Below are 143073 nucleotides of genomic sequence, written 5' to 3' on the forward strand. Positions count from 1 at the left end.
CATCTCCCTCTGCCCCACCCTACTGCACCCCCCATGCTTTCTCTCTCTCTCACACACACTCTCAAATAAATAAAATCTTTTTTTTAAATCAATATTTTATTTTCCCCCAGCTCAATATTCAGTTGACCTACCAATATTTATTGAAAAGTTTATCCTTTTCTCACTGTATTACATTGTCAATTTTGTCCTGAATCTAGTATCACATACATGTGGATCTGTTTCCAGCCTCTCTACTCATTCCACTGGTCTCTTTCTACCAATACTACATTGTTCTAATTACTGGTTGCCTAATATATTAACACATAATACATCCTGATACCTGCTAGAGTAAATTTTTCTTTCTTCTCAAGACTTTATTGGTTACTTTTGGCTGTTTGAATTTTCATGTACATTTTAGTATCGTCTTGATGTTTTTCGAAAGAAAGAAAGATAGAAAGAAAGAAAGAAAGAAAGAAAGAAAGAAAGAAAGAAAGAAAGAAAGAAAGAAAGAAAGAAAAAGATTTCTTAGAATTTTGATTGAGATTGCATTGAATTTGTAGAACAGATCAATGCTGAACACATATGAACATGGATTCTACCTGTTTTACGAATGAAAAAATTGAATTTCAGTCTAGTAATAGAGAAGTGTGACTCAGGCATTTCTGAAACAAAGATGATCACAAGCATCTGAGAGGGCACACTCTGAGAAATAACTCTTTGGGTGTCACTAGAACAGCCGGAAACATGGCAAGAGCAGTCCTGTGGGAAGAGAAACAGTCAGTTTGGGAAGAGAAACAGCATTGGCCAGAGGAAGGAATCCCGAGAACAGAGGAAGATGGACTTAGCAGGTCCCTGTGCCTCCACAAAACAGGAATGAGTGCCTTAGGCTCATCACCTGCCATTAAAGTGATCAGTTTCCTCACTTTATAGAGCTAATAAACATAGTCTAGACTTACAGAGTTCAACTAAGATCATGGAGGTGCTTTTTCATTCGTTCATCCATTCACACAACAAATGGGTACATTGAATTCCAACTGTATGCTAGAAGTACCAGGTGAATTAGACAAACTATCCCCTCACCTAGAGGGGGAAAGAGACAAAATAATGAAATGACTAAAAAGAATAATCACAGTAATGTTCAAGGGTTATAATTGCCTTGGGGTAGTGGGGTAGCTTCTTTAGAAAAAGATTTGAGACTCCTTTATAAAAATAAAAGGGCCACACACACTTGAAAATCATTCTTTTTTTTTTTAGATTATTTATTTATTTATTTATTTATTTATTTATTTATTTATTTGAGAGAGAGCAAGAGAGCATGTGAGAGAAAGGGCGAGCATGAGCAGTGGGGAGGAGTAGAGGGAGAAGCAGACTCCCTGCTGAACAGGGAACCCAATGTGGGGCTTGATCCCAGGACCCCAGGATCATGACCCGAGCCGAAGACAGATGCCCAACCATCTGAGCCACCCAGGTCCCAAGAATCATTCCTATTTGCTTTTTTCCCCCTCTTTTTCTTCTCTAATAAGTAGAGGTCAAAATAAGACAAATTATAGTTCATTTATTCCCCCCAACCCACTAAATTTGGTAAAACAATTTTAAGATAATAACAGCTAATGTTTAATGAGTTTACCCTGTGTCTGGCACTGTTCTGACATTTTTTTATTAAGAGATAATTCTCATTAAAAGGTAGTCACATAATTCACGTAAAATTCACCTTTTTAAAAAAGTGTCCAATTCAGTGGTTTATGCAACTATTGCCACAATCTAAATGCAAAACATTTATCACCCTAAAAAAACCCTTTACCAAGAGTGAACCCTGATGTGAGCTATAGCCTTTGGGTGATAATGTTGTGTCATTGTAGATTCACTGATTGTAACAAATATACCACTCGGGTGTGGGGTTTTGATAGTGGAGGAGGCTGTGTTGATGCGGGGGCATGGGGTATTTGGGAAATCTCTGTACCTTCTGCACAGTTTTGCTGTGGACCTACAACTGCTCTAAAAAATAAAGTCTTGGGCACCTGGGTGGCTCAGTTGGTTAAGCGTCTGCCTTCAGTTCAGGTTGTGATCCCAGGGTCCTGGGATGGAGCCCCACATTGGGTTCCCTGCTCAGCGAGGAACTTCTCCCTCTCCCTCTGCCTGCTGCTATCCCTGCTTGTCCTCTCTCTCTCTCTCTCTCTCTCTCTCTCTGTCAAATAAATAAAATAAAATAATAAAGTCTTTTTTTAAAAAAAGAGAAAAAAAAGAAACCCCATCCCCATTAGCAGTCACTCCCCATTGCCCTTCTTCCCAGCCTCTGGCAGCCACTAGTCTGCTCTCTCTAAGGATTTGACTTAGAAAAAGACATTTGGACATTTCATATAAGTAGGACAAGATATATACTTTTTCAGTCTGCTTCTTTCAGTTAACAATATTTTCAAGATTCGTCCATGTAATCTAACACATTAGTACTTCATTCTTTTTTGGTGGCTGAAAAACATTCCAGTGGATAGATATAACACATTTTGTTTATCCATTTATCAATTGACAAACTTTTGGGTTGTTTCCACTTTGGGGTTATTATGAATAGTACTGGTATGGACATTCATGTACAAGTTTTAGTGTGAATATGTTTTCAGTTCCTTTGAGTATATACTTAGGATTGGAATTCATAGATTATATGGTAACTCTACATTTACTTTTTTGAAGAATTACCAAATTATTTTGTAAAGGGTCTACATGATTTTACATTTCCACCAGCAATGCATGAGAATTTAAATTTCTTTACATTTTTTTATGCAAACAATTTTTACTGTTCACTTTATCTGACCCATTCTAATGGGTATGAAGTGCTACCTCATCATGGTTTTGATTTGCATTGCCCTAATAACTAATGGATGTTGAGCATCTTTTCATGTGCTTATTGGTATATGTTCTTTGGAAAAGCATCTCTTCAAGTCCTTTGCCCATTTTTAAATTGAGCTATTTGGGTTTTTTTGTTGTTGTTGCTGTTCAATTATAAAAGTCCTGTGAGTGTTCTGGATACCACAACTATACCAGATAAATGATTTATGAATATTTTTTCCCATTGTGTGAATGGTCTTTTCACTTTCTTGGTAGTGTTCTTTGAATTATAGAAATTTAAAATGTTTGTTTTGGTTGCTTGTGCTTTAGGTGTCACAGCTAAGAAAACTTACTCCTAATTTTTTTTCTAAGACTTTTATCATGCTAAGTCTTAGATTTAAGCCTTTGATCTGTTTTTCGTTCATTTATATCTATGGGTTGAGATAGAGATCCATCTCCATTCTACCTGGATATTCTCTTTTCCTGATACCATTTGTTGAAAAGCTATTCTTTTTCCCACTGAATTAACTTGGCACCTTTGTCAAAAAAGCAATTATCCATAAATATATGGACTTATTTCTGGACTCTCAATTCTACTCCAGGGATCTATATGCCTATCCTCATACCAGTATCACACAGTTTTTGTTATATTATAGTAGATTTTGTTTTTTTTATAATAAATTTATTTTTTATTGATGTTCAATTTGACAACATACAGAATAACACCCAGTGCTCATCCCATCAAGTGCCCCCCTCAGTGCCCGTCACCCATTCACCCCCACCCCCCTGCCCTCCTCCCCTTCCACCACCCCTGGTTCGTTTCCCAGAGTTAGGAGTCTTTATGTTCTGTCTCCCTTCCTGATATTTCCTACGCATTTCTTCTCCCTTCCCTTCTATTCCCTTTCACGATTATTTATATTCCCCAAATGAATGAGAACATATAATGTTTGTCCTTCTCCGATTGACTTACTTCACTCAGCATAATACCCTCCAGTTCCATCCACGTTGAAGCAAATGGTGGGTATTTGTCATTTCTAATGGCTGAGTTATTATAGTAGATTTTGAAGTAGGGAAGTCTACACTCTCTTATATTATCCTTATTTTCAAGATTATTTTCACTATTCTGGGTGAAAATATTAGGATCAGCTTACTAATATCTTAAAAAACATGGGATTTTGATAGATAGATTTTTAAGATAGATAGATAGATTTTTAAGATAGATAGATTTTTAAGATTTTTGATAGATAGATTTTTAAGATATTAGTACATCTTTCCATTTGTTTTGATCTTCAATTTCTTTCAATGGTGTCTTATCATTTTCAGTGTACAAGTATTTCTTGAAGGGCAGGTTTGCTAACAACAAATTCCCTCAGGTTTTGTTTATCTGGGAATGTCTTAATTTCTCTTTAATTTTTTAAAGATTTTATTTATTTATTTATTTTAGAGAGAGAAACTGGGAGTAAAGAGAGGGGCAAAGGGGGAGGGAGAGAGAATCTTTTTTTTTTTTAAAGATTTTATTTATTCATGAGAGACACACAGAGATAGAGAGAGGCAGAGACACAAGCAGAGGGAGAAGCAGGCTCCATGTATGGAGCCAGACGTGGGACTCGATCCAGGATCTCCAGGATCACACCCTGGGCTGAAGGCGGCAATAAACCGCTGAGCCACCCGGGCTTCCGGAGGGTGAGAGGATCTCAAGCGGACTCCATACTGAGCGCAGAGCCAAATGCGGGGACCCTGAGATCATGACCTGAGCCAAAATCAAGAGCTGGATGCTCAACCAACTGGACCACCCAGGCAGCCCTCTCTTTCATTTTTTAAAGATAGTTTTGCTGGATGTAGAATGCTTGATTGACAGTCTTTCCACCCCCCACCCCAGTGTTTTTAATATCTCATCTCACTGCTTTCTAATCTCAGTGGTTTCTAAAGAGAAATCAGCTGTGAATTTGTTGAGGATCCTTGTACCTGATAAGTCACTTCTTTCTAGCTGTTTTCAAGATACTTGCTGTGTCCTTGATGTTCAGTAGTTTGATTATGTGTCTAGGAGCACTGGAATCAAGAAGTGCGAATTTAAGTCCTAGTTTTGTTGCTATCCTTTTGTGTGACCCTAGGTGCACCAGTTCTTTACCCTCTGCCTCAGTTTCCCCATATGAAAAACAAAGTAGTTGGCTGATGTCTCCTATTCTCTCCCAAGATTTTGAGTCTCTTCAGAGCCTGGAATGCCCACCATGCTCCTCCATGAATTTATGACCCCTGGATGGGGCCAAGTCTGGGCACTCCTGCTACAGAGAGTGCTCTGTGCACCACAGCCCATCCTTGGTGGGCCAGCAGCTATCACACACTGCTCTGGCCCATCCCAGTTGCCTGAGGGCTTTTCGTAAGTCCAGAGTAGGCTTTGTCTGCTGGGGCTATTACTCACTATAGGACCCCTTATCAGCTGCGTTGTGGAACTAGGCCACTGATTTTCCTTCTGGCTTCAAGGCTGAACCTCCTAAGGCCAAGGAGGGCTGGGCTTGGAAGAGGCGATCCTTGCCTTATTCTCCAATCCCCCTACTTCTTCCGTCTCAACACTCATCCCCACTAAAGCCTACAGGAACAAGACTTGGTTTCAGGCTGTGAGATAAAGAGCTTTCTTGAAAAACATTTATTTTTTCTTTTTGTCTTTTTCCAATATTTGGTTTTAGGTGATCCTTCTGACTTCAATTCCCACCTCTCTCCTCCCTTTCTAGGCTCTGGACATGCTTGCTAGGCACACTCTTACTTCAGGGCCTTTGCAATTGCTGTTTCATACTCCTGAGACTTCCATATGGCTTACTTCCTCACCTCTTCCAGGTCTTTGCTCAAATGTCTCTTGTCAGACCTTCCATGTTCTCCCAAGACAAAATATACCTGCCTCACTCCTACCTCCCTTTCTCTTCATTTCACTTGTTTCCTTAGGACAGACAAATTTATTATATATGCCAATAAATTGCTTTTTTTGCCAAACCAGTTTGCATTGAGTTTTCCTTCCTTTGCACACCAAACATCCTAAGCACTGCATCCCTGATGAAGACTTGACAGTGAAACCCTCTGAAGACAAGGCCACCTTCCCTTCCTTAGCTCCACCAAAGGACTTGGCAGAGAGCTGGGTGCATGGGAGACCCTGATCCAAAGTAGGACAACCTGCCCTGCAACTGCAATGCCACAGGGATGCTCCAAGATGACAGCTGTGTGCAGGATGACAACTAGGCTGTGGGTAGGCAGAGGGAAAACATTGATTCAGATGAGCTGGTCTGGTCCTCATCCTTTCCATCCTTGCCAACCTGGAGTTTGACCCAGCAATTGGGAAACTCCTTTCTTTGTTCCTTGTTAAAGTCCAGCCAGGGACAGCCCTTTCTACTAGGCTTGTGAGCAAGGTGGAAACTATGGTGGTTCTGGATGGGCTGAGATTTGCGTGCTGGAGGCTGGACTTCATCCCTGCCACGTCCCTGGCAGTCAGTGTCACTGACCACAATACTCACACCACCTGCTCACCAGGCTGGTCCCACAGTTCCTCTGGCCTGGCCAGCTTGGCAGCCATGGAGCACCTCACACAGCGGAGGAGCCGGGAAGTGGCATTCAGAAGTCAGCCAATCCAATCGTCCTGGAAAAATAGGCAGATTGAGGTCAGCGAGGGGAGGTGACCTGCGTAAGGTCACACAGATGTTCAATAGAATCACAGGGCTTGCGAGGCCACTGATCTGGGTTTTAATCCAGTTTACACTCACTGGATAAGTGCAACCAGCATCATGAGCCTTGGTCCCCTCATCAGAGGTTACAGTGGTCTTTCCCATCTCTAGTTATGAGGAGGATGAAGTGAGGTAACATAACACATAGCCTGATCCATACCATGTACAAGGTCCCATCTAAACACCCTACCTGGGGTACCTGGGTGGCTCAGCAGTTGAGTGTCTGTCTTTGGCTCAGGTCATGATCCAGGGTCCTGGGAATGAGTCCCATATCAGGCTCCCCATGTGGAGCCTGCTTCTTGCTCTGCCTATATCTCTGCCTCTCTCTCTGTGTCTCTCATGAATAAATAAATAAAGTCCCTTAAAAAATTAATAGATAAACACTCCACTCCACCAACAACCTTCACAACAACCCTGGGAGGCCAGACATTGAATGCCCCCATTTTACCGATGAGGACACTGATCCCAGAGGGCTGAGAAGCCCTGCATTTGCTTGGAATCTCTGGGCCAAAATAGGCTGCAGAAAAAAGACAGAACACCATCCTGTGGTGTGATTCTCGCCCCATTTAGGCATGCAAACTCTGTTTCATCCAGCAGCATTCACTTTTCTCCCTTTCTTTTTTTTTAAGATTTTATTTATTTATTCATGAGAGATATATAGAGAGAGGCAGAGACATAGGCAGAGGGAGAAGCAGGCTTCCTGCAGGAGCCCAGTGTGGGACTCCCCAGGATCATAACCTGAGCCAAAGGCAGATGCTCAACCACTGAGCCACCCAGGTGCCCCTCTTTCTTCCCTTTTGTGGAGAAACTAGCTTTCCCTCCATTCCTAATTCAATCCTTGCCATCTGTATGAATTTGTGCTTTTTTGACTTTTTCTTTGAACTTGTTATAACATCTGTCAGATTCCCTCATTGTTTAACAAGTAAAATAGAGTCTTTAACACATGCTCCCTTCTAGATTTGTACGAGAATCATGATTTTTACCTTTTTCTGAAAATGACCATTCACAGGGCCGTAGAAATAGCAGATCCTTCTGGCAATAATCCTGTAAAACGACCTTCCCATTGCCCCTTGCTTAGCTCCAGTGCTTAGGACTCAGCCCTGCCATGGATATTTTCTAGATGATCCTCATACAGGATGCTTCTTATCACCCTTCACTTTGCAAATGAGGAATTAGGGCTCAGGGAGGCAGAGCAACTTAGCCCAAGTTACACAGATAAAGCCAGCCAACCCTTTCTTCCTCTGAAGCTCTGTGTGTGTATGTGTGTGTGTATGTGCGTGTGTGTGTGTGTGTGTGTGTGTGTGTATGTGCTGCCTCCCTGACTATTGTGAATCCGGCTCCAGGTGGAGTCCAAAGAATACATTTGGAAATGGCTCAGTGTGTGGCCCAGGGGGCTCAGGTGGTGCTGTGGTTAAAAAAGCAGGTTCCAGAGGCTTTGGCATGTCCCCCAATCTCAAGGGAGCATTACAGTTGGTGGTGTCTTTGCCTCCTCCAAATCTGAAAGACTGGCCCAGGCCTACATCTCCCCATTAAGAGAAGTGCCCAGAGGCATCTGAGTGGCTCAGCAGTTGACCTTTGGCTCAGGGCATGATCCCAGGGTTCCAGGATCGAGTCCCATGTCGGGTTCCCTTGCATGGAACCTGCTTCTCCCTCTGCCTGTGTCTCTCATGTGTGTGTCTCTCATGAATAAATAAGTAAAATCTGAAAGAAGGAAAGAAAGAAAGAAAGAAAGAAAGAAAGAAAGAAAGAAAGAAAGAAAGAAAGAAAGAAAAGATGCCCAAAAGAGCAGGACTTGAACACAAGAAGTCTAATCTAGCAACACCTGGACATAAACCTAAGTTTATTCTCAGACCTGTTTTCTGTGACTCTGGGAATGTTATTGAACCCCTCTGAGCTCTGAGCTCCTCAACCTCTCACAAAATAGTTAAGAAAATGGAATTGGAGAACATAAGCCTACTGCCAGACACATGGCAAATCCTCAATAAATAGCAGCTGCTTTCCAAGGGCTCATTAGCTCAAATAATGAGCCACTGCTTAGGAGTCCCTGCCATGGGCCTGGCACTGTGGGAGGTGCTTTTGCGACCTCATCTCCAGGAATCCTTTCGACAATCCTGCCGGAGACACCATTGTAATCCCTATCTGATAATTTGGTAAGTCATTTGGCCCAAGTCGCACAGAGAGTAAGCACTGGGACTGAGATGTAAACACAGGTTGCCTGACTCTAAGATCTAGACACTTCCAGCCTATGCATTTGTTCATTTACTCGTTAATTCAACAAATATTTATTAGGAACCACTATGTATGCCAGGCACTGTTCTAGGATCTGGAGGGCAGCAGTGAACGAAACAGATGACATCCCTACACTCAAGAAACTGATGTTCTAATTAGGGGAGTAGCAGGCAAAGCTGCTGGCCTTCCAAGATGAGGCTAATCACACATGCCACCTGCCAGACCAGGAGGGGCAAGGGCCTGAGGGGACTTTGGGGCTGCGGCTAGACATAGCTGAGGTGGTGGCGGGAGATAGGATCAGGACCAAGTCTGTGAAAGGATGGATTCAAAGATGTCTGCTGAGGGAAGTGGCGGATTCTAGAAGGAGAATAGCCTGAGAGAGGAGCAACGCAGACTCTCACCTCTGGGACCAGGGTTCCCTGAGGACTGCCTCCCCTTGGGGTGAACATGCAGAGAACTACAAGCACGCATTTCCATGCATGAAGATTCTAACTGCACTGAGGACACAGCCTCCTGTGGGGCCCCCAGTCTAGGGCTCCCCTGAATCTCCCAGTAGAAAGAGGACAAGGGAGATTTGCATCTCTCCCTGTGTGGCTGCCCTGGGTGGGCATTTGGGTGGGCCCGGGCGCCCTCTTGTGGCTCCTCTTGTCTCTGCATGGACCCTCCTCTTGTCCCTGAGGTTGGAGAGGCTTCCCAGGCTTATATGGTTTGTCCCCAGCCTATACCCTTTCCCTGTTCCCAGTCTTACCAGCCTCCAGCTAAAGTCTGAAAAACTCAACTCTCTCACCTGTTCTGGCGTAGACCTCAGAACACGGAGCTTGTGTGTCTGCAAGCCCCTTTGATGCCATCATGGGGCACAGCCACGCGGCGAAGCAGTGCATGTCTATACTATACTACACTATACTACCATCTGGTTCAAATCCTGACTGCATCACTTAGGAGCAATTGTACAACCTGACTGTGCTCACTCATCTCACTTTAAAACAAAGGTCATAATAGTTTCCACCTTAAAGAGTTAAGGGAATTAAATAAGATAAAATTGGCCAAATTGTCTGTTAAAGACTCAATACCATCCCCTTCTTGGGACACCTGGGTGACTCAGCGGTTAAGTGTCTGCCTTCGGCCCAGGGTGTGATCCTGGAGTCCCGAGATCGAGTCCCACATCGGGCTCCCTGCGTGGAGCCTGCTTCTCCCTCTGTGGAGCCTGCTTCTCCCTCTGCCGTGTCTCTGTGTCTCTCATGAATAAATAAATAAAATCTTAAAAAACAATACCATCCCCTTCCTACCCACCCTTTTCCAGAATGTCTTGCCAGCAGGATTCTGGGTTAGATCCAGCCAATGGGAGGCAGCAGAAGCACCTTACACCCTCTCCAATAGCAGTGGATCCAGAGTTTCAGTTCAGGTTTGCAGCCACTTCCTGCAGATTTCATCCTGAATACTGCCTTAGGACAAGAGGCAGCTGTGATCATTGCTGGTGCTCTCCTGCAGTTCCTGCAACTTCCAGACTCTCTGAAAGCTGAAGGTAGCTTTCCCTAATCTTTGCATTCCAACCCATCCAGTGGGTTCCAGTACTGAACACTACTAATCATAGAGGGATTCCTGGAGGAGGTGAGGGTGTTAGAATGATGCTAGGCCAAAAAAGCAGAAGGCCTACAGTATTGAATAACTCCATCTCAGTGCCCATTTGGGCCCTGCCCTTCCACTCACCTCTTCACAGTTTCCAGGGAGACAGTTTCCAGGGAGCTTGAGATCCTCATATTGCTGTCACTTGGCAACCAGATGCTGGTGGCTGCAGCCACCTCCCATGTTCTTTTCCTCACCCTGAGCCCTCATCTCTGGCATGGGCTCTGCACTGCCCAGGTAGCAGGAGCCCACCTGGGGAGGCACCTTCCATCTGCTTCCCTTCTCAGCCAATCACAGGCCTCACAGGGACAACCAAGACTCTTGATAGTGGTAAGTCCACAGAAAGTGCCAAATGGACGAAGGGCAGGACACAGGCAACCCTCTGGTCCCAAAGGATCCTCTCATTTATTCTCATCCATGGAGGGCTCTGGGGTTCAGGGGTGGCCAGAACACAGTACCAGCCTAAAGGGCACACAGCATAATGCAAGAGACAGAGCTTACCTCATACTAGCAATACACGGGTGCCAGTAACTACTCCATGCTGCGTACTAGGACACAAACTACCAAAGGCATGGCTCGCCCTTGGGGAGGGGGGCTGGGGAATGAATAGCAGATGCCATGGTGTCCAGCTCACTCCTTAGCAATCATCTCTAAGCACCAAAGGTTACTTCCTCTAAACTCTATGATTCTCTACCTGAGGGCTTTTCATGCCCTCCCAGAAGCAGCCCTCAATGAGGGAGTGAAAAAAAAAAAAAACCAAAAACCAAAAACCAAAAAAACCTTAATTCTCTTACCCTCAGGACAAAACTGGGACATGTCTCTCCCAGAGTTGCTGGTCAGGACTGAGCTCAGGTGCCCAGAGAGACCTGGCTTCATCACATAACACCTAGTGGCTGCTTCCTAGTACTCTTCTCTACCCTCTTGCTGCTATTTCCTAGAATCAGCTCCCAAATAAACCAGTCAAATCCCTGTCTCATGTTAGCTTCTCAGGGGACACTGACTAACACGGGGATGATGATGTATTACAGGGAACCAAAGTTCTGTGAAACTTAAGCTATAACCAATTGTATGCAAAGCAGTGGCTGAACCACTAAGGATGGGTAAGGGAGCTATCTGCTATCTGCCCCGGTACAGGCAATGAGGCAGTGCATCTTCTGTAAGAAAGTTAAAAGTAATAATAAAACTGACCAGTCTGCTTTTAATTATAAACCAGCCATTCTAATGTTTCAATTATAAAATTCTCCTCCTCATCTCCTTCCCCTCCCCTGATGGCTCTTGACATCCCGTGCCTGTTCCTTAGCACCCGCACTGATGCCAATTGAAGACAGAGAAATTGATTGTGGGCAGAGGAGATGGGGGAAGGCCTCACTCAAGAGGCAGCATTGATCTTCTATCACACAGTATTAGCCACGTTTCACACCTCCATACCTTTGCATGTGCCAGTCCCTTCTATGGGGATACCATTTGTGCCTCAACTCCCTCCTACTCTTCCATCATGGTTTAGTGTAGTTGGGCACCTCCTCCTCCAAGAAGCCCTCCCTGACCCCTGGTCTGAATTAGATGTCTCCTCTGGGCTCACACAGACTTCCACGTGCCCCTATGTTATGATGGTCTTCACATTGGGTTCCTTTGTATATAATTTTCTTTATCTCTAGACAGTGGGCTCCATAGTGGCAGGAACTGCAGCTTGTTCACCTGAGCATTTAGGAATAGGGCTGCCATTGGGTGGGCACCTTTGTGCTGTGCACAGATTGCATCACCATCCATGGTAACTCAGCCTCTGGATATTTAGCAAATCAATAAATGAATGAGTGAGTGAATGGATTGGTGGAATTTTCAATAACTGGGGAAGGATACTTTTTTTTTTTTTATGATAGTCACAGAGAGAGAGAGAGAGAGGCAGAGACACAGGCAGAGGGAGAAGCGGGCTCCATGCACCGGGAGCCCGACGTGGGATTCGATCCCGGGTCTCCAGGATCGCGCCCTGGGCCAAAGGCAGGCGCCAAACCGCTGCGCCACCCAGGGATCCCAAGGATACTTTTTTTAATTGGAGTTCAATTTACCAACATATGGCATATCACAAAGTGCTCATCCCGTCAAGCGCCCCCCTCAGTGCCTGTCACCCAGTCACCCCAACCCCCTGCCCACCTCCCTTTCCACTACCCCTTGTTTGTTTCCTAGAGTTAGGAGTCTCTCATGTTCTGTCACCCTCACTGATATTTTCACTCATTTTCTCTCCTTTCCCCTTTATTCCCTTTGGGGAAGGATACTTAAAGCAGAAGAGACAAAGCAAGCAAAAGCAGGGATGCTTAAAAGTGCAGAGCTTAGTGGAAAGGGTAAACAGCTTTTAGGCCACAGGCAGTATATCTCAGGAGTCCACCAGCTTTAGCACCACCTAGATTGTGGTAAACATACCTGCACTCTACCTCAGACACGCAGAGTCTCTGCAGATGGGGTTCAGGAATCTGGGCGTCCCAGAGGAGTCCCAGGAACACAAAATTTGGAGCAGTATGGGGCCAGCTAACAAAGTGAGTGGTGAGCCACAAAGGGGTGAGACTGGCCCAGTTACGTTGAGCCCACACCAATAATTCATTCACTCAACATTCATTTACTCATTCATTCAATATGTATATGTTGAGCCAGGAAGGCACTTGAGTATACCTGTGCACTAGACAGACTTGGTCTCTGCTCCCTCGTCACAGTCTAATGGGAAGACAGTTATTAAATAAACAAGCAAACAAACAAATACCTGTTATAAGGTCAGGTTATGATTAATGCTTTGCAGGAAAGAAACCAGGATAAGGAAGGGATTAAAGAGTATTACACGTTATTTTGGATGGGTGTCAGGGAAGCCATCTGGGGAGGCCAGTAGGAGGTGAGAGAAAGAGTCACTTAAAATGAAGGAGTGAACCATGCAGATATTTGGGGAAAGAGCATTCCAGGCAGAGATAGCAGTAAAGGCAAAGACCTGGAGAACAGAACATGTGAAAGTGGAAGCCTGGTTAGGAAGCTACTGCAATCGTCCAAGTATGAGATGCCAGAGGATCAGACCAGAGTGGAGGCAGCAGAGGTGGTAGGAAGTGGTCAGATTCAGAATTCAGATTCAGTCAGTAAAGTTGACTAGCTTTGCTTTTGAATTTGTGGGCACGAGAGGACAGAAGTCAAGGTAATTGCAGTTAAGAGTGCAGGGGATGAGGGAAGAGTTGGAAGAGGTGATGTCAGAGAGACTTAAGGTGGGGTGGGGTGGGGGCACAGACCATATGGAGGTCTCTGTAGACCAGGGAGAGGACTTTCTTTCCCTGAGTATGATGGGAGCCCTGGGAGGGTTTTAAGCAGAAGAGTGACGTCACTTGGTGTGTGTTCACAGAGTACAGAACAGACTTTAGGAAGACAAAGATGGACTAGGGCTGTTCAGAGGCTGGTGCAGACATCCAAACAAGAGATGATAGTGGCTCCCCACAGTGTGCTGACTGCAATGGGAAAACTAAATTTATCTGAGCAAAAACCATAAGTGGAATAGAGAAACTTGGGGGGGGGTGGGTTGTATGTATATATTTTTAGAAACTTGTTGAAGAAATAATAGGTGGTAAAAATCATGGAGACAGGAAATTAAAAATGATTGAAATTTGGTAGTGGATCAGGAGCTCCAGCTCTGTGGGCAGCAACTTATCTCCTTGGAGGAAGCGACTTCCATTCTCTGAGCTGGTTCTGTCATCTTCAGAATGGGGATGATCATGGAACACGCCTCACAGAGCTGTGGACAGGGCGATGTAAAGGTTTTGGCACAGGATCCAGCACACAATAAGCATTGAAGAAGCGTCATCGGGGATCCCTGGGTGTCGCAGCGGTTTGGCGCCTGCCTTTGGCCCAGGGCGCGATCCTGGAGACCCAGGATCGAATCCCACATCGGGCTCCCGGTGCATGGAGCCTGCTTCTTCCTCTGCCTGTGTCTCTGCCTCTCTCTCTCTCTATCTCTCTGTATGACTATCATAAATAAATTTAAAAAAAATTAAAAAAAAAAAAAAAAGAAGAAGCGTCATCCTGGGAGCTAGACCGCTAAGTTCCAGCACCATCTCTGCCACGCGCTGGCTGGCTGATGGCTGGCTGGCTGTGCCATCTCGGTGAAATACACCCCTCTGTAAAACGAGGCTATCATGAACTCCAACTTCAGAGGGTCAGGTCGTGATGATTAAATTAATGAGTACAAGGAAGCCATTTAGAATAATGCGGCCCGGAGGAAGCACCGCATACGTGCAGGCTATTATTACGAATATATGTTGCCCATGTTTCATCAACTCTTCCCCCACCAGCAGATGCCCGCCTCATTCTGCGGATGGGTAGTCTGCGGCTGAGAACCAGGTAGCCTCTCCTCGGGGATCTAACTTAACATCCTGCGGGGGGCGGTCCCTCCCGGCTAGGCGGGAAAGGGAGACGCCCGCCTTGAAGGACCACGCCCCCGCCCCGCCCCGCCCCGCCCTGCCCCGCCCGCGAGAAGCCTAGCAGAACCTTTAAGCGCCGCGCTCCGGTTTCCAGCCGGCGCGCTCGCGCTGCTGAGCCGGCGCTCGGAGCCACTTCCGGCGGCCGCGCTCCGCCCCCGGGCGGCTCCATTTTGGCCGCAGGTGGAGACTAGGCCTGGGCGGGCGGAGTCTCGGAGGGGCGTCCTCGGCAATCGCGGGGCCGAGTGGGCTCACGGCACCGTCTCCTTTCCTTCGCCCGCAGAAACCGGGGGCGAGCATGGCGGGCTTGGAGGTCCTGTTCGCGTCGGTGGCGCCGGCCATCACCTCCGCGCAGGACGCGCTCGTCTGCTTTCTGCACTGGGAGGTGGTGACGCACGGCTACTACAGCGTGGGGACCGGCGACCAGGTAGGCCGGAGAGCCAGCCGTGGCGGGGGTGGCGTGGGGGTGGGGGTGGTGTCTTCTGCCCGGGTCCGGGGCGCCGGCCTGACGCTGCCTCGCCCGAGTCCGGTCCCCGGGGGCTGCCGACACCGTCGGTCCAGGGAGCGGTGCGGGGTGCCCGGCCCGGCGCCCCTCACGACACAGCTGGGACTACATGATTCGGAAGCCCGAGGACGGAAGCTTGCTTCAGCACAGCCTGGATCGTGCGGTGCTGACGCTGAGACCCGGGCGTCGCTCCGCTGAGGACTCCGCTGGCGGGAGGGGGGTGGGGTGGGGCTCCACTCGAGCCTCCACGGGTGAATCTGAATCCGAGCACGCTTACACGGTGAGCTTCGACCTGTTCAGCCCCCCTCAGGGGCCCTTCCTTCACTCCACACGGCTTTCACCTTTCACTGAAGGGCCCCGTGCGGCTCCCACCCGCCGCTGTCCTCCCTAGCTCTGGTTCTGGGAAACAGCCAGCAGCCGCCCCATCCCCTCCCGCTCCCCCACCCCCATCCCCAGGTGCACTCCTGCAGCTGGGATGTGAGGGCCAGGTAAGATTACCTCCCCAACAGCTGCCCTCCCTACAGGATCAGCCCCTCCTGCTGGCCCATCCTCAGGCTGCCTCTGGGAGCTGGGGGCCTTGTCCACGCCCACTGAGCCCTGGGACTCCTGGGCCTTGCCTACTGCGTAATTCTTTGGGGGAGCCCTTGTTCATCTTCCCTGTCCCTTCCCTGGCTTGCTTTCACCCTCCACATCATCCTGCACATTAGCTTCCTGTGAGAACTGGGCCTGGCTGCCTTCCTGCCTCTTCAGTTCTCTTCTACTTCATCAGTAGATACCCTCTTAGCCACCCACTCCACATACACGCGGGATGCCCCAGCCTGCCCCTCACCACCACCTTCTCACCTCAGAAGCTAGATCAGCTCTGGGGAGTAGGGCACCTCACCCCTTGCATCTCTTATGGTGAGATTTGGGCCCTACTTTCATTTCTAACTGCTTCAGTTCTCAAACTCCCTAACCCTTTCTTAGTTACTTAGATGTACATCTAGCGTCTTATGTTGTCCTTTCCTGACACAGCTTTAAGGATCCCTCCTCAGACACAGCGTCCACATCCCGAGCACTGAGAGGCCAGGCATTCCCTTCCACTCCCTGCCGCCCCTCCCTCTGTCCTTTAGAGCAGTGGACAAGATCACCACTCCCTCTCACACTTTCCCCACCAACAGGAGTCACATCAAAAGCACAAGAACTGTCATGATGTCAGGCTTGTTTTTTTCCTCCCAGACCTTGAGTATCTCACAGGGACACCAGATACACACTTAGCATCCCCCATCCCCAGCCCCCTCCAGGCTCAGACAAAAATTGCCTCTCATGTGGAATCTGGGACTGGGTATAAGGCTGGAAAAGAAGAGGCCTCACACACGTGGAAGCAGGAACCATGTTTTCCTCCCAAATAGCTCTGTTCTTGGTCTTACTGTTCACTCTGCACTCCATTCCATTTACCCTGTCTTTCTGCATTTCAAGCCTTGGGATCGGGTAGAGAGGAGGCCTCTACCCACAAGTATTGGACTCCCACTCCAGGGCAGTGTCCCCAACAGCAACTTTATGTTTCATCACTTGTCCCACTTTAGCTTTCTTTTCTTTTCTTTTCTTTTCTTTTTTTTTTTTTAAAGATTTTATTTATTTAGTCATGAGAAACAGAGAGGAGAGAGAGACAGAGACACAGGCAGAGGGAGAAGCAGGCTCCATGCAGGGAACCTGACGTGGGACTCGATCCTCGGTCTCCAGGATCACGCCCTGGGTTGAAGGCGGCGCTAAACCGCTGAGCCACCTGGGCTGCCCCCACTTTAGCTTTCTAATCTTGTGTGACTCTTTAACTTGCCCTGGTCATTTCATTTCAGCTCTGCCTGGGAAATCCAGGAAGCTGATGTACAGAATGGCATGGAGTGCAGTGGGGTTGGAGAGGGAAGGAAGACTTACTTGGTCCTGCCTTTGGGGCTCCTCTGTGGGCCCTCAGTTCCCCCCGCCCCTTACTCTGTCCTTCAGATATGACAGATCTGCCCTGCTCTCTGCCTTTGCTCATGGACCTCACCTTGTTTACTCCTAACTAGCTACTTCTGCTCTGACACAGTTGGGGTCTTTCCCCCCAGAACAGGAACATGTTACCAAGGACCTGTGTGACTCCCTCACTTCTCTCCCATGTCACAGGGACATGTCATCACTGCAGATCTGCTCCCACCAATTGTCCCTTCACAACCTGTCAGCAGCTCTGGGTTGTTCTGACAGCTTAGCGATGTCAGTTTGTATGGGTCATTGCCTCCTTCAACATCATCACCTTGCCGAATACTCTGGGCCCCAATTTTTCAGGTGAACTGTGCAGAAAGAATACAATCCCATTTAGCACTGATTTTAAAAAATAAAAGATCTTTGATTCCTAAAGATCCATTTAATTCCACTCTGTTCATGGTGCCACCTGTTGAGTTCGTGCAGGCCGGGAAAAGATGCTGGCCCCAAATGTCTTACAGGAGACCAGGGAGGAGGGTTTTGAAAGACACTGCCCAGTGGCAAATCAGGCATGCCCTCTGGGGTTGGGTGTTTGTATTGCTGTCTGATGTGTCGTCTTGCTTCTGTTCCCTGTCTCTTCAGTGCTGCTCAAGCTCTGGTTGCACTTGTCCTCCTGTGACTTCTGCTAAGTCCACTTCCATGAGAGTAGAAGCCCTTTAGAGAGGCATCTATTAGTTTATTTAAGAGAGAGTTTAATTTTCTGACCTGGGACCAGCAGACTCTGCTGAGACCCACAGTGTTTGCTCTGCTCAGAGGATGTTTATGTTGCCTCTCCAGCCAACCTCCTGCGCCCCACCCCTTGTAGAGGTGATGAGAGAGGAAGGCTCCAAAAGTGTGCGCTTCATTATACAGTATATTGACAGTTAAATAGCTGAATTGTCTGCTGTTCTCCTCTGGTTTTATCTCCTCTTGTGTGGGGTGGTTGTGTATGTAAAACATGGTTAGAAGAGCAGTGAGGCCACTGGCTTCAACAAAAAATCCAAAATTTGAATTTGGATTACTTTTTCAAAGTCAGTACCACTCCTGTGAGCTTTACAGAGGTGTCAAGTGGGTTAGGCGGCAAAGGTTAGAGATGGCTACAGGTATGAGTTCAAGAAATTTGTTTTCTTAAAAAAAAAAAAATCTTGTTTTCTGTTGTAGGAATCTGTAGGTTATGAAAAAAGAGAGGAAATGCCCAGAATGATCTGGTTGTGTTTTTTTGGGTGCATTTTAGGCCAGAGAGACCCTGGGATAAACTCATAGCCACTGCAGAATGCTTCTAGCCCCAGGATTTTGCCTATGTAGACAACTATCTTTATTTTCCTGAGGCCAGTCCCCTGGCTGGGAAAAATTTCCAGCGGTAGACCAAGCAACCAGGAGCTCTGAATGCCAAACCCAGTTCTGCATCTGAGTTACTGTGACCTTAGGTGATTCTCAGCCCCTCTGAGCCCTTAAATTTTTCATCTGAGGGTGTTCAACTACACAGCCATATGCTTTGGCCACTTTCCAGGTGCAGCTTTCTGTGGGGGCCTGATATTTGATGCCGGGGCCTAGAAGACAGTTGAAATGCCCTATTTGACCTGATATCACCAGGGCTGATCCCTGTTGGTTCCATCTGCCTTATATCAGAGCAGGCCCGTGGGCTGGGACCATCAGTCCCCCTGCAGTGAGAGGCATCAGCCTCATCTAACCCCAGGGTTCTCTCTTGCCCAGAAGCCAGAGTCTGTAGGAGAGTGAGCAGGCAGGATTATCTATATTCCAAGGAAAACTTCTGGTGGGTTAAATGCTGTATGTGAAAGATATACATACAAACTCAAAGACCTCTGACAGAACAAACACAAGGCACAGTTATCAAAATCTTAGCTTCCAGAGTAAACCTTGAATCCACTAAACCTGTTAGGGGAAATGTACCCAGCTGGAGGTGAGGGATTGTTGTTTCTCTTTCTCACTTGGCAGAATTGTATCACTTTCGTTTTTTGTCACTCTCATTTCTTTGCTTCAGGCGTGTGAGTTTCCTTGTCATCCAGCCAGCTTTGAAACCACACCAGTTGCAACATCTTGAATTGTATTTGGGACCACTTCTCCCATTGGACTCCTGAGTACCAAGGGTGATCAGAGAGGAGAGGCCCACAATTCTTTGCTCTTGGCCTCTTGTTGTCCTTGGTGTGTGTAAGGACTGTGGTGCCGAACTTTTGTCTCTTGCTCTTGTTCTTCATCTTTGGTCCAACTTTTCCCACCATATTTTCCTGAGTTCAGAGCTTTCCAATCTACTTGCTTTGTGTTTAGCCATGTAAATAGGTATTGAAAAAAATATATAGGTTACTTTTGTAGGTCTTAAAATTTTTTTTACATAGATGGTACCTGGCTATAAATCTCATTTTTTCTTAACTTCTAAGAAAAATTTAAGTTTTTCTATGTGTTTATATATATAAACTTTTTTTTTTTAAGTGGGCTCCATGCCCAGTGTGGAGCCCAACACAGGGCTTGAACTCATGACTCAGATCAGGACCTAAGCTGAAATCAGGAGTCGGGCACCCAACAGACTGAGCCATCCAGGCACCCCTTAAGAGTGTGTGTGTGTGTGTGTGTGTGTGCGTATGCAAGATTTTTATTCATGAGAGACACAGAGAAGCAGAAACATAGGCACAGGGACGAGCAGGCTCCCTGCCGGGAGCCTGATATGGGACTCGATCCTAGGACCCCGGGATCACACCCTGAGCCGAAGGCAAGATGCTCGACCACTGAGCCACCCAAGTACCACTATTTTTTAAGTTATATTTTAAGTTCTATTTTCTACCTTTATCTGTGGTGTTACAATTTGATCTTTTTGTTCCTTCTAGCTCCTATATAGTCTTCCATTGTGAGCTTATTTTTTTTTATTTCACCTCCCTTTGTTGTTCATGACTAGGTTATGACAAAGATCCATTGTCATGTCCGCTGTGCCTTTGTGCACAGGGTTTCCTCCAAGAATGGGGGTTTGGGGTTACAAGGTGTCAGCTTACCTGAGGGTACCACATACTGCTAGGCTGCTTTCCAGAGGATTTGCAGCAGTTTCAGTGGCCACCTGCCGTGTCTGAGGGTCCCCATTGTCCTCACAGCCATATGAACAAAAAATCAAGAAATGAGTAATACCAGTGTGATGGGTGTGACATGGCACCCATTGTTTCAACCTACATTTTTCTGAGTGCCAATAAAGTTGAATAGCCCTCTATATACTGTTGTCTGCTCTTTTGCTCGTTCATATCTTTTGCCAGGTTTTCCAAGTGGGTTTCCAGTTGTTGTTTTTTGTTTTTTGTTTTAAGATTTTATTTATTTATTCATGAGAGATCCAGAGAGAGAGAGAGGCAGAGACACAGGCAGAGGGAGAAGCAGTCTCCATGCAGGAAGCCCGCTATGGAACTTGATCCCAGGACTCCAGGATCATACCCTGGGCCGAAGGAGGCGCTAAACTGCTAAGCCACACAGGAATCCCCAGGTTTCCAGTCTTTATCATCATTCATTTTCCAGGCATTCCCTTAATGTGCTAGTTATTAATTCTTTTTCATTTGTAACCATGGCAGATATCTCTCTCTCGCCTGGCCTGTTGCTGTCTGATACTGTTGCAGTGTCTGTCCTTGAACAGAAGCTTTAAACTTAGAATAGTCTCAAAGATAGTACATTCTTTCTTTTGCAGATCTTAAGAACTCTTTCCCCACCTAGAAATCACTATATTACTTTTTCCTATAGAAATAGTTCAAAAACGATTTCTCAGACTTCAGGGTGTAGAAGGAAAGTCCTAGGATAAGTTAAAAGGAAAAAGAAGACCTCACAACACACAGTGATGCATTTTTACACCCACCAGGTTGGCAAAAATTTTTAAATTGGACAGTGACAATGTTGCTGGCCTACAATGGAACTACAAGAACTCTCATTGACTTTACCTTAGAGATTAAAAGTTCTTTTCCCACAAATACTCTATAGAAATTCATCCACCTGTCAGCAGATGTATGCACAAGTGTTCATAGCAGCATCATTTATAACAGCTCACCTGTACACAGTCCACATATCCATCAGTAAGTGATTGTGTGCCTTGCAGCATGCTCATAAACTCCACACTATATACAGCCATGAACTGTACTGCAATGGACTATATATGGTTAAATGTTTTGACACAGTGAAATCTCATATTGAATGAAAAAGGAAGTGATGAAGGTGATACAAATTCAAAAACATTTGAAGCAGTATATTTTTAGGGTTTTTTGTATAGTAACACAGCTATAAGGAAAAGTAAAGAAATTTTTAAAAAGGCAGAGTAACGATTACCCAAGAGGGGAAGGAGAGAGATTCATTAGGAGTACTGTACTTGAGGCTTTGGCGGTGGTGGTGTTCTGTTTCTTAAGCAGGTGGCACATGTACAGGTATCCACTTGATAATGTTTTATCTCATACATATGCTACATTTTATGTGTGTATGAAAATTGTTCATCATTTCTGTGAAACCACTACAGTATGGAAGGGATTACCCTAGAATCTTTATTTTTAGTCAACACTTTGGTGATCCTGTTGCAGATGGTCCAGGTTCTGAACTTAGAAAAAACACTGTCTTAGAATTTCACATTATCCCTTCAGGAAATTGGCCTTATTCTTGGCGGGGGGGGGGGGGGGGGGGGGGTGGCGGGTGGAGAGGAGATTCTTACTAAAACAAGGCTACAGATTCTGGACAGGTTCTAGTACTGTGTCATCAAGGCAGTCAGCTACAAGGGAGGGAGTACTGGAGCAGGAGTCCAGAGACCTAAGTCCCAGACCTCTTAACTTGGACATTTTATTTCTCTTGACCTCCATGTCCTCATCTGTGAAATGAAGAAGTGGGATTAGATTATCTCTAAAATCCTTCATAGCTCTGTGGTTCTGAGGTTGTGAACTTACTCCTCTCAATCCTGGTGTCTTCTCAGCCAGGTCCCAATGATAAGAAATCAGAACTGCTGCCGGCTGAATGGAACAGCAATAAAGACCTGTATGTCCTCCGGTATGAGTCTAAGGATGGGTCCAGAAAGCTCCTTGTGAAGGCTGTCACTGTAGAGAACAGCATGATCATCAATGTGCTGGTGAGTCTCAGGGATGTGTTGGCATCTGCTGGTGGGAGAGGACATTGGGATCACTTTTGTGTCGCTCATTTAACAGTACAGATCAAGAGCCTTAAATGTTTGTGAGGACTTTACCCAATCACCTTACTCTTGGAACCAAGACAGGAATCCTCAGTATAGAACAGCTTTGTGCTCAAAGAGGTTCACCTTCTAGTATTATCAAGGGAGGGACTTTCCATCACAGGGGAATGATTACATAAATTAGGGTAAATCCTTTCAGTGACAATAGGGATGAAAAAACCATACTGTAGGCCCAAGGGGCTACTTTTAGTCCTTTAGAGAAGCCTGCTCTCTGCTATCCTGGTGCCCTTACATTTCTCCTTTTCAGGGATGGAAAACTTTTCCCTACCGCTGTGAGCCACCCCATATGCACCCTCTTCCCTTCTAACTGCCTACTCTAACCTGCCAGCAAAATCTAAATTATGCCTTTCTACTTCATCCTTTTATTTCCTTGCTAGTACTTACAACAGTTTGTAACCATGTAGTTATCCTTTGGTTTGATGTTTGTGTTCCGCCACTGGCCTGTAAGCACCACAAGGGCAGTGACTGTCTTCTGAAGTTTGTCCTGGTTGTCTCCATGTGCTCATATAAAATTGCATTGTACCTTGCTTTTTTCACTCAATATATTAGAGGCCTTTACGTGGGAATGCATAGAGATACGCCTTATTAATTTTAACTACTACATAGTTTTCTGTAATACCATAATTTATCCCTTTATGGTTTTTTTTCCCTTCATTTAAATTCAATGTAGTTAACATAGAGTGTATTTATTTGTTTCAGGAGTAGAATTTAATGAATCATGAGTTGCACACAACACCCAGTTATATCGCATGCCCTCCTTAATGCCCATCACCTAGTTACCCCATCCCTCCACTCCCCTCCCCTCCAGCAGCGCTCAGTTTGTTTCCTAGAGTTAAGAGTTTCTTATGGTTTGCCTCCTGCTCTGTTTTTATCTTATTTTATTTTTCCATCCCTTCTCTTAGGTTCACCTTATCCTTTTCTGTTTTGTTGAACATTTAGATCTTGTATCAGACAGGGTTCTTAGTTATAGAAATCCCCTCAAGTTAATTAAACAGACTAGGTTTATTAATAGAACTGGGGTAGCTTATTGAATTGTTAGAAGGAATTGTTTCTCTAAAACAGGTTCAAGTCTGGGCTTTCAAGACAGTGCCTCAGACCACCCCATAGAAATTAGTGCTGCTGCCACCACCCCAGACATGAGCTGTTGCTACATGAGGTGCTGACTTATGCTCCAGGCCCTAGAGCCCCTTCTCATGAACCACTGATGCATCTGCTGCCCCCTCATTAGGGAGATGTCTGCCCCTTGCTGGGCCTGCTTTTCCATGTTGCCCACCTCTAAGCCAAAGACGTGCATCCATTTGACACCTCAGTTATATGCCTGTGCCCAGGAAATGGGTTTACTGGGCTCTGCCTCAGAAAGGCAGTATTTCTAAATCAAGCATCAGAAGGGTGTTTCACATATCACAGATGTTCCTGGTATATTTCTTTGTGCGTCTGTATTTCTTTAAATTGAATATTTAATTGTTATTCTCCCCTTAGCCCAGAAATATCCCGTCTCTCGTTTTCTGTTTTCATTTTTCTAGGAATTTGGGTCACAGCAGGTATCAGATTTGACCCTGAACTTGGATGATTATATCGATTCAGAACACCTGGGTGACTTCCACAGGTACTTCTAAGGGATGGCTTTTCCCTGGGAAAAAGAAGAAACAATGGAATGGGGTGGAGAAGTTCAGAGAGCCAAGAAAAATTAATAGAATGGTCTTTGTCTCTTGGGCATAGCCATTTCTCAATTCTCTTAATTCTCTTTTCTGTTTTTCAATTTATTTTAAGAGAAGATTCACATGGGAAATGCCACGTGAAGTAAAATGATGTAAGCCTGAGTCCGCAAGTGTTTCAGTGGCTACAGGGGAGAGGTGGAATCAGGCCAGTGGAGTCAGTAAGAATAGGCTCCTGGAGAAAAGGTGTGCCTAATCTGGTCTCCACCTCCAGCTTTTTCTTTTAAATGGACTTAATTTTTTCGAGCAGTTTCAGGTTAACAGCAAAACTGAACAACAAGCGCAGAGAGTTTACATGAATAGGTCTGCCTCCAGCCACCTCGACATAGCCTCCACTATCAGCATACTGTATATTTGTTATAATGGAAGAACCTGCATCAATATACATTCTCACTCAGATTCCATATTTTACATTCACTTCACTATTGACAGTGTAGGAGTATGTTTAACCTTTACCTTTTTTTTTTTTTTTTAAAGATTTTATTTATTTGAGATAGAGTAAGCCAGAGAACATGAGCAGGGGGCAGAGGGAGAGGGAGAAGCAGGCTCCCTGCTCAGCAGGGGCTCTATCCCAGGACCCCAGGATCATGACCTGAACCAAAAGCAGACACTTAACCAACTGAGCCACCCAGGAGCCCCAAGTATGTTTATTTTTGTACGAAACTGCTGTAGTGGCTTCCATAGTGGCAGTACCATTTCACATTCCCACCAGCAGTGTATGAGAGTTCCTGTTGCTCCACATCCTTGTCAGCATTTGGTGGTATTAGTTTTTCAGATTTGACTGTTCTAATTAGCGTGTAGTAGTATCTTTTAATTTACAGTTACCAAGTGACCTATGATGACCTGGAGCATCTTTTCATATGCTTATTTGGTGAGGTGTTTGTTCAGGTCTCTGGCATTTTTTGATTGGTTTGTTCTCTTACTGTTGAGTTTTAAGAGTTCTTTGTATACTTTAGCTAACCGTCTTTTATCATATATGTGTTTTGCAAATATTTTCTCCCATTCTGGCTCATTTTCTCATTCTCCTGACTTTTTATTTTGAAATTTGCTACCTTATAGAAAAGATGGTTTACAGAAATATTGCAGTGAACACCCATATACCTATCCCTAAGTTTACCAGTTCTTAACATTTTGCCACATCTGCTTATTTTTTCTGTGTGCTATTCTGTTCTTAAACCACCTGAGAATTTTTTTTTAAGATTTTATTTATTCATGAGAGACACACAGACACATACACACACACAGAGGCAGAGACATAGGCAGAGGGAGAAGCAGGCTCCATGCAGGGAGCCTGATGCGGGACTCGATCCCAGGTCTCCAAGATCATGCCCTGGGCCGAAGGTAGCGCTAAACCGCTGAGCCACCCAGGGATCCCCAAACCACCTGAGAATTATCTCCAGGCTCTGTTAACCTTTGTTAACCCCTAAATATTTCAGCAGTAGCTCCTTGTTCATACAAGGGTATTCTCCTCTGTAATCTTAACACAGCTCTCACACTCAGGAAATGTAGCGCAGATACAGGAGTATCCCTTAATACACCATCTACATTGATATTTCTGCAGCCGTCGCACAGTGTCCTTTTTAGCTAGTTTTTTGAGTGTTTAGTTTGAGGGTTTTTTCTTACCCAACCAAAGATCCCATATTGCATTTATTTTCATGGCTCCTTAATTGTCTTTCATCCCAAACAGTTTTCTAGATGTTTGTTTTCCACAGCTTTGGTATTTTTGAAGACTCATTTATTGTGTAGAATGTTCAGATTGTTTCCTCATGATCAGATTTATTAGGTTATCTGGTCATCTTTGATTCAGACTGAACATTTTCAACAAGAGCACTCCTGCGTTCTCCTCAGCATCTCACATCAAGCCCAGATGTCTGTCTCGTTGGCTCTGTTCAGTTTGATCACTTGGTTATGACTATCTCCCAGCTCCCTCTCTAGTAAAGGTGTCTATTTTCCTTCATGCTTAAGAAGTGATCTGCGGGATTCTACCAGCAGACATTGAGTACTCTGCTTCCTAGCGGTCTTCCATCTGGCCGTCTCAGCATCTGTCAGTGTTCTCACCTGAGTCCGTTAAACAGTGACGCCTGGAAGAGGGTAATTTTCTATCTTAGTCATTCTTTCCACATTAATCAGCATTTTGTACAAAAAAAAAAAGTTTTCTATTCTTCCTGTCCCCTTTACTTTTTATTTTTTAAAATACCAGTATAGACAGGATTCTTCTGTATTCTAGGTTATGGTCTGTTTCTGTCATTCTGTGGTTGCTGTTGTTCAGGAGTTGACCAGTGGAAATCCTTTCACACTACCTCCTCTATCCTTGTGACATGTCCCCATCATTGGTCAAGCATCTCATACTTGCTGGTACAGTGAGATGTTCCAGCCTCACCTTGTCATTTCCTTGGCCCTGCCTTGAAATTAGCCAGTTTTCTCAGAAGTCTTGACTTCTGTTAGTGGGGAATCATATTTAAGAACCAAAACCTGGGCCCTGAATGTGCTTGTTAATACTGAGGATACCTTGGCTTCCCAGCCCTTTCAGTGAATGCATAGAGCTTGGAAGCTCTTTCTTTAAGGCCTTTTCTTAAATGTTAAACTGAGGCTTTCATTTTTAATCTAATCACCATGGGCTTCTTACTCTTTTATTCCGTACTTGTATCTCTCTTCTGTGGTGAGAACTCCAGTTTCCAACAGCACCAACATATTTATTCAATTGTTTGATCCTAACATATACACAGAGTTTCTGAGCTGCCACATCAGTATCAACAAAGAACAAATCAACCAAGTAAAGTTCCAAATACAATCTCTTTTCAATTCTTTTTGTTCAACTCTGTCCAACTGATGATGTACATAGTCAGACTGTTGTGTTCAAAAGGCATTTAGGTGAATGCTTTTTTTGTTGTTGTTACATAGTTAGACCCCATTATTTTCACTTTATATTCCATTTTGCCATCCTCATTCACCTCCTTGGTTTTAGAGGAAGCTGGACATCACTGTAAATTCCCAGTCATCAGAACTGCCTAGAAACTTTGTTGTATTTTATCTAATTAGCAATAACCATTTTGAACCCACTCCACTCCTCTTAGGCTTGCAAACCACCTGCCTCCGTGGTTGTGGCCACCCGTCTATCTCTGCCCCTCTTCCGTGCAGCCTTTACGTGCTACGTAAAGGGGGTTCCCTAATTCGCCTCCAGCTTACTACCTACCCTTCAGTCAATTTCTCACAGTCGTGGGACCTGTCTTTTTAAAACATAGTTGTGGGGATCCCTGGGTGGCGCAGCGGTTTGGTGCCTGCCTTTGGCCCAGGGCGCGATCCTGGAGACCCGGGATCGAATCCCACGTCGGGCTCCCGGTGCATGGAGCCTGCTTCTCGCTCTGCCTGTGTCTCTGCCTCTCTCTCTCTCTCTCTCTGACTGTCATAAAAAAAAAAAAAAAAAAACATAGTTGTGGTTAAAACCCTGGCTTGAAATCCTACAGTGATACTACCTCACATACATTAGGATGGCTACTACCAAAAAAAAAAAAAAAACCCAGAAAATAACACGCATTATCCAGGATGTGGACAGATTGGAACCCTTGTGCACTCTTGGTAGAAATATAAAATGGTGCAGCCACTATGGAAAACAGTGTTGTGGTTCCTTACGAAATTAAATTACCATATGATCCAGAAATTCTGCTTCACTAGTGCTGAGAGCAAGGTCCAGAATAGATATTTGTACACTCACATCATAAAAGTATTATTTTGCAACATCCAGAAGGTGGAAGCCATGTAGGTGTCCATGAATACCTAGAACAGATGCATACATAAACAAGATGTAGTTTATACATACAGTGGTAGGCGTGCAGTGTGGCCTATACCTACAATTATTCACCTTTAAAAAGAAAAGAAAAGCTGGACATTTGCTTCCACATGGAATAACCTTGAGGACATTTTGCTAAGCAAAATAAACTGCTAACAGCAGACAAACATCGTATGATTCCACTTAGGTGAGATGAGATAGTGGATGCCAGGGATTGGGAAAGTGGAGAATAGGGAGTTATTATTTCATACAGAGTTTCAGTTTTGCAAGATGGAGAGTTCTAAAGATGGGTGGTGGTGGTGATTGCACAGTAATCTGAATACTTAATGAATCCACTGAGCTATACATTTAAAATTGGTTATGTTGGTAAATTTTATATGTATTTTTCCACAATTAAATTTTTTTTTTAATCTGAAAAATACCCAGAACCTTCCAGTGAATGTTGGTTGCTCTTAGAATAAAAAATAAAATCCTTGACGAGAGGCCTAAAGCCTAACCCCTCTGGCCCTGTCCTGTACCACTTCCCCCTTAGTTGCTACGCCTGGGCCACCATGCCTTAATGCCTTCCCTCTTCAGAACTGTCCCTTGTGCCGAGAGCACCTTTCCCAACCTCCTCACAGAGCCAACTCCTGTTCTTCCTTCGGTTCCCCCTGAAACATGAGTTCCTCAGAGAAGCCTCTCCTGCCCCCCCACCATATTGGGGGTTTTGTAGCACCCTTTTAAGCTTTAATAAGTGGGTATTTTATCATTAGAGTTGGTCTCCCCCGCACGGGCCTGTGATCTCCATGAGGGCAGGGCTGTTGTTCTCCATGCTGCCTACTCCATGACCCCCCACACTCCTAAAGTGGGTAAGGAAAGGACATGGAGTCTTTCTTTTGACTTCTTCATGCTAGAATTGTATTGCAAGAGAAGGTGATAAAACCTGTGGAAGAACCCAGGTACTAGTCTCTACGTGCTCATTACAACATTTAGTTCCCTTAGCAATACTGAGAGAAATAGAGACAGTGCCTCTATTTACTATTATTATTTTTATTTTTATTTTTATTTTTTTATTTTTTATTTTTTTTACTATTATTATTTTTAAATACATTTGTTGGGGTTTTGTGCTGGGGGGATGTTTTGTTTTTTTGATGACTGAGTTGCAGAACCATCAATACTACCTCACAGTGTTCTGAGAACAAAACGAGATGTCAGCACAGAGTGCTCAGGGCTGGTGCAGCAGCTCTTAGTAAACATACAAAGGGAAAAATATCTCATCACCAGGAATCATCTCCATGGAAACTGAGGCTCTGAGACCTGGGGTATGGATCTGCCTCCTGATCATCAGGCCCTCCCTCCCTGCTCTCGTACTGCCAGCAGCACAGAACTGCCTGCCTCTAGTCACCTTCCCTCGCCAGGCCCTCCTTATTAGGTCATCGTGGCATGTCCTGTCCATGGTAGGTGGGAATTTGTGTCCCTTGGTGAGCAAACTCTGATTTGCTAAGGAGTATACACCTGTTCCTTTTTGCCATGCCCCTTCTCTTTCTGCCCTTGCAGGATGACAGGCTACAGGCTATCTTTTGCTGCTACCAAAATGGCAGTGCTACTAAGGCTTAGAAATTGTGTAAGAACTTCAATACTTGACAGTTTTTAAATCAGTCCTGAGTTCTGCAGAGAAACACACACATCCTACATAGGGAGCTCAGAAGCCTTCCAGCTAGCTGTACCACACACGACTCATCTGATTGAAGGAAAGAAGATTTAGATATACCCCTTCCACCCAACTTAGGGAAGCAGCACGTATTCTGTGTTCTGAGCAAGAACCTGATCGTTGTAGGGATATAGAGACCACAGGCCCTTAGATCTTCCAAACCATTGCAGGTGTTAGACTTTTGAACAACAGAACTCTTTCTTCAAGCACCATGTTCTTAAGGATTGACATATTAAACTAGTAAAAGTAAAATTGCTCTGGTGGAAAAGGTAGAGACAGAAAATGGGGGTCCCTGGGCTTTCTCTTTTGCCCTCGTTGGGCCACTAAAATGTGAGAGAAAACATGAAGTCACTGATCTAGTCCAATATTCTCAGTTTATCTTATGGTTATATAATAAAAGTGTATTTTTTAATTAAACTTTTTATTTTAAGAGGCACCTGGGTGGCTCAGTTGGTTAAGTGTCCAACTCTTGATCTCAGCTCAGGTCTTGATCTCGGGGTCGTGAGTTCAAGCCCTGCGTTGGGCTCCATGCTGGGTGTGGAGCCCACTGAAAAATAAAAACAAAAAAAGAATTTTATTTTGAGATCATTGTAGTCTTAAATGCAGTTGTAAGAAATAATACAGAGATTCTTTGTATCCTTTATACATTTTACATCAGTGATCACATTGTACAAAACTATACTAGGTATTACAGCCAGGATATTGACATTGATATAAAGATACAAAACCTTTTTATCACCATAAGGATCCCTCCTTTTTTCTTTTTTTTTTTTCTTTTTTTTAAAGAGTGGGAAGAACAGAGGGAGAGTGAGAATCTCAAGCAGACTCCACTCTGGGGCTCAGTCTCACAACCCTGTGGTCATGACCTGAGCCAGAATCAAGGGTCAGATGCTTAATTGACTGAGCCACACAGCTGCCCCCATGCCCTTTTTTTTTTTTTTTTTAAGATTTTATTTATTCATGAGAGACACAGAGAGAAAGAGAGAGGCAGAGACACAGGTAGAGGGAGACGCAGGCTCCATGCAGGGACCCTACCCTGATGCAGAACTCGATCCTGGGACCCCCAGGACCATGCCCTCGGCTGCATGCAGGCCGTAAACTGCTGAGCCACCCAGGGATCCCCTCTTGATGCCCTTTTATAGCCAGATCCACTATCCCTCCCCAACTCTAACCCCCTGGCAACCACTACTTATTCTCCATTTCTGAAATTTTTTCATTTCAAAAATGTTAACCATACAGTATGTAAGCTTAAGCTTATGGGATTGGCTTTTCTTATTCAGCATAATGCCCTTGTCATCTATCGTCTGAGTTGTTGCATGCATCAATAGTTTGTTCCTTTGTAAAGCTGAGTTCATGATACGGGTGTACCACAGTTTGTATAACCTTAAAGGATATCTAGTTGTTTCCAGTCGTTTGCTGTTACAAATAAAGGTGCTTTGGACATTCAGGTACAAGCTTTCATGTGAATATAATCCTCTTTCTCTGTGATAAGTGCCTAAGAGCACAATGGTAATTGTATTTTTAGTTTTTTTTAAGAAACTGTCAAATGATTTCCTAGAGTATCTGTACCATTTTACATGTCCACCACCAGTGTATGAATGATACCGTTTCTCTGCATCTTCACCAGCATTTGGTGTTGTCACTCTTTTTCATGTTAGTTATTCAGATAGATATGCAGTATTATCTCATTGTGGTTTTATTTTTATTTCCCTAATGACTAATGATGTTGAGCATCTTTCCATGTGTATATTCGCCATCTGTGTATCTTATTTGGCAGAATATCTGACTATTTTCTAATTGGATGGTTGGAGGTTTGTTGTTTTTTTTTTTTTTTTACTCTTGTATATCTGAGAGTTCTTTATATATTTTAGATGCAAGTCCTTTCTTAGGTGATGGTTTATAAAATTTTTTTTTCCAGCTTGTAGTTTCTTCATTCTGTTAACAAGATCTTCACAAAGTTTTAAATTTGGTATTTATTTTATCAATTTTATGGATCATGTTTTTGGTGTCAAGAATGCTTTGTCTAGTTCTAGATCCCCAAGATTTTCTCTTATGTTTTTTCCTAACCTTTTTATAGTTTTACATTTAAGTCTGTGGTCTATTTTAAGTTAATTTTAATATAAGGTATGAGGTTTAGACAGAGGTTCATTTTCTTTCCTGTGGATGTTCAGTTGCTCCAATACTGTTTGTTCTTCCTTCATTGAACTTCTTTTGCAACTTTTTCAAAAAGCAGTTGTCTGTACTTATGTGGGCCTGTTTTGAGGTTTTCTGTTTTTTTCCCATTGATCTTTTTGTGTGTCCCTCTGCCAATATCACAGTTTTGATTAATGTACTACATAATAGACCTTGATATTGAGTAGAATGATTCTTCCCACTTACCTTGTCAAGATAGTCTTAGCTATTCTAAGGTCCATGCCTCTCTAAATACTAACTTTAGAATAAGCTTATCTATGTCAGTAAAAACCTTGCTAGGAGTTACATTAAGCCTAAAGATCATTAACATATAATGGGGGAAATTGAGATTTTTACTATGAACATGATATATATCCATTTATTAAGTCCTATTTGATTTCTTTCCTCATCATTTTGTAATTTTCAGCATTTAGATTCTGAACATGTTTTTGCTATTTTTTTTCTGGAGGAGGGGGGGTAATTATAAATTGTATTTTGCTCTTAGTTTTGATTTTCAAACATTCATTGTTAGTATGTAGAAATGCAGTTTATTTTTGTGTGTTGATCTTGTATGTGATACTTTGCTGAATTCATTGTTCTTGGAGGTGTTTTTGTAAATTTCTTGGGAATTTCAAAGTAGACTATCATGTCATCTGCAAAAAGGGAAGTTTTATTCTTTGCTTTCTAATCTGTATGGTTTTTTTTTCTTATTTATTTATTGCTTTATTGCAATGATCGGAACTTCAGTGTTAGGTTATTTAAGAGTGGTAAGAGAGAACATCCCTGCCATGTTCCCAGTCTTAGAGGCAAAGTATTCAATCTTTCATTATTTTTATTATTATTTTCATTCAAATTCTGACTTTATTTACTATTTACTTATTTACTAGACTAAGTTCTGAAAACTTAGTTAATGTATGTAATGGACTTAGTGCCTGTCACATAGTAAGTGTTCAGTAAATATTAGTTGTTACATCATTATTGCTCTATATATATATAAGCAGCCTTGTTCCAAAACATTTAAGATCCCAAAACATACTACCTAAACCATATGGGAATATAATCCATATATGCCACTTTCACCTGTTCAGTGGCTTCCCAGTTAAAGGGAAATAAACTTAGTTTGTAAGACTTTTACCTCTATTCCTATTCCAGTAAACTAAAAGGGGGAAAATTATAGCTCAGCTTTTGTTCCCTCCTTCCCTACTCCCAGGTCTCTTCCTCCCACTTAGCTTCAGTAATATCCTCCAGTCAATTTAGGTCTTTCATTATTAAGTATATTGTTAACTGTAGGTTTTTGTAGGTCTTCTTTCTGAGGCTCAAGAGGTTCCCTTCTGTTCCTAGTTTGTTGAGAGTTTTTATCATGAATGGATTTACATGTTGGATTTTGTCAAATGCATTTTATGCATCAATTGATAGGTTCATATAATTTTTCTTAGCTTATTGATATGGTAGGGATTTGTGACTACTGAACCAGCCTTGCATACCAACAGATATATGATTCTTTTTATATATTTTTAAGTTCAACTTGTTAGTATATTAAGTATTTATACATCCAAGTTCATGGGAAATCCAAGTCTTTGGTTTTGTTTTTTGTGCTCTCTTTGTCTGGCTTTGATATGAAGCAATCTTGGCCTCAAAAAATGAGTTGGGAAATGTTTCTTCCTCTCCTATTTTCTGGAAATAACTGTAATTTGATGTTAATTCTTCTTAAAGTGTTTGGTAGCATTCTCCACTGAAATCATCTGGCTTTGGAGATTTTTTGCTTTGGGTGCTTAAGTACAAATTTTGTTACTGTAATAGAACTCTTTAGATTATCTATTTTATTTTGCCTGAGTTGTTAGTTTGTGGTTTTTGAAGAATGGGTCTGTTCTAAGTTGAAGTAAGTTGTTTTTAGCATTCTCTTGTTATTCTCCCAGTGGCAACACATGTGTTGTAATATCCCATGTCATTCTTGATATTGGTGATTTGTGTCTTCTCCCTTTTTGTGTTTGCCAATCTTGCTACAAGTTTGTCAATTTTATTCATTTTTTCGAAGAACCAGAGGGTTTTTTTTTATTAATTTTCTCTCTCATTTTCCTATTTTCTCTTTTATTGACTTTTATTCTTTATTATTTCCTTTAGTCTTCTTCAGGTTTAATTTGCTCTTTTTCTAAGTTCTTGAGGTCAGAATTTTGATTATCAATGTCTTTCCTCTTTTCCGATGTAAACATTTAGTGCTATGGAGTTTCTTCTCAACACTGCTTTAACTATATCCCCATATATATTTTTTTAAGATTTTTAAATTGGGAGAGAGAGTGCGTACACACAAGTGGTACGAGGAGGGACAGGAGAGGGAGAGAATCCCAAGCAGATGCCCTTCTGAGTAGGGAGCCTAATGCAGGGCTTGATCTCACAACCCTGGGATCATGACCTGAACTGAAATCAAGAGTCAACCACTCAACCAACTGAATACCCCATCCCACATACTGTAATATGTTATATTTTTATTTTTATTCAGTGCTTTGTATTTGTTTTCATGTCTTCCTTTTTGACATGTGGGTTATCTAGAATTAGGTTGCTTAATTTCCATATATTTAGAAACTCCTTTCTATTTTGATGTTTAGTATGATTCCATCTGGTCAAAGAACATACTCTGTATGGTTTCCATTTTTTAAAATTTGTAAGGTTTGCTTTTTTGGTCCAGGATATGGCTCATTTTTAAATACCAGATTTTTAGGAACTCTAGAGCGCTGCCCACTCGTTGCTACCTCAGCTTGCCTCAGCACCTCAGCCACAGCTCACAGTGCTTATCCGTCACAGGCAAAGAAAAGAGGCCCAGAGCAGCCTTCTGAGAGGGCCCTGAGTTGGTGACAGAACTGGGCCTTGAGCCCCCAGAGCCCTGCTTACCTGGCCCAGGAACCTGGTTCATCCTCCCCAAGAAGCTTTGGCAGTCCATGACCCTTCCCATGACATACGATGAACACACAATGAGGCTGAGGGAGGGGTTGGGCAGGTACAGAGGAGTAGCCAGTCCAGGCCCTGTGCCCCTGCACCGTCACCTCTTTCTAATGGGGTGGTAAATGAGGAGGGGCAACTCAGATGCCTAAGAAGCTTAGGCCCAAATCTCAGAGACACCACCGGGCTGTTGCCCCCCTCACACAGGTCCGCCGGGCGGCCCGTTCCCACCCTTGCAAACAGTCCACGCGCAAAGCCAAGAGCTGTCAGGGCCGCCGCCGCCGCCGCCGCCTCCGCCGTCGCCACTGCCGCCAGAATAGTGTATACAGGGTTGCCAGCCAGGTGCAAGCAGTTGACACCTCGTCTCCTTCCCGCAGGACCTATAAGAACAGTGAGGAACTTCGGTCTCGCATCGCATCTGGGATCATTACACCTATCCATGAGCCCTGGGACAAGGCTAGTGTCAGCAGTCTCCACCGGGAGTTTCCGCCTGCCACTGCCAGAGAGGTAGACCCCCTCCGGATTCACCCACAGCACCCACACACAAGCCGGCAGCCTCCCTGGTGAGTACAGAGCCCCCAGCAGGCAACTAACCCATGCTTCTGCAGGATTCTAGCCATAGTGATCCTGCCACTGGCCCCCTCTCTGGCCTCCATGTGTCTGCAACAAATTGTCAGTCTTGGTGGATGGAGACATAAGTGAAGCAGTGAGTTCTTGTACGACTCTTGATAACTACCTAGCTTCTTCTAGTAGCAGGGCCCCAGGCCAGGTATTTTAGGAAAATGGAGAGATGCAGAAGTACTTTTCCAGAGGGAATGTAGACCAAATGTCTTGGCTATTTCATTTTATTCATGGTAGTCACCTAACCTCTTTGACAGCTTCAGAACTTTTCCAAAAGAGCATGGAGTATGAGGATATCATATCCAAGATCTTAGCAGGTTAGGGTGGCAACGTCTATGACCGGAGACTCATGGTCTGAGGAAGGAGACAAGAATCGAGGGGAGATCTTAGTCTCTAGCTGAGACAGCACTTCCCAATTTGGAGTCCCCTGTGTGGTAGTAATGGGGGGATGCCTGGGGGTTCACTGTGGGGCCATAATAAGCACTCAGTAAGTGTTAACTGCCATTGTTATTTTATCCTGTTTTGCAGTTATTATCTTTGATTATATTAAGATTATATTTAATTTTTGATTAAAAATGGGAAATTAATTTATTACAATAAAGTAATAATTGGTAAATTTCTTTGGCACTCTTCAGAATTCCTGTGGGGAGGGAAAATCATAAAAAGTAGTTGAAGGGTTGGAACATCTCATCTGATCTAACCTCCTTATTTTATCAACAGGAACAGAGGTAGAATGACCTGCCTGGGTCACCAGCCACTAATAAAGAAGCAGGGCCAGGGCTGCAGCTCAGGTGTCAAATCCCAGCGTAGTGCTCTGGCTGTCACATAACCAGAATATGGTGGCAAGCTTTAAGAACAAGCTCTCGACAGCAGTCAAGGTGGCGGGGGGGGGGGGGGGGGGGGGGTGTGTGAGGCGGATTTTTATACCTTAAGTAGATAGTAATTCTCAGCTCTCTCACACTCGCTGCCCATGTCAAAACAAATATTCTGTGAAATCTCTTTTACTTCTCTTGAAATGAAATTCATAGATAATCTAACTGAATGCACACTTTAGAAGGAATCAGTATAAAGTCCTCACTATAATATAAATGAGAAGTAGAGGGGATCCCTGGGTGGCTCAGCGGTTTGGCGCCTGCCTTTGGCCCAGGGCGCGATCCTGGAGACCCGGGATCGAATCCCACATCAGGCTCCCAGTGCATGGAGCCTGCTTCTCCCTCTGCCTGTGTCTCTGCCTCTCTCTCTGTGTGTGACTATCATAAATAAATAAAAATTTAAAAAAAATAAAAATAAATGAGAAGTAGAAAGGGGGTAACTAATAAGATCATTTCTGTTTGTGTACATGCTTAAGCACAATTACACTGGAAAATATAGTCAGACACTTGCACTTGTATGTGTAATTATGTTGAATTTGACAGTAACAAACTGGCATATACAGATGTATTATAACAGAACTCAAATACTAAAAATTGTATTGCTGTTACTAACATGACTTTTCTGAAATGATGAACAGTTCCTAGGAGAATGGCAAACAAAATAGTAGATGGACAGTGTCTCATATGTAAAATCATCTTAGACTTGGGTAATTTATGAAGGCTTTGCACCTTCTTGAAAATCTAACAAGACTTTCAAAAGTTGTATGGGATGCAAGTCATTCTTATAATGTAGAATTCATTATGTAGAATGTGCATTGTCTCTGGTATCTGCCTCTAAGTGCTGGGAGGACCCTGTAACCACTATAGTAAGCAAAAATCCTCCCAGGGTTTCCACAGTGGCCACCTGGAGGCTCTGCCACCCTAACTAGGAATCAGACCTGAAGTTTACAATTGTGAAGATAAAAATTCCTAGCTGAGGAAGGAAGATACATGAGGATACACGTATTCCAGCCAAAACTGGAACATGAAAATTTTTTACAGGATAAATTGACCTTGTTTTCATTGTCAAATAAATAAATGGCATGAGGAAAAAAGAAGAGCGGGGCTGATATTAAAAGAATTATATCAACTAACTACAGTGTTGGATCTTGTTTGGATCTGTGGGGCCCTGATACCAAAATCAAAGCCCTCACAAGAAAACTACAAACCAGTATCCCTTTTGAACATAGATTTTTAAAGCCTTGAAGTACTAGCAAAAACAAATTCAGCAACATAGAAGAAGGATTATATACCATGACCAAAAAAAATTTATCCCAAAAATGATTGGTTTGACATCTGAAAATAAGTTAGTGTAACATACCACATTAATAGAACAAAAACCAAAGGTTCATCTCAGTGTATTGATAAAAAGCATTTGACAAAATCTAACACCCTTTCAGGATAAAAGCATTTAGCAATAGAAGTTTCTTAATTCAATATGTAGTGTCTGCAGAAAGTTAACAGCTAACATCCTACTTATGGAGAAAGACCAAATGCTTTCCCCCTAAGATCAGGAACAAGACAAGACTGTCTGCTCTTGTTACTTTTGTGTAATATCATACTTGAGATTTTAGCCAGGACAATCATTCAAGAAAAAGGAAAAGTATCTAGATTAAAAAGGAAGATGTAAAACAAACTCTGCCAATTACATGAGATCTCATATATAGGACATTCTAAGGAATCCTCTAAAAAATGTTTTTTACATAAACAAGTTCAGCAATGTGACAGGATGAATGATCAAAAAACAAAAATCAATGGTATTTCTACACATGCACAATGAACAATCTGAAAATTAAGGAAATGATTCCATTTATAATAATACCCAAAAGAAAAACTACTTATGAATAAATTTAACAGAAGTTAATTTGTACACCGAAAACTGTAAAGCATTGTTGAAAGAAATTAAGGAAGCTCTAAATAATGGAAAGACATTCTGTGTTCATAAATAGGAAGATTTACTATTCTCCAAATTGATCTACATATTTAATGCAGTCCCAATCCCAGAGTTTTTTGTTTGCAGGTTTTTTGTTTTCAAATTGTCAAGCTGGGATCCCTGGGTGGCGCAGCGGTTTGGCGCCTGCCTTTGGCCCAGGGCATGATCCTGGAGATCCGGGATCGAATCCCACGTCAGGCTCCCAGTGCATGGAGCCTGCTTCTCCCTCTGCCTGTGTCTCTGCCTCTCTCTCTCACTGTGTTCCTATCATAAATAAATAAAAATTAAAAAAAAAAAACAAAGGATCAAATTGTCAAGCTGATCCTAAAATTCATATGGAAATGCAAGGGTATCAGAATAACTAAAGCAATTTTGAAAAAGAAAAAAGAAGACTCACACTTTCCAATTTCAAAACTTATTACAAAGCTACAGTAATCAAGACAGTGTGGTACTGGAATAAGGATAGACATAGCTGAGGGAATAGAATTGAGATCCAGAAATAAACCTGTACATGGTTTAAATCATGGGCAATTGATTTCAACAAATGTGCCAAGACAATTCAATGGGGAAACAATAGTCTTTTCAAATGGAACAACTCTATATCCACAGCCAAAAGAATGCAGTTGGACCCCTTCCTTACACGAAAAGCAACTTAAAAATGGATCATAGACCTAAGCATAAGAGAACTCTAACACTCCTAGCAGAACACAGGAATGAATCTTCATGATCTTGTGTTCCACAGTAGTTTCTTAGATACAATACCTAAAGCCCAAATTGGACTTCGTCAAAATTAAAACCTTTTGTGCTTTAAAGAACAGCATCAAAATGAAAGGAGAACTCCTAGAATGGGAGAAAGCATTTGCAAATCAGAGTTGGTAGTACGCTTGTATCCAGAATATATAACCCTTACAACTCAGTAATAAAATTTAAAAATGGTTCAAAAGTGTCCAGGTGGCACATGAGCCTGTGAAAATTCCCTAATTAATCATTAGGGAAATGGAACTCCAAACCACGGTGAAATAGCACTTGTTTGTGCACGTGATCATGTGCAAACTTCTGTGCATGGATATCCATAGTATTATTCATACTAGCCAAAAAGTCAGAACAGCCTATTATGCATCATCTGATGATCAAGTACACAAACCTGAAACACGTATACCGTGGAATGTTAATTCAACAGTAAGAAGAGGATGAAGTACTTGATGGATATCACAACCTGTGTGAGCCTTGAAAACATGCTAAGTGAGAAGAGCTACATATTATGTGATTTTATGTGAAATGTCCGGAATAGGCAAATCCATAGAGACAAGGCAGGTTAGTGGTTGCCACAAACTGAAGTGGAGGGTTTAGTGGGCATGAATAGGGTGGGACTGCTAATGGGTACAGGGTTTCTCTTTGTGGTTCAGAAAATATTCTAATTAGAATATTTACACACTCTATGAACATCTAAAGACCACTGTATATTTTAACTGGATAAATTGTATGTGAAATATATCTCAATAAACTAAAAAAAAAAAAAAAGTCCTAGCCTTAGCTTAGGAAATTTGAACATAAAAGAGTAGAAATGAGGTTCCTGGGTTCAAATCATAAGAGAATTGATAATAATTGGTCATGATTGAGACTTTGTGTCTTTCCTTCTATTAGAGAGTAGTTAGTTAGTACCTAAATGATATTTTATGGGTTTATCATCATACCAGCAAAAATGGTTTACTTAAAATTCACTGCTGACTGCTTTCCCCCTTAGGAACAAGGCACAGATATCACCCATACTGCTCTTCTTTTTTTTAAAAAAAAAAAAAAAAGATTTTATTTAGAGAGGCAGAGACACAGGCAGAGGGAGAAGCAGGCTCCATTCAGGGATGATCCTGACACGGTACTAGATCCTGGGACTCCAGGATCATGCCCTGGCCAAAGGCAGGCCCTAAACTGCTGAGCCACCCAGGGATTCCCCCACCCTCACCTCTCTTATTCGGGTAGTACTGAAAATTTTGCTACCACATTAAGAAATAAAACTGATACAGTTAAGAGAGGAAGAAATAAAACAGTTCATGTTCGCAGGTAACATTATGGTCTACATAGAAAATCCCAAGGAATCTACCAAATAATAGCAGTAACAACAGTAATTAATAATGAGTTCAGCAAGGGTACCAGCTCAGGGCTCAGAAAGAATGTGAGCTGATAGCTCAAATGAGATCACAAATTTAAATGTGAAACTTAATGCTGCAACACTGTAGAAGAAGGACACTAAAAGCACAGTCTGTAACAGGAAGAAATGGTTACATTATACTTCATCAAAGTTAAAAATGTTTGCTTTGTGAAAGACCCTGTTAAGAGAATGAGATAAACTACAGACTGGGAAAAAATGTTTGCAAACGATGCATCTGACAAAGCAATCAAGCAATCTGACAAAGCAATCATATCTAGAAAGATACAAAACACTCAAAAGTGTACAGGTTAAGAAAAACAATCCAATTAGAAAATGGGACAAGATGTGAAGAGATAGTACACTGAAAAGGATACGCAGATGGCACATAGCACGTGAAAAGGTATTCAGCACCAATAGCCATTAGGGAAATGCAAATTACACAAATCCTTCACACCTACTAGAATGGCTAAAATTTTTTTAAATGCTGGAGAGGGTGCAGAGAAACTCAATCTCTTATTCATTGCTTGTGGGAACATAAAATGTTATGGCCACTCAAGAACACTGGCAGTTTCTTTCTTTCTTTTTTTTTTTTTTTTTTTTTTTTTTTTTTTAAGATTTTATTTATCAGTGAGAGACACACAGAGAGAAAGGGGGAGGGCAGAGACACAGGCAGAGGGAGAAGCAGGCTCCATGTAGGGGCCCGGGACTCCAGGATCATGCCCCGGGCCAAAGGCAGGCGCTAAACCACTGAGCCACCCAGGGATCCCCAAACATTGGCAGTTTCTTAAACGCTTCCTAGTAAGATCTAGGAATCTTACCCCTAGGTGTTTATCTTAGAGAAACAAAAATTATGCACACAAAAGCTTGTACACAGATGTTCATAGCAGCTTTATTTGTAACAGCCAAAAACTGGAAGCAATCCAGATGTGCCTGAATTGGTAAGTGGGTAAGCATGCTGCGGTGCAGCCTGTGGAATACTACTCAGCAATGTGAAAGAGTGACATTTAGGATGGACCCCAGGGTCATCATGCTGAATGAAAAAAGCCAATTCCAAACGATCATATGCTGTACAATTCCACTTACACATTTTCAAAATGACAGTATTAATAGACATGCTAAACAGATTAGTGGTTGCCAGACGTTAGGGATGGGGACAGACTGTAGGTGAGATTATAAAGGAGGGAGCTTTGTGGTGGTATAACTTGGAGAAAACTGGATTTCTCTGCACTATTTTTCCTGTAACTCTTTTTATTTTAAAATACACAGTATTTAAAAATGTCAGTGCTAAGGAGCCACTTAGGTTCTTAAGGCCACAGTATTTCTTGAGCTCACTAGGTGTGGGCCCTAGATCTAGCCTTAGGTGCTTCATGAAGACCAGTGATGCCTTCTGCTCCTTCTGTCATCTCATCAGTATACTGGGGAGCACATGGAAGAAGAGCCTGAACCACACTTGGTGTTCAGGGAAGGCTTCAGCAAGAAGAGACTGACATTTCAGTGGGCTCCTAGAGAATGAGAAAGATGTGTTAGTCAGTGAAGAGTAGAGTAGGAAGCGTGTTCCAGCATGAAGGCCTGTCCTGTGCAGAGCCCTGGAAGGATAGGAAGTGGTTAGAGTCTAGTGCGATGGTGGGGATAGGGAGGGGGACAGTGTTTAAGGCTGAATGCTGAGCCTCATTGTTTCAGCATACCACTCTTAGCACAGGGGACTTGGTCCCTTTTTTCCACGTCCCCACTCTCACCCCCCCATATCAACAAGAGAGTATTTATATGGTATTCTAGAGCACAGGCTTTGGAGTTGATCAGCTAGATTCAAACCCTGACCTTGTAGCTCTCCCTGTCCTTCAGTGAGCACACTTAGCTCTGGGAGGAACTTGGTCCCCTGATCTGCACTCTGAGAATTATTACGCCTATTTTATTATTATTCCTGTATCTCTTAATATTGGTATGTAGGTGAATGTCATGTGTCAAGTTCATTGGTCAGAATATAGTAAAGGTTTGATAAATACCCAGTGGATCCCATTCATGGTCAAGCTCAAAACCAGACTACCGGGGTTAATTAGTAGAGGGTCCTCCCAAAGACAGAACCTTGTTTTATATTTTTAAAGAGGGATCCCTGGGTGGCGCAGCGGTTTGGCGCCTGCCTTTGGCCCAGGGCGCGATCCTGGAAGACCCAGGATCGAATCCCACGTCAGGCTCCCAGTGCATGGAGCCTGCTTCTCCCTCTGCCTGTGTATCTGCCTCTCTCTCTCTCTCTGTATGGCTATCAAAAATAAATAAAAAAAAAAAAAAAAAAAAAGAACTATATTTTTAAAGACCTAGCCTCTTCCCCCCAGAAAAGGATTTGATGCAGTAGTGGAGCCACTTAGATGTGAGAGTATGGACCTGGAGGGTGGGTTGGGTGACTACATTTAGGCCCCAGGCCCTTATAAACATTGTCTCTTTATCATCCATATTGGCTGTGTTTATCCAGGAGGGGAATAACTGCCATTTCTTGGCTGTTTGGCCATTTGTTGACCACTGAACTAGGTGGTTTCATTTATGGTTGCTCGTCTTCCAGACAGATCTGTGCGATCACTAGCATCCCAGCTTTACACAGGAGGAGAGGGTGGATAAGGACATAGCGTAACTGTCCAGAGTTACCTCACTGGGAGGTAAAGACTGGGCCCAGTCTGCCATTACGTGGTTCTAACTCTGCTTATGCTTTCCCCACTGCACCATCCAGTTTTAGTTCATGTAATAATCAATTTGTGTACAAATTCAATATAGTGAGTGCATGTGGAGTGTGGAGAAAAATCCATCCTCTTGCCCTCCCTCAGCTAGGTCTTTCTCAAGCAGATCCGTCTCCCAGGACCAGGACATTAAACTACAAGACATGGTTGGAGAAGAGGCGGAATGTTTAGGAGGCTTTTTGTCAGCCACTCACCCCCACCCCCACTCTTCTCCAGTCCCCTTCCTCTGTCAGCACAGATGTCTGGAATGACACCATTCCTTTATTAGAGCCCCCACTACCACCAAGTTGCCGAGCAACCAGCACTCACACTTTCACCTTTTTGTTTTTCCCTCAAATGCAGGATTTGGGGGTGGGGCTTTAGAGCAGGAAGGAGGGAAAGAGCAACATGGGAGCTGGCCCATCTGGCTGCTGCAGGGTGTTAATTAGCCCATCACTGAACAGCCGAGGCTTGTACTCTGAGCGGGGAAATAGCAGCCTCTGCCTCCTTCCTGTAGGACACGGTCCTGTGTTTCACTGCTTGCCTTCCACACCCCATCTTGTGTAGTCCACCCCTGGAAACCTCCAGAAGCAAACCCATCAAATGTCTGTCGTAGTGCAGAAAGAGATTTGCTTCCCTGAGTGCAGAGACATGTACCGGGAGCTTGTCAAGGATACTGGTCTGCCGGTTTGATGCTGGCTGCTTCTAGGCCAGGAGTACATATGGAGAGGACATTCCATTGTGATGGAGAATTGGTCGTGAAAAGTAGGTCTGTTTACTCCTGAAATCTGTAGAGAAGAATTACTGAAAACAGCCCATCTGTAAGGGAACGGTTTTTTGGTTTTGTTGTTTTGTTTTTGTTTTTGTTTTAATCTAAGCCTAACTTTTGTTGTTGTTGTCTTAAAATTCTAACCCATTTCGCTTTGCTCCATCTGTCCTCATTCAGACTGTATGCCCCAAATATATTCGCTGTTTTGAAAAACCAGTTTTTCTTATGCTCAACTGGCTTCACTAAAAATAAATCCTTAGATATAGAACTCTTGCCATTCAAAATTCATTTTCAGTCCCAATCTGTCTGTCTTTACATATTTTTAATGTTTCTAATATTTTGTGTTCTGCATTTTCCTTTTAAATCTGTTTACTAAAGGGCTAAATATATCTTTTTTTAGTATCTGATATTTTATTTTGCTGATATGCTGTAGTTTGCCTAACCTCCATGGGATATTTTAAATATGTTCAATTTTTCATTTTAAATAGTAAGGCTAAAAAAATAAAAAAATAAAAAAATAAATAAATAAATAGTAAGGCTATATGCATCTGTATATAGTTTTTTTCTTTAACTTCATTGAGTTATATTTTCTATGCTGGTGGATCTCAACATTTTTGGTCTCAGAAACCTTGAACTCTGAATTATTGAGGAGAAATCACTAAATTTTGAATTATTAAAGAGTTCTTGTTGGGGTTCAATCAATATTTATCATATTAGAAGTTACAACTAAAATTTTTAAATTACACATTTATTTAAAAATAACAATAATAAACCTACATGTTAACACAAATAGAAATTTTTTTTTTTTTTTTTTTTTTAATTAACTTTTATTGGTGTTTAATTTACCAACATACAGAAAAACACCCAGTGCTCATCCCGTCAAGTGTCCACCTCAGTGCCCGTCACCCATTCCCCTCCAACACCCGCCCTCCTCCCCTTCCACCACCCCTAGTTCGTTTCCCCGAGTTAGGAGTCTTTATGTTCTGTCTCCCTTCCTGATATTTCCCAACATTTCTTTTCCCTTCCTTTATATTCCCTTTCACTATTATTCATATTCCCCAAATGAATGAGAACATACACTGTTTGTCCTTCTCCGATTGACTTATTTCACTCAGCATAATACCCTCCAGTTCCATCCACGTTGAAGCAAATGGTGGGTATTTGTCGTTTCTAATTGCTGAGTAATATTCCATTGTATACATAAACCACATCTTCTTTATCCATTCATCTTTCGATGGACACCGAGGCTCCTTCCACAGTTTGGCTATTGTGGCCATTGCTGATAGAAACATCGGGGTGCAGGTGTCCCGACGTTTCATTGCATCTGAATCTTTGGGGTAAATCCCCAACAGTGCAATTGCTGGGTCGTAGGGCAGGTCTATTTTTAACTCTTTGAGGAACCTCCACACAGTTTTCCAGAGTGGCTGCACCAGTTCACATTCCCACCAACAGTGTAAGAGGGTTCCCTTTTCTCCGCATCCTCTCCAACATTTGTTGTTTCCTGCCTTGTTAATTTTCCCCATTCTCACTGGTGTGAGGTGGTATCTCATTGTGGTTTTGATTTGTATTTCCCTGATGGCAAGTGATGCAGAGCATTTTCTCATGTGCATGTTGGCCATGTCCATGTCTTCCTCTGTGAGATTTCTCTTCATGTCTTTTGCCCATTTCATGATTGGATTGTTTGTTTCTTTGGTGTTGAGTTTAATAAGTTCTTTATAGATTTTGGAAACTAGCCCTTTATCTGATATGTCATTTGCAAATATCTTCTCCCATTCTGTAGGTTGTCTTTTAGTTTTGTTGACTGTATCCTTTGCTGTGCAAAAGCTTCTTATCTTGATGAAGTCCCAATAGTTCATTTTTGCTTTTGTTTCTTTTGCCTTCGTGGATGTATCTTGCAAGAAGTTACTGTGGCCAAGTTCAAAAAGGGTGTTGCCTGTGTTCTCCTCTAGGATTTTGATGGAATCTTGTCTCACATTTAGATCTCTCATCCATTTTGAGTTTATCTTTGTGTATGGTGAAAGAGAGTGGTCCAGTTTCATTCTTCTGCATGTGGATGTCCAATTTTCCCAGCACCATTTATTGAAGAGACTGTCTTTCTTCCAATGGATAGTCTTTCCTCCTTTATCGAATATTAGATGGCCGTACATTTCAGGGTCCACTTCTGGGTTCTCTATTCTGTTCCATTGATCTATGTGTCTGTTTTTGTGCCAGTACCACACTGTCTTGATGACCACAGCTTTGTAATACAACCTGAAATCTGGCATTGTGATGCCCCCAGCTAAGGTTTTCTTTTTTAAAATTCCCCTGGCTATTCGGGGTCTTTTCTGATTCCACACAAATCTAAAAATAATTTGTTCTAACTCTCTGAAGAAAGTCCATGGTATTTTGATAGGGATTGCATTAAACGTATAAATTGCCCTGGGTAACATTGACATTTTTACAATATTAATTCTGCCAATCCATGAGCATGGAATATTTTTCCATCTCTTTGTGTCTTCCTCAATTTCTTTCAGAAGTGTTCTATAGTTTTTAGGGTATAGATCTTTTACCTCTTTGGTTAGGTTTATTCCTAGGTATCTTATGCTTTTGGGTGCAATTGTAAATGGGATTGACTCCTTAATTTCTCTTTCTTCAGTCTCATTGTTAGTGTATAGAAATGCCATTGATTTCTGGGCATTGATTTTGTATCCTGCCACGCTACCAAATTGCTGTATGAGTTCTAGCAATCTGGGGGTGGAGGCTTTTGGGTTTTCTATGTAGAGTATCATGTCATCGGCGAAGAGGGAGAGTTTTACTTCTTCTTTGCCAATTTGAATGCCTTTAATGTCTTTTTGTTGTCTGATTGCTGAGGCGAGGACTTCCAGAACTATGTTGAACAGCAGTGGTGAGAGTGGACATCCCTGTCTTGTTCCTGATCTTAGGGGAAAGGCTCCCAGTGCTTCCCCATTGAGAATGATATTTGCTGTGGGCTTTTCGTAGATGGCTTTTAAGATGTCGAGGAAAGTTCCCTCTATCCCAACACTCTGAAGGGTTTTGATCAGGAATGGATGCTGTATTTTGTCAAATGCTTTCTCTGCATCTAATGAGAGTATCATATGGTTCTTGGTTTTTCTCTTGCTGATATGATGAATCACATTGATGGTTTTACGAGTGTTGAACCAGCCTTGTGTCCCAGGGATAAATCCTACTTGGTCATGGTGAATAATTTTCTTAATGTGTTGTTGGATCCTATTGGCTAGTATCTTGTTGAGAATTTTTGCATCCATGTTCATCAGGGATATTGGTCTGTAATTCTCCTTTTTGGTGGGGTCTTTGTCTGGTTTCGGAATTAAGGTGATGCTGGCCTCATAGAACGAATTTGGAAGTACTCCATCTCTTTCTATCTTTCCAAACAGCTTTAGTAGAATAGGTATGATTTCTTCTTTAAACGTTTGATAGAATTCCCCTGGGAAGCCATCTGGCCCTGGACTCTTGTGTCTTGGGAGGTTTTTGATGACTGCTTCAATTTCCTCCCTGGTTATTGGCCTGTTCAGGTTTTCTATTTCTTCCTGCTCCAGTTTTGGTAGTTTGTGGCTTTCCAGGAATGCGTCCATTTCTTCTAGATTTCCTAATTTATTGGCATACAGCTGTTCATAATATGTTTTTAAAATCGTTTGTATTTCCTTGGTGTTGGTAGTGATGTCCCCTTTCTCATTCATGATTTTATTAATTTGAGTCTTCTCTCTCTTCTTTTTAATAAGGTTGGCTAATGGTTTATCTATCTTATTAATTCTTTCAAAGAACCAACTCCTGGTTCTGTTGATCTGTTCCACAGTTCTTTTGGTCTCGATATCATTGAGTTCTGCTCGAATTTTAATTAACTCTCTTCTTCTGCTGGGGGTGGGGTCTATTTGTTGCTTTTTCTCTAGTTCCTTTATGTGTAAGGTGAGCTTTTGAATTTGAGATCTTTCCAGTTTTTGAATGTATGCTTGTATTGCGATGTATTTCCCCCTCAGGACTGCTTTTGCTGCATCCCAAAGATTTTGAACGGTTGTATCTTCATTTTCATTAGTTTCCATGAATCTTTTTAATTCTTCCTTAATTTCCTGGTTGACCTTTTCATCTTTTAGCAGGATGGTCCTTAACCTCCACGTGTTTGTGGTCCTTCCATATTTCTTGTTGTGATTAAGTTCTAATTTCAAGGCATTATGGTCTGAGAATATACAGGGGACTATCCCGATCTTTTGGTATCGGTTCAGACCCGATTTGTGACCCAGTATGTGGTCTATTCTGGAGAAAGTTCCATGTGCACTTGAGAAGAATGTGTATTCAGTTGAGTTTGGATGTAAAGTTCTGTAGATATCTGTGAAATCCATCTGGTCCAGTGTATCATTTAAAGCTCTCGTTTCTTTGGAGATATTGTGCTTAGAAGACCTATCCAGGGTAGAAAGAGCTAGATTGAAGTCACCAAGTATAAGTGTATTATTATCAAGGTATTTCTTGAGTTTGGTTATTAATTGGTTTAAATATTTGGCAGCTGCCACATTCGGGGCATATATATTGAGGATTGTTAAGTCCTCTTGTTGGATAGATCCTTTGAGTATGAGATAGTGTCCCTCTTCATCTCTCACTATAGTCTTCGGGGTAAATTTTAATTTATCTGATATAAGGATGGCAACCCCTGCTTTCTTTTGAGGACCATTTGAATGGTAAATGGTTCTCCAACCTTTTATTTTCAGGTTGTAGGTGTCCTTCTGTCTAAAATGAGTCTCTTGTAGACAGCAAATAGATGGGTCCTGCTTTTTTATCCAGTCTGAAACCCTGCGCCTTTTGATGGGGTCATTAAGCCCGTTCACATTCAGAGTTACTATTGATAGATATGAGTTTAGTGTCATCATATCTATTCAGTCCTTGTTTTTGTGGATTGTTCCACTGAACTTCTTCTTAAAGGGGAATTTTAAGAGTCCCCCTTAAAATTTCTTGCAGAGCTGGTTTGGAGGTTACATATTCTTTCAGTTCCTGCCTGTCTTGGAAGCTCTTTATCTCTCCTTCCATTTTGAATGAAAGCCTTGCGGGGTAAAGTATTCTTGGTTGCATGTTCTTTTCATTTAGGACCCTGAATATATCCTGCCAGCCCTTTCTGGCCTGCCAGGTCTCTGTGGAGAGGTCTGCTGTTACCCTAATATTCCTCCCCATAAAAGTCAGGGACTTTTTTTCTCTTGCTGCTTTAAGGATCTTCTCCTTATCTTTGGAATTTGCAAGCTTCACTATTAAATGTCGAGGTGTTGAACGGTTTTTGTTGATTTTAGGGGGGGATCTCTCTATTTCCTGGATCTGAATGCCTGTTTCCCTTCCCAGATTCGGAAAGTTTTCAGCTAGGATTTGTTCAAATACATATTCTGGCCCTCTGTCCCTTTCCGCGCCCTCGGGAACCCCAATTAAACGTAGGTTTTTCTTCCTCAGGCTATCATTTATTTCCCTTAATCTATCCTCATGGTCTTTTAATTGCCTGTCTCTTTTTTCCTCAGTTTCCCTCTTTGCCATCAACTTGTCTTCTATGTCACTCACTCGTTCTTCCACCTCGTCAAGCCTCGTCGTTAGGACTTCTAGCTTAGATTGCATCTCATTTAATTGATTTTTAATTTCTGCCTGATTAGATCTAAATTCTGCAGTCATGAAGTCTCTTGAGTCCTTTATGGTTTTTTCTAGAGCCACCAGTAGCTGTAAAATAGTGCTTCTGAATTGGCTTTCTGACATTGAATTGTAATCCATATTTTGTAACTCTGTGGGAGAGTGGGCTGTTTCTGATTCTTTTTTTTGAGGGGTTTTCCTTCTAGTCATTTTGCTCAGTGCAGAGTGGCCAAAAACAAGTTGTATTGGGAAAAGGAGAAAAAGAGAGAGAAGGAACGAAAAGAGAAAAAGAAAAAAGAGAAAGAAGAAAAAAATAGGGGAAAAAGAGAAGAAAAGGAAAGAAAAAGAAAGAAAGGAGAAAAAAGAAAAAAGGGAGGGTGGGGGAAGCAATCAGAAATCAAGAAGAAAGAGAGAAAAAAAAGCACAAAACAAAACAAAAAAAAAAAACAAAAAAAAAAAAACAAAAACAAAAACAAAAAAACAAAAAACAAAAAAAACCCACGGGGGAGTATCTTCCGATTCTGTGTAGTTTAAGTCCCTTGACTTCCCTTGGAACTGGTCCGTGTCGCTGGTCTTCTGGGGGAGGGGCCTGCTGTGCTGATTCTCAGGTGTTGGCACTTGGGGGAGCTGCTTTGCCCCTGCCTGGTGCAGGGCTCGGTGGGGGTTGTTGACCCCGTGAGGCCCCGGGAGGAAGCCACAGTGGCGGGGGCAGCTCTGGGACCCTGGATCCAGCCCCCGCAGTAGCTCCGGGGCTCTCCTTCTGCAGGGCCTGGGGGCTCTGGGGCGGGGCCGCTGATCTGCTCAGTTCCAGGCAGGAGCGTCCTTGCTGTCCTGGGCCCTCCCGGCCTCTGCCTGTCCCGGGGGAGGCCGGATCCTGGGCTGTGTCCCGGCGCCCTGTGCTCCGGGGCCTGCGCTGTTGGATTCACGCTCCCGGCGGTGCAGCCCCCTCCGCGGAGCCGCCGCCCGAGCCTCTCCGAGCTGTTCCCGGAGCCGCGCAGCCCCCTCCGCGCGGAGCTTCTTCCTCTGCGCGAGCCGCCGCCGCTGAGCTGTTCCCGGAGCCGCGCAGCCCCCTCCGCGGAGCCACCGCCCGAGCCCCTCCGAGCTGTTCCCGGAGCCGCGCAGCCCCCTCCGCACGGAGCTTCTTCCTCCGCCCGAGCCGCCGCCGCTGAGCTGTTCCCGGAGCCCCGCAGCCCCGCAGCCCCGCAGCCCCCTCCGCGGAGCCGCCGCCCGAGCCCCTCCGAGCTGCTCCGGGCCCCGCCGAGCGCTGCAGCCCTTAGGGAGCTCGGCGCATCTCCCGGGGCGCAGTTCCTCTGTTACTGTCCCAGAGAGCCCGAGGGCGTCCCCGCCTTTCTGGGGATCCTGCTCCAATTCCCGGGGAGCCCCTTTCCGCGGGGAAGGTTGGTGCAGCTCCTGCTCCTCCGGGACGGGGCTCTCCTGTCCTGGGGACACTCGCCCCGGCCTCAGCCCGGCTCCTCGCGGGGCCCCTTCCCCTTGGAGGCCTTTTGTTTCTTTATTTCTTTTTCCCCGTCTTCCTACCTTGATAGAAGCGCGAACTCTTCTCACTGTAGCGTTCCAGCTGGTCTCTCTTTAAATCTCAGGCCAAATTCGTAGGTTTTCAGGATGATTGGATGGTTTTCTAGGTAATTTGCTGAGGACAGGTGACCTGGAGACCCTACACCTCCGCCATCTTGCCCCTCCCCCCACAAATAGAAATTTTTACAGAACTATCTATTTTTTCCCCAAACACAAAAATTTTATGAAAAGAATGACTTGTTTCATATTGTTGCGACCTGTTTATCATTAGGTATGGAAGACAACTAGCTAGATTCTCATTTCCCATCCAGGACCCTGAGATCATGACCTGAGCCAAAGGCAAATGCATAACCAACTGAGCCACCTAGGTACCCCAAAAGTAGATAGCTTCTAAGATGAAATAGTTTTGATCTCATGGACCCCTGGAAATGAAATGAGTTTCAGGGACCTCCAGGATTCTGTGGAGGACATTTTGAATCCTTTCTCTTTTAAAAATGTATACAAGCCCTTTTAGATATCCCCTTTTGTTGAAGCGTCTTCCAAATCAGTCTCGACCATTTCTCTCTTTGGTTGTCTTATCTTTTTATGATTTGTAGGCATTATTTGTATATTCTTGATTTTAGTCCTGTGTCAGATAAATGTATTACAAATATTTTCCCTTTATACTTTGGCTTTTCACTCTGTAATAAAATGTTCTTAATTTTTATGTAATCTAGCTTCTCGATGCTTTTCCTTGTTTGGTGTTTTTTTGATCTGTTGAGAAATCTTTGCCCTACCCCAAGATCATGGAGAATTCCTCATATATATCTTCTAGAAGCTTTGTTGTTTTACCTTTTATATTTAGATCTATAATCTACTTGAAATTAATTTTTATGTGTGGTACAAGATAGGTTGATATTTTACTATATTGATAAGTTGATCCTCCATATTTTGAGAAGAATTCTCCTCTACCTATACCACCCTAATAATCAAATTTTCATTTTTCACTGCTCTTGAAACTATTATTCCCTGTTCTTAAATTTTTCCCTCATTGCTTTTCATCTTAGAGCCAAATAAACTTGATCTCTTTAGTTTCTCCCATGGATGGCAAAGCTAGTTCAATAATAATTATACAACCACTGCTTACTGAGTGCCAGCTGTTTGAAGCAACAGGCGAGGCATATCATCCATATGCTCTTACTTAATCCTCTCAACCCTGTAAGATTGATAAGGGCTATCCCCATTTTACAAGTAAGAAAACTGAGGCTCATGTATAATAAGTAACTTGATCACAAGCAGTAGAAAGCAGAAGTTGTGATATAATAATAGAATATTAGATACCATTTATTGAACTCTTTGCTATGTACCAGGTGTTACACTTTTGTAAATACTCTCATTTGATACTTAACCTTGAGAAATAAATACTGTTATCCTATTTCACAGTAGAGAAAGCTAGGTGCTGTTGTCATCTCCATTTTATAGAAAAGAAAACTGAGGCATAGAGAGGTTAATTAACTTATCCAAACCAACACAGCTCATAAACACTGGAGCAGGATTCAGCCCTTATTACTTCCTCCTTGTAACACACATATCAGCAATCATTTTGAAAGAAACAATCTTGTCTTGGATTGTTCTGAGAACAGATTAAGTAGTGTGGTTGGAGCACAGTAAATTGGTGGGGTAGAGAGATGGTGCAGTGATGACACTGCAGGGGTAAGCATGGGCCAGGGCATTCAGAGCCTTAGGGATAAGATCAGAAGCAGTAGGAACCCCTGGGTGTGTTTAACAAAAGAGGGACTTCATACTGTTTACATTTTAGTTTTGAATCTCTAGCTCCTTTGTAGAGAATGGATTATAAAAGAATAAGAGTAGAAACACGAAGACCAGGTCAAGAGCTGACACAGGCACCCAGGCAAGAAACAGTAGTAGTAGGTAGTAAATGGTGGCAGGCAAGGCAGATGATCTTGGGTATATTTGGAAGTACACCTGACAGAACTTGCTGATGGGTTGGCTTAACAAAGAGGAGACAAATAAAGGAAGATACGCGGGAAGTCATTTCTGATTTGTGGCTACCACAGCTAACACCTCAGTGAGCATACATTCACACTCAGAGCACATCTCTGAATATGTCCTTAGTATGCATTGCTGAAAGTAGAGTTGCTCCATTAAGGACTAAGCATGTTTTTAAAGATTTTGATGTTGCCCAGTTGTGCTCCTAAACAATTGTACTACTTGTCATTCCCACTATGTTTTAAAGTTTCCAGATCCTTGCCATATTGCTGGGTTTAGTCCCCTTTTTCTTTCAAATTATTTAGAAAAGCATTATCCCCATAATATTTGTAAGTTGATCGAACATGAATTCAGTTCCTTGTTTTTGTATGACTTGAGGTCCCCATTCCTCATTGGCTGTTGGCTGAGGGCCTCTCTCAGCTCCTGAAGACTTCCGACACCTCTTCTCACAGGCCTCCATCTACAAAGCCAGCAATAGTTTGTCAAGTCTTGCCCATGCTTTTGACTCTCCCCTTCCACCTTCTCTTCTGCTGCCAGCTAGAGAAAGTGTTCTGCTTTTTAAGGGCCCATGTGAGCAGATTATCCCGTTCAGATCATCTCCCCTTTTTGAAGTCAACTGTGCTATACTATAGCAACTTGCTATAAAACAATTGCAAGAGTGATTTCTCATATCCAAGTTCTGGGGATTAGACAGTGTGGAATACTAAGAGCGACCATTTCTAGAGATTTTACCTACCACAGTCTACCCTCTGGCCTCCCAAATGCAAAATGCATCTTCCCTCCCCTAAGGTTCTGAAGAGTCTTACCCATTGCTACTCAGCTCAGTGACCACTCTTACCTGAATCTCATCAATTTGCAGGACCCAAATCTCACCTTCTGAATTACCTAAGTCAGATGCAGTTGAGGGTCCCGGACACAACTCTTTTCTTTTGACCAGAGAAATAGGTTGCCCCCATCATATCATGGTGGGACAGGCAGAGGATAACAGTTACACAAAAGTTATTCATTACACCGTTCTTTATAGTTACTCAGATCAGAAGCAATACTAGTACCTACAGTAGAAGATTAAATGTTAAAAATTTGCTTCACTTGAGTGATTATTAGTTGATCATTAAAAATGACAATAGCAAAGACAGACAACTCAAGAAATACAGGACATAAGTGGAGGAAAACCATGGGACCTGAAATTACAATACTATACTTTTATAAAAGCATGTTTATGAAAGAAGACTAGAAAAGAAGAACAAAAAGAATCATTATGTTAGATTATGGTGACATTTTTCTTACAGTTAGTATAATGTATGCATATCTTTTTCTTTTTTTTCTTTTAAAAATCTTTGTTCACCTAGCCTAAGCACAATACTTCCCAGCCATTTTCAGTCCCCAGCTCACCCTTGAACTCACAGGATATTCTCAGGGTGGGGAAAAGGAAAGGGTTCATGCCCTGCTTGCTCAGAGCACTCTACTACATGAGCACATACACGCTTTTGTCTACAGTTCTCAGCATCTCCATGTCCCCAGTCCTAGGTTTCCACACTTAGTAGAACAAAGTAAATAATTCCAGACCACCAAAATTTCATAGCTGAACTTGAACCTGACAGGCCTAGCCATCTGTGTTCCCCAGACTAGCAAAATCATGTCACTTGGGAGCTTATAAAAAATGCAGAATATCAAGTCCCATTCTTGGTCTTCCATATTAAAATCTATAGTTTAGTAAGATCTCCCACTGATTAATGTACACAGTACAGTTTGAGTAAAACTGCCTAGGTGGTTCAGACAATGCTTTGTAGCACATATGTGGCACAAAACTGAATAGCACTGCAAAAGGCGTTGAACACAGAACTGACATTGAAACCAGAATTTGGATTCTGAACCCAGCTATGTTGATTGCCTACTCAAACAAAAATACCAGGATTCATCGAGCCTCATAATAAATGTTCAAGTTTTGCCGGATACAGTCCTAAATCACTGGGCATACAAAGAACGAAGGAAACTTCAGCTCACAAAAAGACAACAAACAGATGCCAGCACCAAGATGACACAGATGTTGGAATTATCTGGCAAGCAAAGATATTAAGTAGCTATTATAAAAATGCTCCAAGAAGTGAAGACAGATAGTCTTGAAATGAGTGGGATAATAGGTCTCAGCAAAGAAATAGAAGATAAAAGAAGAGCCAAATGGAAATTTTAGAAATGAAAAATAATCAAAATAACCTCACTGGATGAATGAGTATCAGAATGGAAATAACAGAAGAAAGAGTGAACTTGAAGATAGAGCACTAGAAATTATCCTGTCTGAACACAGAGAAAAAGAAAGATTTAAAAATGAAGTTTCAGGGATTTGTGAGCCAATTATAAAAAGTCTAACATTGTGGTGATCAGAGTCTCAGAGGAAGAGGAGAAAGAGTACAGTACAGAAAAATTATTTCAAGAGAATAATGGATGAAATTTCCCAGATTTGGCAAAAGACATAAACCCACAAATTCAAAAAGCTCAGCAAACCCTGGATAGGATAAACCCAAGGAAGTCCATGCACAGACATCTAATCACACTGCTAAAAACTAAAAATCAAGAAAAAAAATTAATGAAAGCAGCTAGGGAAAAATAATGACTTGCTTATAGAAGAGTAAGAACTTGGATTTCTCATTAGAGATCATGGACACCAGGAAGAAGTAGATCAATATTCGTAAAATAAGAATTGTTAACCCAGAATTCTGTATCCAGCAAATATTTTGCTTTATTTCCGAAGGATATTAAGATATTCTTAGTGAAAGGACACTAAGAGAATTTATAGTCAACAGCTCTTCTCAAAAGGAATTGCTAAAGGAAGCTCTTCAGACAGAAGGGAAATGATACCAGATGGAGACTTGGAACATCAGGAATAAAAGAAAGCAATAGAAATGGTAAATGTCTGAGTAAATATAATTCACTGTTCCATTCTTGAATTCTCCAAAATGTGTTAGAGTTGAAAGCAAAAATTGAGCATCTTAGTGTATGTTAGTGTAATGTGGAACAACTGCAGCATAAAGGGAGGAGAATAAATGGACCTGTATGTGCTAGTTTGTTCTCTGCCTTCTACTTGAAATGGTAAAATACTGGGGTTTTTAAAAAAGATTTTATTTATTTATTTGAGAAACAGAGAGCACAAGTAGGGTGAGGGGTAGAGGGAGAAGCAGACTCCCCACTGGGCAAGGAGCCTGACTTGGGTCTTGATCCCAGAACTCCAAGATAATGACCTGAGCCAAAGGCAGACATTTAACTGACTGAGCCACCCAGATGCCCCTAAAATACTGTTTCTAAGTAGACTGAAGAAATTAAGTACACTCAATCCCTGGAGCAACCACTGGGAAAACAACTCTGCAAAGAGATCTAGTCAGAAACACTAAAATTGAGTAAAAAAGAGAGAGGAAACAGAGGAATGAAAAACAGGGAACAGTTGGAAAACAAATAATAAATGGTAGATATAAATCTAAACATCTCACCAAAAAATCACATTAAGTGTAAACAGTTTCAACACATCAGTTAAAACAGCATGGTTTTTGAAGTTGGGCTGACACTTAACTACCTGTGTGGCCTTGTATAGAAACCTTGCTTCTCTGAGCTTCAGTTTACTCATCTGTAAAATAATGCTAAAGAACATATGTGCTTAGAGGGCTGCTGCAAAGATGAAATAAGATAATGTATATAAGGAGTTGAGCACATTCATCTGTTTAAAAAAAGTAGGAGAGTTACATACTTGCTGTCTATATATGCAGAGTATCTTTGGGAAGACATGTAAGAAACTGATATCTTAGTTGTCTATAGGAAGACCTGGGAGGCTGGGAACAGGAGTGAGAGGGATCATTTTTACTTTGATGGGCCCACAGTCTTTTATGTGCAATTTTGAAATCAAAAGAGCTCTGAAAACCAGGTATTGGTTTTGTTTTGTTTTTTTTTTCGTGAGACTGGTGCAAAACCTTTTTTAGGTAGCAGAAGTGAGGAGTGTTGTTTTTATCTAAGAGGAGGGGGAGCACAGAAGGAGGAAATTGTGGTCAGGATCACACTCAAATCCCCTAGCGGAGCCCCTTGTAGGAGCTAGGACATACCACCACATGAACCCAGCCAGGCACTTTTGCCTACAGCATTAGTGTGTAACACTCTCCTTCAGTTGATTTCAGATGAAATAGTAGGGGCTTGATTTCAGAGACTATATACAAAAATTACCTCTCTTTTAATTCTTGTAATCTGCCTCATTCAACACATTCTGGACTGAGACTATTTTAATGTGGGTTCCGAGCATGTATTTAACGAGTTCAGAGTAGTGTGCATGTGTTATAATGAAGGCTGCATTAAGTATGTTGAGTCAAAGGATATGCTGTGACAATTTCAAGTACACAGTGGTTGGGGTAGGCCTGGCAGCTGCCTTTCCAGCCTTCATTGTTCCCTGTTTCTTCCCCTGTGCCATGCTCTGTGGCCTGGGAGAGAGAAAGAAAGCTGTGTGTTTCAGGAGCAATTTGGCTCTCTGTTCTCCCAGGCATTTTCATAGCCATTTGAAGCCCCTTCTGTTTGCTGATCTGTAGCAGAGTCTTGGGGATAACAGGTAAGATACTCTCAGCTCTCCAGTATACCTGGTGTATCAAGGGTGGCAGGATGATAACAGAGGTCACCAGAAACTTCCACCACCAGCTCCATGAACCATGACTAGGGAACAGTCATCTAGGTCAGGAAAAATTCCTTCCCTTGGAAATCTTGCTAGCCACATCCACCTAAATTACAGTATCTTTTCTAGCATTATTAGGTAGAACTGACTGAAGAAACACCTCATTTAGATTTTTTTTCCCAGTTCTTTAACTAAGGGCTTCTTACCTATAAGCATTTATTAGCTGCTGTTTACAAATTTACAAAGCTCCTAAGGTCTGGCAAGACCCGCCCTCCCCCACCGCCGCCCCACCCCAAACACAGAACTGCCAGGTTCATATTGCTCACTAGGGCTCCAGGCAGACTCCAAAGCACACTTCTGCAAATTCTAAATCTTTTTTGTTTTCATTATATCTATATCCTTTATAGAAAAAAAACAGGAAAGTATAAAAAAAATCATCCCAGGAGTAACTATCACTGTTTATATTTTCAGTGTGATTCTTTCTAGTTTTATTTATACATACACACCCACACACACATTTCTCACCCTTGATTTCCTAGACTCTTCCTTTTCCCCCACAGTCAACACCAGAGCATAAGCATTTTTTTCTTACCAGTTTTTTCTTATATGGTCTTCATAATTGCATTTAGGAATATACTGTAACATGCTTATCTGACCGCTATCTAGGCCAATTCCAGTTCCCTTCATTAAAGCCTCTATGTGATATTTTCATTTGAATGATGTGTTCTTTAAGACAGATACCTAGATATAAAACTATTGGATCAAAGAGTATGAAAATACCTGACTTTTGAAAGACACATATGTGGTATATACGTTAGACAGTATAGAACTGCTCTCCAGAAAGCATGCCCTCATTTCATGCTCCTAGCTCGTGCATACCCAGGGAGAGCAAAAATGGGCTCTTGGTATGGGGGTGAAAAACTCTGAGGTTGCAGTGGTTTGTGGCCCTCCAGCGGGCTGCAGTGAGTATACAGATACATGGTGTCTGTGGGATTGAAGTGTCATACAGAGGCCATCATGGAAAAAGGCCGAGGAGCCCTGTTCTAGCTGTGTGTGGGCACCCATCTCACTCCACTCCTGGAAGCTTTTAAATCTTAGTCTTGGAGTTCTGGTTTTGGTTTTCCGATATTTTCTGATCTAAAAGTTCTTGGTTCTTTACACAATGTTTAAGAACTTGAGAAATGTGTAAATAAATAAAATTTATCTGGAGGTTACCACAGTTAATATTTATATTTTTGACAGTCTGGAGATCCTCCTTGTTTCCAGCTTCGTGTTCAGCATCTTTCCTATTGCCTCTGTAATATTATCAGTGTTGGTCTGTGCCGAAGACCACTTTGAAGTGTCTGGTGTGTTATGGTCTCAGGCATAGGTTTTCCCCTCCCCCCATACCGGGGAATGCATTTGGGCCCTACAGGTGTCAGGTTCAAGCCCCTGGGAACCCACGAGCCCAACTGCTCTGGGACTTATGGTAATTGCCCCTTGTTTGTTTCAGGTGTGATCCCCTGGGCCCATTTGCTGTCGGGGGAGAGGACCTGGACCCCTTTGGGTGAGTACTGCTGAGGAGGGGGCAGCAACACAACCTGCTCTTGTGACTTTTCAGCCCAGCTCATCTTCTAATCTTAGAGCTTTTCGTCAGACTCCTTTGGGGTGAAGGAGGCTGCTGTGGCTGAGCAGCCAACAAGTCACTGCCGCTGTTCTGCTCTGCTGTGCCTGGAGCAGTGCCAGAAAGTCCTGTGTTTTGGGAATGATGGAGCAAGCCCAGCTAGCAGCCTCTGTCATGCCTTAGCCTACTGGCCCTGGTGGAGGACCACAGCCTCCCTTGGATGGAAGGTTTCTCAGGTGCAGACTGAAGAGCACACGGGGGACCACAGACTGATGGGCAGTTCAGGGCTATTCAAAGGTCAACGTTACTTGCTTGGGGGAGTCTCTGATCCCCATTAGACTGTGTGTGGTGGTTGTCAGGCACCCAAAAAAGTCATTACAGCCTAGCTATGTCCTGTCTTCCCTGAATGCTTCTGAGTAGATTTTAACCTTTGCTGCAAAGTGACCCCAACTTGAGCCTTTCTTTAGACAGTGGGAAATCACAGGAGCCTATAGTTAAGCTGGAACAGTGACCTCAAATTTTGGGGAACATCAGCTCACTCATCCTGCTATGAGCACAAGGCGGTTGGGTCCATGGAACTCCATGCTGACAGGAGCCAGAGTTGGGCAACCTACGTGCTGTCATGGATCACCCTGAGCCCCTCTAAGGAAACACAAGAAAGCCAGCCTTGTGAATTGTCTCCAAGCTACTACTAGTCCTTAGATCTAAAGTAGTACTCTGCAGAGCCTTGTGATGGATTTACATTGACCTTGGCAGGTTCCAGCACCTGTTCTTTTTATTTATTTATGTATTCATTCATTCATTCGTTCATTTTGGAGAGAGAGAGAATGAGCAGGGGGAGGCACAGAGAGAGGGAGAAGCAGGCTCCCCACTGAGCAGGGAGCCCAGGCTTGATCCTAGACCTTGGGATCACGACCTGAGCCAAAGGCAGACGCTTAACCGACTGAGCCACCCAGGCACCCGTGGCACCTATTCTTGATAAAATTGTCCCCCCTGCAAGTAGGACATGGCAGGAATCTCAATTTTGTGGGTTCAGGGAGCCCGAAGAGCTAGCAGGCCAGGCCATGAGTGTCAAGAAAGGTGTGCTTTTTGCATTCTTGTTCTTGCACACTTCCTGTGCCAGATGGCGCTCAGGCAACCATCCACCTACATCTGCTTGGGCTGTGCAGAGTACATCCCTCCCCCCCCCCCCCCCCGCATTCTTGGTCCCCTTTCCCCTCCTTCGCCCCTTCTCCAGCAGCTGCTTGCCACTCCTGCTCACACATCTTTTCTTGCCTCAGGTGTCGAAGAGGTGGCATGATCGTGGATCCCCTGAGATCTGGCTTCCCAAGAGCACTCATTGACCCATCCTCGGGCCTCCCAAACCGTCTGCCTCCAGGCGCTGTGCCCCCAGGAGCACGCTTTGACCCCTTTGGACCCATTGGGACCAGCCCATCTGGGTAGGTACTCAGGCCTGCTGAGAAGTAGGGCCTGATGGCAGCTCTGCTCCATGTTGCAGGAACAAGGGATCTGACTCCAGGTACAGAGTCACCACTGGGCTCCATCCACCACTGCCAAGGGAATGGAGCCTCCTCCAGGCCCCTGCCTGATACTTCCCTGGAGCTCCCGATCCCTCAATGCCTCCCTTCCTCCAGCCCCTCTCAGGGAGCACTCAGAGGAGGAGCTACTCATACTTGAGGAAATTTAATCTTCATCAGGAACTCAGGATTCCTGGGTGCATATTACTGTCCACATCCTATAGAAATCAAGGCCTTGAAAGATGAATTAACTCTCCAAGGTGGGAGAATCAGGATTCAAACCATGACCGTAGAGCACATGCTCTTAAACCCCACAAAATCCTGCATTGTTCTGGTGGACAGACTCCCTCAGCTCAGGACCGCATTCATCACTCCCAACTCACCAGCCCCTCTTTCCATTCCAGACCTAACCCAGACCATCTCCCCCCGCCGGGCTACGATGACATGTACCTGTGAAGGCCTCAAGAATGTAACATCCCAGCCTTCCCTCCACTCTCCTGGAGCTGCCACTGCTGGCCCCATCAGCAACCGTGTTCTTGCGGGCTGGGGGCAAGGGACTCTGCCCATGTGTTTGCAGGCCGGCTGGGATTGCCTCCCCGCTACCTGTCAGAGCCAAGGCACTTGCTGCAGCTTTCCACCTGGCTGCATATAGGTCCCATAGAGAAATCAGTGTTTCTCTCCCCACCAGCTGCCCCACACTTCTCAAAGGAGACTCCGGCAACATATACACTTGGTCCGATGCAGTCCCAGCTGCAGCGCTATAAGAACAGAACGCATTTTGGATGTTATTATAAGAACGAAATGTCAATACAAAAATCATGTTGCCAGTCTCCCACTGTTCTTTACTGCCCAGCTTCTTCCATTTCTGACACGTAGAGTTTGTCTTTGTAGGGCTAGATGACTCTTTTCCTACCCAGGGCTTGTTCTTGCTTCTCAGGCACCTTCTCTTCATCGATTGCTTTTTTGCTCCTGACCTCACTAAGTGGGTCCCCATGTGACTGCAGAAATGAAAATGAGGGACTGGAAACCCCATAGGGCCCTAAGGATGACTTTCACAAGGGCAGGCATGTAGCAAAAAGCCTGTCGTTCCGAGAAGGGCAGAGTCCTCCAGTTCTGCCTGTCTGCACACATCCTCTGGTCTGTCTGTGCCTGGACAATGGCAGCCTCTAAGCAGAATAAACAGACCTGACGTCTGAGCTCATTTCTGCTACCAACTTAACCCAAGGGGCTTTCCCGTCCACTTTCTTGTGGCCTATGAGATCTGAGGGGCCTTTCCTACTCTAAAACATTTGGGGTCTGCTTCTGTGTGGCCACTACTAGGAACTGGAGCAGAGGAAGGAATGAAGTTTTGAGGCTCTGTGTGGCACTTCCCCCTCGGGGCCCAGACAAGAAGAGCACAGGAGCATGGGTTCCATCAGAGTGTGGTATTGAACTCCAGAAAGGAGCAGGGAGCCCAGCCTCTGGAAGCCAGTGGCTGTGGTGGATGGAGGAGCTACTAAAGCAGGAAACAACCCAGGGAGGGCCTTTCACCAGGGAGCCCCAGCCTCTAGAAACCTGTGTCCTTTGTCCAGGACCGCCTGACCTCTGGTGTTCTCCGGATCCTTTTCAGCCCGAGGCCTGACAGACGTGGTCAGTGATGAACCCCTGTGCTGGAGTGGAAAGAGCACCAAAGAGCATCAGGCTCAGAGGCAAGAGATCAAGGCACTCACTAGTCACTTTCCCTCCGCAACTAGCATTTCTTCCATTGGTGGGTCATTTTACATCTCAGCTCCTTGGGTTCCTTCCTGGATACTAGGACATAATATTTATCTGTGGGTAGAGGATAAGCTACCAGAGCCTTCCTGAGGTGTCTGCTAATATGCTATAGACTGGAACTGCCTGTCTGCCCTGCCTGAGAGTGGGTTAGGGGTAAACTAAGTTGGGGTCTGGGTCAGGAGGCTAGCATGAGCAGGCTCCCCAGGCATTTCTGGCAGGCCCTATCTCAGGCACTGATCTAGTAAAAGACACTCTTGAAGCCTTTAGAAGCATTTAGAACAAGCCTAGAACATAGACCTGGAGAGGGACTCAGAGATTAGGCAGAGCTGCAAATGCAGTCATCAGTCCAGGGCCTGCAGGTAGATGGAGGTTTCTTTTTGGGAACTGGGTCATACCTGCTACAGAAAGGACTTGGGACACTTCGGTCACACAAGCATCCTTTATTATGAAAGGAAGCATTTAAAGGAACATCACACTAGAAACCATCAGACAGGCAGGGAAAGTAGACCACTTTTAGAACCATGATTCAAGGAAAAGGTGATTGGAACAATAAATTCGCCTCTTAGGTTTTCTAGCACTAGAGGTCGAAAGGATGCTCCTATACACAATTCTGTTTTCTGAAAACAAACTTCAGGGATTCTCCTCTGCAGAATCCGCCACTTTTTGCATGTGTCTCCTTGTATCAGGGACACTAAGAAACATACACAGTGTCTTAGTTGTGTGGGGGGAGTGAATGGGGCCTTCAGGAACTTTCAAGTCATGGTGTCTGTGATTGTCCTCTTCTGGGCCACTTCCCCCTCCCAGCTGTGAGCAGTTGCCAAGTAGCCGAAAGGAATGGTATTGTGGATGTGTCTTGTGGAATGGAAAGGTGGGAGCCTTAACAATAAATATCAGCACTTCATAACCTGTGCCTTCTTTAAAAAAAAAAAAAAAAAACAGCTTTATTGAGATATATCATATGCTCATAAATTTCAAGTGTGCATGTTGGTGGTTTATAGTATATTCACAGTGTTGTGCATCCATCAACACATCTAATTCCTGAACATTTTCACCACCTCAAAAAGAAACCCCATACCTACTAACAGTCACCCCCACTAACCGCCTTCCAGCCTTAGGCAACCCGCTAGTCTTTTTTCTCTCTCAAGATGAGATCTCAAGATCTGTTCTGGACAGTTTGCATAAGTAAAATCACACAATATGTGACCTTTTATGCCTGGCTTCTTCCACTTAGCATTTTCAAGATTCATATCCATGCTGTAGCATGTGTCAGTACTGCATTCCTTTTTATGGCTGAAGAATATTCCATTGCGTGGATATATACCACATTTTCTTCATCCACTTATCAGTTAATGAATAGTGGTTGGTTTTTTTTCCACTTTTTGTTTGTGTGGATAATGGTGCTGTGGACATTTGTGTAACAGTTTTCTTTGTTGACCTAGGTTTTCAGTTCTCTTGGATATATACCTAGGAATGGAATTGCTCGATTGTGTGACAATTCAGTTTAAACAGTTAACTTTTTGAAGAACTGCTAGACTTTTCCAGAATGCCTGCACCATTTTACATTTCTACTGTCAGGGTATGAAGGTTCTGGTTTTGCCAAATTCTCACTAGTACTTGTTAGTCTTCTTGCATATAGCTATCCTAGTAGGTGCAAAGTGATATTTCATTATGGTTGATTTTGTCTTCTGTTTAAAAAAAAAAGAAAAGAATTTGACCTAGGCTGAGCAAGACAGATCAGAACCAGTCACCCCTGGGGTGACCATGGCTGGTGAGCTACAGAGGGATTGGGTTTGACTTGGGAAGATTCTGATCAGAATGTGCAGTACTTCAGGAAGTACTTCTAGGGAAGTTCCTCTGACCTTTTCAAGTCTAGTGCAGTTCATGGCACTCTTTTGCTTGGTTTACAATTTCTGTGTTTACCTAGTCGCTTACAAGGAAAATAAACGTGTGATTCCAAATCCTTATCTTTTGTTGATGTGCCATAGATCACTTGTCCTACCTCTGAGAGCCCCCCATGTCCTCATCTGCTGTTCTTGCCTTGTTTCCTTCCTACTTCCTACAGCTGGCCATCTTTCTTTTTGCTTCTGTCTACTCTGTGTCCGGTGTCTGGCTACACCATGGGCCAGGATACAGAGGAATACCACAGCCACAGTTCCCCAGCTTGCCTGAGCCTAACAGTCTCCTGAGGTGCTTGGTTAAAAGTTTGAGATGCTCTGGTGTACAATCTTTGTATCACTTCCTTTAACTTGGCTATCAGGTGCAAAGAATTCAGCCAGTCGTCTTGGTTTGTGGCACACGATGACTAATGCGTGTTAGAACTCCCTCATTTTGTTTTTCGAGTTTTATCCCTTATACCCACTCCATTTACACCTATGGGTCACTCACATGTGTTTCATATATGTTTCTAAATATACATGTACCCTTGTAAAATAACATCCATTATATCTTCAAATCATAACAACCATAATGAGGTAGTGTCCTCTTTCTCTAAACCAGAAAAAGAGTTTGAAAAGGTCCAGTAAGCTTGGCTTGCTCAAAAGTCAAGCAGGAGTCTTAAGAATCAGGTGGGCATGGGTATGACTCACAGAATTACCTTTGTTGGCATGTGGCCTTATCTACAAAATGAGCATTACCTCTACCTTCAGGATTGTTGCAGCGTCCAACCAAATAGTGTATCTTAAAAACAGATAGTTGGAGCTCAGTACCAGTTATTACTGAGGCCATATGGATGGAGGATAAAGGCTCAGCATAAAGCTGCCCTCCAATGCAAGAAACAAGCATTTATCTGGTACCCATGGTGTACTCAACTTTTCTTTAAAAAAAAAAAAAAAAAGATTGTATTTATTTATTCATGAGAGACACAGAAAGAGGCAGAGACATAGGCAGAGAGAGGAGCAGGCTCCCCGTAAGGAGCCTGATGCAGCACTTGATCCCAGGTCCCTGGGATCACACCATGAGCCAAAGGCAGACGCTCAACTGCTGAGCCACCCAGGTGTTCCTACTCAGCTTTTCCTACTCAGGTAGCACCCTAGCCACCCACAAGGCAAACACTGTTAGCCTCAGTAGTTGACATTCTAGGCTTGCCCCTCTAGGGATGGCAGAACCACGAGGAGAACCTGAATCAGCCTGGTTCTAAAGCCAGTGCTCTTTTTGTAGAACTGCTATACCCAGATCCCCAGATCCTCTCCAGGGGAGGAGCATGGATCTGTGTGCAGGACCCATTCCTGAAGCTGGAAAGTGAAGTCAGGACTTGTGTGAAAAAGGAACAATGCAGCATAATCCCCAGGATGGTCTAAGACTCTGAGGTGTGCCATGTGTATCTAATGTTGTTGAGCACTTCCATCTACAGCCACAGCGCCCAGAGTACCCACATTAGGAGCCTGTGAAATTACCTAGCACAACCCCTATTTCAGAGGAAGAAACAGGCCTGTGAAGCCCCTCTGTGAGGGTGAGCTCCTGAGAGCCATCACCAGGCCTAGAGATGGGCTTGGGGTCTCTGCAGGGCTTTGTCACCTGTCCCCAAGGGATGCTCACCTCTGCCTTCTAAGTATAGTAGGATCAGAGCAACTCTCTCCATTGAACAGATGAAAAAGCAGGTCCAGAGCAGTTGAGTGGCCTTCCCAAAGCTTCAGACCACAGAAACTATAGCTCCACTAAACTGCCCAAAACAGTCATGTTGGTCTCATAGGAGTCTCCTTCCCTTCCACCTCCTCCCCTCAGCTAGGCTGAGTGTTAGAGGAAGGGCCATCCAGGTTCAGCACCCTGGTCAGCACCAACCTTCTGTGCAGCTGCCTTTGGAGGATAAGCCAAACTGTGGCGGCTACTCTCTGATCCAGGATAATCCATTCCTGGGGCAAGCAGGCAGGCATCCGTAATTCCTGGGGCAAGCAGGCAGGCATCCGTAAGAGAAAAGGGCCTGGACCTAGGTGTTGTGCCTCTAAGGCAGTCCTTCCCTTCCCTCCTTCAGATTAGAATCACAGGAGCACAGTCCCAGGACATAAAATTCAAGTAAGAAGCTTATGAAGAAGAGAGGGACAGGTAGAGGGTCTGAGGCATAGTGATCCTGGGCAAGTCCTGGCGCCCTGTGGCTTTCCTCATCAGTAAAATGGGGTTAAAGTTGGACTTGTCTCCAAGATCCTGCCCATCTGTGAGAATCCATGATTCTAAGTGGGCCTTGGGCCTGGCGCAGTTCAGCACTCCCTCTCTAGCCTTCCGCCTTTCCACTACAGAGCTTCCCAACATGTTGAAACTACAGGCCTCAAAGTGGCAGCCCACAGCCCAGATCCACCCAAAGACATAATCTTGCCCCCATGTTATTAAATGTAATAAGAGTCCTGATGGCATATTATTAAGTTTGATTCTTGACTCTGCTAGGTATCAGCCTGTGTGACCTTGGGCAAGTCACTTAACCTCAGCTTCCTCATCTGTACAATGGAAGTAATGATAACATCTACTCAGCAAGGTGGTTGAGAGATTTAAGTGAGCTATTAGTGCCAAATGCTTAGAAGAGTGCCTGGCAGAGAACACGATATTTCACTTAAAAATGGGATGACTGATGTATGTAATGCATAACTGATTCATTGAAATGTACAAACACAAAGTTTTTCTTTCATCCAGCTGACCTCTGTCAATGCCCCCTTTCTCATCCCTACATCTACAGCCCAAGAACAGCCCTTTGACTCTCAGACTCAGTCCAGTCCAAGTAAAACTTTCCAGCTCACGTGCCATTTTAATAGGTCTCCCCTGACCTCTCAGACCTTTGCTGCTCCTCTGTGGTAGGGTGAGGAGAAGGAAAACAGAAAAAAGTATCTCTTCACTGGCATGGTGGGGATGGGGTAGGGGAGTGGTGCTCTTGCTCTAGTTCATACTGGGTGGGTTGGTGGTTTTTTTTGGTGCTGGGGTCCCCATTAAACAGCAGGTATAATTTGAGGGGTGATGAGAGCTGTGTCCTGGACCCTCAGAGGGGATGGGGGCTTCTATCGAGTCCACCAGAGGCTCATAGCCCATCTGCTTCTCGGGTTAGTGTGCTGGCTACACAGCTACCTGTGCTCCCAACAGCTCCAGCCTCCTCTCCCCTCCCTGCACCAATACTTGGGGCCCCGCCAGCCACAGGGTCCTCCATGTGCCTACCTTTCTAGGGCCTCAGAACACCAGGAAAGAATGTAGGACTGCCCTTCCTACCTAGCAGGACTGCTTCCTGTGCCCTTCCAACACCACTGTCGCTTCGAGCCAGCACAGGCCACTTCCATGGCCCCCCACATCAGAAATTCTCCAGGTCAGCAACAGACCTCATCTTGTTCACAAACCCCTCCCTCCTGAGCTCCAGAAGACCTATCTCAAGTCCTCTCAAGAGTACTCTCCATACAGTTTGCATCTGTTCAGTACTGGATCCCCAAAACCTAGCAGAGAATTGGTACTTAAATATTTGTTGAAAGAATGAGCAAAGAAGGATCCTCGGATGGCCAACATTTAGATGGTCTGCAGGGCTAGCACTTCAAGCCTCCAGCCAAGAGGCAGAGGTCAGTCCACTTCTTGAGGGTGACTTGGGAAGCCCTGGGCAGGGGCCGGGTGGATATCTGGGCCCAGGAGGCGGCATCTCATCAGACACTCTCATGTCCTCAGTTTTGACTGTCAACAGTTCTCAAGCCATGGGATAATCCCTGTCAGCATCCTTTTACCCACAATGTCCAGATGTCCAGTTGCTCCTGACAAATGAGGAGCCCTAGCAAGCCTGAGCCCATCCACCACAGGGCACCAGCCAGCCAGAGCTGAGCTGAAGCAAGCGCCCCTTTAATCCTGCCACCAGTGTCCACAGCCACCTGCTTCTTTCGTGAATGTCACCTGGTAGGCCCTGCTTTCATCTTTGATGGGAAAGGGTGAGGTGTTTCAGGAGGAGAGTCAGGGGGCTAACAGGTGAGTCAGCAATAGTGACGACTCACCTGTGGGCCCCTTACCCTCAGGAGTGGCTTTAGTGAAAGAAGATGTGGACACAAAGAAAGGAGCCAAAAAGGAGGAGGATAGGGAGATGGGAAGAGAAGAGGGGAGAGGGAGGAACGTGGCCCTTTCTGAAAGCCCTTGACACTAAGTATGGGCCCCCGTGCCCCACCCCCAGGGAAAGACCAGTATGGCAGCCCCTTCTTCTGCCCTCCCTGCTCCCCTGGTGGGGCCAGCTTTCCTACCAGAAGATCCTTCCATTCACTAACCTTCCCCTAGGCCCAGCTGAGCTGCAGTCAGCACCTTGACCTTGGCAGCTTGAGGGCGTAGAGGAACGGGCTGCCAAGACAGAAGCCTGGAGGTTAAGGTCCTGTCCTCTGGCTGCAGCTGGAGACCACAGTCCCATGGACTGGCCTCCACAGTGCCCGTGTTAACCGCTACAGTACGTCTGCCATCAGAAGAGTCTTCCTTCCACACACATCTGCAGGCCATCATGATGGTCGGCAGCGAGCTCTCACCATGTACCAGGCCCTGTGCCCTGCCCTATACCACTGTGAACTCAGACTCCTCATAACAACTCTGTGAGCTGAGGACTGTGACACGCCCACGATGACACGCCTCCCTTCAGCATGCCTCAGCACAACACCCCAGCACAGAACCTACAGACCTCCCTCCCCTTTCTTACCCTCCCAGGTAAACCCCGAGCTTTGTATTTCACTGAGCCTCTGCCCGTGCTGTTCCCTGCCCAGTATACCCTTCTCCCCCATGTCAGGCACTCTCATATCAGACAAGACCTCCCTATTTAAGATTCTATTAGTCATCTCCCTTCCAGGAAAGCCCTTTCTGACCCCAACTCAATCAGATACTTCCTCTGTGCACTTATGTGTGTGTGTGTGTGTGTGTGTGCGCACAGCCTGACATGCACTGTTCTGTTTCCCCAGGCAGTCTATGACTAACTTAGGGACAGGGGCGTGTGTCCCCACAGTACCTTCCCAGGGAAGAATGCTGATGAGATGTGAATGAATGAGTGTGAATAGCTCATTGTATTGGCAGTTATGAAGTGCCAGGCACTGGGCTCAGTGTGCTACAGGTATCTCATTTACTGCTTGCCATGCCTTCTGGGGAAGGTGCTGTTATTAGTGCCCCCGTTTTACGGATGAGGAAGCAGAGGCTCAGAGACATTAGACATTAACCAAGCATCCAGGCAATCAGACTCTGAAGCCAGTTTCCAATACACTGATGGGCCATCTGTCAACCTCCACCATGAAATTTGAGTAGGGACAAAGCTCAGAAGAAGTATGGGGCCTCCTGGGAGAAGGAAGGCAATAATCTTGCCAACTGCAACACCACTCAGATATCCTAGACCTCATTTGCTCCTGGATAACCTGACCCAGGAAAAGGAATGATCTGGGGAAGAGGAGAATGAGGGAGATACAGAGGGCCAGGCTCCGGCCATTGGGACATTGGCTCTCCTTAATGAATGGGGGTTGAAAGCTAGAGGGGAGTCTCTTGATTAAATCCTCCCAACTCTACTATGCTCCATCCCTAAAGATACCCAACACCTGATGAGTAATCTAATATACCTCCACTAACAAGGAGCTCTCTACCACTCCAACCAGGACAAGGTCTCAGCAAGCTCCTCCCTCCTTAGCTAAAACCTACCTCCTTGGGGATATGACAGGGAGTCTACTCTCTCTCAGAAAAATCAACAGGCCCAGATGGAGGGCATCTCCTTGACTTTGTCAGCATGACCAACACCCTACTTTCCTCACCAACAGAACCCATAGACGGAACTCCAGCTCCTGTGGCTTCTTCATGATACCTCCCTTCCCTCTCCCTCCTCCTGCCCTTCCAAAGCTCTCCAGACATGGAGTAACATACTCTTAACTCTGAAATGTCCTCTGCTTGTATTTCCTGATCTCCTCAGTCCCCAAACCAGGCAGAGTGGCAAGGTTCCAATTTCATTCTGGAGGACCAGAGAGGGAATGATGGCCCAGAGGCCCACAGGGAAGGGGTGACTTACAGGACCTGGCTCATCTGGTTCCCAGCCAGGACCACACAGTTCCCCTCCCAAGATGCCAGTTGGAAAGACTCTGTGGACATCTCCCCCGCCTACCCCCACCCCACAGGGAAGCAGGAAGAATGGAGACACCAGGATAATCGGGAAAGGGGACACTTCACTGTTGCTGTGACGTTAGCATCCTGGGAACTGCAAGGCCTGTGGCTTCTGGAGAAAGAGGGTACGTTCTCAATAATCCAGAGGTTGCTTTAGTTTGGAACTGCTTCAAAAGAGCACATGTCCTGGCTTCTGAGCTAGGTCAGACGAGAGGATGTCGTGTGAATGTGTGTGCACACGCACATGTGTGCATGCACAGGTATGTGCTCTTGCACGTGTGCGTATGTGTACATGTGTACATATACTTAGGGGGGACATTTTAAAGAGAATCCCAGAGAAGGTGACACTTATTCTCAAGGAAGGCAGCAGTTATGAGGAATCTCCTCAACAAGACTGGGGAAAAAGGGTCTTCCTCCGTCAGAGAAAGTCCTCTACCTCTCCCACATAATAAAGCAGTACCAAGGGCCTGAGAGAGGAGGCAGATGCGTTCCCAGGCTCCAACTTCAGGTCCCAGAGACAACTCTGTCCCTACTTCCAGCCACGGGATCTTCTGCATGACTATCTCCCATCCCTAAGCGGGGCTCTAGGAGCTGAGGCAGCGGCTGTGGGTCTCTGGGACCCAGCAGGGCCTGCATCAGTGCAGCAGAGGAAACTTTGGTTACGTTCATTCATTCAACAGTAAACACCTACCAGGTGTCAAGCCGTGTTCCAACCCTGGGACTATGAAATGCCAGCCCTCCTGTTGCTTGCAATCCAGTGGGCAGGTGGTGGGAGAGATAGACAATAAGTAAGTATAAAACACAGCCAGCTGAATGGCAATTAGTGCTCTGGAGAAAAATCAGGGAAGAAAAAGAGAATGATGTTGGAGTGGGGGAAAGGTGTAATTTTAAATAGGCAGTCAGCAGAGGATTCATTGAAAAGGTGATACTGAATAAAGCCCCTAAGGAGGTGAGCAAGTGGGCCTTGCACATTTTAAGGGAAAATGCCTTTCTGGTAGAAGGAGCAGCAAGTGCAAAGGCCCTAGAGGTGGGAGTGTGCCTGGCAGGAATGTCAAGGAGGCAGTGTGGATGGAGAGAGCAAAGAAGCAAGGGGTGAGAAATAGGTCAGAGAGGCATAGGAGCCAGATTTCGTAGGGTTTCATGGGCCACATGGGGGATGTACCCATGTCTGGGGGACCTGAATTTATGCAATTTCAGGGGCTATTCTATTCTTTATTCTTTAAGAATAAAGAAAATCAAAATTACAAATAAAACTTTGACTCAGAGCCTTGGAGGGGCCTGGGGCAAGTGAGGGACCTAGACAGTACATCCACCTCTGGCCAAAGGGAGAATTTTGGCTTCTGCCCAGAGCGAGAGGGAGCCATAGGAGGGTTTTGAGCAGAGGAGTGACCTGACCCAATTAAATCTGGCTGCAAAGTGGAAGGCGAAATGGACACAGAGGGTGGACAGGAGAGAAATTCAAATTCCAATGAGCAATGTGGACCAGGTAATTGTAGCCGAGGGGTGGGCAGGGGGCAGATTCCTTACACAGAACCAACCAGCTGTGCTCATGGGTAGGATGAAAGGTATGGGAGGAGGCAGGTAGAATGTGGGCCTGGCGTTTAAGGCCTAATCCAGTTATCCCCCAACTGAGGTGGGGAAGGAGTGAGCATATTGACTGGACTTCATACATCTCCCACTTCACAGATAACACAATACTCAGAGAGGTGGAGTAGCTTGCCCAAGGTCATACAACCAGTAAATGGCAGAGCCTGGACTCAAAGGCAGGTTTTACCAACTCCAAAGTAGATATCTAACACACTAGGGAAGCAAGGTTTGGGGGACCCTAGTAGCATATCGGGTAGGAGAGGCAGTTCCTAGAGGTGAGGCACGGTCCAGTGACCACAGGGTCTCCTGGGACCACTTCACACCTACCATCAAAAAACCTGCAAAGAATGTTCTCAGCACCGTGCACCATGCTCCTCCTCCCTGATTCCTTCCTAAACCTGTTTCTGCCCCACCGTCTGGGAGAGCTCAGCTGCAGTCTTGGGGAAATGTTTTTGGCATCTCTCAAGTTTTCTTAATTCACTGACAAGGTAATGACTGCCTTGATCCATTATACGAATTTTCTAAAGGAGTTTCTGCATTAGGATGCAAAGCAGGCTTCTCTGGCTTCAAGAAAACCTGAGATTCCCGGGATTTCATCTTCTAACAGATTTAGCCCTTAAATACAATTCACTGCCTTTAAACTGATCAGAATCGGTGGCCCCATATGCATCCACTCAACAAGTTTGTGTCAAATGAGGCCCCCGCCGTCATGGTAATCCATGTGGCTTGGACCAGTATTTCTATTATCATCGCTGTGGATTTTGAAAGGCCTCAGCCCATCCTTTGGGATGTTCAGCATGGCTGCAGTTTACCTAGAAGGGCTCCTGCCACTCTGTGCATCTACTCCTCCCTTGGAGCACGGGTGGGGGGAATAGAAACATCAGGGAAGCCCTGGACTTGTGAAGCTTTTACCAACTCCGAGGCTTTGTTCTTTTGAAACCATACCCCTTCGGCACCAGGAACAGGACCCAGCAGACCAAGCTGAAGAGCCCTTGTCCCCTCTAGTCCTCCCCCAGCCCTCTGCTCCTGGCAAAATCTGCAAGCAGGAGCAAATATTTGATCTGTCCTAGAAGCTGTGATGTTACATTGCCCAGATGTTTGGCTCCCAGGAGGGAAGGCTCAGGCTACAGCTAATCAGGGCTGCTCTAGCCTACAGACCCCATCCCCACCCAAACCTCCCACCCTCAAGGGACAGTTAGCAGCCAGAGCCGACATGGCCAACTGAGATGGAGTGAGTTGGATCTGCATGGGGTCAGGGGGCTCCTGGAAGTGCCCCCCCCCCTTAGAGTCTTCACACCAGCAGGGTGGAGAAGGCACATACTCTCAAATCCCCCAGGAGAGTTCACATGGGGCCATGCCTCCCCCAGTCCCCAAGCACCTGTATCTCCCTGCCCCCTAGGGCCCTCTTCCTCTCCTTGTCAGTGGTTTAGAGAATCTGGACAGAGCCTGCAAGCATGCCACAGAAAAAACTGAATGGTGGTCACTGCGGCTGGAGCTTCTAGGCCACCAGAATGTGCCTGATTTCTTCCCAAATACATAGGGGCTCACTTTACTGCTGAGGGGGAGAAGGGAGGTTACAGATTCAGCATGAAAATAATTTTGTCTCTGCTACCAGAATAAGGTCAGGCCCAGACATAATATTGAGAAGGGGGAGGTAATGGAAGCCCATATCATCTCCATGGAAACAACAAAGCCCTCATCCTTTCTTGGATGAAAGACCTCTCATTCCATGGGGTTGGTGAAAACTGGGCACTTGACTTTGCAAAATGTGCACTAAGATCTGGTCACTGCGGGTAATTTGATCCTAAGACCAAAATCAGGCGGTAGCAAACTCTGGACTTGAACTAGCAAACTCTGGACTTGAACTCAGCCTAACCAGGGGGCCTTAGCAGGGCTCTTCAGCAGGACTGTGCGAGCTGCTGGATGTCCAACAGGGGGTAGTCATCAAAGTGGGGCTAGAAAATGGCAACAGAATGGTGAACAGCCACCCTCCTTTCCTGCAGGAGTGGCCAGATGCAGAGATCTAGTGGGCTCCTCTTCCTAGGGCAGAACAGGAGGGACCCTGGGGATCATCCAGCCCACCCCTCTTACTTCCCAGGCAGAGGGACTGCGGGCTGGAGAGGGGACGGTCACCTCAGCACTGATTTCTCCTCTCATCGGGAGGCCACCTCCCAGCAGACAGTCAGTGCTGAGAGGGCATCCCCTCCAAGGTCACCCAGCACCCACACCTGGCTGATGAGGGCAGCAGAGATCCTGGAACTCCCCAAGGCCTGGGGAACAGGATGGGCAGCCTTTCAAACGGCTCTCAATCCTCCAAAATGCCAAGAAACCTTGAAACTTCATCCTCCAAGGGCAGCGTTTCCAAACTTTTGTATTTTTAGCAGCAGAAGCCATCCTCCAAACAGACCTTACGCAAAACCTCAAGCTGCAAACAGATCAGGGGGCCACTCTGGCATGTGCAGCCCGGTCCTGACCCCAGGACTTCCCCCACCCCCACCAGCACCCAAGGCTCCTTCCGCAGGGCCCTCCATGGAGCTCAGTCTGCAACGCCAGACTCGGGGCGGCGGCCGGGGGGGGGAGCTTGTCACCCTGCAGCCGAAGCAGCCAGACAGGGTGAACTCTTCCTTAAGACCCCTGAAAGGTGTGGCTGCTCTCCGAGACCTGGACGACTTCGTTCTCCACCAGAGCCTGGCCGCCCTCCCCATTGAGCTGTCTCATGCGCAGGTTAATGGAGCCGTAGGTCTTCCCGGAGCCCCTGCCGGGGACGAAGGTGGGCCGGCGGTACAGCTCACCCTTGCACAGGGAGACCATCAGCAGGACTGACAAAAGCATGCCGCCCACTGTGAGCAGCCCCAGGCCCGCGATGATGCACCTGTCCAGGTGGGAGCCCAGGCGGGCATAGTACGTCTCCAGGCGTTCCATCTCCCGCGCTGTCACCGTGTCAGGGTTGACACGGGCCTCCCGGGGGATGGCGTATGCTGTCACCACCAGGAGGATCCCGCTCACCAGGAAAACCAGAGCAGAGACGAAGCCATAATCCACCGGGCGGCTCACGGGCTCTAGGCCGGGCCCCTCTTCTGATCGCAGGGATAGATCGTCCCGCTGGGATCGGGGCTGTGAGGGGATGCCCCCCGGGGGGCTAGGGGACTGGCCCAGTCTGGTGTCCCCAGGGTTCTGGAAATGGGTCTCATGCTCCTCTGAGGAAAAGCAGACGTTCTCCACACCTTCCCGGGGCGGAGCCACTGGGCCCAGAGGAGCAGGTCTCCTTGGGATCTGGGGGCCATTACGCAGTGTCTTCAGTTCCAGACCGGGGGGAGATGCCATTAGGAAGGAGGGCCCCCGCTCATCCCTTGGCCCCTTGGCAGCTGGAAGAGAGGAGAGAAAGTCAGTCAAATTTAACACACCTCTACCAAGAGCCTGCTGGCGCCAGACATCACACTGAGGCCAGGAGCAATGTGAGGGTGTCCTGGGCACCGTTCCCACCTAGGGGAGCCAGCCAGGCAGAAGTGAAGATGGGGAATCAGACAATGGAAGAGCAGTGCTATCCCATCCAGGTCAGGATGCTGCTTCACCACTGGCTGGCGCGTGGCTTTGGGCAATTTACTTATCCTCCCTGGGCCTCGGCTCCCTGTCTATGAATGTCCCTGTCTATGGACAATAATACTACACCTCCCTACTTAATGGGACTGGTGTCGGAACTGAAATCATCCACATCAAGGACTCAGAACTGTAAGTGCTCAGTTATTATTCAGACAGTGGACATCAGGTGCAGATCCCAGCTCCAAACTGGGGCAGGTGATATGACCTCTCTGGACTCAGTGTTCTCATCTGTTGAATGGGAATAGGCAAAACGCCTCCCTCCAAGGGTTGATGTGAGGATTTCATAAAATAATGTAAGGCCTCAGCCAGTTCAATTAATGGACATTGTTGTGATGAAATAAGGGTGACTTCACGCAGGGTGGGGCGTGGGGCAGAGATGATGAAGATGGTGTGAAGACGAAGAGAAGAAAGGGAAGTTTCTAGGAGTTGCTAGCATTTGAGCCGGACCTCAGAGGATGAGTGGGCAATCCCCCCGCAGTGAGCGGAGGTGAAGACATTCTAGAGAGGGGTGCCTCAGACGTCAGCTGGGACCAGTTCCCCAAGGATGCTAGAGGCCAGGCCAAGGAGCCAGGGAGGCTAGGTGTGGGCACAGGGAGTGCTGACATCTGCCTAGGTTTCAGGGAGCTCTCTCAGACTCCTGCGTGGAGCCCATTGGAGAGCCATGAGGTCAAAGCTGAATGCCTTTTATGGAAGTAGAAGATGGGGGGGCACCTGGAGGGGCAGAAGGGGAGCTGAGGATGGGGGACAGAAGGGGGCACTGCTGCTCAAAGAGGAGATACACCACCCAAGCATCCGAACATACACCCACACACACAGACAACACATATGCATTTCTGTCAAAGAATGCCAACTTCAGCCAATGGACCATATTTGGCTCAGAGAAGTTTTACTTTTTTGTTGTTTCTGGTCTGTTCATTTGTTTTTGAAGTAGTTGCCAATATATAAAAAGCAAAAGATTTTACATTTTAAACTTTGGATTCCTGGCTTCTCTTGCAAAATGGAAGAATCTGGCCAACGTAGGTCCTCATTCCCTCACGACCACACTCAGCTGGACTGGATGATGTGTCCTCCCGTAGGCAGATCCAGTGCTGCCCCCGCTCCCAGCTCCCAGTTCAGGCCCCTTCCCCACCTGACCCCACTGCAGAACTCCTTTGTTCCCTGTACACACCGACATCCTGGGGGCACATATATACCCAGGGCTCCAGGCACACAGACCCAAGTCCCCATGCTGCACAGAGACCCCCAGGTACAGAGTGGCTCACACGCCCTGGTGTGCCAACACATATACACATGATTCTAGATGTTTCTCTGCATTGCCATGCCTGAGTTTATCCTCCCGTGCCCTGTGGTTCTGTGTGTGTGTGAGAGAGAGAGACAGAGACAGAGACAGAGACAGAGAGAATGAGAAAGAGAGAAAGAATATGAGCAAATGAAGTGCAATTGAATGGAACAAATGAATGAATGAAACTCAGAGCCCCAGTGCAGGAAGGCACGTTTTTCAATCTTTCTGATCTTCCTTCCAACGTGGACTTTGCAGCAGATACTTCCTCTTAGCACACACAGGGCCTTTCATCTGAGTACAAAGCCTGCTTCCACTTACAACCCATTCCTACCACCACGTCCCTCTTTCCTGAGTTCCAATTTAATAAACGTTTACTGAGCACCCGCCCGCCCTGTGGCAGACTCTCCTGTAACCTTCACCAGCCCCATGAGCAGGAATTACTATCTCTGCTTTACAGACTGTAGCCAAGATCCCCCGGCATGCATGTGGGGGCCAGAAGTTGAACAGTTTCCCTCAGAATTGTTACCACCTACAAACCTGCGGCCCCACCTTCCCCTGAACAGGTGGCGTCATTCCACCCTCCCTCCCTGGCTCTTCCAGCCCCCACTCGTAGACTCTACTTTGTCCCACTGTTTAAGGCCACAGTGAGCAGCTTGAGGGCAGGGATGTGTCTGAGTCTGGACTGGATCCCAGCCCCCTGGCTTGGAACACTGCCAGCGCTCAGGAATGGCTTGGCAACCAGCCCAGGCAGACAATCCCTCCCCAACCCAGGGTGGCGGAACCCAGGGTAGCGGGGTACCTACTCAGAGCCAGGCTCTGCCCAGACTCTTCCCACTTTCCAGTAAATGGAGAGGCGAGGTGTGGTGTGCTGGCTGGCTTTTTTACTCTTGGTACCAAACACATTTTCCTGAGTGCCACCACAAACAGGGAGGGGCAGTCGCCATTCCTGCCCAGTGCGTGTCTGGATGTGCCCCTTTCCACCCAGATCTTCAGCATCCTCCACAGAATTCAGCTCCTGGAGTGGCGGAAGAACTGTCCTCCCAGACCAGCATGTTCATGCCTCCACATCCCAAGGAAACTCAGGGCACCCAAATTCTGGGAGCAGGGACCCAAAACTTTTTCTGAGGATGCCAGAGTTAGGAAAGGGGCAGAGAAAAAAAGAGGCCCCCTGTCACCTAGAGTTGTGATGTCTCCCACCCAGATTCAGAGATTCCCAGCAGTTATACAAGGGCATGCCCAGTTACCCCCACACAAGCGGAAACAGACATACTGACGAAGATGCTGGTGGCCACTGCTCACCGCCCCCCTCCCAAGGGTACCGGTAACACTCCGATTTCATCTGCAGTCCAACAGGACCTGCAGGACGCACCCTAGTTCCACATTCACACCCCAGGGACCTTTTCCGCAGGCAGCACCCACAGACCTGGGAAGCCACGCAGTATTGACCCACAGATCCGCAGACCACATTGGGACTCACACCCAGGGAAAGGGCAGGGCTGGTCAGCACACGCAGTCAGCTGCCCCCGGGACGGCACCCACCAAGACCCGCCCAGGCCCAGCACCCAGCCCACCCCCCGTGCTCACCAACACGCGGGGAGACACGCACAGCGGCCGCGGGTGAAGCTCCACAAAACCCAGTCGACACACACACGCACGAGTTGTACACAAAGCCTCGGGGCGCGCACATACGCACACGCAGGTCCACGCTGCTAGACCCAAAGTTCCGCGCAGGAAGCCCGGCAGCCCCGCCGCCCGCCGGCCCGCAGCTCACGCCCCCCGCTCCTGCCCTGGGCCGCAGACCCCGCCCGGCCGGGCCAGGCCGGACCGGGCCGGGCGGCGCCGGGGGCAGGGCGGCCAGGCGGCCCAGGGAGGCCCGGCCCCGCACCGACCGGCGTGCGCCCGGCTCCCCTCGCCGCGTGTCCTTCGGCCGGGCCGCGAGGTCAGGCGAGCTCCCCGCGCCCGCCCTGCGCGCCGCGGCCCTCGGCCTCCCGCCAGCCCCCGCCGGCCCCGTCCGCGCGCGTACCTGCGCCGGCCTCCCTCCCCGGCTCCGCGCGCGGAGGCTCCCCGCCGGCCCTCCCGGGGCGCCCGCCCGCCGCCGGGGTCTCCGCTGCGGCGCAGCCCGGGCGCGCGCGGGCCCGGCCGCCGCCGCCTCGCCCTCCCCGGCTCCCGCCCCCTCCGCGGCCCGGCCCGGCCCGGAGCCGCTGCCGAGGCGCACGTACCTGCTCGCGCCGCGCGGGGCTCTACGGCGGCGGCCGCTGGGGGCTCCGGGGAGGGAGGGGCAGGGGCGGGGGCCCGGAGCTCCCGGTGCGACCGATCGAGCTCCGCCCGCGGCCGGCGAGGGCGCCCGGAGAGTTCGCGCGGGGAGGGACCGGGAGGCGGCCGGCGGGCCGGGCGGCGGGCGGGCGGGGGACCGGGCTCCGGGCCCTCCCCGGCCCCGGAGGGCTTATCTGTTCGCCGGCGCCCCGGCTCGGGGAACTGAAGCTCTGAGCCCGCGGGGCTGGGTGCAGGGGCGGGGCGCGGGGGTGGGTGCCGAGGGAGACCCCTCCCCCGCCGTCTGCCTCCCCCCAGCCCCTCCCTGGGGCGCTGCTGCCGCGCACAGCCGGTCACCCCCTCCGCCCAGCTCGCGCAGCCCCCGGGTGGGACCCGGGTCCTCTCCCAGGTCCTTGGGTCGGGACGGTCTTCCCAGGCGCGTGCGGCTCCGTGGCTCAAGGGCGCCACCTGAAGGCTGAAGGAGGCTCCTGGCGAACCCTCCCCCTTCCCTGCTCTTTGTGGGACGGCGGGGCGCAGGCTCCAAGGTAGGAGTTCTCCTGGGGGACGGCCGGTGGCCACACACCGCCGCCCGCCGCCCTCCGCCCTCCGCCCTCCCCGCTCCCCGGGGAAGCCTGCCTCGGGCCCCCTCCCTGGGCTGCCCTCTGCGCACACTGTGGCTCCGATCTCTGAAAAGTTATTTTCTCTGCGTGCCAGCGTCCTCGGGGACGGGCCGCTCCCAGAGGGCAGGGCCCCTCTCGGATCCCCTGGAGCCCAGCGCAGTGGGCGTGGACGCGCGTGGCTAGGCTCTCGCTGTTTCCTTTACAGGCCCGGATGAAGGTGGAATCAAGTGAAGTGCCCAAAGCCAGAAGGTGAGGGGGACATTCCGTCCCGGGACAAGCCGGCCCGGGACAAGCCCCCAGAGAAGTTCAGTGTGAAGATGATGGAGTTTCCAGGAAGGCGCAGAGGCCAGGTCACTTGCATGTCCTCAGCTGAGTCCTCTCACCTCTGTGAGCCTCAGTGTTCACCTCTGTCAGCGGGATCATGAAAACGAAGGCTCTGGGAGGCTTTCCGAAGGTCAGTCGGGCGTTGGCCACTGAAGGGCAGGCGGATGAGGATGTCCCGTCCTGGCTCCTCTGCCCCCTCATGGGAGAGCCTGACGTGTCCTGCCCCAGAGGTCTGTGCAGTCCATGCCAACCAGGACTGCTTGCCTGGAAACTGGGTGCGTTTGCCTTTGAGGCTGGTGTGCTGGAGACCTGGGCGGGACCTTGGGGATGGGGACGCTTCGGTCCCTCCTTCCTGCCTTCAGAGTCCTTGTTCAGGACTTGGCGTGGAAGCAGGCTGTGGCGCCAGACTCCCGTGTGCCTGCCAGCACCGCCCCCGCCGCACCTGCGTGGTCTTGTGCAAAGGGCGCCAGGGCTTCTGGAGCCCAGCTTCTCATCTGTGAAATGGACATAGTAAGGGCTCGGGCGATTGGCTGAGACCTCCCCGTAAGGCACTCACTGTTCCCTCCCACAGTCATGCATAGTCCTGCCTCAGAGCCTTTGCCTGCTGTTTCTTCTTCCTGGGACACTCTTCCGCCTGATAGCCCCAGACCTCACCCCCCTCTTCCTTCGAGTCTTTGGTCAGATGTCACCTTCTCAGAGATACCTTCTCAAACCATCATTTTTTGTTGTTTTTAAGATTTTATTTATTTATTCATGAGAGACACAGAGAGAGGCAGAGACACAGGCAGGGGGAGAAGCAGGCTCCCTGCAGGGATCCCTATGTGGGACTCGATCCCAGGACCCCCGGATCTCGACCTAAGCTGAAGGCAGACCCTCAACCACTGAACAACCCAACCGCTGAGCCATCCAGGTGCCCCCAGACCATCCTTTTAAAACTAGCAGGGCCCGGCACCCTTTAATCCTTAGAGTGACTCTGACTTCTCCATAGCATTTATCAACTCCTGACATTAGCTTATTTCTTTGTTTTGGTCACACCCCGCCCCCACTAAAAAGTAACTACCAAGAGGCAGAAGCTTGGCCTGTTTCCCTTCCTCCTGGATCCCCAGAGACTAGAAAAGGGGCCTACTCATAGTAGGCCCTTAATAAATATTTATAAAATGAAGAATGGAGAAAAGGAGCACGTATTTACTGAGCACCTGTTATATACTGATTAACTAGGTAAACTTCAGCCCTACCCTCAAGATGCTCATATTCTAATGGAAGGAAAGCATGAGAAAATGTAACACTGCTACGGTAGTAAGTGCCACAAAGCAGAAGGACATAGTGCTGTGCCTGAGCCTGTGACAGGGTGCTGACCAAGTCCAGGAGATGGAGATGGCTCTCCTGCAGAAACAAGGATTGGGCTAAGGTCCAAAGGATGAATTGCAGCAGTCTGATAAAGAGGGTAGAGAAAAGAGACCTGCCCAGCAGGGGGACTGGCATGCATAAAGGCCCTGGGAGAGGAGAAGGATGGTGTGAGGCTTGGCAGAGCCAGGGCGGTTGCCATGGAGGAACATGGGAGCAGAGGAGGCTGGACTGTCAGGAAGCCAGGTGGCTGTAGGGCTCATAGGCCAGGGAGTTGGTTCTGACCCACAGAGCAGTGGCAGCCACTGATCTATCTGTGTGAGTAAAGGGTTAACAAAACCTCTTCCTCTTTTGCCTGAGAATTTGACCTTTGGTTAACTATCTAGCTCTGTTTCCTTGGAAACAGATAAACATATGTCCACTAGGTTACTAGGCAACATAGCTATGATAAAAATGACCCCTGAGGAAGAGGCTGGAATGATCCACATGGTAATTGATTAGAAGTGGAAATGTCAGGGGCGCCTGGGTGGCTCAGTTGGTTAAGCAGTTAGGTGTCTGACTTCTGCTCTTGCCAAGATCTCAGAGTCCTGGGATCTAGCACTATGCGGGGCTCACTGCTCAGCAAGGAGTCTGCTTGTCCCTCTCCCTCCCCTTCTGTTCCTTCCTCTGCTTGTGCTCTCTCTGTCTCTCTCAAATAAATTAATAAAATCTGTTTTTTAAAAAAGGGGAGAAATCAGTATGAACTCATGTTTAACTTAATTTAGATGCAGAAGATTACATACAGAAATATTTATAGATTTGTGTATGCACACAGGTTCATAGACACATGTAGATTTCCTCTCTCTAGCAGCTCAGAGAGCCTGGACAATGATGCTGCACAGTATCGAGCACACACGGTGCCCAAACTTGGTTTCTAATACCATTCAGCAACACAAGGAACCAGGGAGAAATGGCTGATTCTGGGACGGGAGCAGGACATACATGCTGCTGGAGAGCATGGAGTGCCAGGAAGTAAAGAAGTCCTTCAATACACAAACACACACACACATACACACAATGATGAGGATGTGTCAAAGGACATAAGGAGCACCTAAAAGAGCTTTCAAAAGCTGGACAATTTCGATCAAATAAAATAAAGTATTATTGAATTGTAACCTAAAGTATAACAAATGAAAAAAAAGAGGGGGGAGAAAAGATAAATCTCCCACAAAAAATTCCAAATATATAGATACTCCGTCCCCAAGAAGCGGAATATAACTCCCCAGTTCTGAAGTGTGGGATGAGTATGGTCACTTTCAGGCGTACAGTATGAAGAAGGGATAACTTTACAGAGGAGAAATGTGACAGATACAACTACCTCTGCCACATGATCAAGGTCAACATCAACAGACCGATTATGTTGACAGCCTGTACCCTTGATATGATATCATGAGAATGGCACTTTACCTCTGCAGTCTTCCTCCCCAAATCCACAATCCCAGTCTCATTATGAGATAAACATCAGACAAATACCAATTGACAGACATTATACAAAATGCCTGATCAATTCTCCTCAAAATGGTCAAGGTCATCAAAAACAAGGAATGTCTGAGAAACTGTCACAGCCAAGAGGAACCTAAAAGGATGTGACAACTAAATGTAGTGCAGTATCCCCAGTGGGATCCTGGACAAAAAAAAAGGACATTAGGTAAATACTAAGGAACTCTGGATAAATATGGACTTTGGCTAACAACAATGTATCCATATTGATTCATTGGTTGTAACAAATGTCTTGCGCTAACGTAAGATGTTAATAAGAGAGGAAGCTGGGTGCCAGGTATATAGGAACTCTTGTACTACTACCTTCCCAATTTTTCTCTAAATTTAAAATTGTTCTTAAAATAATTAAAAAAAAAAAAAACAAGGATTGAGAAATTGGTAACCTACATCTGGAAGGAATAATAAATACCTGGTAGAAAAATCATACTTTGGGCTTCCTGAGCATGGTGACTCCTGTAACTGGGTAGGTCCAAAGATGTTGGCTCCCTTGGGGCATGAAGCCTTTAAGCTGGGATGGCTCCTGCACCCATTGATGGGATCCCATCTCCTTGCACAAATGCTTTACTCTGCTGGCCAGCAGGAAGGAACCCCACTGAGAGAAGGGCCTGGTGCTAGCATTCATTGAATGCCATGCTAAGGTTCCTGTCCTATATCCTTCTGAGTAGGTCAATGCCAAGTGTGGCTTATGGTCATCTGTTGAGTGTGCATGTGTATTGAACCTGGGAAGACCCCACATGCACACTGCAGTGGGTGATAATCAGGAGAGTGATGTGGTCAGATTTGCATTCTGCAATCATTCTCTCTTTGGCTGCTCCCAGGTGCAAGGGGACAAGAGAAAAAAGAGACCATTTGGGAGACTATTGTGGTCATGTTGGCACGCCACAAGTCTTCAATCAATTTCCTGTTTGTGCATCTATCTGGTGATGTCTGAGTCTGTGAGAGGGAGACAGCATGCATGCTCTTCTAGAATATTAGAGCATCACTTAATTCAGAATTTTTCAAAGAGTAAGGATGCATAACATAATTTTAGGTGTTATAGAGAGAAATGTGCTTTGGTTATATATTGCTGCCTAACACACCACCCCAAAATTTAACAGCTTGAAAGAAAAATCACCATTTATTTGCTCAGTTTTGCTGTTTGGGCTGGCTTGGCAGGGACAGCTCAATTCTGCTCTACATGGTGTCTGCTGGAGTGGTCCATACTGCTGGGAGTTGGCTGGAAAAGCTCAGACATGGCCATGTATCCAGGACTTGGTTCTCATTGTCAGTCATCAGCTGGGCTTTTCTGTTTTCTTCTACATTCTCTAGGTAATTAGGAAGCTTGGGCTTCCTCACACAATGGTGGTATCAAGGTGGTCAGAGTTTTTGTATGGCACTTGACTTTCCCCAGAGTACAAAAGAAGAAGCTGTTGGAGCTTCCCAAAGCTGGGAGTTGAGGGGCGCCTGGGTGGCTCTGTTGGTTAAGCATCCAACTCTTGATTTTCGCTTAGGTCATGATCTCAGGGTTGTGAGATCAAGCCCCATGTTGGGGGCTCATTGAAGCCCTGTTTGTTGCAAGATCTGCTTAGGATTCTTTATCTCTTAAAAAAAATGCTGGGGGTTGAAACAGATGTAGTATCAGTTCTGCTGCATTCTGTTGCTTTTGTGGAGGTCACAGTTCAGTCCAGATTCAAGGAGGAGGGGTCTACATAAAGATATGAATACCAAGAGGTGTGGATTACTGGGGATGGTAACAGTCTCCCACCCTCTAGAGCATATCTGTATCTATACTCATACACACACACCTCTATGTATATATGTATTCATTTTAATGGCTGGGTATTTATTTTAATATATTTTAGAAAAATATGTAACTAGCCTAAGAAACCAGAGATATCATGGATAACATTGCTTAGAGTGAAAGAGGAAAAAAAAATACAAGTGTCTATAAAATTGGGGCAATGTACTCTACTGGTTTTCCCTAAAATTTACTCTCCTTTTCTCCCACTGGGATAGAACCCTTGATCAGTACCTGGCACAGTGCCCTTGGAATAAGGATTCCATTTCCCCGCCCCTCTTGAAGTTAGGTGTGATCAAGTGGACAGTAAGCCATTAGACTGTCAGAGGAGGTGGGATGTATTGAGTGTTTTTAAAGGAAGGGGATATACTCTCCTCTTCTTTTGTTATTCTTGCTGCCAGGATGCAGACTTGATGGCTGGAGCTTGTGCAGCCATCTTGGACCATGAGTGAAAGCATGTTAGGATGGAGAAGCAACAAAATGGAAGGAATCTGGATCCCAAATGACCATGAAACAACCAGCTTGGGATAGTTTTATTTATGAGAGAAATAAACTCCTCTGTTACATAAGCTACTATTAATTGGGATTTTCTCTCACTCAGAGGAACTATTCCTAATATGGTCAGCTTAAAGACAAATATAAGTAAATCAAAGAAGAGGTGGTGGGCAAAAATTGAGAAAGAGGAACGTGAATGGTTGGAGTTTGAAAAATATAGATCAAAACTGCCCCTCTGTGTTCGGAGTGAGGAAAATCTGGAAACAGTGTGTCCAGGAGGGTGATATGAAAACATAACCCAGGTAAGATTGAGGTTTTGCTATGTGAAGGAGGAGGCAGTAAGGAAAAGTATTCCTGGAAGAGCTAACAACACTTAAACAGAGATGAAGTAATACTAATGAATTACTTGTGTGTTTATTCAACAAACACTTATATAACCCTCCCCATATGCCAGACACTGTTCTAAGAGCTTTACAAATATTAACCCACTTAATCACCATAACCAGCTTGTCACATAGGTGGCTATTATTCCCATTTTTAAAAAATATTTTGTTTATTTATTCATGAGAGACATAGAGAGGCAGAGAGAGAGGCAGAGGGAGAGGCAGGCTCCCTGCAGGGAACCTGATGTGGGACTCAATCCCGGGACCCCAGGATCACACCCTGAGCCAAAGACAGATGCTCAACAACTGGGATGCCACCCAGGCATCCCGCTATTATCTCCATTTTAAGATGAAGAAATTGAGGCACAGAGAAGTTAATTATTTGCCCACAGTCAGTATACCACAGACCTCTGATTCAAATCCAAACCTCCGGAGCACCTAGGTCGCTCAATCAGTTAAATGTTTGACTCTTGGTTTCGGCTCAGGACATGACATCAGGGTCATGATCTTATGGTCATGAGATCAAGGTCCGTGTCAGGCTTGAGACTCAGCACAGAACCAGCTTGAGATTCTCTTCTCCCTCTCCCTCTACCCCTCTTGCCCATTCCTCTGCTCTGGAGCAAGCTTTCTCTCTCTCTCTCTCTCTCTCTCTCTCTCTCCCTCCATCCTTCCCTCTTTCTGTAAAATAAATAAATAAATAAAATCTTCAAAAGAAAAACCCTCAACTCAGTGCTCATAACCACTATGCTGGGTCCCATCATAATTTTCCAAGCACATGTAAAATTTCTGAGTTGTTAACATTATTTCCATTTTTACATTTGGAAAAACTGAATGCCAAAGAGAAAAGAGATTGTCCTATGGCCACATAGAATTTTAGTAGAAGCGTAACCAGAACCAAGGGCCTCTGACTTCCTGATTGATCCCGGGACCTCAGATAGACCTAAAGTTCCAGGGCTGATCGGCCATATGCCTACTGTCCCCTACCCCATTCACTCTCATCTGTCTCTGGGCATCTTGCCGAGTTCTGGTGTTTGGGTTTGTTCACTTGCTTTATATTTACCCTCCGGCACCAACCTAGCTCATCTGGTTTTCCTGGAGCTCTGATGCTTTTATGGAGTGGCTCTGATATCACGGTAACAGGACATGCTTTGGGGATTTGAGGAAATGAATTGGTGGCCTTGCATTCTTCAGGCCCTGGAAGGAGCATCCACACTACCCTACATGCACACCCATCTTCAGCCAGCTCAGCCTGCATTTCTTTCCTCTCTACTGGGTCTGTCTGAAGCTCCCAGCCTTGGAGAATGAAAAACCTGCATGCTGTGATTTCTCCCTAACCTGGAGAGAGAAAGAAGGGGAATCAAGACTCCTGTCCCCAGGCTCTGCAAAAGCGAGCATCTCCACCTAGCAGCTTTATGAGGACAGGGGCCTTGTCTCCTCTCATCCACGTGCCCTTCTTCCCGGGCCAGCACAGGGTCAATGTACTGGAGGCAGTGGGCTACCTGGATTTAAAGCACCCTTTTGGGAGATGGTGAGTCTAGGAAGAAAGGCGGAGAAGCCTTGATGGAGCACCTGTGTGCCACCAGTCCGTGCTGCACTTCATGTGGGCTATCTCCCCATGACAACTTAGTAACTTGTAGCTCACTCACCAGAGGAGGGAACTGGAGCTCAGATCAATCAGGCCAAGGCACAAACACGTGCCTCAGAGTCACACACCAAAGCCAGCTGAGGTCCAAGACATTCTCCCTACTGTCCCATCCTGTTGCACTAGAGTCTGCACCACCTCATCAGAGGCAGAAGCTACACTTCCCTGACATAGGATGTAGGACTGTATACCTGGACACGGGACAGTTGTGTGTAAGATAGGGTACCTATGTACCATGGAGCCAGCATACCATGTACAGGACACTCACATGCAGCACAGCGTGTGCAGAAAGAGGTGAAAGGGACTCATGTGTACAGGGCACATGAGGATAGGATGTATTATAGGTTCAGTTCCCCCAGAAGTATACCTAAGACAAGAATTTGAGGACAAGTGGCTTATTTGGGAGGCAGTCCCAGGAAGCACTGTAGAGGAGTGGGAAAAATGAGACGGAGAAGGGAAGGCCCCCAACACACTGCAGGGGCATCGATGAGCATGTGACCGCTGTGGGCAACTGGAGGTTGGTCCTGCTAGATTTCTGAGAGTCAAGGGAAGGCAGAGATATACCCACTGACCACTGTTTGTCATTGGTGAGGGCTGCTTCCATACTCCAGTGTGTCTTCCACACAGGTCAAGCATATTTCCTAAGCAGAGAGTCAGTTGCGTTTTGCAGTAGGAGGCCTGGACACATATGGAGAAGGTGCGGGTTGAGGGGATATGGATGGGGCTCTCGCAGCATTTGTTGCAAGATCCAGGAGTGTGAGGCATGCACTGAGGACCTGCAAGTGCAGAGATGCAGGGCATGAGCAGCAGACAAATGATTGGATCACTGACCTTGCTTGTCTGGGCTGAAGTGGGGGCCTGCTGGAAGGGGATAAACAGCCACAGAAGGAAAAGTGGTGTTGGGCCCCCCAAGCCAGCTGGACCCCATCCTTGTGCTCCCTCTAGTTGGTACGTTACCATGTGCTTGCATGATGAGACAGGAGGCTGGGAGGGCTCAAGGATGTCACAATGTGGAGGCTTCTCTCTGCTAAACTTCCACCTCATTTGCATTTTGAGAAGTAGGGATGAGGGCAAAGGTGCCCAGGGTACAAGAAGAGATATCACCAAAAGGTGAATAGAACTAAATGTCGTCTCTAAGCCCATTTGCCCCATCTAAGAGATGGGAATAACTCTGCCCATGTGCCTTAGGGCAGATCTCTTCTTGCCTCTTGGCTTTCCTCTCTGCCCAGGGAGCATCATGGATGTCCTCTCTCTGCTATGAACTTCACAGAGCTGTTATGAGAAACAGATCTGGTCACAAACAAGAAAACATGTGGAAGAAAACAAAATACACTGGGGCAGGGAGGATTGTGGAAAGGGCCTGAGAGGAGGAAATCAAGAAGCCTGGCCTCTGCTGCTAGCTCTGCTGCTATATTTTTAGGACATTGGCTTGACTCCTATAACAGAGATCCAAAATAATAGTGTTTTCAATAAAACAGAACTTCTTTCTCCCTCATGTTAAGGGAGTTAAGGGTTGGCAGTTAAAGCTGGCATGGTGGCTTCACCAAACACAAGAGACCCAGGTTCCTTCTATCTTGTTGCTCTGCCATCTTCCCCCTCGTGGTCCAAGATGCTGCTCCACCTCCAGCCCTTTGGTCTATGTTCCAATAAGCAGAAGGAGGACAAAGAGAGGGGGAAGGAAACCTCCTCCTTCCTTTTAAGGGCACAACCCAGAAATTGCACACATTTCTGTTCATATCCTATTGGCCAGGGTTTAATCACAGTCACACCTACCTGCAAGGGAGTCTGGGAATGTAGTCTTTTGCCATCTGTTGCCATGAGGCACAACCTGCAATTTTTACCACAGTTGCTAACTTGTGTGGGCAATTCACATCTCCAGTGGACCTATAGTTTTAATTTTTTTTTAATTTGCAAATTCATTCATTCACTCATTCATTCATTCATTCGTGAGATATATATACATATATACGCCATGCTTATAGTATAAAGAATGATTTTTTTTAAGAATGATTTTTTAAAAGATTTTTTATTCATTCATGAGGGACACACACACACACACAGAGAAGCAGAGACACAGGCAGAGGGAGCAGCAGGCTCCCTGCAGGGAGCCCGATGTGAGACTCAATCCCAGGATCCCAGGATCACACCGTGAGCCAAAGGCAGATGCTCAACCACTGAGCCACCCAGGCATCCCTAAAGAATGATTTTTGAACCACTTGATTGCTAATGGATCCTCTCTCTAGCTAAACCATAGGTCCCAGAGGTCTGGTGTGAGATCTTTCTTGCTCACTACTAGATATCTGCAACATCCAGTGCAGGGTCTGGCACACAGAAGCCATATTATCAGCTGCCCATGGATGATGAATGGATGACTGTTCTGGCTTTTGTATTTAGTGAGGATATTTTTCCTCACTCAAGGGTTTAAGTATTTCCCTTTTCAGGCCTCCTTGCTCCACCACCCCTTATCCCTGTGTGCCAAGCCTGCTGAGCCTGTGAAATAAAATGTGCTGTGAGCCAGAATCTTGAGAGTGGGATTAAAAATAAATGAAAGTGCATCAAAACAAGTTAACCACAAGAAATGGCTTTCCAGGGTAATTAGGCATCAGTGCTACAGGCCAAGGACAGAGCATCATCCTCTAATTTCCAAGTGCTCCTATCAACACCACTTCTGTGTTGGGCAGAGAACCCACTGGGCCCGCCCAAAAGGACAGCACGTGGCCTGGCTTGAGCCCTTCCATGACCCTCCACACTGGGAGACATCAAGCAAGACCATCCCATGAGGTCAGGGAGGACAGGTTCTAGTTCCAGTCTTGTTGCTCACCTGCTGGGTGGATCCTAGGAAAATCCACACTCCTTTGAGCCTTAGTCTCCTCATCTGTAAAAGTGGTTAATAATAGGCTCTATCTGTTACCAACTATCAAGCATGGAAAACAATGGTACCTACCTCACAGGCAGAAGTTCACAGCACCCTTAGCATCTCCATAATTTTTTCAGTGTTCCAGGCTCAAAGAAATACCAGAGGGTTGTTTATTAAGCATTTAGGTTCAAATAGCTTAATAATAGTTTGCCCAGCATCTGGCAGATGTCACCATAGCTCCCTCAAAGTTGTAAAATATTTTGCAGGGTCTCTGTGGGTTTTCTGCAGTCCCTCAGGGGACCGGGGCACTTGGTTTGGGAACTGCAACCATAAGGTTTTAAGGATGAAATGGGGTTATGTATGTCAGGGGCTTAACACAATGCCTGGTCTAGAGTAGAAGATCTCAATAAATGTTGGTGGTCCTAAATTATCCTTCCACTCTCATTCTGAAATCATCATCTTTCTAGTTCTTTCTGTGTCTCATATCACTGCCACAGCAATTCTTTCTGCCTCTGATTCCCTCCCTGCCTGCTGCCTTCTCTGTGGGCCCCTCCATACCCAGGTCCCCACCCCAGAACTAACTTCTTTTCTGGTCTAGAATTGGCGCTCCCACTTCTCCACTCCTCCCTGACTCCACACGAATGACAGGATGTGCTTCCCTGCCTCATAACTTTGGGCTGGGCCATGTGATTCCTTTTGTCCGGTGGTACATGGCAAAGCAACAGTGTGGAACTCTCGAGTCTAGGCCTTAAGGGGCATTGTGTGGTTCCACTTGCTTTCTTATCCTTTGCCGCTGTCAAGAGAAAAACAAGCTTCCATAGCTCAGTGATGCAGGGAGGACCAGAGGCCCATGGAGCAGGCTCAGACCTGCAGACCTACAGACTATCCCAGTCAACCTACAAACTCAGGAGTAAAAAGAAGTGATTACTGTTTGAAGGTATGGAGTTTGGGAGAGCTTTGTTGCACAGTGTTCTATGACATTCCAACCTCTCCATCTGTGGCAAATGCACCTTCTCTGAGAGAAGATCTGATTAGGTCATTTAGTCACCTCCCAGGACACAGCTCCTTTCACACACTTTCATACCCACAAGCCATTCTGTCCTGTCCCATCCATAGATGGCTTCCTCAGGCCAGGGCACTCACCTCTGACCCAGACCATTGCCCTGTAATTACAGGATCATGTGACACACCATCTGTCGACTTGCCTGGAAGAAATCCATTTCTGGCCCCTGTGGTTAGAAGGCATGTGAATGTGGCAGATGAGAGTTCTCAGACCCTCTCTGGTTCTAAAGAGTGACCCCAGAACCAGGAGAAGTTGCACATAAAATTTTCTCTGCATATGGCAGTATGTCTCAGGCTGCGTCATTTTTTAAAATATTTATTTATTTATTTATTTATTTATTTATTTATTTATTTATGATAGACATAGAGAGAGAGCAGAGATGCAGGAGGAGGGAGAAGCAGGCTCCATGCTGGAGGCCCGACGCGGGACTCGATCCTGGACTCCAGGATTGCACCCTGGGCCAAAGGCAAGCACTAAACCGCTGAGCCACCCAGGGATCCCTGGCTGTGTCATTTCTTACAACTCAGTTTAGCAACTATTGTGAGTCTCATTATACCTAAGTCAGAAAGGATGAGGCCCAAGTTCACATAGAAAGTTTGGTAGAGCCAGAGTTGGATCCCAGGTGTCCTGGCTTCCTGCAGGACCACTTTTCCCACCTGGTCCATCACAGCCTTGCCAGGAGCCCCAGGTCCCACTTCCAAACCAGGGGAGCCCCTACCCCTCCCTGATCATTCAGGCTGCACATCCTCACTCCATTGAGTGCCCCTGGAGAGAATTCTGTGCAGCACTTTCCTCCCACCGAATACCAGTTTACCACCCTAGCTCCGGTACCCACCACCAGAAGTAGTCTGGGACTACTCTAAAGGTACACTCTTTTTTTCCTGTATTTTAGAAACATTTGCTTTCATTTTTACTTCTATAAATTCTATTTAGTTCTTTTTTGAATCCACCTTTTTAAGTTGTCTTTTTCTCTTATATTTTTTTTATCCCTTCTTTTTTTTTTTTTTTTATCCCTTCTTGTATGAATTTAATTCTTTCCAAAAATACCTTGTTGTTATCTTCATCTGAAGTTGTTGGGAAAAGAGGCACCTAACCCTGCTGTTGATAGTGTCTGCTGACTCTTGCTTATGGTGGGCAGTTTCCTTGTAATTCTGAATTCTGAATTCATCTGTAGGGGAGCTTTGTCTCTGATCAACTTGTGCAGCCTAGGTTGAGGGCAAGTCCCTCCAAAACCAGTTGAGTTGGTTTTGCTGGTCCCCTCAGCTCTTTATCTGGGATCACCATGTTAATTCTTAGTTTGGGGTTCCTAGTTCATGTGGGCAGAATAAATTATTTTAAATCTTATGTGATAATAGATCCTATTTATTTCCATCATAATATTAATAATGATTAATGGTGATTAATTACTTATTGTTTGTTTCCATCCACTCCAATGTCCTCCAGGAAAGCTGGACCCATGTCTCTCTGATTTGGGGCCACATCCCCAGTGCCTAGAGCAGAACCTGGCACATAATAGATACTCAATAAGTGTTTGTTGAAAGAGACAACTAAAGGGATCCCTGGGTGGCGCAGCGGTTTGGCGCCTGCCTTTGGCCCAGGTCGCGATCCTGGAGACCCGGGATCGAATCCCACGTCGGGCTCCCGGTGCATGGAGCCTGCTTCTCCCTCTGCCTGTTTCTCTGCCTCTCTCTCTCACTATCATAAATAAATAAAAATAAAAATTAAACTCTGTATTCTCATAAAAAAAAAAAGAGACAACTAAAAAAAAAAGAAAAAAAAAGAAAGAGACAACTAAAGAATACCCACTTCATAGTGTGTTGTGAAGGATAAACGATGTGTCTGTCGGCCTGTGTTTGCCCAATTAAAAATGAGGTTTTATTGTCTCACATAACAGGCAGATGCTGTCAGTGATTCAGTGACACAGTGGTCTCTAACGTCTCTGCAAGTTTTTTGGCTTTTGTCTCTGGGTTGCAAGATAATTATTGTAGCTCCAGGTATCACATCCATATTCCAGGCTGAAGGAAGGAGAAGTTGGAGTTTAGGGGGAGCTTCACTGACATTTTTCCTTTTATCAGGAAGGTGACTTTCCTAGAAGTCTAACAGCAAATTTTTGCCTTAATCTCCTTTTCTAGAAATGGGTCGCGAGGACACTCAGAAGCTAAGGGACCTGGAAGGTGAACATTTCCCTTTAACTAGATTCTACAGAGAGGTGAGGAAGGAGGAAGGGGATTAAGGACACAGATGCAGTATGTGCCCCAAATGGGGTCATATGTAGTAAAGCCCTTGGAACAAACTAAGCCTTCAGAAAGGGATGCTTATCCTCCTAATTATTAATTTATAACTAATACTATACTAATAGTATATTGATAATTATTATCATTGAAAGCTTTATAGTCACTGTGATCCTATTGGCATCAGACTTTAGACTCCAGAACCACTGGGCCCTGAAGTGCCCATACCCCAGTGGTTTCCCTCCCTCCCTCCTTATTCTGTTCAGAATACTGAAGCCCTTCAAAAAAAAAAAAAACCTACATTTTTCCAGTGTAAGCCACTTCCTGCTCTCATTAACTCTATCCTCAGTGACTTAGCCAGACCCTGCTCCCTGACTGAAGCAGGTAGGAGGCTGTACAATCAAAGGTCCCTCGGGCCCATCACCAGGTCAGTGACAACATCTCCTCCAAGGACACTGAGATGAAAACAGAAGCACCAACCACGAGTCTTGGACAGACCCTGGAGTGGCTGAGAAAGGAGCTGGTAAGGCTTTGCATTTCTTTTTACCTGATGGCCTCACTCCATGTCTTCTCAGGTTCCCTGGGCCCCCTCTTAGGAGCCCTTTGGCTGGGACAGAGGCTGCAGCTCCGGTATAGGCCCAGCAGGCTCCCCCATGATACCAGCCATGCAGCACACCATCGCTGTCTCGGGTGCCGGGATAAGTAGGTCATGGCCTATATAGGAGGAGGCTCTGGGTGTGGTGCTGGCCAGATTGGCCTTAGAATTACACCAAATCCTGGGAGTATGCCCAGCTTTGTTGCTGCATAGCCTCTGCCAGTAGCTTTCCCTCCATGAGCCTCAGTTTCCTTATCATAAAATGGGGGTGACAATAGTACCAACATGGCATGGGTTATTGCAATAGTTTGGGAAGGAGACAGGTGTAATTGACTTAGTGTCTGCTTGGCTATCAAAACCGTGGCCCAGGTAGACATGGAACACACCCACTGTCCTAGCCCAGACTGTCTAGAAAGCAGAAGCCCACACAAGGATTGGGGTACTAACGATTTATTTGGAGATGCAGCCCCAAGCAGAGCAATGAGAGTGAAGGAAACAGGGTGGCAGCAAAGGGTGATGGTATGTGAGGTGATGCACTGTGTCACCAAGCAGGCCATCAGTTTGCAAGGAGCCTCCAGAGGCCCAGCACACTCTCAGCTGCTGGTTTTCCTGGCTTTGGGCTTCTCTGCAGGGGTAGCAAGGGATCTGCACCCTGGGGGAGAGGGGAGAAGACGAACTTTGCCTGCCCAGCTCACTCCTGTCTCCTTCCTGTAGGCATTTACTCACCTAAATTTATGGATTATGTTACTTACTTCCAGCATGGAAGTAAGCCTTGAGTAAGGCTTGAGTAAGCCTTGATGGCTCCTCAAGAAGCCAGGCCTTCTGCCTCTGTGCAGTTTTCTCCAAGTCCAAAAACAGAGGTATGCCCCAAAGCACATGGGGACACCAGCCAAGAGATAGAAAGAAGTTTGGATCCCAATAGGCCAGCTTCTCAGTCAGGGGAGAGACACATGGGACTGTCCAAAAATGATTTTCTGGGTTGCCAGGAAACAGATCAGCTGGGGACCCAAACCTGTTCTCATCCTAATGGAAGAGGCTGACCCAGTGGGGCATCTCATGGGACCAGGAGACTCCAGCTGCAGGAGGGGTAGCTTCTCACGGTCTCCAGGGATCCAGAGGCTGAGCAGGGGCCTTCCCCATGCTCCCCTAAACCCCGGACTCCCACACTGAGTCTTCTTGGTTCCTGAACCCAAAGGGCCAATATCCACCTGATAAGGTACCCCTCTCTCACCACATAAAGAAGGAAAACAAGGCAGGGCTGGTGGAAGCCCACCTGGGTCACAGCCTCCCAAGTCCAAGCAGCTCCCTCCACATGATGCCAAGAGATGGGAGCCTTGAGTCTCCACTTCCTGTTGCCAGACTTGTCAATTTCCCAGTCAAGCCTGTTTTCTCCTCGATCACATGGAATTGACATGACTCCATAAAGGCATCTCAGCGCTTATGCAGCAGGAAGCTGCATTTGACCATCAGGGAAGGAACAGTACTTCATGCAGTGAAGGAACACATTGGTAGCACTGACTACCATAGATGAAAGTCCGGTGCTCTCCCTCCTTTCATGGCCCTCACGTGATGGGGGATCATGGAAGCCCCAAAGGTCTGGTGGGATCTAACAGAGGAGAGAGACCTACAGCCATCTTGTGATGAGCCAGACCAGTCTGATGACTAAGGGGCATTCATTCAGAGGGAGGAAAGAGCTTTCAGTGCAGAACTTGAGCAAACTGAGTCCAGAGCATGCTGGACCTCTTGCCCTGTGAGAGGGGACATCTCCCTCCTGTTGAGGCCAGCTTGCTCAGGGGTTCCGGTCCTCAACTCCAAGGGCATGGAGTCTATCACCTTCCTTACCACTGCTTCCATGCTGGGTGCTGCCCTATGTTCTCACGAGCATGTGCCCAGAACTGGTGCTAAAGGTTGAACAATAAAAATGTGTGGGTGGAAGACCCTAAAATTGAGAAAACACAGACATAATGGTTTCCCAAGAATTTGGGAAGAGGTGTCCCTGTTCCCACTCACACCACAGCCTGGGAAGCCCCAGGGTTCTCAGGAGGTGGCTCTCCTTCCTTCTATCCACTCTCTTGGAAGTGCAGGAAATGGGCCTTATCTTCACACTTGTAAAGTAGTTTGTCCTGAAAATAAAATACTATTCTAGTGAAGAAGAGAGGCCTATGCACAGGCCGGGGTGGCTCAGCGGTTGAGCGCCTGCCTTTGGCCCAGGGTGTGATCCCGGGGTCCTGGGATGGAGTCCCACAGCGGGCTCCCTGCGTGGATGGAATCTGCTTCTCCCTCTGCCTGTGTCTCTGCCTCTGTGTGTGTCCGTGTGTGCGTGCGTGTGTCTCATGACTACCTATTCTAGTGAAGAGATAATGTTAATAATTATCTCTTGGAGAGACAGACAGACAGACAGACAGAAGGGACACTGTTCCCAGTGGTGCCTCTGGGGGAGCAGACTGAGTAGCGGCATGGGGTGGAACAAGTGGGAGGGAATTTAACCACATGCCCTTTCTGTAGCTTCTCAATTTTGTATCACGGATAAGAATCACCTAGTCAAAAAAAAAAAGAAAGAAAGAAAAAGAATTACCTAGTCAGAAAGGTAAGGTTTTAACATCTTCTTATGAGAGTTATACCAACCAGTGCTGGCAAAAGGAGAAATTTTTAGTGTTTACTGAATGCATTTAAAAAGAACATTAGTAAACTCCTTACGAAAGAAAACTGCTGGATTCTCCTATCTGCTTCTGCAAGTAATCAGATATCGTATCATGTGTCATATAGCTTCTGGAAAACTCCACTGTAGGCTCATAAGAGGATGAAAGGGCAGATAATATCTTAGTGTTGTAATGAAAGTCATTTTGACCTCCCCGAACACCTGAAAGAGTTTTTGGGATCCAAGGCTTCCCTGGACCGTATGTTGAGAATCACTGTTCCCAAGGACTCCTGCCTGTCTGCAAAGTATACTCACTTTGTTTTATTATGAAGTCACGTGCACCTTAATACCTATAAAGTGATTTGTTTGTTGCAGTGAGAATTAAAGCATACAGTGGAGGTGTAAATAAGAATAACATTTGAGGGGGATCCCTGGGCGACTCAGTGGTTTAGTGCTGCCTTCCACCCAGGGCATGATCCTGGAGTCTCGGGATCGAGTCCCGCATCCAGCTCCCTGCATGGGGCCTGCTTCTCCCTCTGCCTGTGTCTCTGCCTGTGTGTGTGTGCGTGTGTGTGTGTCTCATGAATAAATAAATAAAATCTTCTTTTAAAAAAAGAATAACATTTGATAATGATGATGAAGATGATCATAGAACTTGGTGGTCCAGCATTTTAAAGACTTTATTTATTTATTTATTTATTTATTTATTTATTTATTTATGAGATAGAGAGTTTGAGGTGTGGGGGTAGGAGAGGGAGAGAGAATCTCAAGCAGACTCCCTGCTGAGTGCAGAGCAGCATGCAGGGCTCAGCCCTGAGATCATGACCTGAGCCCAAATCAAGAGTCCAAGGCCCAAAACACTGACCACCCTGGCGCCCTGTGCATCTCAGATTTTAGAGCATGGGGTAACTCATTCAGTCCTCCTAAGAGCCTTGAAAGGTACAGTTTGCTTTCCATTTTGCAGATGAAGAAACTGAGGGTTGGGTGGACTTGGCTTCTGCAAGGCTGCAGGTTTGTCTCCAATGAGACAGTGATGAGAACAACCTTCCCCGAGAACGCCCAGTCCCCTCACACTGATTCTGTCTCCTAGGCTGAGATGCAAGTGCAAGACCAGAGACTCCTGCTCACACTGAGGCATCTTCACAGCGTCCTGGAGGAGCTGCGTACTGAGAGCGCCCACTGGGAGGATGCCAGGTCCAGCGGAGGGACGTCCCCTATCAGAGCTCGGGCAGGCTCTGAAACCAGGGGCCGCCCTCCCGTCTCTTCCAGGGGGCTTGCCCAGCTCATTCGAGGGGAAGACAGCAGACGAAGCTCCCTCCCTTAGCTGGCCAGGCCTGACCCCCGGGGCTTGAACCTCCCACCACTTGTCCAAACTTTGATTGTGATATTGCTGGGACAGAGCCCTGGGAGTCAGGGAGCCGGGGCTCTGGGTTCTTCTCTGCATTCATCCGCCTTGTGTCCCTAAACCCATCACTCAACTTCTCTGCGTCACTGGTTCCTTTTCTGCTGCCCCGCCGGGGTTTAGATGGGACACAAATAAGTTATCAGATGTGGACATGCTTTGAAAACACAAACATGTTACATGGCCTCTGGCAAAGCTCCGAGACATTAATCCTGCCCTCGCGTATCCCCCCTCCCAGGTGATTGTTAAACAAGAGCTCAATGTGTGTAGTAGATGTTTCCTGTTGCCATGGTGAACAACAGACCCCCCCCACCCCATTCACAGTGACTCCACAATTGTTTACTGTCTTCCAGTAGGTCCGCACTTCCCTCTCTGAAAGCCACAGGCTCCCACCACTCTGGCCAGAGGGATGGGCATGAGACCAGGCCTGGCCAATAAAAACTCACGGTCACCCTCATAACATGATTGGCCCAAAGGGAGGGCATGTGACTCAACAGAGCCAATCACAGTCCTTCTCTGGGATCACTCTCTGCATGGTGTTGCCGCTGCGTTTGCCTGGCAGGGCCTGCCAATGGCCACGTTCCCCCGCCAGGTGGAGCAGGCATGAGTGCATTAAGGAAAGAAAGAGAGGAAGAGGGAGGGCCACGGAGAGCTGGGCAGAGAGGAAGGGCGCTGGCTGCTTTTAGTCCCTGGTTTCAGGCCCTAGTTCTGTGAGTTACTCCTGCTTTCTTTCCAGTGACGGAAACCAGTAAATGCCACCACCACCACCATCCTCCAGCACACACACCAGTTTGGTTTTGGTTAAGCTGACTTGAGTAGTTTTCTCAGGTGCAAACAAAACGATCCTGAAGAACACAATCCAGATGTTCAAAGAAGCAAAGAGCAATGCTGTAGAAAAGGGCATTTTGCTCACTCGGGGTTGGCAACAACAGCCTTGCAACCGCAGACTGGGGACTGTGATGTAGCAGAACACTCAGTCATATGGGGTGCTGGGGTCATGACTTCGACAACTTGTATCTGCCCATAGGAGAGACTTTAGCTAGGAGAAAATTTTCAAGGCTTCGTGTTAAGATGATCCAGTTATTGGGAGGACTTTTTATTATTGAAAATCCACTTGCATGCTGTTAGGATACTGTTTTTATGGTTTTGAAAAAGTAAACCCCTGTATACAGAAGCAAAGAGTGTGTGCAGATGTTATCTGTACAATGTTTCTAGTCAGGCTAACCTGGGATTTTAATACAGCCTTTGATAAAATAAAAAAATACTTGTCTACCAACAGCTGAATGGGTAAACAAACATTTTATGGCATGTTCATAAAATGGAATATTCATCCACCATAAAAAAGAAGGAAATTCTGACACAAGCTACAACACAGGTGAACCGTGAAGACATGATGTTAAGTGACATGAGCTAGTCACAGAAGGACACTGTATGATTCCGCTTATATATGAGGTACCTCGAGTAGTCAAATCTATAGGGGACAGAGTGGAATGGTGACTGCCAGGAACTTAAGGAGGGGACAGTGGGGAGTTAGTGTCTAAAGGGTACAGAGTTTCAGTTTTGCAAGATAAAAAAGTTCTATGGATAAATGGTGGTGGTGGTATAACTGTGTGAATATACTTGATGCCACTGAACTGCATGCTTAAAGGTGGTTAAAATGGGAGTGCCTGGGTGGCTCAGTCAGTTAAGTGTTTGCCTTCAGCTCAGGTCATGATCCCAACATCCTGGGATTGAGCCCCGAGACACAACGGGCTCCCTGTTTAGTAGGGAGTCTCCCTCTCCCCCCATCCCCCTACCTCCCACTCATTCACCCTCTCTCTCAAATGAATAAAATCTTTTTAAAAATGGTTAAAATGGTAATATTTGTGTGATATTTGACCACAACTAAAAATAAATACTTAAAAAAGAATACCTGGGACACCTGGGTGGCTCAGAGGTTGGGTGGCTCAGTGGTTGAGTGTCTGCTTTTGGCTCAGGTTGTGATCCCAGGGTTCTGGGATCAAGTCCTGCATTGGGCTCCCCACAGGGAGCCTGCTTCTCTCTCTGCCTATGTCTCTGCCTCTCTCTGTGTGTCTCTCATGAACAAATTTTAAAAATCTAAATAAATAAACAAACAAATAAACCTGTTCTGTGATGCTGGGGCTGGTAAACATTTTTGCGTTACCAGCTGCTCCAGGTTAGACTTTGTGAGGCTTTGCCAACAAGCAGGGTGAGACTGGAGGCACACTGCAGGGCTAGAGCAGAGAGAAAGAACTTGCTTCTTCATCTCTGTTTTCTGTGGCTGCCCATGGGCCTCAGTTCCTGGGAGTTCCAGCCAGCAGGGCTTCATCTCACAGCAGTACTTCCCTTCTCAAGGTGCTAGGTCCCAGCCTCGAGAGGCCTTTCCCCCAAAGCCAGAGGCACCAGCTTCAGGTGTGTAGCCAGAGTCTCCTCCCCTAAAACCCAGTTCCTGCCCCATCTGGACCTTCTTGGGTGGCTGAGACATGAGCCCCAGCTGAGCAGAGCTCCCTTCTCAAGTATCTGAGGTTTACTCCCCAGAGCTCCTCCTCTGTTTCTAAAGCTTAATAATTTCAGTCGCTTCTCTTTTTATCCGCAGCCCTGGGGCTGGTAAATGCTTACTGCAAGTGCTACCTTCATTCTATCTTAGCTATTTTTATAACCCTTCAGTCACCAATTTAACAACTTTATACCTTGTTAGCAATTCCTTTTTTTTTTTTTTTTTTTTTTTTAGAAAGAGAGAGCAAGTACACATATGAGAGGGAGCTGGGGGAGCAGAGAATCAAGAATCTCAAGCAGACTCCTGCTGAGCATGGAGCCTCTCACAAGGCTTAATCTCATGACCCTGAGATTATGACCTGGGCTGAAACCAAGAGTCAGACACTTAACTGACTGAGCCATCCAGGCACCCCAGCAATTCTTTGTGTTAAATTCTCTCCCTTAAATAACTGGGGTGCTTCTGTCTCCTGCCTGTCTCTGACACAATTATGGCTATTCCTACCAGTGCTGCTGGACTCACTGGTGTTTATGTCCCCCGGTGCACAAGAATGAGACTTTCTCCAAGGCATGTAACAAAGGGTTGAATTGGAGGTAGACAAATGATCAAGTTTATGAGAAACTTGTTTTTCACGGTGGGCCACTTAGACTCCCACAAGCAGTGTCTCAGGGTCCCTGTTGCTCCACATTTTCACCAACACTTGGTATTATCAATCTTTGTTGTTGCCAAGAGAATGGGTGCAAAACGATATTACATTGTGGTCTTAACAGGCATGCTCCCGAATACAAACATGAGTGCTAACCTGACTTCTCATTCCAGGTGCACCATTTACTTATTTAGCTACCTCATCTGAAAAAAAAAAAAAAAAAAAGATAGTATCTATGCCCTAGGATGATTGTACAGATTAAATGAGATAGATAATGCATAGAAATCACTTGACCCAGCACCTGGCATTGGAAAGGCTAGTAGATGACAGCTTGTTATTACAGGTCATGTGATTGTGTGCTGATTTGCAGAACTATGATTATTACAGATAGAGAAGTTTGCTAGCAACCATCATTGAGAGATACTTGCCTGGCTGGGCAAAGCAGGACACTGGTCTTCCATGCCTGGTTCCAACCACCAGCATCCACTGTCCCTCCCAGCTTCCCACAGCTGGACCCCCAACCAAAAACCCCTGCCGAGTGCCCCTCAACCAATCTAGGAAGACAGACCTGAGCCTGTCTCCTCTGCCAGATTATTTGTTGTTCTCCAAGACCCCACATCTAGAACCAAGGTTCAGTTCCTGATCCTTGGTCAGAGCAAACTTAGACTGAGCCTAGAGGCTGGGGTTAGGGGTTTGCAGTGGAAGTGGGATCAGCCTGGGCTCCTAGAAGACTGAGCTGAAAATCATGTACATCCAGAACAGACAGTGAGCACCAGAGGGAGCATGTGGTCATGGTCTCAGAAAGGGAAATCCAGTGTTTTCTCTGCTAAAGCAACAAAAACAGGACTATACACTCAAGCTTTACATTCAAGGGTGAGTAGAGGATGGGCCACAGATGTGAAAAAGAAAGATGAGGTTGGAAGCTAAAAAGCTTTAGGAGAGAGTGCATTCCTGGCCTTTTCTAGCTTCCGGTGGCTGCCAGCACTCCCTGACTTGAGGCACTCCCATCTCTGCTCTGTCTTCACATTGTCCTCTCCTATGTGTGTGAACTCTCCCTCTGCCTTTCTCTGACTCAGGATATATGTGAGTGCCTTTAAGACCCACCAGGATCATCCAGAATAAACTTCTCTCAAGATCCTTAACACAGTCAATGTCTGTGAAGCCATGCCCCCTCTTCTTTTTTCCATGTAAACCAACATTCACAAATAGCAGGGATTAGGGTGTGGGCATCACTTTTCAGCTACTACCATAGGTAATCAACAAAAGAGAACTTCCCTCTCATTTTTTTTTTTTTTTTTGGAAATCATTCTCTGGACAACATACAGGGCTAAGAAGAATTCTGTATAGCTGGAGAGTGTGTTGGGCCCTGTCCAAAGAAGGATGACACATATTTATTGAACATCTACTATGCACAGGCACCAAAACATATCACCTGGCTAGGGACCGCATATTAATATTCCCATTTGACAGAGGAGAAAACTGAGGCTCTGGGAGATAATGGAAAATATATATTGATCTATGCCCCTGGTTCCTGGTAAAGAGCTTCTCACTCCCTTGTAATCTCTTAAGCAATAAGAGCACTAGGAGCATCTCTTATTCTATATTTGCCTGACCCCGTCCCTGACGCAGAGTACCAATAAACCGTTGTAAATTCCTAAGTTATAAGAGCACTAGAGGCATCTTTTATTTTAATGAGGGGACTTAAGTAGGCTCCTGGGTAGCTGGCTCTTGGATAGGGGCTGGTCACCAGAAACTAAGCCATGATTAAAGGTTAGAATTTTCAGTGTCTCCCTCCCATCCTCCAGAGAGGAGAGAGGGGCTGGAAATGGAGCTTATAATTGATGGTACCTACATAAGGAAGCCTCCATGAAATCCTAATATCAGGGGGTTGGGGGAAATCCGAGATTGGTGAATACAGTCACGTACCAGAGGGTGCCATACCCTAACTCCACAGGCACAGAAGCTCCTGTGCTTGGGACCCTCACAGACCTCATCCTATGTATTTCTTCCTCTGGCTATTCATCTGCATATTTTAATAAGCTGGTAAAGGTAAGTGTTTCCAGAGTTCTGTGAGCCATTCTAGCAAATTAACTGAGCCAGGGAGGGGGTCATGGGAAGACCCGATTTGTAGCCAAGACAGATGGAAGTTGTGGGTAACCTAGCAACTTACTACTTGCTACTGGCATCTGAAGTGGGGGAGGGGAGGAGCAGTCTCGTAGGACTAAGCCCTTCACCTGTGGGATCTCCAGGTAGATAGTATCAAAACTGAGCTAAACTGTAAGGGACACCCAGCTGGTATCATGGACAATTGCTTGGAGTGGGAGGGAAAAATGCACATTTGGTGACAGAGGAGGTATGAAGAACTGGGTTTTTCCCTACTCAGGAGGAAGAGACCAGGTTTTCTATCCAGGCCCAAAAAGCACTAGCCAAGGAAGCAAAAGCAGGATAGTTGAGAGCCAATTAAATGGGCCATTCAAAGTTTGATATTTGACAAACGTTTTTGTGGTCCTTCCCAGGAGCTGTCAGCCTGGGGTAACTACTCTGTCCATGGGCGCCACCTGGTGTCCACGCAGAGTAATTCCTCTGGAACCTGCCTGCTCTGAGTTATACAGGACTGGCTCCTTCACCATCCTTTCCTGCTGTGGGACATCTTCCTGGGAAGGCTATGAAGGATGAGCCTTTCTGGTCCTCGAACTCTGGGTGTGAATTTCAGCTCTGCCACTGACTTAGTGACCTAGGGCGAATCACTTCTCTGATCCTCCATTTAACCTTAGCTCTCAAATGAAAATGACACCTCCCCAAGCCATGGAGAGGATCTTGAGAAAGCTCTTTGTAAACTGGGAATAACCGGAGACAATGGCGAGAAGCATTATCTGCAATCCAATAGGCCTGGATTCATTTTTTAAAATATGAATTGTGCACATGCTATAAACCAGGCAATTTTCTGGACATGGGAATGCAGCAAGGAATCAAACATATAAAATGTATGTTTTCATGTATTTAACATTCTAGCATTCCAGTTTCCGAGTCATTCATTGATCTACAAATATTTTTCTCTGATATTACTATGTGCCAGCCGCTTTCCTAAGCAGCAGGCATAGAGGGAGTCCAATATGGCTAGAAGACAGGAAGCTGGGGGAAGGGGGTTGAGCAGGAGACAGAACCAGGTTTCGTGGGGCCTGAAGCTTTTAAAATCTAGGGTATTCTTGGGACACCTGGATGGCTCAGTGATTGAGCTCTGCTTTTGGCTTAGGGCATAACCCTGGGGTTCAGGGATCGAGTCCCATATCGGGCTCCCTGGGGGGAGCCTGCTTCTCCCTCTACCTATGTCTCTGCCTCTCTCTCTCTCTGTGTCTCTCATGAATAAATAAATAAAATATTTTTTAAAAATCTAGAGTGTTCTTTTATTAAAGAAACAGAATGCAGGTGATAAATACAGAACTAGGTTAGAAAGGTAATTTTTAAAAGAAGGACAGAAGAAATAACAAATCACAGAGTTCATAAAGCTGACAACTATCACAAACATCATACATTCTAGAGACATTGAATAATATTTTTATTAATGATACAGTTCTACAATAATTTTTCTCTACATTTTTTTGCTGTATATTCTTTGATCATCCAGTCATAAAACAATGATTTTTTTTGTTTTTCTAGAAAGATAAGGAAGGTAATTTGGTCTTTACAAGATTAACTTCTTTGTGGATAGTTTAAACAGTTTTTTTAGGTTGTAAAGGTTTTGCCATGTAAAATTTTCATATTATTGTCAAATTTGGGAAAGCTTCTAAATTTCTTTTATGTATGATCTGTCTTATGTACAATAGTGACTAATTTTAAGTGCTTTTTTTAAAAAAATATTTTATTTATTCATGAGAGACACACACAGAGAGAGAGAGAGAGAGAATGAGAAGGAGAGAGGCAGAGACATAGGTAGAGGGAGAAGCAGGCTCCATGCAGGAAACCCAATGTGAGACTTGATCCGGGATCCCAGGATCATGCGCTGACCGAAAGGCAGATGCTCAACCACTGAGCCATCCAAGATTCCCTAATTTTAAGTACTCTTGAGTTGACCAGAGTACCAACCTTAACCAGTTTACCAACGTTGCCCCCGAAAGATGAAATCTTTAACCATGTCAGTATTTCATGTCAAAGAAGTGAGAAATCTTAATCTTTTCCCAATAAATTTTATAATTCACTTCTTTAAATTAATGAGATTATTAAACAATCCAAGTCTATTCATTTCTGTGGTTTGAAAGGTACCTATTTCTCTTAATGAATTACTACTTTTGTTAGATCTGCAGGCCATTTTATCAGTAAGTATCAGACGTCCCTAGGGCAGAAATGCTAAGAAAGACATGACACAATACAAATGAGGTCATGAAACATGGGACTTCCCGCATGGACGTACTAGCTGTTTGTAATCCTGCCACGTTTGCTACATGGCCTATGAATACAGGACTCTGATATTTCCAGTTTGTGCAATTCCTGTTAGAAAGAAGAAAAAATATGCAGTGCATTTCTAATTGCATGTGCTGCAGTGCCCGGTATATTTCTGATGGCCAAGAACGTCTGCTTTAACTAGGCTTTGGTGAGAACCAAATCCTCTGCTTATAGTTTAATATGTCTGATGATTGAGAGCATTATTTGTAGACTAGCTTCTGGCTCTATAGGTTTCAAGTCTTATTCCCCACCCACTATGTACTGACTCGATGCTGGGCCCATATGGTCTTGCACCATCATGTCACAATGCAGGATGAGTCAGCAGGGGCCAGTGAGCGTATTCCTGGAAGAATCCCCACACTGAGATGGGCAGCAGTGACCTTACTATAGATGAAAGCTACTATGAACCACATAAATGGACCCTTCTTGTCTCAGTCTTTTTTGGCTGCTATAACAAACTACCATAGACTGGGTGGCTTAATCAACAGAATAAACATTTGTTTCTGACCATTCTGGAGGCTGGGCAGTCCAAGGTTCAGGTGCTAACAGATTCTACATCTGGTGAGACACCCTGATTCCTGGTTTATAGACACCTCTTCTTGCTGTCCTCATTTGGTGGAAGGAGCAAGGGAGCTCTGCAGGGTCTCCTTTATTAAGGACGCTAATCTCATTCATGAGGACTCCACCCTCATGGCCTAATCACCTCCCAAAGGCCCCCTCCTTTTTTTTTTTTTTATAAGATTTTTTTTTTTAATTTTTATTTATTTATGATAGTCACAGAGAGAGAGAGAGGCAGAGACACAGGCAGAGGGAGAAGCAGGCTCCATGCACCGGGAGCCCGATGTGAGATTCGATCCCGGGTCTCCAGGATCGCGCCCTGGGCCAAAGGCAGGCGCTGCGCCACCCAGGGATCCCTCAAAGGCCCCCTCCTAATACCATCACATTGGGGGTTAGGATTTCAACATACAAATTGGGGGGGAGGGGCACAAAAATTCAGTCCAAAACATCTCAACCAAAATTAAATGTACACCTAACTCAACTCTGCCTTAGCTGTGTGAAAATTACTAATAGGGAACCTCACTTAAATGGAGTGGGGAGGTTTTGGCAGAGGGAACTTTCATGCCCTACTACTCTTAGTCAGTTAGAGACCCAGCAGGAAGAGCCAGAGTTGACCTTTCATGACCTTGACCTTTCATGAACTTGACCTTGGATGTGGATACTACTCTACCATTCCAGCTGGAGGAAGAGATGTTTTCCTTATCCCTCCAGCAACAGCTCAGTCAATAAAAAACCACCATACTTCAAACTCTCATTTATTCCAATGGACTTTTAATTCATAACAGCCTTCCCAATCTATTCCCTTTCCCCTTTAAAAAAAAAAAAAATCGTGCCTCTCACCTGTTTCCCCGACATGCCTGCAGGTCTGAAGGGGTTTATTTATTTATTTTTTTTAAGATTTTATTTATTTATTCTTGAGAGATAGAAGGAGAGACAGAGCCAGAGACACTGGCAGAGACAGAGCCAGAGACACAGGCAGAGGGAGAAGCAGGCTCCATGCACTGGGAGCCCGACGTGGGATTCGATCCCGGGTCTCCAGGATCACACCCTGGGCCAAAGGCAGGCGCCAAACCGCTGCACCACCCAGGGATCCCGGGTTTATTTATTCTAGATTGCAATTCTCTTTTATTCCTAAATAAAACCCATCTTTGGTGAGGTAAAACTGGCAGTTTTTATTTTTAAGGCTAAAAGCTACATCCTTCAAGACACCCTGCCACCATGGTGTGATGGATGGAGAACTGGGATGGAAGGAGACATCAATCTTAAAGGATTATAGTTAAATATCTTACTTCTGCAATGTTTACAAAGACGTGTGCCCAGATGAACACATTGCTGTGTTTTGTCCAGGGCCTTGGAGGGCTCTGAACCTGAAGATTCACTGTGGTCAAGATAAATCCACCCACCTGAAATGAAGCTAGAATAATAAGTAAGGGAGAGACTATGCAGGACCCTGCACTTATTAGGAGGGAGTTTGGATTTTATTCTAAGAGCAACAGGAAAATGTAAAGGGCTTTAAAGACAGAGGGTAAAGTGATTTGATTTATACTTTCTTTTTTTCTTTTTTTCTTTTTAAAGGTTTTATTTATTTATTCACGGGAGACACACAGAAAGAGGCAGAGATATAGGTGGCGGGATAAGTAGGCTCCCCATGGGGAGCCTGATGTGGGACTCGATCCCAGGACCCCAGGATCATGATTTGAGCCACCCAGGTGCCCCGATTTATATTCTTCAAAGACTACTCTGGCTTTGGTGTGGACAGTGGGCTTAAGGGGCAAGTGATAGGAAGGAAACTGCTAAGGAGGCTGGTGGGCCTTCTCCAGGAGACCGGTGGCTTAGATGAGGGTGGGCTGGGTAGAGGTGGTGAGAAGTGATAGCATAGGGTGAGTGGTGGGTGTGCTGAGGGACTGATATTAAGTGCACGTGCGGTGGGCATCAAGAGTGTCTCCCAGGCAGCCTGGGTGGCTCAGCAGTTTAGCTCCTGCCTTCAGCCCAGGGCGTGATCCTGGGGAGCCGGAATCGAGTCCCATGTCGGGCTCCCTGCGTGGAGCCTGCTTCTCCCTCTGCCTGTCTCTGCCTCTCTCTCTCTCCTCTCTCTCTCTCTCTCTCTCTCTCTCTGTGTCTCTCATGAATAAATAAAATCTAAAACAAAAAAAAAAAGAGTGTCTCCCAGATATCTCCTTAAGTGGTTGCTGTGACCCCATCCCAAGCTGGGAAATGGGACTTAGACCTAAGTTTGAATCTTGTCTCTACCATCATTCCCAGCTATGTGATCTGGGACAGGTCGCTTCTCCTCTCTGGGTCATCTCCTTATCGCAAAATGGGGAAAAGAGTATTTTGTTTGAAGAGTATTAAAAATAAAACCATTGGGACTCCTGGGTGGCTCAGTGGTTGAGTGTCTGCCTTCAGCTCAGGTCATGATCCTGGGGTCCTGGGCTCCCCCCAGGAAGCCTGCTTCTCCCTCTGCCTATGTCTCTGCCTCCCTCTCTCTCTCTCTGTGTGTGTCTCTCATGTATAGCTAAAATGCTTAAAATTAAAAAAGAAATAAAAGAAAAAGAAAACCACAGGCCCAAAATAATGCCACTTAGGCCAAGTCCCCAAATCAGGGACTTAATCCATAAACTAAGTGCAGTTTCAACCTCCCCCAGAAATGTGGTCTTAACTGGTCAGTCAGGAATTTTCAGACAGGCATCAATGAGTCTGCCAAGGAGCCCTCCCCATCCCCCACAAAGGATGAGTTAATTTGCACAGTAAGACCCCTTGCTCTTGCTCCTAAGTGAAAGCAAGATTACCTGAAACAATCCTTCTTTCGCTAACTTTCACGCCACACTGCTATTCCATAAAAACCTACTTCGTGCTTTTCCCTCTACTTGCTAGATGTGGTGCTGCCTGATTCATGAATCATTTAATAAAGCCAATTAGATCTTTAAAATGTACTTGTTTAAATATGTGTTATTTAACATGAGTGAATGCGACAACCTATCAGGAGAAGCCTGGGACCTTATCAATAACCTATATATTAGATGTCAGAGTTCTTCCAAGGTTTATTAGCATTTACCATGAATCTCGAGGGAGGAAACCAGCCTTGGATCCTTATTCAGTGGTATGATTTTTCTTAGGCTCTAGCAATTGTTTTTGACTATTGAAAGCTGTGATCTTCCCAGGCAGGAAAATAACTGCTGTCCCCAAAAGGTAGGTCAATATGATCAATCTTTTTAATAACAACAGTAATAATAACTAATATTTCTTGAGCATTTATTATTGCCAGGTTCTTTACATGCTTTGTCTCATTTATCTCTTACAATACCTACAGCACAGGTACTTTAAAAAAAAAATTAAAAAGATTCTATTGGGCAGCCCGGGTGGCTCTGCGGTTTAGCCCCACCTCCAGCCCAGGGCCTGATCCTGGAGACGCAGGATCAAGTCCCACGTCAGGCTCCCTGAGAGGGACCCTGATGTGGAACTCCATCCCAGGACTCCAGATTGCGACCTGAGCCACCCAGGCGCCGGGCACAGGTACTTTTATTAGCATCATTTCCATTCCACAGATGAGAAAACCCGGGGTTCAGGCGATCAAGTAACTTCTCTAGGGAACCCCCTAGGTACTAAGTGGAAGAGAAGAGAGGCCATCCTAGGATGTTCAGAGACCAGGCAGAGGGATCAGACCACCCTTCACAGTTGCTCTGTGGGGCCCGGCCCCGCCCCTGCCATCCTCCCTGTAGGGTCCATGCCCCCCCCCGCCCCCCCCACCGCCACGCACTGCTTAAGTCCCAGGTTAGAGCTCGGACAGTGCAAGCGCCCCACCCCGTCCCGGCGGGCCCCGCCTCCGTCCCGGCCCCGCCTCCGTCCCGGCCCCGCCCCTCGCCCCTCCCCATTCCCGGCTGCCCCGCCCCTCGCCCCGCCCCTCGCCCCGCCGCGCCCCCCCTGGCGCCTGGCAGCCCCGGGGAGACTCGACGCGCGGACCCCGGCACCTCGTCCTCCAAGCCCCTGCTCCCGCACGCCTCTCTTCAGACCGGCTCCGAAAGTAGGGCGCAGCCTGAGGGGCTGGGCGCAACCCGGGGGCTGAGGCGGGCTGAGTGATGCGGCCGCGGCCGCCGGCACCCCGACTCGCGCCCCGCCAGCTCCTCAGCGGCGCGAGCCCTGCGGACGGCGCCTGAGGGAGGAACCCCGGCGCCCTGGGCCTCCCGGGCTGAGGCGCGACCCGGCGCCCCCTCCCCGCGCGGGACGGACGGGCGCCTGCGGCCGCCTCGCTGGCCTCAGGTGGTCTCCGGGCAGCCGGCCTCGACGTCTGAGGAGGAGTCGCGTGTGGAGGAAGCCCCCTGGCGTCCTGGCCCTCGCGCTCGCGCCTTGGCCTCACCTCTTGGACGCCCCCGCCCCGCCTCCAGCGCCCCCCCTTCCTCGCCGCTCACCGGGTTCTCCTCGCTGAAGGAGCGCCCGGGCGCTCCCCACGCCCCTGCCCCAGAGCCGCCCGCCCCTCGGCTTTGCGCCGCTCCCCGCTCCCCGCCGCCCTCCGCCCTCCTCCCTCCTCCCTCCTCCCCCTCCCTCTCCCTGGCTCCCGGTTCCTGTTTCTCCTCAGCCTCTCGGCTTTGCTCGAAGCCAGGCCAATCTAGAAATAACCCGGCGGGACTTTGGGGTTTTTTTGGTGAGGGGGGACGGTGGCGGGGGGCGGGGTGGAGAGTGCAATATGTGCTCGGGAAAATCCGTGTCTCAGGAAAATTAAATCACAGGGTTGTTGTTTTTCCTTAGAATACGTCAATAACCATACACCTGGGAGCCATCCTGTAAGATAAATTGGAATTTATTCCAAGACCGAACGTAGAACAGACAAGAAGTGGACCCAAGGCAAGGCACAGGCCATAAACATTAAAATCTCCAGCTCTCTCACTGGGGAATATGGTTCGGTAGATGCCTAAGTTTTAATTTTGGGGCACAGTGATTTGGTTTTGGGGAGGAAATGGGCGTTGATCAAAGTTCACCTCAGTTTTGAATTCTGTGGCTGATTTTGTTTTTGTGTTCATTTTGGCTTGACTTTCTCTTCTGATCAGAACTTTAAGTAGAAAAGCAAAAAAGGCTTTTATAGTGGCAGCTTAAGATTACTTTATGTGGGCAATAACTTGATTCTTCTCTAGAAGCCAAAGTATTATTCCTTTGCTTAAAGTGGAGTCTTACGATATCTCTCGAGGATAGTACAATAGGTAGAAACGTGCATAAATTGTTTTTCTTCTAAGTTAAGGTTTTCTTTCACCATTCTTATTTGAGAACATTTAAATTTGATTCCAGTTTCCTTTCTTTGAGTTTTTCCTGCACTTTCTTGTTTTCTTCGTCTTTCCACTTTATAATCCTTTGGAGTTCATATTTTAACTCCAAAGATTAATCCATTGTTGAATGGATTATGAAACCAGATCATCTTGAAGAAAAGAAAGAAATTCAACACTTAGTTACAAGTCAATAATCCAACATGTCTCAAATTACTAAGTTTTAGAAAAGAGGGGACCCGTCTTCACTTTTCTTAGTTTGGTCCACCTTTTCCTGTTTTGTTTTTTGTTCCCTGTTTCCATCTCCTATTTTTCCCAGGCTTTCTCTTCTATTTATTTGACCGTGTTAGTAAGAGAACTCAAATCCTTTGCTGGGTAAAATAAGTAGAATGTAAGAAGCCATCAGTGATCAGAATACATATAAACTGGTTGTGGTTCACAATCAAACAGAGCTCTCATTAGTTTATAATTTCATATTTTAAATGACGTTTCTTCTTTAAAGAAAATAATTTGAATGATGCCTTGAACTAGAAGATAATCTGAGTGTTATTTTATAGAATTAATGAAAAAATTGTTTTTACTGTGAAACAGCATGGAAATATTTTTGTAATCAAATTTTAAATATCTTTTAATGTTCCCTCTAGTTTGTTAAATACAGCTAAGGAAAACAGGCAACATGTTCTACACACATGTGCTTATGAGTAAGCGAGGGCCATTGGCCAAAATCTGGCTTGCAGCTCACTGGGAGAAGAAACTCACAAAGGCTCATGTATTTGAATGTAATCTAGAGATAACCATTGAAAAAATTATTTCACCTAAGGTATGTTATTGGTTAAAATTACAGTATGTATTTGGCATGACTTATGAAGAAGAAAGGAACTGAATTATGTTAATATCACAAAATACATTTCCAAGGAAGTTTCACTTTCTACAATGGTCTTCTCTCTTTTAATTCCCATAACATTTAGTACCTGAGAATAAACATATCAGTTTCTGTTGGTAATTAACTGTTTCATATGTTTATCATGAACAGATTGGACCCTAAAGGAGAAAGGTCATGTTTTATACATGCTTTGTAATCTTTTCTTATTCTCTTAATAAAATACCATGTATGTAGTAGGTACCAAATAAGTACTTAGAAAAATAGTGAGTACATGAATATGGACAGAAGAAAAAAAAGGCTTGAGTATAAATCAAAATATGTATGTAAACACTTCACAAAGTACTATGTTCATTATAAAACACTCTAATAAGGTATTAGAACTTGCATTAAAATATTTTAATTTTTTTAGGTTAAGTATTTTTATGTTTGAAAGAAGGATAAATTATAATTGAAAACCTTCCATTTGTCAGGCACTGGGCTAGGCTTTATGTTCATTAGATTATTTAATCTTCACAACAACCCTATGAGATGGGCTTCTTTTAACCCCAGTGAAGTGTAATAGTTAAGAGCATGAACCTTTGAATTAATCTAATTCCTACTCCATTAGCAGTTGTGTTATTTTGGGCATGCTACTTACCATTTTTGAGTCTGTTTTTTCCTTCTGTAAATACAAGTTGTCAAAATTAAATAATATATGAAGAGCTGTTAGGACAATGGCTGGCACAAAATAAGTATATAATAAGTTGTAGCCATTATTAATAAACTGAAGTTCCAGAAGGTTGAATGGCAGCCTTAGGAACTGAGCCAGGGCTTGCACCTGAGTCGGCCTGACTGCAGAGTTTATAAGTCTTCCCATAAAACCAGGAATAACATATTTCACTTAAATGGTACATGAGATTATCTTCATTGAATAAGAACAAAAGTTAATCATTTTACAAGATGAGGTAAAAGTTAAATAATTCACTTTAAATAAGAATAAGCAAAATGTCTGCTTTTTAAAGAGAAGAAATTCTATGATTTTATAATTTTCAAACAGGGTTTATGAGTCTAATTCTTAACATTCTAATACTTTAAAAATTATTGAAAGGTGAAAATTGCACTTCGAACTTCAGGACACCTTCTTTTGGGAGTTGTGCGAATTTATAATAGGAAGGCAAAATATCTTTTGGCAGATTGCAGTGAAGCATTGCTTAAGATGAAGATGACATTTCGCCCAGGTATACTTGCAATGTTGATTGGTCTCACTTATTTTGGTTCCCTTTTGTATTTTTATTTTGAGTGAGCTCTTTTCATTGGTGGCACTCTGTAATTCCAGGATATATAGTAAATATAAACTTCCTTTTTACTGATTCTAAGTTTCTGTGTTTAAGGACAAGTTATATTCTTTACCTTGCGCTCTTCCTATGTTTGCAGGGAAAGGTTATGTTTTCAAAAACTTGTAATACTTAAGAAATATACATAAAGCTACCATACCAGAGTAAGAAACTCTGATACTCAGGGTTTTTTTTAAGATTTTATTTATTTATTGAAGAGAGACATACAGAGAGAGGCAGAGACGCAGGCAGAGGGAGAAGTAGGCTCCTTGCAAGGAGCCAGATGCAGGACTCAATACCAGGGATCACGCCCTGAGCCAAAGGCAGACGTTCAAATGCTGAGCCACCCCAGGCGTCCCCTGATACTCAATTTTAATGGCTTGCTTAGTTTGCTGTATCTGTTTTTGCCTTTATGAGATGAATTAGAAATAGCGTAATTGACAAAACCCAGATTCATAATTGTCATTGTTTTCAGAATTCTCAGGATGCTAAGCAGCATTCTATTATGAAATATCATAGAAAATCTCTAGGCATTCCAAAGTGCTAGAGATTTACATGTGTCATAAATATGATGCCTTTTAGTTTTAATTTAATTTTAAGACATTCATCATTTCTACCTTGTATTTTGGTTATTTAGGTACAGGCCTTGCCTGTCACACCAGTTTGCAAGCCCCTTGAAGGCAACATCTTTGTTGTATTTATTTCCTGAATCTCTTATACAACTTGTCTTAACGCCTTGAACATACTCTTCCCTCAATATTTGTTGAATCAGGGTTGACAGGGTTTTGTTCTTTATTTAAAATATTTGTAGAATCTCTACATAGGGTTTATACTCAATCAAATATGGTTGGTTTGCTCATTATTTTATTTATATAATCCACAGATATTTGTTTATCCCGTACTCTGTACCAAACACTATTTTAGGCTCTGGGATACAAGGACAAACAAGGCAAATAAGGTCTCTTTGGTGAGGAAATCAGATAACGACAATGTTTTTTTTTTTAATTATTACAACAATTATAGATTGCAGTTTTGCTATGCAGAAATATAAACAGAATGTTCCATCAAAAAATAACAGGAAACTACTTGAGTTAGGCTGATTGGGAAAAGCCTTTCAGAGAGGATATAATTTATTTATTTATTTATTTTAAAAGATTTTATTTATTTATTGATGAGACACACACACACACACACACACACACACACACACACACACAGAGGCAGAAACACAGGCAAAGGGAAAAGCAGGCTCCATGCAGGGAGCCCGATGTGGGACTCAATCCCGGGACTCCAGGGATCACACCGAAGGCAGATGCTTAACCACTGAACCACCCAGGCATCCCAAGAGAGGATAGAATTTAAGGTCAAACTTGACGAATGAGAAGTACTTAGCCATGTAAAACATCCCTGAGGGAATAGCATTCCAGGCAGAGGGAATAGTGAGAGCAAAGGTCTTGAGGAAGAAAAGTGTTTGACTTGTTAAGGGAACAAAAAGACCAGTATAGTTGGAGTCTAGAGAACGAGGGAAAGATGATGCTGATAGATTTGTAGGACTGCAGAGGCCCTGATTAGAAGTTTGGATTTTATTTAAATGCACTGGGGAAGTCACTGAATCATTTTAAGCATGAGAGCAAGCTGATCTGATTGCTTTTTAAATATTTTTAATATCACTCTGGCTGTTTGTAGAGCATGGATTGAAGAAAAGCAGGAGCTGGGAGTTTTTTATATAGCATTATTGCTCATTGAATGTGGTTTTTTATTTTTTCAGGACTGGTGGACCTTCCAAAAGAGAATTTTGAAGCTGCTTACAGTGCTATCACATTGCCAGAAGAATTTCATGATTTTGACACCCACAATGTGAAGTAAATTTTTTTATTTTCCTTCAATTTGATTTTCTTTTTTTAAAAAAAATTATTTATTTATTTATTTATTTATTTATTTATTTATTTTTATTGTAAAGATTTTATTTATTCATGAGAGACACAGAGAGAGAGAGAGACAGAGAGACAGAGAGACAGAGACACAGGCAGAGGAAAAAGCAGGCTCCATGCAGGGAGCCTGACATGGGACTGGATCCCAGGTCCCAAGGATCAGGCACTGGGCTGAAGGCGGTGCTAAACCGCTGAGCCACCAGGGCTGCCCTCAATTTGATTTTCTTGATATTGTATTGTTTTCATCTTCATATTTCATGTACACAAGTGGAATCTAGTTAACAAATGAAATACACATGCAGTTGATGAAGACTTAAATTTGGTGTGAGATTTTGAAATACAATGCCAAAAATGTATCATTATATTTGCTGCATGTAGTTTGCAGTATTAACAGTATGTCCATTCATTCAGTAAATATTTATTGGGTGCTTTCTATATACCAGGCACTACTCTAAGCACCAAGGAGATAGCAATGAACAACAGCTCCTGTCTGCATGAATCTTATAGTTTAAACAGATAATAAACAAATAAGTACACAATACACCAGGAAATGAACATGAAAAGAAATAGAACATAAAGTAAATAAATGACAGGATAGTTAGGAAAGGCTTTTCTAATAAGGTCAGAGCTGAAATCTGAAGGAGGTGTGGGAATAAATCATTCAGTAATGTGAGGAAGAATGTTCCCGGTAGAGCAAGTGGGAAGGCCCTAGGGCAGAACACATTGGATGGGTTCAGGGAACAACAAGGAGGCAAGTAAGACTGAAGTGCTGTAAATGAGTGTCTGAGTCTAGGAGACGAGGTCAGAGAGGTAGCTGGGGGTGCAAATGATGTAGGGTGTTGTAGGCCACAATAAGAATTTTTATTTTACTCAGATGGGGGCATAGGGGGGTTTAGAATAGAAGAGTGACTGGATCTGACTTGATTTTAACATGCTCCCTCAGGCTACTTACTACAAGGGGGAAGGGGCAGAAGCAGAGAGCCAATGAAAAGGTTATTGCAGTAAGAAGTCCAGATGACTCCCCGCCACACACACATATACAACACATAGCCCAAGTTCTCTGCCCTCAGAGGCTGCAAGGGAAACTCCCCCTCAACACTAACAGGTAGAGCCCAGCACTGAGAGGGTCTCCCTTCCCATACCAGGCTACATTCCCACCCCCACCCCACCCCCGCCCAATAATCTGGAGTGAAAGCCCAGGGGAATGGGGAGAAGAGGGCATTGGTGGTTGAAAAGAGTTAGTGCCTTGGATGGAGGATGCCAGGACTTATAACTGGGACTGACAGCCCTGTCCTGTCTGTGGGAACCTCAGGGTCCAACTGAGGGCACACACTCTCCCCACCAGCAGCCCACAAATGCGGGGTCAGGATGCCTGGCCTCTGTGTCCCAGAAGGGACCCTCCTGTGGTCTTTGCCTTGATCTTCCTTAATAAAGGGTATTATCCCCTCAAAAAAAAGTCCAAGTGAGAAATGACAATGTCTATGATTACTTCTCAGCCTTCATGTTATCAAGGAGGTAGCAGTCAAAATTATGAGTATATTTTGAAGACAGAGCCAACAGGATTTGCTGAAGAGTTGGAAATGGCTTTAAGGGAAACAAGAAGTGAAGGATGACTATGATTTGGATATGAGAATGGAGTTAGCCACCTAATGAGATGAGGATAACTAGAGAATGGCAGGTCTAAGAGGGGCACGGTAAAGGCTTAATTCAGCTTTAGACATAAGTTTTGAGATGACTGTTGCATATCCAAGGGGAGTAGGCAGGTAGTGGAATATCTGGGTCTGAAATTCAGGAAAGCAGTCTGGATTAGGATCTAAATTTGAGAGTTGTGAGTATATAGGTGGAACTTCAACTGTGAGTCATAAAACCCCTAGAGAGTCAGTGTAATTTTTTAAAAAGAGATCTGAGAACAGAGTTGTTGGGTTGTTCCTAGTAGCTAATAGTCTGAGAGACTTGAGGAAGAACTAATAAAGGAGATGGAAAAAGAGCAGCCAATGAGGTAGGAAAAAAATCAAGAGAAAGTAGACCAAGAGAAAACTGGGTTCCATTAGGGAATGAACATCTGTTTCAAATGTGGTTGGTTAGTGTAAGTAAGATAAGGACTGAGAATCAACCATTTGGATTTGACAACCTGGAGATCACTTGTATAGAAGCATGTATGGTACGTTAGTGTTTATAAATAATACTATTGAGGAAAAAAGTATTTTTATAATAAAACCTGTTTTTTGTTTTAGGGATTTGTGGGTTTTTTTTTTTCCAGTATACCACAAAATCCTTGAATTCTGTTCACATGTTTTTCTCAATCTTCTGTTTCTCCATAGTGCTATTGACGTTTCAGAACAGTTTACTCACAACCAAAGCAGACCGGAAGAAATCACACTTAGAGAAGATTATGGTAATGATCTACTTTTCCAAGCTGGGAGCTTTGGTGAGAATATTTGAGAAATTAAAGCTACAAGCTATAATCAATTATATTTGCATTTTTATACTGAAACAACGTCAATAGAAATAGCTATTTCTATGCCAATAGAATAAGACTCAGTCTTAGGCTATAAACTTCCCTTAGTGTACAATTATTTATTGAATACTTACTATATGTTAGGTGTTGTCGTAGGCATAGGCAGTACAAAGTTTGCAGAATCCTTTCCTGAAGGAGATTCAGGCAGGGAGATAGACATGCAAATAAACATTTGCTATAGTAACATATATATAAGGTTTTACATACGTGCTGCATATACTGCCTTCAAAATATGATAATTCCTCCAGTATATGATGATATCAATTGTAAAATAACATTTTAACATGGCTTGAGACTGCGGAGAAATATCACATGCTGAATACTTACTCATTGATTGTGAAACAGAAACTGTTGAGTGTATTTTAGAATTGAGCCATATAGTATTTTTTTTTCTGGCATTTACCTCTGTCTTGTGCCATGATATTATGTATATTTTGTGTTGGTCTGAAAACTCCATGATGATAAGATCTGTGTCATATTCATCTTTGACTCTCATATAGTGCCTGAAGCAGCATAGGAGAAGGATGACCTAAATCTGTGTTCGGTGAGGGTGGGTGGTCAAGGCAGTAATGCTTGAACTATATCTCTAACCTCCATTTCTCATCCTTACTCTCCCTCCATAACTCTCATGATCTATAGCTGTGTTCTTAAATGATCTGTGGGGACAGGACAAGTTGTATATAACTTTTGTTAATTTCCAGTCTGTCATGGAATAACACTTTGGTAAAACATTTAAAAATTGATTACTAGAAAAATTAAAAGTTTAAAATCAAAATATATGCTTCAATTTTTGTTATTGAATGCAACATATATAAAATTACTCTGTGGGAGATCCCTGGGTGGCGCAGCGGTTTGGCGCCTGCCTTTGGCCCAGGGCGCGATCCTGGAGACCCGGGATCGAATCCCACATCAGGCTCCCGGTGCATGGAGCCTGCTTCTCCCTCCGCCTGTGTCTCTGCCTCTCTCTCTCTCTCTGTGACTATCATAAATAAATAAAAATAAAAAAAAATTACTCTGTGAAATTGCTATAAAATATTCTAAATATTTACCTCTAATTTGTGTATTTACTCTGTCACAGTAAAGCACCAACCCACAGACCATACTTTGGGGTGTTTGGATTTCTTACTGTCTGTAACCCCAAGCCTTAAAATGTAATACAGTGGCAATTTTAATCTTATTTCCTACTGCCAAGATACTCTTTACACATTTCCCTGTAAATGCTATTATTCTTCTTTAGGCCTGAAACTTCGGGATCACTTAAAAATTTTTTTAATTAATTTATTTGAGAGAGAGAGAGAGAGAGAGAGTAAGCAGGATGGGGTAGGAACAGAGAGGAAAGGAGAGAGATGAATAAGGAATCTCAAGCAGACTCTGTACTCAATGCGGAGACCCATGCAAGGGCTCAGTCCTACAACCCTAAGATCATGACCCAAGCTGAAACCAAGCATCAGATGCCTAAATGACTGAGCCATCCAGGCACCCCTCTAGGATCACTTTTTACACTTTCTGTAAGCTTAATGCCAGTGCTGATTAACAACAACAAAAAAATTGGAAATGTCTCTTAGGTCTTCTATTTCCCTAGCCACCAATGTATATAACACCAGTACTGGGCCGCCTGATTGGCTCAGTTGATTAAGTGTCTGACTCTTGATCTCAGGGTCATTGTGTTCAAGCCCTGCACTGGGCTCCATGGTGGGCATAGAGACTACTTAAGAAAAAGAAAAAAAAGGTACTAAAGACCTGGAGTACTGTGATACCCTCCTATATATCTCCCAAGCTCTTCCTACATTTTATATATCTCTGCAAGAGCAATTGTCCTTAAATTCCTTTTTTTTTTTCATATCACATTCCTCTACTTGAGCACCTTGGGTCCCTATGACTTTAGAGACCCCTGCCTATCCTCAAGGCCCTCTACCAATTTATTACCTTCTTTGTTTTATCAACTTTGTTTTACTCTCACTACGACCTTTTGCTCAAGTTACAAAAAATATCTTATTAGGCAACCAGTACAATTTAGCTATTCTCAGACTGTGTCTCCTACAATTCAAAAAGAGGGAAGAACATGTTCTTAGTATACCAACAGACCTGAGTTTGAATAAGCTTTTTCTGTTGCCTTGCTGTGTGATATTGGGCAAATTACCTAGCTTCTCTGAGCTTTACTATCCTATTTGTAAAATTGGGATACTACTAGAACATCAGAGAGTTATTCCTCTTATTCCCTCCTTCAGTCTTTTTCACCAATAAGTGATTTTTATCTTCCTCAAAAACTAGCTGAAACTTAATGGTTTCTGGGAAGTGTTTAATATTAATCGATCCTATTCTGAGCTATAATACAAGATTGAAAGCAATAATTCTTTAATTTTTTTTGAGTAATCTCAGGGTATCATGATGCTCAGTGCTCAGAATATCGTGTCTGTTCATAAATGTTATTTTCTTATTGACCAAAGCTGGTTTTTCTTTTGGGAGCTTTTAAGCTGCTCCTGGAAGATGTGAACATGTTTTTAGGTTTTGGGGTGGGTAGTTGCTTTTTTTTTTTTAAGTCAGTCTTTTCTATTGAGCAAATCTTTAATCCAGTGCAGTGAAGGCTGCCTTTTTCAACTCTTCCTTTCTAGAAGATGTAGGCCTATAGAAGAATTTTAATATAAATGAAACTTAATTATTATTTTCTTTACTAACTAGCACTAACCAACATGAGTTGTTAGAGAGAGGGAAGAGAATACCAACATCTGTCTGACCTCTGGGTTTCAGATTCCTAGACCTAGAGATTCAAACCAAGAAAGGGAAAGAATATACATGTACAGGTGGCCAATCTGGAAGGAAGTCATTTTGAAGCAGGGGAGTTCATTTTATCTGCTATCAGTGTTTTAAGAATTTGCTCTCATAAATCACCATTTTACAAAATATTTCACCAGTGAAAATTCTAACACTGATACTATTACTGTGTCTGCTAGGTTCAGATCCTGGCTTTGTCATTAGGGTATAACTATGTGCAAATTCTAAAACCTTTTTGTGGACGTATTTCCTTTTCTGTGGACAATACAGATAATAATAGTATCTTCTGTTACATAATATAATGCACATAATAAGTACTCAATTAATGTTAGCATACTGGGTTTTGTCTTTTTCACTGCTGTATCTCCAACACCTAGCATATTTCCTAATACCCAGTCATTCAATAAAGATTTATTGCATGAATGTTGTAAGCCCATTCTTTAATATTTTACCTGCCTTTCCATTCCTAAGAAGACAGATATGCTCCTTATTTTCCAAATCTCCACTATGGATAAACAACACAAGCAATTACACTTGAAATAATATAAAATAATACTTAATCAAGCAGGACATGACCTATCTAACATAGAATAAAATCATTCTACTGTCAATACTAATTTCCCTTCTGGGAAATTATTAAACTGAACCACAACTAAAAATTCTATCCTAATGTTTTTTCCCTATTGTTTTGGAAAAAGTATTAGTCTAGAAATCCAGTCTCCACTGATTGATTAACTGAGTGACTTTAGTTGAACAATTCAAATATGTTTTTTAGCTCTCATTTTTCTTATCTGTAAAATGGAAGGGGCTATATAAGAAAATATATGAATTTCTGTCTAACCCCAAAACTCTATGTTTCTATGGCTAACTCAGTATTGATAATATATATTTATTTAGGGGAGGAACCTGAAATTCTCAGAAGACATAGCTTCTTTGATGACAACATATTGCTGAATTCCAGTGGTCCTTTAGCTGAACATAGTTCTGGAAGCCTCATTGGAGAAAAATCTCTGTTGTATGACAGTGGAGATGGATTTGGAGATGAAGGGGCTGCAGGAGAGATGATCGGTATGCTGTCTAATTATATAGAAGTTGGATATTTATTTCAATCATACTAGAATATATATTAATAGATTTATTAGACCAAACTAAAATTTCGGGTATGCCCCTGCATTTTTTACACAAGTTTTCAAAGTCTGTGATGTAGTTAAACATTTAGCGTAGGTCTAAGTGAATAGCCATCTAAGTACATTTTTCATATAGGATATAAAATACTGCTTGTTTTTATTTTTACAAATTCCTAAGTTTTAAGGGGAAAGGAGTGGAGTTAATATACTCCTCACAAAATATATTAGATCATATATTAGAAACATTGTTTTCCTTAACAGAAATTGTGAAACAGCTATTCTAAAGTATTTTTCCAACATTTTATATTATAAATATATTTTTATTATGATGTTATTATTATAAAATAATCCTAGAAATAGGGTAGACAAAAAATTGGGAAATCTAAATACACATATTTTAAAGATACTGATGGCTATATAACAAGTCTTTTTTTAATTCTCGGTTTACTTTATTTTTTTTTTAATTTTTATTTATTTATGATAGTCACAGAGAGAGAGAGAGAGAGAGAGAGAGAGAGAGGCAGAGACATAGGCAGAGGGAGAAGCAGGCTCCATGCACTGGGAGCCCGACGTGGGATTCGATCCTGGGTCTCCAGGATTGCGGCCTGGGCCAAAGGCAGGCGCTAAACCACTGCACCACCCAGGGATCCCCTCGGTTTACTTTAAAAGGCTGGTTATGGCAAACTTTTTGAAATTTCAAAACTGAAGAAACAGTGGTTCTTCTACCTTAGATCTCTAGCAAAGGGTTTTGAAAGCCTTTACTTCTTGATTTAAAATCTAAACATGGCTATGTAACAAGGTTACTATCTTGATATTAGTTTAGTAAATATCTCCTGAAATTAAACATCTATTTAATAAAGGAAAGGAAATGATATATATATAAAATTCTATATTATCCTGCTTAAAATGTGAGTCTATGTAACCAATCAAATCTATTTAAGTAGAGTTGATTCATTTTTGTAGCCCCTTACAATTCTTGTATACAATAATGTCAATAAATGTTTAGTGAACAAATGACAGATTCAACCCTGTATGACAAAAGTATTTATTGTGTTTTTCAAGATAATCTACTGCAAGATGATCAGAATATTCTGTTAGAAGACATGCATTTGAGCAGAGAAATTTGTCTGCCTCCTGAGCCTCCTGAAACTATAGCGGGTATGATGAAATCATCCTTTGTGTAGAAAGTGAACAGATAGGAATATTCAAATTAAGCCTTATAACTGTGCAGTCTAAGTAGCAATATAGTATAGTGAAAGATAATAAAGAATGTTGTCCCTCAAACTTCGAGTCTGACCCTAGACAATATGGAATAGAAAACTAGGCTCTGAGAAAGGTACAACAATGGTATTTAACCAGGATTGGGTTTATTTGGTATGAGAGCACATTTAAACACTCTGCCAAAAAAAAAAAAAACACTCTGCCAAAATACTATGTTTTTGAATTATTAAATAATATTTTTACCTGTTCAAAACATCATTAATGTTTGACATTAATATGGCTATTGATTATTCATATTATTAATTATTAATACTATATTGGCATTAATATAATTGGAAAATCCATATACCATTTGAGAAAAATTATAGATGTGGGGATATTTTCTACTTGAAATTCATGTGAAGGTCCTTCAAATTATTTGAAGTCTTTATGTCTGATTTTTCTTAAGAATTAAAACCATGAATAGCCCCATGTTGAGTCTTCACTTTTTTTGATGTTGCATTTCCCTCCTAACACAGAGTAGAAATTTAAAATGTGAAAAGAAAGGTGATACAAGTTTACTTAGGTTCTTTGTGGGTCAACTAATAATTATGTGATTTAACAGAATACAAGTTTTTTTTTTAAGATTTTATTTATTTATTCATGCAAGACCCAGAGAGACAGAGAGGCAGAGATACAGGCAGAGGGAGAAGCAAGCTCCACGCAGGGAGCCCAATGCAGAACTCAGTCCTGGGACCCCAGGATCATGCCCAGGCCAAAGGCAGGCACCAAACCACTGAGACACCCAGGGATCCCAGAATACAAGTTTTTTAGCAGACATATAATCAAATTTGTATCAGTCGTGTACTGTGGTTGCTACCACAGTATCTACTAAGTCCAACCTTAGATGTCACATGTGGAAAAGAAGGTGATGATACTTTATTCACTTAGACACTGGGCTCCAGACCATATAATCTCTTGTGTCTCTTCAACTATATTAAATACCTGATTCTAAAAATCAGATTTGGCTCCAGTTAGCATTATAAATCTTCAATTATCATTATCTTTTGCTTTTATTCTCATAAAAGCATCTAGCTTACACATAACCTTTTTTATAAAAATTATTTTATGGTGATGTTATTAGTGGAACCAGATTATCCAGAGTATACATGTCTACCTGAAAATGGAAAAATGGATGAAACCTCATTATCAACTGAAGAACAAGGATTTACCCTTGAACCAATTGATATTTCAGGTCAGATTCATTCGTGTTTTTGTTTTTGTTTTAAAGATTTATTTATTTATTTATTTGAGAGCAGGGGGTGGAGGGAGGGACTGAGGGAGAGGGAGACAGAGAATCTCAAGCAGACTCCCACTGAGGATGGAGCCCAACATGGGTCTCAATCTCATGACCCTGAGATCATGACCTGAGCTGAAATCCATAGAGTCAGCTGCTTAACTGACTAAGCCACCCAGGCTTAGTTGTTTTTACTTTAATGTAAATAAAAACAATGCTTAGTTGTTTTAAAAAACTTTTTTTTTTTATTTTTGATATACTACTATCTTATTTACCATGAGAAAATCTGTAAAATATTATAGGAGGTAGTCAACCCAGTAGTGACATTTGCAATACAAAAGGGAAAGAATGTGGAGGAAATTTGATGTGATCCTTTCATTGTAGTCAGTCCTGGTCAAACTATATACCCAGTTTGGGAAACTGGAAAATCTAAAATTGAGTTCAATGCCAGTAGTTACTGAATCATTACTCTCTGTTGGGCACAGAAATGAAGAAGACATAGTACCTGCTTTTAAGAGGCTCACAGTCTGATTGGGAAGATAGATAAACATGCAAATGAATATAAAGTAAGATGGAAAAAAAGGATCGGAAGAGACGCATATACCCTCTAACATTTAACCGCACACATATTTTTAGGAATAAAAGATAAATATGAATCTAATATAAACTTGACCTTGTAAGGACATCATACCTTTAGTAGGATAATTGATATGAATTTCAGTTATAAACTCAGGCATGCAAGAAACAAAGCATTCAAGTTTTTTTTCTTTATTGTATGCAACTCTGAACTTCTATCTCACTGGTTTGGCAAAAATTTGAGTCTGTATAGTTCCCCTGTGTTCCTTAAGCCATGTAGCATCCAAATTTGGGGGAGGGGTGTGGCAGGTGGAAAGTAAACTCTGGTCATCAGCCACAACAGTTTGTGGTACCCACTGTCCCAGCCTGAATAGCCTCTGGGGTCATCACACAGCCAGCCTTTCTGGAATCTTGTCATGTTCCCAGGATTTTACTAAGGCACATTAGCAGGCAGGTTACTCTTCCTTCTGGCTCCATCTGATCTTAGATCTTCACCCATTTTAGGAAATCTAACCCTCCCCCTTTATATCTTCATAAGGAAGAGCTTAACTTTTGTTTTTTACCTGGTAAATTTATCTAAAGGAGTGAAATCCTATGGGCCTAGTTACCTACTTGGAATTTGTATATGAATTTCAATGGAGGAGAGAATTTCAATGGAGGAGAGAAAAATATACTGGAAAAATACAAATTAATGTTTCAAAATATCCTGTTATATGAATATTTTAGGGAACTTCAAAAAACTGAGCAACTTCACTCTCATTATATCCTCTGCTCCACATTTCCTCAGTTGTCTACCTGCTAGGTAAACAGTGTTCCTCCTAAGCACTTTGAAGGAACACTTTATAAAAGGCATCAACTGTTGGCTGTTCAAATACTGTACAGCTGTGCAAAAACCTTGTGAAGCATAATTTTTCAGTAGAGAGAAAAAGATTTTCTTCCCATGGCAATTCCGTAGGTTGCATTGTGGTAAACGTGTCTTAGATATGCAGTGCCTAGAATATCATTTTACAGAGCTGTACAACCAATCACATTTATGCCTATTTCTTATATTTAGACATTGCTGAGAAAAGAAAAGGCAAAAAGAGAAAGTTGCTCATAGATCCAGTCAAAGAGATCAGTAGCAAAATTATGCATAAACAGCTTACTTGCTTTACCGACACACTCATGGTTTTGGAACTTGCTCCTCCTACCCAAAGATTGATGATGTGGAAGAAAAAGGGAGGAGTGGACACACTTCTGTCAACTGCTGCCCAGGATTTGACTCATGCTGAACTGAAGATGGTAATAGTTTCCACCTTTTTACATAGGTGCAGTGTTTGGTTATAAATAAATAAATACATATTTATATTCATATATACAACAGAATATAAACTTGTAAAAAATACCCCTTTTCTTTTGAGTTAATTTGCTTGATATGTGCGCATGAATTATAGTTTTCACTTTTTAGCATTTGTGCTTATATTTTATTGAATTGTTTCACTTGTGCAAAAGCAAGAAATACAAATGTATATTTTTACAGTTGTTTACAAAATGCTTTCTGTCCTCTGGCTTTAAACTTGGAAGAAAATGGATACAGAAGGAATCAGTAAGGGAAGAAGTAGGAAGTGAAAACATAATAGGTGAGACATACTAACTGTTGGTATTGAGGGGGATGTTGTAGAAACAAAATGTCATTTTACATTTCAAAATGAAGATGGGATCTAATTCCACATTCCCAAGTATAAATGCCATCTCTGTAAGGGTATTTCAACTTAAAAGAAATTTTTACATCAGCATTGCCATTTTTTGCTTTGCAGATTAATTTTTGTTCAACAAGCTACATTAAAAAGATGAAGTATATATACTATGTGGATCCTTCCTAATCTCTCTCCTTCCTACCTCCCTGATCCATATAGGCAGTATTCATAAACCTTCAACAGATATAACTATTTTACCTAGTAGGGTAATGTTTCACTTTAAGACAGTTAACATGAGGGCAGCCCTGGTGGCTCAGCGGTTTAGCGCCACCTTCGGTCCAGGGCATGATCCTGGAGACCCAGTCCCACGTCAGGCTCCCTGCATGGAGCCTACTTCTCCCTCTGCCTGTGTCTCTGCCTCTCTCTCTCTCTCTCTCTCTCTCTCTGTGTGTGTGTGTCTCTATGAATAAATAAATAAAATCTTTAAAAAAAAAGACAGCTAACATGAAAAGTCACCTAGTGATGAGAATAGCATTTTAGCAATGCAATTAGCCTGAGACATAGATATTTCCATTCACCTGGAGGATACACAGAGTATTAATAATTGCTTATTATTATTGTGACTATTATAAAGGAATAATAAAGCCACCTTTGGTAGTGGGTGAATCTGTTTCCTGAGCACCTGTCCTAAAGGCATTAAATTCTGCTGAACAATACACCAAGATGGGCTTGAACTATCCATATTGTCTTGTAAGTGTTGTGTGGGAGTGAGTGCGGAGGAGATAGTTGGTGGAGGATGGGAAATGGAGACGATAAGAAGCAGACAAGGAGAAAAAGAAGATAAATATGTGAGACTTAAGAAACTATAAGAACGTTTATACCCTTTGCCCAAATTCTTGGATTCCAAGTTTTCTGTTGGAAGCTTTCTTTTGTAATAACCATATCCCAAATTTGACAGATATTTTGGTGAAATCATCTTTACTTCCTTAATAATTCAGAGACCTCCAAGATGGAAGAGCCAAATTCCCAGCAAGACTTAAATCAATCAAAAGCTTGGAAGGATGTGATTAATGGATCTAAGTGTAGTTCTCATGAAGATATCAATAAAAATTTTAATTCTGAGGTAAGTTAAAGAAAAATCACAAAAATATTATTTTTCTGACACAGAGTGAAGGAACCTTGAGACTCCGGTATGTCTTCTTACATTTATAGTTTATATTTCATCTTATGTTATTCTGTAATTTGTTTAGTAAGTGGCAGTACTAAGTAAAGCATCTACAGGACAGTATTTTCTAGAAGTTTTGGATAGTAAATCACAAGATAAGTAGTTTCATACTGAAATATTTTACATAGTACATCAAATAAATGAATGTACTTGAATCTGATTATAGTCTACCAGGCCCCACATTCAGTATATCATGGAACTTTTTAGGACTCTAGACAGTGCACCTATGTTGTTTCTGATCATAAATTCACTCTTCTCACCTCTAAGGCTGCGTTTTAGACCTACCTTAACCCTGAATTCAAAAGATTATCTAAAGACCCATGACTAAACAAAAATTTTTAAAAATTTAATTTGAAGATGTAATTTTTATTAAAAAAACATAATTATTTAAGAACATGGTTGGAAACAATGTGCTTTAAAATATTTTCCCCATTGTCACTTTGGTGGTTGTACAAATGTAAATATTATAGGCAAACCAGATAAAAATAAACTGGTGCTTTTCTGGTTTGTTTCACCATCACTGTATTCTGATAATTATTCAGGGAATTCAAAGTCAATCCACACTGGAAGTGAATGCCATTGGAAGGAAGGACAATTTCATAATGCATTAAAATAATGTATTTTACTATATATTTGATAGTACACTAGATATTGAGATACTGGGTTGCCAGTACTACTATCTTTCTTATTTGGGCTCAAGCATTTCTTAGAGTGTACTTACTGAAAATTATGATAGATAAGCTTGTTTAGTTCATGATTTTTTTAACATATTATCAAAATATATTTTCCCAAGTGCTTGAATTAAAGAGATTGACGTACAATTCTATTGACCCTCTTAACTCTACTCTGTATTTATGCTTTAAGCTTCAATTCCATTCTTCTACTACTTCCAAAAATGGTGGACAGTTGTGAAATATAATCAGGAAAGGGAGCACATTGGCAGGACAGAAAAATTTTGATTCTGATTAATCATTTTCAAATCTTTATAAAACATTTGTGTAAAGTAACTACAAAATTGAAAGTACCTAAAATGTAGAATATTCATAGAATTTAAAAGAGAAAAAACATAATTCTCGACAAATATGTAGATTGAAGAATAAAATGCAGCTCCTTACATTTACTAAAATGTTAAACCAGGAAATTAAAAATCAAGTAAGCTTTGTTGTAGGAAGTTCCTAACTTGAAGACTGGTTAAAGATGAAAAGGGGGCTGACACTTCTGTAACGATGAAAAAAGGTGATAATAAGGAATGGAGAATTTCTTGCTTTCTCTTTTTCCTTTTTCCCTTATGCCTTTGCTCCCCTTCCAGAGGGCACAGTTTTTCTTCCCTTTTGCCAGTGACAGCTCCAGCAGTGGTGGCAAGAATCTCATCATGGCTCTACATAAACATATTAATATCCCTTCCCCCACTTTCAGCACTGTTTAGAGTTCTCCCTCTGCCACCTGGTACTGGCATGAGGATAAAGGTGGTGGCTAGACAAAATGCTTCAAAAGAAAATGGTCTCAGTCACACAGCCATGAAGGTGTTTGATATGAGGTCTACAGTGGTGAAGGAAGTAGGAGAGGAAAAAATAGGCAGCCAAGAGGGCAAGGATGTGCCAGTTCTTCATTTGTGGGAGACATATGGAAAACAGAGGCTATCGGGGAGAGTTCAGAAATAATATTTTGTGAATGCAGGTAACATTTTAAACTAGTTTTAGAAATGAGCATTTATGTGATTAAAGCATTTAACAAAATAAAATTGTTCCTGTGATTACTACTACTGTGACGACTTACCTGTCTTTCCCTAATTTGCTTTAGCAAGTTACTGTTGAACTGGTCTCTTCGGCTGCTGAAGAATCCTCTCTAATGAATGCTATGTTAGCACAAGAAATTGAGAATTGTCCAGTGGAGCTGGTAAATATATGCATAGTCTTGAGAATGTTCTTAAAAACTTTGTTCCTAAATAGTTATCACTTTATTTATACCTAAAAATTGGTCTTAGAGCTATGGTGTTACTTTCTAGAATTATTTAAATTAGTGATCTCAACAAAGAGATGTGTCAGTAGTTTGATAAAACGTACTCAGAATTGCTCTGACCTATTTTTCTTTCTTTAACTTCTTCTGAAACCTCAAATAATTTTAAAGAAAATTGTGAGATTTTTACGTTATCAAAGTTAGTCATAGGTTAAAAATACTGAGAACGCTATTTAATCTTATTACAGCTTTAAAGAAGCAGAGCTATAATAGAGCATCCTAGGGCATTTTAAATTTTACTTTATTTACAAAAACAAACAAACAAACAAACAAGAAACAAAAACAAAACATCACATTTTTTTTCCCAAAACTTTGTATGGCTCAAGGTCTATATCTGTCCAAGATTTCTAGAAATCAGAAAAAGAAAGTCTACTCAAAGGACCACAATTCAATAGCAAAGCCAGAAATGATATCTGACTCACCTGGCTCCATACGTGTCATGTTCTTATTTCTCCAGTCCTTGTTCCACAGTGCTGAAAGCATTTTTAAGATTGTAATGAATTTTAGCAAAATTTTCTTATTGAATAATGTCAAAATAGCTATTAATGCCAGATGCTAGTTTGTTCTTAAGTAAATTATCTTTATAATGAGTTCCAAGACTATTAGATTCCTTTTTCATATATAGAAAACAAACTGAATTCTCTGGATAATCTAGGACAGGATTACCTGAACTTTTTACCTGAAACATACAAACAGCTCAGCCAGAAGTGGGTTGATTCATTTTCGCCTCTTTGCTTCTGTAGACACAGGTTATTTTCATACATAGTCAAGCAAACCACAACACAGCACAAGTTCAGCTGTTTTAATAATCCACTGGGCTTTCCACACAATGTATTCAGCTGTAGGATGTCCAGATAGATCAAGTAGATAGGCTTTAGCAGAGTGCACAGACTATTTTTTCTGAGCCTCTTCCTGGTTAGTTTAGTTGTACAATTATAGGTCAAGCTGCAATCTCATGGATCTTTAACAAAGAGTTGGGCCATTGCTCTTTATATTTGAAAAACAGCATTTGTGTATTTAACAATATAATAAATGTTAGTAATTGGGTGAACTCATTTATCCCAGGGCAGACCAGAAAGAAATAAAAATAAATTGTGCCTGGAGGAATTTGGAAAACTCTTCAGAATAAAATGACCATATTTTCAGGTCATTCCCTTTGGAATTTAAGAGAGGAGTCTATCTAGGCAGGACCAGGAAGCCAGTATAGCTGGAGGAATGAGGTCTCGGCAGTCAGTCCCCTTAGCTTCAAATGATTCAAAATATTATGCAGAATATTCTGGAACTTTCTGAAATCATTTTGGAGTCTGTGAAATTAAAAACAGAGGAGAGTCTGGGCTCCAAAGGTACATGTAAAGTGACACTTGACAAACAGTGCACCTGTGGTAAGGATGATTGTATGGTCAGAGCTAGCCTAAGAAAAATTATAAAGTAGGTCAGATCGGTGCCACCTTCCTACCCTCCGCCCTCCCCTCACCCCCCACACTTTGTAGACTTGTTCTTTTGTCAGATTCATCAGCACCTTTCCTATGCCCGGTTCTGTTCTTAGCTCATAAAGTGTCAGTTGATAAGAACTTAGAGTGAGTTCCTGTGAAGGGATTTCAACTTGACAATTTTTAAATATTGAGGTGTTTCTGAAGGTGGCTAAATTTTAAAGACTGGAAAGAATGAATCTATTCAGATAATATGACAGGAAGTGGGTTGATCTTTTTTGGACAAGTTGCCCTTAAAATCAAAAAGGTTGTAACTCAATTGTACACAGATTGCCAAATATCACTTATTAATCTTCTGTATCACCAGGTAAGTTCAGATAAAGGCCTTTATAAGGCTGTTTTTCTATAGCTTTATGTTTATTTCTGTCAACCCAGTTCAAATGACCAGAGCTAGGATAGTCCTAACCAAAAGTCACTGCCAATTTTACTTTTGAAATTAAGGACACAGGGCCCTTGGATGTACTACCAATAAAGACTGCAGAATCTCCTACTGGAGCCCCTCATTGCCTTGGTAGCTTATATATAATCCTGGAAAGATTGATCTATATTTGTATGTTTCCAATTCTCTCCTTTATCGGACTATATAAGCTCCTTATTTGGCAGTATCCAGTGTTATAATTGGGTTTCTTGTAGCAACTATATGCTTGGTAAATAGTAAGCATTTGGTAAAATTTGTTTAAAAGGAAATATTTTATCAATCATTCAAACAGGAGTCATCGGGGAATGAACAAAGTATTGATACAGAGAGATGGAATCGAAGAATCCTACAGATGTTAAATAGTTTGCGGGTAAGGTGGTAGGGTCTGTCAATCCTATTTTTGTTTTTAAAAATAAATAAAATTTTGGCTTCAATCTTCTAGACATTAATAAAAATGAAGACATCTTCGTTTTGTTGTTTGTTGTTGTTGAGACCAAATTCCACTAGAAGGAAGTGATTTTGAGCACTGTACCCAGGGTAACTCTGGGAGTTTGTTGGTGCCTGTATATTCTAATCAACTTCTTACCTATACTCCTGCCCCTAAGACATCTAGTGTATGTCCCATTCTTGTCTTTAGCAAGCTATCAACTATATGGAACTAAGTTTATAATAATTTAAGAGTAAAAACAGTTAATTGTAAAATTTAACTTATATTTTGGGCCATCTGGGTGGCTCAGTCAGGTAAGTGTCTGAGTTTTGATTTTGGCTCAGGTCATGATCTCAAGGTAGATAGAGGACCCCATCAGGCTCTGTGCTGGGCATGGAACCTGCTTGGAATTCTTTCTCTCCCTCTCCCTCTCCCCCTTCCAATTCCCCCCCACCCCCACTTTCACCCTCTCTCTCAAAAATTTAACTTCTATTTTTATCAAAATACATGTATATAATTTTAAAGTTCAGTAGTTCTATGTATAAGGCTGAGAAGGAAACACAGAATTTTTATCCTACCTTCTTTATTCTTAAATCCTGCTCACCAGAGGCAATTACATTAAGCTGTTTCTTTTAGTATTTATGTCTATATTTCTTTTTTTAAGATTTTATTTATTTATTTGAGAGAGAGATAGCAAGAGAGAGCCAGAAAGAGCACAAGCATGAGGGAGAAGCAGACTCCTTGCTGAGCAGGGAGCCCAGTGTGGGGCTCAATCCCAGGACCCTGAGATCATTACCCAAGCCAAAGGCAAAGGCTTAATCAACTGAACCACCCAGGTGCCCCTGTATTTATATTTCTAATTTTATGTTCTTACTGTTCTTTCTTGATATTTCAGCTTTTAAGTTTTATCTGTTGACTTCTTTCAACATGAAATGAAAATTTAGTTTAGTTATAGCTTTGCTACTGCAGTCTGTTTTTAGCACAGTATTCAGTGTTTACAGTGTTAAAATAGTTATGATGCAGGTTTGATTTTGATAGACAGCCAAAATATCAATGTTTTAAAAAGATAAAATATAATCTGGTATGACCACTATACTCACAAAGTTGTCAGACCTAGGTAGGTTACCTTTATCTCATTTTCTTTATTCTCAGGATCAAAAATGGCTAAGTACCCAACACATCTGCATTCCATTCAGCAGCAAAATTTCTTTTAAGGGTACAACCAGAAATTCTTTGTATCACTTTTCACATTTCATTTGGCCCAGCACATAGTCACCGTGACACATCTAGTTGGGAAATGTAGTCCTTATCTGGCAACCTTGGGCCCAGGTAATAATTCTGTTACTATAAAAGAAGACAGGAATGGATATTAAGGGATAATCAGCTGTCACTGCTACCAAGACTATGCAAAAATTAGTGTAATTACATTTCTTGTCAACTTTATCATTTTTTGTTGTTGTTTTTTGTTGGTTTCTTTTATTTTCTTTTCTTTTTTTTCTTTCTTTTTTTTTTTTTTTTTTTTTTTTTGGTTAATCATTGCCTCGTTTTTCCCATTTGCTTAGGGTCTATCTATATACTCATCCTTAATTCTTTTCTTAAATTCTCTGACAACATAATGAAACCCCTCTTAGGATGGTCAAATTGTATCAATTGATTGATCAGTTTCAGTTTGTTTTCTTGAAGATACTCCTTCCAGAGCTCATCATCGTCTTGTTCTGATTAGACTAGCTACTCTTTTTTTTTTTTAATTTATTTTTTTTATTATTAATTTTTATTGGTGTTCAATTTACCAACATACAGAAAAACACCCAGTGCTCATCCTGTCAAGTGTCCACCTCAGTGCCCGTCACCCATTCCCCTCCAATACCCGCCCTCCTCCCCTTCCACCACCCCTAGTTCGTTTCCCGGAGTTAGGAGTCTTTATGTTCTGTCTCCCTTCCTGATATTTCCCAACATTTCTTTTCCCTTCCTTTATAACCCTTTCACTATTATTTATATTCCCCAAATGAATGAGAACATACACTGTTTGTCCTTCTCCGATTGACTTACTTCACTCAGCATAATACCCTCCAGTTCCACCCACGTTGAAGCAAATGGTGGGTATTTGTCGTTTCTAATTGCTGAGTAATATTCCATTGTATACATAAACCACATCTTCTTTATCCATTCATCTTTCGATGGACACCGAGGCTCCTTCCACAGTTTGGCTATTGTGGCCATTGCTGATAGAAACATCGGGGTGCAGGTGTCCCGACGTTTCATTGCATCTGAATCTTTGGGGTAAATCCCCAACAGTGCAATTGCTGGGTCGTAGGGCAGGTCTATTTTTAACTCTGAGGAACCTCCACACAGTTTTCCAGAGTGGCTGCACCAGTTCACATTCCCACCAACAGTGTAAGAGGCTTCCCTTTTCTCCGCATCCTCTCCAACATTTGTTGTTTCCTGCCTTGTTAATTTTCCCCATTCTCACTGGTGTGAGGTGGTATCTCATTGTGGTTTTGATTTGTATTTCCCTGATGGCAAGTGATGCAGAGCATTTTCTCATGTGCATGTTGGCCATGTCCATGTCTTCCTCTGTGAGATTTCTCTTCATGTCTTTTGCCCATTTCATGATTGGATTGTTTGTTTCTTTGGTGTTGAGTTTAATAAGTTCTTTATAGATTTTGGAAACTAGCCCTTTATCTGATATGTCATTTGCAAATATCTTCTCCTATTCTGTAGGTTGTCTTTTAGTTTTGTTGACTGTATCCTTTGCTGTGCAAAAGCTTCTTATCTTGATGAAGTCCCAATAGTTCATTTTTGCTTTTGTTTCTTTTGCCTTTGTGGATGTATCTTGCAAGAAGTTACTGTGGCCGAGTTCAAAAAGGGTGTTGCCTGTGTTCTCTTCTATGATTTTGATGGACTCTTGTCTCACATTTAGATCTTTCATCATTTTGAGTTTATCTTTGTGTATGGTGAAAGAGAGTGGTCCAGTTTCATTCTTCTGCATGTGGATGTCCAATTTTCCCAGCACCATTTATTGAAGAGACTCTCTTTCTTCCAATGGATAGTCTTTCCTCCTTTATCGAATATTAGTTGACCATAAAGTTCAGGGTCCACTTCTTGGTTCTCTATTCTGTTCCATTGATCTCTGTGTCTGTTTTTGTGCCAGTACCACACTGTCTTGATGACCACAGCTTTGTAGTACAACCTGAAATCTGGCATTGTGATGCCCCCAGATATGGTTTTCTTTTTTAAAATTCCCCTGGCTATTCGGGGTCTTTTCTGATTCCACACAAATCTTAAAATAATTTGTTCTAACTCTCTGAAGAAAGTCCATGGTATTTTGATAGGGATTGCATTAAACGTGTAAATTGCCCTGGGTAACATTGACATTTTCACAATATTAATTCTGCCTATCCATGAGCATGGAATATTTTTCCATCTCTTTGTGTCTTCCTCAATTTCTTTCAGAAGTGTCTATAGTTTTTAGGGTATAGATCCTTTACCTCTTTGGTTAGGTTTATTCCTAGGTATCTTATGCTTTTGGGTGCAATTGTAAATGGGATTGACTCCTTAATTTCTCTCTCTTCAGTCTCATTGTTAGTGTATAGAAATGCCATTGATTTCTGGGCATTGATTTTGTATCCTGCCACGCTACCAAATTGCTGTATGAGTTCTAGCAATCTTGGGGTGGAGGCTTTTGGGTTTTCTATGTAGAGTATCATGTCATCGGCGAAGAGGGAGAGTTTGACTTCTTCTTTGCCAATTTGAATGCCTTTAATGTCTTTTTGTTGTCTGATTGCTGAGGCGAGGACTTCCAGAACTATGTTGAATAGCAGTGGTGAGAGTGGACATCCCTGTCTTGTTCCTGATCTTAGGGGAAAGGCTCCCAGTGCTTCCCCATTGAGAATGATATTTGCTGTGGGCTTTTCGTAAATGGCTTTTAAGATGTCGAGGAAAGTTCCCTTTATCCCAACACTCTGAAGGGTTTTGATCAGGAATGGATGCTGTATTTTGTCAAATGCTTTCTCTGCATCTAATGAGAGTATCATATGGTTCTTGGTTTTTCTCTTGCTGATATGATGAATCACATTGATGGTTTTACGAGTGTTGAACCAGCCTTGTGTCCCGGGGATAAATCCTACTTGGTCATGGTGAATAATTTTCTTAATGTGTTGTTGGATCCTATTGGCTAGTATCTTGTTGAGAATTTTTGCATCCAGACTAGCTACTCTCTAGGTCTTTTTCATATTTTTGTCCTGAGGCATTCCTTTATCATAACATGAGAATTCCTTTGTCTTTTTCCTATATTAGTTTCTCTATTTCTCGATGCTTTGATCTTCCTTCACCTTAAATATTTTGGTGGTTAACATCCTCTCATATAATTTCCTGAGATAAAGAGTACACCGGAAATAGTCACCCTATATACAGGTGTGAAAATTTCTTTATTTTACCTGTAACTTGATTGGATATCTCTGAACATAGTTTGAAAATAGTATCTTTCAGATGTTGAAGGTTTTGTAACATATCTAGGCTTTTTGTATTGTTACTGAAAAGTTAGATGCTGCTTGGTTGGCAATCCTTTGTGCGTGACCTTGATTTTTTCTCTAGAAACTTTTAGATCTTTTCTTTATTTGTAGTGGTCTGAAATTTCATGATGATGTGTTTTGATATGGGTCTTTTTTTATTTATTGTGCTGAGCATGTAATGGGTTATTTATTCTGAAAGTTCATGTCCTTGAATTCTAGGAAACTTTATTGTATTTCTTAGATTTCTTCCTTGTTGTTAATCTGTTCTTTCTGGATTGCCTACAGGTCAAATGTTGGATCCCCTGAATTGTACCTTTAATTTTTAAAAAATCTTTTATCCCCTTATATTAATTCCCTTTGTCTTTTTATTTTTTTTCTACTCCTTAGAAAATTTCTTCAACTTTACCTTCCAGTTTTTATTGAATTTTATTTCTGCTTTTACCTTTTTTGTCTTCCAGGAGTTTTTTCTTAGTTATTAATTGTTCTTTTATTTTGTAGCATTCTAATCTTTTCACTTATTTAGTTTTTTAACAGCTTTTTGAGGTATTATTAAGATACAATAAACCACACCTATTTGAAGTATGCAGTAGATAAGTTTTGACATTATGTATATACCTGTGAAACCATCACTACAATCAAATTAGTGAACATATATATCTACAACTCCAAAAAGTTTCCTTGTGCCTCTTGATCATTCTTTGTCCCATCTCTCCCACTGGTTTCCCTCCTCCCTCCCCAAGCAACCACTAATGTGCTTTCTTTCAATAATAATCCTTACATGTTTTATGGATACAGAATCTTCTCTTTCATAAGTTATAGTTTTCTTCTGGTCCTTGCAGTGTCTCTGTTTGCTTAGTGATTCTCTTGAATGTATTCTTTTTTTGGTCTTGAATGTTAGAAATTATACCCAAATGTCTGGTAGATCTTTGGTTATCTGTTCTTATTTAGGAGTGAGATAGCAAAGAAGTGCCTGAGTGGTGCAGTTGGTTGAGCACCCAACTGTTGGGTTTTGGCTCAGGTCATGATCTCAGGGTTGTGAGATCGAGTCCCACCTTGGCTCTGTGCTCAGTAAGGAGTCTGCTTAAGATTCTTTCTTCCTCTGTCTCTGCCCCTCCTACTCGTGCTCTCTCTCTCTTTCTCTCAAATGAATAAATAAATCTTCAAAAAAAAAGTGAGATAGCAAAAATCAGATTGGAAGTTATATAAGCAAGGGTGGGCCTTGGAGACTTAGTCTTTATAGTGAGATAATTGGGTGGTACCCCCCCACATACACATACTTGCTCCCAAACATGCACCATTATCTGTATCCCCTCCCTCCCCATGGTCCGTTTTCCCAGCTAAATCAAATCTATTGCCTAGGAGATATAAGCATGATGCTGGTGGTTTAGGAACTGAGGAGAGACCTTTGCTATCTCATTGTATAGTGTGTAGAATTTCACTTAACTCCCAGCTTGTGGTATGACACTTCACCATCCACAGTTGCCTGGCATTCCAATTCTAGAGTCTCAGTGGTTGGAAGCTCTAGAAAGGCAACCTTCTGCCTCCTGGTAGAGTTGTGGTCTCCTGGTTCAGTGAAGTGGTGGGGTGGACCTGAGAGTGTAACTCCTCCCAAGCAGACTTTTGAGGAATTCTTGTCTCCATTTTATAACATACTATTGCCTGTAATACCTGAGCTTTTCCAAGGTTCTATAGCTCACACTGGCTTGCTTTTTGCTGTCTTTCTTCCTTGCTGGCAATTAGGTTTTAACTTTCTCTACTCTGCTAAGTCAGTCTGTCTTTCACTTTGTCTGTATCTCCTTCCTTTGTCACCTTTTATTCTTTTACCTTTATTTTATTTTATTTTATTTTAAAGATTTTATTTATTCATTCATGAGAGACACACACAGAAAGAAAGGCAGAGACACAGGCAGAGAGAGAAGCAGGCTCCATGCAGGGAGCCCGATGTGGAACTCGATCCTGGGTCTCCAGGATCACGACCCGAGCCAAAGGCAGGCGCTCAGCCGCTGAGCCACCCAGGTGTCCCTTACCTTCATTTTAGAGGCGTTTCTGGAGGGAACAGAATAAATAAGCACATGTGGTTCACTCTTGCATATTTGTCCCCTTGGGGTGTTTTTCAAAAGAGTTCTTGAAATTGAAAAGGCTGCCCCTTGAGGCGCCTGGATGGCTCCATAGGTTAAGTATCTGCCCTCAACTTCAGGTCCTAATCTCAGGGTCCTGATGTCAGGCTCCTGGGATCAAGCCCTGCATTGGGCTCCCTGCTCTGAAAGGATTCTGTTTCTCCCTCTCCCTCTGCCCCTTCCCCTGCTGGTGCTTTCTGTCTCTGAAATAAATAAAATCTTTTTTAAAAAAGAAAAGGGTGTCCCTCTTCTCTCCCAGGGAAAAAAGCCAGTCAATCACATCTTGTCTCCTCAAGAGGGATTAAGTAAAGGTTTGGCATGCCATCTCTGAAAGGCTGCTGGTACTGGTCCACTTCTTTTGTTGAGATAAAGTATGATAAACTAATTTATTAATTTGCTAAATATTGTGGACTAACCCAAAAAAACCTGTATATGGTATTTCTAAAAATGCTTCACAGCTAAGCTACAAAGGAGTAAAATTCTCAAGGGATAGTGGCCCATATTCATTACAGTATTTCTAACTAAAAAAAACTATACTGTACTTCTATTCTAGAACTCTGATTCCAAGTACTAGGCTTCACAAAAGGAGTTATCTTCATCCATAATTAAATACTTTATTGCATCTCAATTTTTTCTAATAGGTTCATGGGTGCCTTAAGCTTAATCCAACATTTTTTAATATGTGCCAAGAAACTGGGAGATGTTTAGATAGTCATATTCCTCTACCACTAAGATATATAAATGTAATTTTACATTTATCACTATAGTTGTTTATAGTCAACCCCACCTCTCAGTACCTTTAAGGAAAAGAAGCTGATAATTTTCATTGTATTTGAAGCCTCTCAAACTCCTGTGGATTGTTTTCTGCCTGCAAGCGTAAACTAACTGCACTTTCCACAAGAGCCATTTATGTTAACATCAAATTTTAGATCTTGTCAAAGATCTAACATTTGTATAACACATCAGAAATTTGTATAACACTTTAGGAGTTCTTTTGCATGTATTTTTTCAATGAACCAAGCTTATACTTAATGACCTATAATGTTTTTTAAGTTTACTAATGAGTCATTTGCATTTTTCCATCTTAGGGTTTCACACTTATCAAAAATATCAGTATTTTATTTATTATGCATCCACAGTCTGCTGTACTTTTATTTTATTTTTTTTAAAGATTGTATTTATTCATGAGAGAGAGAGAGAGAGGCAGAGACACAGGCAGAGGGAGAAGCAGGCCCGCCCCATGCAGGGACCCCAATGTGGGACTCGATCGGGGGATCACGACCCTGGGCCGAAGGCAGATGCTTAACCACCGAGCCACCCAGGCATCCTCTGCTGTACTTTTAATGATGCTGTTTCTCTTTCCTTTCTTCTTTTCTGATTATTTTCCCAGGAATCCAACAGGATGGGAATGCAGTACTTTAGTCTGATGAAGCTCTGCAGAAATAGTGACCGGAAACAAGCTGCTGCCAAATTTTATAGCTTTCTTGTCCTAAAAAAACAGCAGGCTATTGAGCTGAGCCAGAGTGCTCCCTATGCAGATATTATAGCTACAGTGGGACCAATGTTCTATGAAATGTGAAGGAAATCGAGAACATGCAGATTTATGTAATCATTGGAATCTCTGTGTAGATTGTTCGATTTAATGCAGAACCTGTCTGGAAGCAGCTAAAGGTCCGATCTGTTTCATCTATAGGCTGATTCCTATTTCCTCTTTGTAAATTCAGAATAATCATCGCCAGAATTGGAAACCTATATGCTTACAGAAAAACTTAATTGTAGCTAAGTAATATTTTTAACTTAGCTAACTTGAATGTATAGTATTTACCATTTCCCTAACTTGAATGTTGCATTTAGAATACGTTTTTAAAATACTATGCACCTTCAAAAAACATTTAAGGATATTTTTAAAAGTCATTTTACATTGAATTATTTACTTAAATTTTACGAGACTAATTAACAATTAATACTTTCTTGCTTTCCCCCCAATAGACAATAATTTATTTGATTCTACAATGCAAATAATCCTTGATTTGACCTACTGCCATGGTTTTTAATCTAATATCTGAATTGAAAGTTCTAAAATTCATCTTTGTTTTAAATTATTGAAGTCTATTTATAGTTCATTTAACATTTTTACTATTATTTAATGATTATTATAGCTACCATTCATGTGTCAGCAAAATTAAATCTTCTTATGTTAAAAAATTAGTAGACACTTGTTTAGCATGTTGTCTGCAGCTACATTTCAAGTAAAGGTCATTAAAATAAATGTTCTTTTACTTAGTATTTACCAAGCATTTATTTTAAAGATTTTATTTATTCATTCATGAGAGACACAGAGAGAGAGACAGGGGCAGAGACACAGGCAGAGGGAGAAGCAGGCTTCATGCAGGGAGCCCAACGTGGGACTCTGTCCCGGGTCTTCAGGATCACACCCTGGGCTGAAGGTGGCGCTAAACCGCTGAGCCACCCAGGCTGCCCTTTGCTAAGCATTTTTGACATTAAAACCATTGTTTTTCTTTTTTCTTAGTTGAAGGTTGAGTTAGGAAATTTTCATGTAATGCTCTGTGAGCTCTATAATATACTATAAAGTGAAGCCTATAGTACTTTCTTCAATCCCCGTGTATTTGGAATTATGCTGCAAACAAAATTCTAAATGGCCTCTTTAAATGTGTTAATTTATGAGATTGATATGTCAAAATTGCCTTTTTAAAATGTCTTTTATTTTTTGAAAGATACATGATTAAAAGTCGCCCCCCAAAAAATCTTTTATTTTTTATATTAGCATAAAGAAAAACTGACTTTTTCATTTTGGCACACAGTTCTATGAATTTTATCACATGTCTAAGATTCCTGTGCCCACCACTACAATCAGGATAGCAACAATTATATCACCCAAAAAAACTCCCCTGTGTTTTATCCCTTTGTAATCACTCCCTTGCCCATCCTAACTCCTGGCAACCACTCTTTTACATGACTATAGTTTTGTCTTAAAAATGTCGTATAAAAAAAAAAAAAAGAATGTCGTATAGATGGAATCAAATAATATGTCACCTTTTTGAGAACGGCTTCTTTCAATAATATATTGCCTTTGATACTTGTCTAAGTGGTTGCATGTATCAGTGGTTTGATACTATTTATTGCTGAATAGTATTCTGTTGTTTAGATATACCACCGTTTATTCATTCATTTAGCCCCTGGAAGACATTGAAGTTGTTCCCAGTTTTTAACAATTATAAATGGAGCTGCTGTACACATATACTCATGTACAGTTTTGTGTAAGCATAAATTTATTTCTCTAGGGTAAATATCTAGGAGTAAGATTGCTGGGTCACATGGTAAGTGCATGTTTAAGAAATGTTTAAGAATTTCTTGATAAGAAATTATCAAATCATTTTCCAGAGTGGATGTACCTTTTTGTACTCACACTAGCAGTATGAGAGTTACAACTGATGTTTTGTTACTTTTTAGTTTGAGATCATAGTGGGACTCCATGCCCTTTAAAAAAAATAATACAGAGGGCAGCCCGGATGGCTCAGCGGTTTAGCACCACCTTCGGTCCAGGGTATGATCCTGAAGACCCAGGATCGAGTCCCATGTTGGGCTTCCTGCATGGAGCCTGCTTCTCCCTCTGCCTGTGTCTCTGCCCCCCCCCCTCTCTGTGTTTGTCTCTCATTAATAAGTAAATAAAATATTTAAAGAAAAATAATAATAATACAGAAAGATCACCCTTCACCCAGTTGCATAATTATAGTACAATAATTGCATAATTATAGTACAGTATCACGGGAAATTGACATTGATACAGTCTGTTCACCTTACTCATATTTCACCAGTTTTACATGCACTCATTTGTGTGTATTTAGTTCTATGCAGTGTTATTGCATATGTTGCTCCATGTGACTCCCACCCACCAGTCAAGAAACAGAATAGTTTCATCACAAAAAACATTCGTCATACCCTTTTGAAGCCACAGCCACCTGTTTCCATACCCTCCTCA

General features: G+C 43.8%; 4 protein-coding genes across 19 annotated transcripts; 3 read left to right on the top strand and 1 right to left on the bottom strand.

Moving 5' to 3' along the window:
- The first annotated feature begins 14939 nt into the window (after positions 1 to 14939).
- Positions 14940 to 64466, top strand: PSMF1 (proteasome inhibitor subunit 1). Of its 2 annotated transcripts, none has more exons than XM_041732887.1 (7): positions 14940 to 15221; positions 22207 to 22359; positions 24003 to 24085; positions 35155 to 35340; positions 59126 to 59179; positions 60517 to 60675; positions 62363 to 64466. In XM_041732887.1, exons 1-7 carry the CDS (start codon positions 15093 to 15095, stop codon positions 62388 to 62390), a joined length of 792 nt encoding a protein of 263 aa, XP_041588821.1. In that variant the 5' UTR covers positions 14940 to 15092; the 3' UTR covers positions 62391 to 64466. The 2 variants fall into 2 exon arrangements, with proteins under 2 accessions (XP_041588821.1, XP_041588820.1); XM_041732886.1 differs by having other exon boundaries at positions 14941 to 15221; positions 61158 to 63409.
- A 10023-nt stretch (positions 64467 to 74489) lies between these two features.
- TMEM74B (transmembrane protein 74B) lies at positions 74490 to 80421 on the bottom strand. 6 transcript variants are annotated; one of them, XM_041733460.1, is made up of 2 exons: positions 80280 to 80421; positions 74490 to 75509 (listed from the first exon to the last, which is right to left on the bottom strand). In XM_041733460.1, the coding sequence occupies exons 1-2, from the start codon at positions 80419 to 80421 to the stop codon at positions 74770 to 74772; spliced, it is 882 nt and encodes a 293-aa protein (XP_041589394.1). In that variant the 3' UTR covers positions 74490 to 74769. The 6 variants fall into 6 exon arrangements, with proteins under 6 accessions (XP_041589394.1, XP_041589400.1, XP_041589398.1 ...); XM_041733466.1 differs by lacking the exon at positions 80280 to 80421 and adding an exon at positions 79246 to 79717; XM_041733464.1 differs by lacking the exon at positions 80280 to 80421 and adding an exon at positions 79050 to 79090.
- On the top strand, positions 79596 to 100019 carry C18H20orf202 (chromosome 18 C20orf202 homolog). 7 transcript variants are annotated; one of them, XM_041733468.1, is made up of 5 exons: positions 79596 to 79821; positions 80102 to 80350; positions 93453 to 93529; positions 93901 to 94074; positions 97875 to 100019. In XM_041733468.1, exons 4-5 carry the CDS (start codon positions 94012 to 94014, stop codon positions 98106 to 98108), a joined length of 297 nt encoding a protein of 98 aa, XP_041589402.1. In that variant the 5' UTR covers positions 79596 to 79821; positions 80102 to 80350; positions 93453 to 93529; positions 93901 to 94011; the 3' UTR covers positions 98109 to 100019. The 7 variants fall into 7 exon arrangements, with proteins under 7 accessions (XP_041589402.1, XP_041589404.1, XP_041589405.1 ...); XM_041733470.1 differs by having other exon boundaries at positions 93453 to 93494; XM_041733471.1 differs by having other exon boundaries at positions 80102 to 80246.
- A 12223-nt stretch (positions 100020 to 112242) lies between these two features.
- On the top strand, positions 112243 to 141309 carry RAD21L1 (RAD21 cohesin complex component like 1). 4 transcript variants are annotated; one of them, XM_041733108.1, is made up of 13 exons: positions 112243 to 112396; positions 113547 to 113676; positions 115541 to 115634; positions 118025 to 118131; positions 121891 to 122061; positions 123183 to 123278; positions 124465 to 124575; positions 126248 to 126474; positions 126713 to 126812; positions 127868 to 127992; positions 129895 to 129990; positions 132311 to 132388; positions 140464 to 141309. In XM_041733108.1, the coding sequence occupies exons 1-13, from the start codon at positions 112253 to 112255 to the stop codon at positions 140650 to 140652; spliced, it is 1668 nt and encodes a 555-aa protein (XP_041589042.1). In that variant the 5' UTR covers positions 112243 to 112252; the 3' UTR covers positions 140653 to 141309. The 4 variants fall into 4 exon arrangements, with proteins under 4 accessions (XP_041589042.1, XP_041589044.1, XP_041589045.1 ...); XM_041733109.1 differs by lacking the exon at positions 112243 to 112396 and having other exon boundaries at positions 113473 to 113676; XM_041733110.1 differs by lacking the exons at positions 124465 to 124575; positions 126248 to 126474; positions 126713 to 126812.
- Positions 141310 to 143073: the final 1764 nt, after the last annotated feature.

This window comes from Vulpes lagopus, chromosome 18, assembly GCF_018345385.1.
Source record: "Vulpes lagopus strain Blue_001 chromosome 18, ASM1834538v1, whole genome shotgun sequence".
NCBI classification, from domain to species: Eukaryota; Metazoa; Chordata; class Mammalia; order Carnivora; family Canidae; genus Vulpes; species Vulpes lagopus.

Bases quoted from the DNA above. Each gene is read 5' to 3' on its own strand.
- PSMF1 (XM_041732886.1), top strand. From the start codon at position 15,093: ATGGCGGGCTTGGAGGTCCTGTTCGCGTCGGTGGCGCCGGCCATCACC. The intron at 22,360-24,002 runs GTGAGTCTCAGG...TCATTTTTCTAG, and splicing joins GCATGATCATCAATGTGCTG to GAATTTGGGTCACAGCAGGT. The intron at 59,180-60,516 runs GTGAGTACTGCT...TTCTTGCCTCAG, and splicing joins GAGGACCTGGACCCCTTTGG to GTGTCGAAGAGGTGGCATGA.
- RAD21L1 (XM_041733108.1), top strand. From the start codon at position 112,253: ATGTTCTACACACATGTGCTTATGAGTAAGCGAGGGCCATTGGCCAAA. The intron at 112,397-113,546 runs GTATGTTATTGG...AATTATTGAAAG, and splicing joins AAAAAATTATTTCACCTAAG to GTGAAAATTGCACTTCGAAC. The intron at 126,813-127,867 runs GTGAGACATACT...TTAATAATTCAG, and splicing joins AGGAAGTGAAAACATAATAG to AGACCTCCAAGATGGAAGAG.
- C18H20orf202 (XM_041733468.1), top strand. From the start codon at position 94,012: ATGAAAACAGAAGCACCAACCACGAGTCTTGGACAGACCCTGGAGTGG. The intron at 94,075-97,874 runs GTAAGGCTTTGC...TCTGTCTCCTAG, and splicing joins AGTGGCTGAGAAAGGAGCTG to GCTGAGATGCAAGTGCAAGA.
- TMEM74B (XM_041733460.1), bottom strand. From the start codon at position 80,421: ATGAGGGGGCAGAGGAGCCAGGACGGGACATCCTCATCCGCCTGCCCT. The intron at 75,510-80,279 runs GTGAGAGGACTC...CCTCTCTTCCAG, and splicing joins GAACACTGAGGCTCACAGAG to CTGCCAAGGGGCCAAGGGAT.